General features: G+C 43.8%; 1 protein-coding gene across 1 annotated transcript; it reads right to left on the minus strand.

Annotated features, from left to right (window-relative positions):
• Nucleotides 1-15,754: 15,754 nt before the first annotated feature.
• ELOVL6 (ELOVL fatty acid elongase 6) lies at nt 15,755-91,405 on the minus strand. The gene is made up of 4 exons (XM_084262667.1): nt 91,165-91,405; nt 40,653-40,784; nt 20,136-20,287; nt 15,755-18,207 (listed from the first exon to the last, which is right to left on the minus strand). The coding sequence occupies exons 1-4, from the start codon at nt 91,251-91,253 to the stop codon at nt 17,783-17,785; spliced, it is 798 nt and encodes a 265-aa protein (XP_084118793.1). The 5' UTR covers nt 91,254-91,405; the 3' UTR covers nt 15,755-17,782.
• Nucleotides 91,406-141,803: the final 50,398 nt, after the last annotated feature.

Raw genomic sequence — 141,803 nt, forward strand, 5'->3', positions numbered from 1 at the left:
AGCATAGTAATTTATTTTCATGGTGACTTTATCTCCTGAATCAAAAGACGAGACTGCTAGTCTTGTGATCAGAATTTGTCCTCCTACACTGTAGCTCAGATTAAAATGAAAAAAACTAATATCCACAGACGGTGTAGGTATTACAGCAACCTGCTTCCTTTCTCTGTCAGGCAGAATGACAAAACTTAACAAAGCCATTAGCCTGGAATAGACAAGTTCTGAACAAAAAGGATTGGCAAATAGCACAATTTCACAGCAATTGAGTCAAGTTCCCATAACACCCCTGCAGACTAATTCCTCCAAAGAGTTTCTTATTCTCAAACACATTTACAATCGGTTTTGGGTTTGGTTGTTTGGGTTTTTTTTTGGTCTGCTACATGTAAAAAAAAAACCCCTAACCCCCACTTTCCTCCTCTCCTGGGAAGCACTGCTAACTATTGCCCACTGCTTCAGAAGGAAAAAGGAAGAACTCAGATGTGATATGGAAAGGGATGTGAAGCACTGGATATCGACTTGTGGTAGTTGGACCCATGCTGCAAGATGAAGTTATGCTCCCTTGAAGGTCAAATTCTAGTTTGAGCCTCTGTTTACTCTTAATGCTGCCCTTTGCCCTGCTGACGTTTATGACAGTCTTGGCACATCTGCCTTGACTCTGGGTGAGCAGGGTTACGCTGTCAGGGGCTTAGCCCCACTGCTGTCTTTACCATTTCCTAATGGCTGGTCTGTGCCTTTGGGCCACTGCCTTTCCTGGTAGCTCCTTCAAGGACAAAATTTCACAAGGCATTATTAAGAGCTGTACATAATATTAATCTATGAAATGTCTAAAGTTTTGCTTGAAAAAAAACTTTTAAGATAAATGTCTCGTGTGTGGGAAGAAACTGGTATAGGAACTTATTTTGCCTTGATATAATTTTCTGGATCTTCTCAAGGGGATGCTGTTATCTTTGCAAGTTTAAATTGGATGAGTAGTTCCCCACTGGCTTGCTGACTGACCTGTATTATTTATGCAGCACGAGAAAAAAAAGTTGTCAGCCTTGGCTTCTCTCAATTGGCGTAGCAGCTGGCCCTAGCTGTAGAGATAGAGTCCATTGCTCTGATGCTACCAGCCAGTTGCACTAGTTTGCTAAACTATAAGCTTAAGTGAGCAACTCCTACTCTGTTACACACACCTCCCCCCCCCCCCATCCCCCGCCCCAACATTGCATAACCACCACATGCAATGCAGAGAAACCCCTGGGGCTAGCTCATGTTCGTTTGTACTTTGTAGGTGTTGAAGACTAACCCAAAAGCACAAATGATGTCTGGGACCTGAAGTGTTGTTTCAAGGACCAGAGAGGAAAGCCACGGGGTTGACCCATCTACCATGTATATACAATCTCCTCCTTATCTGCTTGCCCACGGCAACGGACAGAAGAAGCGAGATGGGAGCTCAGATGAAAGGGATGACAGGTAGGACAGAGGATGTACACCTGAAATGCACAGCCTTATGAGGAGGGGCTGGACCCTCACACCTGCACATCAGCTGAGAACGTTTCCATCATGCTGCCAGCTCTAAGATGAAGCAAGTTTCCCTGGCTTGCAGTTTTTCTTCTGGTGCTCTGAACATTGCCAAAGAAATTGCAGAGCCATGATCATCTCCAGAGAATGGTTTGGTCCATTCCCTTCGTGCAAGCAGCCACCTCTTGTGTGCCTTGCTGCCCTCTTCCTTAACGGGGAATGGGCACTAGAAATGCTCCCTACTGCCAGAGCCAGCCTCTCACAGGCACAAGTCCTAGAGAAATTCCCACTACTCCTGCCTGCCTGCTGTACCTGCCAAAGGCAACGCGGGGTTGCTAGGTGTGAACAAGCACGGTGAGCAGAGGTGTGGGAACTGCTGCTGCCAGATCCCACTCTGCTGATTCATATCAGACTTGGTAAAAAAAAGGCATTACTCATCAATCAGACAAATCCCCAGGCTACTAATTGAGGAGAGAGTGAGCAGAGCAGGTTTTCTTCACAGCTGCTGCATGCACAGGCCTCCCCTTCAATATACAAAAAATATTTATAGGAGGAACACTGTGAACAGTGGTCATTTACACAGGAAAAACAGATCCCGCAGGCCATGGAGTGAGCTGCTCCATTGCAAACTCTCTCTGATCTTCCAAGCAACAAATTTTAACTATCCAGCTGGAAGCAGCTACCTAATGTGTGTAGAAAAGGAAAGGGAGCTGCAAGTGCCTAGGGAAGCTGTGAGGCAAGTGGCACTGAGGCAGCACTTACTTGGTTCCCTTTCTCTGGGTTTGTCACGTTTAGTGCCTGCTACCTTGTCCTGCTGTGTGAGGCTTTAGAGAGGAAAACCTGTTTAGTTAACGTTTTTTCCCAGCAGAATTTCTGAGAACTCCATTGAGGAAAGGTCTGCAGGCAGGAGAAACATGACTTCTTTTTTTTTAATTTGAAGGCTGTAAAGTTTTAGTCAAGGGACTGATGTTCTACTAGCTGGTGAAGGGGCTGATTAGCAAATTCAGAAGTCTTGTTTTCACTCATGCGAAAGAAAATCAGAGCAGCTGTCATTTGCTTTTAGCAGGGTCTCTGCCCTCAGGTTGGCATCCCACAGAGCATTCAAATTACTGTTGAGATATCTTTGGCATTTTGCAGTATTGTACGGCAGGGATGATAGGAGAGTGAGCAAGCTTCTGAGCTGTTACACACGCACGCACGCAGGTGTGTACTTTAAGCACTACGTGCTCCCAGCGCTTTGCAGCCCACAGCTGCCTGCTGTGTGCTGCCCGGCAGGGAGTGTAAGGGAGGAGTGCAGAATTGCAGCACATGGCATCCTTTGGTTTTCATTTTTAATCTCCAGAGCAAGACAAAGTAAGGATTTCCCCTTCCTCAAAATGTCTGATGTCTTCCTCTTATGGGATACATAGCCTAGAGGATTAAAGAAAGCCACGGAGATGTTCACTTTCTTCTGATGACACAAGTGTTGACACGTGTATTTGTTATTCTCTCATTTGCAGTCACTTCCTAGCTCCCACCAGATTCCAGCTGTCTTCTATAGGGATCAGGAATTTTTGGGAATGGGAGCTTTTTCCCCTTATTACAGTGCTTGAGAGGGTTGTCAACCATGGGTTTTATTTTTTTCCTCTGGAAGCTAAACAGCTTTTGGTGTCAGGTACTGTCCCTATTATTTTCTCTCCCAACTTTTGCACATTACCTAACCGTAGGCTTTGCCCATGGATCAGAGAGTACCACGCTGAGTGTTGGAAGCATGTTCAGAATTTCATCTCATCCATACCCTCCACTGTACAAGGTTTTAATTTATAACAGTGCTCCTGGTGGGAACTTGCTTCTTTTTTTCCTTCAAATTCTGTCCAGAAAACCTCAAATAGACTTATGTGTGAAGGAAGAAAAGGAATATGTAAGAGAAAACACTCCTTCCTCTCTGTCAGGTCCCTGATGAGTGTCTGTGTGTGCCTTCCATCAATGCTAACAACCCCTACATGAATAGCCCTTCACATACTTGACAGCTTGTACAAATGCAAACACATGACAATTCCTTTCCAGAGCCTGAGGAAGTATTGCTTCCTCTGTGCTGCGACTGAGTGTCATGAGACAGAGAATGAAATTACATCAGGCAGGCAAATTAAAGCCTTTTTTGATGGCTCTTTCAGAGGCTTGTGCACTGGTCTGCTAGGTCTCCTCTTGCAGGTTGCTCAAGCTATTAATTTCCCCAGGCAGTAGCAACACCAGGCCTCCTGTCTTCTCCAAAATAACTGCCCCGGTCATTTGGCTGGAGCGCTTGCATCCTTTCCTCCTAAAAGGCCATAGCAGAACCCTAGGCACAGTCTGATTTTAGGATGGGTTTGTGTTGACCCGTGCTGCTTGCAGGAGAGGGGAGGCTGGCATCAACCGAGGCTTCACTTTCACACTGTGTGGTAATAAGGTGACTGGCGCTGGGAAGGACATGGTATTTCTCAGTTGGAAAGTGTCTCTTCCACACACTTTGTGTCTGCAACAAACCCCTTTGTGATTATGTCTGTCACTACAGTCACTAGCTTGGCCATGCTGTCTTTTGGCAAGGAAATCCTAGCAGCTACCTGATGACTTTGTCCATGGGAATAAAGCTTTTCTCAAGCAAGAACAAGGATTTTTTTTTTCCCTTCAGTCCCTTTAGCTACTTTTTCAAAGTTTCCTTTACATCCTGGTGCCAGAGAAATGGGATGAGGAGTTAGCACAAGAACAAAACTAAGCTTCCGTTAAAGTACATGCCCAGAAAGTTGAAAACCTAGTATCTTAGGATCTAAACTTGCAAAAAAAGCAAATATTTTCTTCTTGGTCTTTCTGTATAGATGCTTTGGAAGTTTTCCCAGTTTATAATAATTATAGCAGCACCCAGCTCAAGCTGTAACTGAGGAAGATGCTTAAAGAGAGGGCTGATGAGCCACTCTTTAATGAATGCTACTTTCTAATGTTAAAGTTTTATAGTTTAACTTGACTTTGTTGATCTAACTATTCCTCCCTCTGCGGAGTTATAATCCCTGTAAGGCATATTTAACTTACCAGGATACGCAGTCTCTGTGAATTCAGAGAAGACTGTTTGCACTACTCTTGCACAATTTATGACTACTGCCATGGGCATGAATAGGTACAGGCAAGTATGACTTGGAATAGCAACCAAACAGCAAGCAGGATTGGAAGTTTCATGCTTGCAGCTCTTGTGAAGAATTACGAAAGTCAGTGGATATTATTATCTTACATTTTTTTAAGCAATAAAATACATCTAAATGGAGCATGCCAGCAAAAGAAGTAGCTTGTAGATACCCAAGCTGAGCTTTGATGGGAAAATTAAATAGTTTAATCTGTGAGGACCCATAAAATTACAGCTATTCCCTTACGCAGATAGTGTCTGTCTTACCTAGGCAATTTCATTAAAATCTAGAAAGCCTTCAAAGTTTAACCTGTCTAACTCTCACTGATTATGAGGGTGAAGATAACTGGGTTCCACACACTGATACAAATGTGGCCATCAGTGTTAAGAGCTCATCAGCAACTGCACTTGAATCCAGTAATGTCGGGAGGAAAAAGAAAGAAAAATGCGATCTATTAACAAACATACTGTGGCTAACAGCAGGCTCACAACTGACCAGCTGCAAATGCTTCTAAGCATCTCTCCAAGCAAAGTCATTAAACCATGGGTATAAATAATCTCAGGCCCAAAGTTTGTGAAGTGAACTAGTTCAGTACACTGTGATGTAGCATACAGTACATTGCCGGCTACTGTGTGTGCAAAGCCTTTGCTTGTTGTTCTTAGTACTTTCATTTCTGTGATTTGTTTGGAGACATGCCTCAGACTCACTTTTTACAGCTCCTCAGAGCAGAGACGGTTCAAGTGCCCTGTTAGCCCAGGCGCCTGCTGTGAAGACATGGATATGCTCTCTTTCCGAACCCTCCGAGGTGATGAAGTGAGCAGCCTCTGCACCTGCATGTATTGGACATGGAAGGCAACTTCAGGTGACCCTTTCACTGTTTTGTCCAGCAGCAAGTTCGGAAAAACAGCTCATTTCCTCTGCCCTCTTTTCCCCCTTTTTCAGACTTTGCCAGTATGTTATGGAGGAACTAGACTGGGAGACGCATTTGCTCAAAGTAATAGGTACAAAGCCAGATGTAACTCATGTGGCTTAGGAACAGGAGGCCATGTGTAGACTCCAAGTTGTTCACAGCTGATGACCACACTTCACTCTGCAGGCAGGGGACCAGCCCTGTGGGTTTTGAGACCTTTCTCACTGGGAGAGTGCAGTCATAGAGGAATGGGAAGTACATGCCGCACGCAGAGTTACACAGGCCTTTTTTGAATGCAGCACCAAGAACAGAAGTGTGCTCTTTAACCTTGCTTTGTTGCCATTTCACAGCTCTGCTGGCAATGCTTTAAATTCCGTTTTTGCATAGGATACCTTTGAGCAGTGACTTGTCATTCCAAATGAGTTTTATGTTCCTTTACAAATCTCATGATTTTAAGAGCAAACTCAGTTGTTGCTTTTGAAGAAAATACCTCTAAAACCTTCCATATGTCAAATATGTGCAGTTTAGTCTAGGTGACCCTGCTCTGGCAGGGGGTTTGGGCTAGATGATCTTTTGAGGTCCCTTCCAATTCCTAATGTGTGATTCATATATGAGACTTTGTAGCTAATATATTGGCATTTCCATATATAAATGTACACATACTTTTGATGAGTTTTCTGGATTTCTGCAGAATCTGAGCAGTAAAGTTAGCTCCTGGCGCTTCTTACACAGAGGAGGATGAGAAAGTAACAAAAAAAAAAAATTAGAAAAAACATCCAGCTATGTGCAGTTAAGAGTGTCTGCTAGACACTCCTTGTACAGTTTGGGCTTACTGACACTGTGCCCATTTGAAGTCCAGCACTTTAAAAGACAGGGGACCTCTCCCCATCGAGGAGTGATGTGTGTCAGCAGCCGGAGAGGCTGGCACTGGCGCTGCTCAGCCTCTCCTGAGTGGGTGGCTCTGGCTGTGCCAATGTACAGTACCAGAGATGCCTCAGCACAGTCTGGTGTTCCAAGCTGTGACTGAGACTTTCAGTGGTCGGATGTGCTGCATCTGCAGTTATAAAAAGGCAGGCTTAGGAAAGACTGTCTGGGTAATGACAATAAATATTTGTCCTCTTCCAAACACCAGCAAGATGGGGTTTTTCTTTTTTTTTTTACACCTGAAGTTGTTTAATTCTTTCAGTAATTTGGTGGTTTTATTTCCTAGAGTGCGAGCCCCCTCAAGCTCATTAGCATTGCTCTGCTGAGAGGGGTGGAAGGGAAAGGAGCCTTTTTCTTACACAGTTTTTGATGGTTCCTTCACTAGATGCTCCCCCTTGGCATACGACACTGGAGACAGAGGTGTCTGTTTCGGAGGCTCCTGTGCAGTGTTTCCTTTCTGTGCTTTCTCTCTCTGATCCATGCCATTTCGTGTATGTGACAGCCTCTGGCTGTCAAACAGGACCTGCCACTGGCAGTCTTGCTACTCTCTGGGACAGTACAGAGCTTTAACACAGCATTATCACAGCAGCCACCTCCTTCACTGTTACAAATGGGTAATTTCTTCTGCTCAGAGCAAAGCCCTTCTCTTCACACACCTGTGCACCCAGAGACATCACATCTTGCAGTGGCACAGCATGAAACCAGTAATATTTTCTCAAGGCAGCACAAGAGGCGAGGAGTCCCTGGGTGCTAGAGTGGTACCTGCCTACTGCACGTCGCCCACCACCTCCTACAAGAGCAGCTGTAAGCAATTCAGCAACGGAAGGCTGCAGCTGCTCACAGCTTCAGGGAAGAAAGCAACCCAGTGCCAAGGCTGTGTGAGTTCTTGGTCGTTGTCCATCAGGAATTTCTCCCACGGAGTGAGCCAGGTGTTCCCAGCCTCTGTAGGCACATCCGTACGAGCCACCAACGTTACACACCGCACGCGATGATCCTGGCCAACTGCCACGTCTTGTTTCAAGCATCCTTCTTTGGCTTGAAGGAACTGGTTTTCCCTGATTTAATTAAAGACGTCTAGGATCAAGCAGAGAAAAAAATCACCTCAAAGGTGTCACCTTCAAGAGACATGTTGCACAGGAGCAGATAGTCCGGAAGTTTGTTCCATGGATTTAGTCATAGTTAAAAATCTTTAACCCACACATTGCCTCTTACAGCTTCACTCTCTCTGCATGTGTGGGCTGAAGTCCTACCAAGAGCAGCCCACAAACCAGCCCTCGTGGTCAGCCCAGTGGTTGGGTCTTCTTCAGGCCCCCTGGGACCACCAGAGTTCCCCCTCTGCGGGGCAGTTGCTGCCCACAGATGGGGTTAGGGACAACCTAGGACAGGTATTTCTCACACAATACATCTCCTGCAGCCATGATCTCTCTCAGTTTATCTTACTGTGGCTCCAGGCCCCATACTTGCATCACGCTGGTTGCCAGATACGGGGTGAGAGAAGTGAAGCTTACCTGGGCCTTGTAAAAACTCTACCTGAAGCAACAGTTATATGAGCTATGCTTGAAGTCATATAATGTCCTTCCAACCTAAACCTCTACAGGCATCAGTAGTCATGAATTAAACTCCAAAACAGCACAGAGTTGCATTTGTGAAATGTATAACGCTCTTCAGTGGTAACAACCCTGAACTGCTTTTATCTCCCTAGACTTGTCCTCTCTTACACAACAGGAAAGATGTTCCCAAGAAAACAGCACCCCCGCCAAAAGCTGTGACCTTACCTATCGTATGGATAGATACCTTGAATGGTCACGAGCCTACATTTGCTCAGTTTATCTTGTGCAGATAAAGCCATGTCGAATGAAAAGCTTTAGTGAGAACGTGGAAGATGTGAACAGTAGTCTTTGTTAACTGCGTTTAGCCATGTGTCTAATGAATGCTTTGGAAAAAGGCTGAAGTGCCCTCAGCAGTTCCAACACCGCCATTTGGGTGTAAGTGCCAACATTATACTGACCAAACCTGGGATCCCCCATATTTTTAGTAAAATTTAAAAAGTACTGACCAAAACAAATCCTTTATGTGTGACCTTTAAGGTTCTTATAGCAAGAACTAAATTATCCTATATAGCACAATCCAGAATTGATATTGTCTACTATTGTTTCCTTTATTAGAACTTCGCTACTCCTGTTTCTATACACAATAAGCCACATGGCTAATTTTTTACAGGTATGTCTAAATTTCTGTATCATTTGACATTGCAGCTGGTGCAGTTGGTGTTGGTACTTCATTAAGGTACTTGCGTGGAAACGCGGTGTTTCTGTTAACGGTGGATGGCGTGAACATCCCTGAAGTGGCATGATCTGAACAGCTGACACCATGCTGCAATTTCATTTCTATCGGAGGGGCAAAGCTGGTTGCAGAGAGACTTTGTGTGAATTTCTTCATAATCTGACCCGTGGGTTGGTGGAGGTGCTGGCGGTGGCTGGGTGGCAGCTGCTGAGGCGCATTGCTGGGGTGTGAAGAGTTGCAGTGAACAGAGTGACAAAAACGATTTAAGTGATGAATTGCAAATAGGATTCAAGCAACTGTAGCTGGTGATAGTAGGATGGGGGCTGCAGCTGGTACTCCCACAGGTAGATGGAAAAGTCCTCATCCATGGCTAGCCCGGGGCATCTCAGCAACAAGAACAAATCTGTTGAACAAGGCAGTGGAACTTTGCCTGGGCTGAAGAGGCAAACCGTCAAAACCCATGAAGAAGCAGAGCCCAGAGCTGCCTTCATCAACAGAGAAAAGCCGAAGAGTGGTGCAGGTAAGAGAGGCAAGACAGAGCACCATGCCCTAGCAGACCTCATCTGGCTTAACCCATCGTCGCCAGATCAGTGATTTAGGCAATGCAGACTACTCCTTTGCTGTGAAAGGCGTTACAAGTAACTCCTTTTAAGCCTCTTCTGGTGAGCTTGTGACAGAGCAGCGGCAAGGATTTGCTCCCTGCCAAGCCCTCTGGCCTTTGAAGGGCGGGAAGATGGCAGGGTAGGCAGGGCTGAAGGCATTCATGTGGGTTTTTCCAGGTAGGATTTTGTGGGCACACCACTCTGAGGGAGCACAGAGAGCACGAAGTTCTTGCAGGAGGACAGGTGAAGAATGTTTATTCAGACTTTTCACATCAATGGTGTGGCAAAGCCTCAAGAAACTCCTTGGCCAAGCCCAGCATCACTGTGAAATCTATTTGCTTGCATGGACTTACTGGAAGCTTTGTGGAACAGTTCAGCTTTGTCTTGGAGGCAATTGCCACGCACAAGGGATGAAGCATAGTTGAAAGTGAGAGGCTGTGCTGTGCTCCCAGACAAGGAGGCAGGAGAGCAGCAACTATGGACCCACAGCTCTCCTCTGCTGTGGCTGGGTTCCTGTATGGGGTCAGCTTCAATCGTTTGTGCCTGGCATCTGCTCTGTCTGGGCCAAAAAACATTTCTTCTTGCCAGGATGGCAACAGAGTGCTGCTAGAACCACACAGTGATGGACACCTGCCTGGCCACACCATGCTGAAAGGAAATTTCTCTTCTCCTTATACCTTCTTTCTGGGTAAGTGTGTTGGGTTTGTGTGGCCAGGTTTTGGTAGCGTGGAAGCTACGAGGGTGGCTTTTGCGAGAAGCTGCTAGAAGCTTCCCGCATGTCCAGTAGAGACAATGCCAGCCAGCTCCAAGACAGACATGCTGCTGGTCAAGGATGAGCCCATCAGTGATGGTGGTAGTGCCTCTGGGGTAAGAGTTTATAAGGGGGGAAACAGCAGCTGCAGCTGGAGACAAGTGAGACCAACAACGCTGCAGACACCAAGGTCAGTGAAGAAGGGCAGGGAGGAGGCGCTCCAGGTGTCAGAGCAGAGATGCCCCTGCAGCCTGTGCAGAAGACCATGGTGGAGCAGGCTGTCCCTCTGCAGCCCATGGAGGATGAAGGTGGAGAAGAGTTCTCACCTGCAGGCCATGGAGGACCCCACACCGGAGTAGGTTGAGACACATGAAGGAGGCTGTGACCCGGTGGCCAGACAATGGTGGAGCAAGCTCCTGGCAGGACCCACAGCCCATGGAGAGATCCCACATTGGAGCAGGGGAAGAGTGTGAGAAGTGCTCTCCCTAAGGAGGGAGGAGCAGCTGAGATAGTGCATAATGAACTGATCACAGCCCCCATTCCCTGTGCACCTGTGCCAGTGGCGGGGGCTGGGGGGGAGATAGAGAAATTAGGAGTTGAAGTTAAGTCTCAGAAGAAGGGGGGGTGAGAGGAGGTGGGTTGGTTTTATTTCTCATTAATCCACTCTGATTTGATTGGTAAAAAAATAAACTAATTTCCCCAAGTCTCGTTTACCTTTGATGGTAATTGGTGAGGGACCCTTCCCTGTCCTTACCTCCACCCATGCATGAGCTTTGTGTTACATCTTCTCTCCTCTACCCAGCTGAGGAGAGCAGCGACAGAGCGGCTTTGGTGGGCACTTGGCCTCCAGCCAGGTAAGTGGCACAGTGAGTAACAACCTACATTTGGTGGGACGTCAAGACGACCACTTCTGTTTGGGACTTTCAGCACAAGGTCATTGCAAGTCACGGCAGTTTGACGGAGGAAGCTAGAAAGGTGAGCTCATTGCAGCTTGGGGTATAAAGGGTGATGGTCCCTACCCAGAGCCTTGCCGAAGGTACTGGCAGACTGTAGTATGTCCACCAGACCTGTGCCTCTGCTTTCCACAGAATCTTAATAAAAGCAAGATTTGCATGCTCAACTCTGCTCCTACCTCCAAGCTAGCTGTTAGTCTTCAGCCTTGGTCATAGGGAGCTGTCGGGAACATAGAGAGGTGGGTAGTGGAAACAAGGAAATGCAGCTTCTGCCATCAGCCTGAATCAGTCTTTCACAGCTCACATCCTGCCTTTTTCTCCCCAGTTACCCCTAGAGTTCTTCCCAACAGCAGAGTTGCACCTACCTTGGAAACCCCTCTGCTTTGCCACATTTATGCTTCCACTCTCCCTGGGATCATATGGAGGATGGTGGGTAGCACTTCCCAGTCTGTATATCCAATCCCTGCTGCTCCACATCCAGTTTGCTCCTCGGGTTACTGGGGTCTCTCAGCCCCATGCATGGCCATTGTGGGCTTCCCATCATGGCCATCTACTTTGGGAGCAGTTGCACAGTGCTGGCTGTGCTCAATGGAGAGTGCCATTGTGTTTGCACGGTCCCCCTGCTCAGAAGGTATCATGATGGACAGGGAATTTGTTTCTTACCAAGTATGTAGACATTAGGATGTCCAAAGTGTGAGCATGTAGAACCAGGACATTCAAGCACTGATTCTCTCTATGACAGGCACTCACATCATACAGATGCACGTGTGCACATACACACACAGGAAAATGCCCAGCAATGCTTCCATGTGGTACACAGAAAATACGAACTTGTTAAGAGATTTGCTGGGAAGTAAAACAGTAGCCACGTTGTAGTCTCATAGCTGGAGAACAGCTTCTCTTTCAATAGCTGGAACTGGTGGCAGTATAGAGAATTAAATGGATGTTACAGATTAATAAAACACAGAGACAGATTTTATTTTGAACCAAAAGTTAAAATTTTATTTGGAATATCAATATACCCCAAAAAATAAAAATAAAAACTTCATTTTATGTAGTGAAATAGCCATTTGAAAATGGTAAAATAAAGATATTTCTCATACTATTCTCTCCTAGTTATTGTACACATATTTAAGGTTGTTTTCTTCTGAATATAAAGCTAGCTTGAGCTTTGAGGCTCCAAGAAGCCTAAAGCATGTAGTGGCTCTTTTGAGAAAGCAGCTAAGTCAATCAGAGCTGTGTTTTTTCAGCAGACAAGCCAGTTTGAAGCTGTCCAGTACTGGACAGAAGTGAGACTTCCCAGGAAGGTCACCGTTTCAGGGGAGTATTCTTTCATACCCATAGGGAAAATACACTCTAACCCCACTTCATGCAGCATTTTGTTGAGCTTTATGATGTACTGGGGGAGGACCCTGGTTCCCCTTGGCTGTCGCGTTCTTGCACAGATCCAATCCTACTCGTGTTGGTGTAGTTGGTTTAATTTAAGAAATCAAATCCTACCCTGCAGTGTTTGCTCTGTTAGAAATTAGGTCTGTAACAAGGCACTGATCCTGCCTTTACTCCTGTAAGCAGGAGGTTTCTGTGCCCATGGAAAGCTCTACTGACCGCAATGGGGCATTTATGGCCGCAGGATCAGGGACTTGTCAATTAGCTTGCTTGTAATAAAATAAACAGAATGGGAAATGTATTGAAATAAACCAGTAGAAACCCACTGATAATCCGAGCGGCAGTTCTTCCCTTTTAGAGACTCACTGCCGCTAGGCTGGAAAATATGGCTAAGGACAGGGCCTGAGTGATGCTCCAAGCAGTTCACGTCACCAGTAAGTAAACAGAAGGGGATTTAAGTCTTGCATCATCCACTGCAACCGGGCAGCAGCAGACTGAAGCAAAGCTCATTGAAGGGACTGGTCATCTCACTGAGAATCTCACTCTCAGTAGGCATTGGACCGAGTCCTGAACTGCTTCAGCAGTATGGTCTGCAATTTGCTTTGAACACTTCCTTGACCAAAGGCATTTTTGTTACTTAAATTATGTCTGTATTTATGATTTGCATATAACCATATTACATTTCTCTTACTGGTTCTGAAGTACAGGATAGACTACAGCTACTAGAGATACTACTGCACTAATAGGTTGTATCTGGCACTGCTCACAGAGGCTGCTGTTTCATGTCACAGTAATTGCTGTGTTACGTTCTTTGTTGACTGAAAACCACCTGAATATTGATCCCTGAGGTACCACTGCTCTCAACACTGTCAAGGTTTTTACTTTCAGGAGAGAAAACTGAAACACACCCAGGCCTTGAAGTTCACAAGCTGTTGGACCATGGATGTTCCTCCAAACAAATCTACAGACCCACACTGGCATTTGGAGACCCACCTCACACAAGCTTTATTCCACCAGCCACCCTGCCCTAGATGCCTGGCACTATGCAGTCCACCCTTCTCCCGCTTTGCCTTCATCTTGGGAAGGAGTGAGCGTTCAGCCTGGAAATCCCTTCTCCTGGGATATGGAATAGGTCTTCTCCCTCCTTGTCTCTCCTGCAACTTTATTGATGCAGCTTGGCTCTTTCAATTAATTACTTTGGCCCTTATCTTGTAAGGAAAAGGTTGTATCTGTTTACTGTGAGATTCTGGTGAGAGGTCTATTTTGGAGCTGGCCATTCATAGTTGGGCATTATCAGCGAACTCAGATGTAAATCATTTGTGACTCCATGTTACAGGAGGTCTCTAAGCACAAGGGGTTTCCTTCTCATCACAGGCACAATTTAAAGAGGCTGCAGAATTGTCCGAGTTTTTGTTCTTCCACTAACTAATTAGAACTATTTTCCTTGAAGCACTCCCTACACAGAAGTAGTGTTTAGGAAGACCTGAATTCTGCTTGCAGCTGCCTAGGCTGGTTTGCCTTTCCGGTTTTATTTCAGTGGATTAATGTATCAAAACACCGTACTTGGACCCTGGCACACTGTCCTTATCACCAGCATAACTTTCCTGACTTAGTGAATCCCCTAACAGCATTCCCAGCATCTGAGGTGGCTGCCACAGGTCCAATAACACTTAGGAACTTACATAAAGTTTGAGTTCCCCATGGTGTGTGTGAATGCAGCAGAATTACAGCTTTATTTAAAATAATAAGGGAAAAAAAGGGTTCTGGTAAAGAAATTTGAAAGTGTGACCCCCAAGGCTCAAACCAAGGGGAATAAACAGGATCCAATTAGCCGTGTTTGTATCTTGTGGTTCGTAGGCTGGAACAGCTGGAGTATTTTTGAGGTGTCCTTGCATTAGGGTTGACTGGCTCAGTGTTTAAGTACACCCAAGTGGGTTAAATGTGATGGCTAAATATTATGTGTGCCTTTTTGGAGGGGAAAAATAAACCAAGTAAGAAAACCAGCCTATGTTTGGTTTGGTCTTATCCTCAATTTCTTTAATGCCAGTTACCACACTTGACTCCAGTAGAAAACCTCAGAGGGAGAGCCCAATGATACAATGTGAGAGGGCTACAAGACCTGTGCAAATGCAGGCATGATGTGTCATCTCCTGAGGCCAACGGCAGCATGATGGTAAATGAACCCTAATTTACCACTGTCCCTCGTGTGCCTGTCCTTGCTTCCCCCTCCCTACTCATACACTTGCCTGCAGCCTCTTCACCTGCCAGGACACCCACTGAATTCAGCGCCGAGCTCCCGCTGCACGCCTGGCGTACACCAGCACTGCCTTTTGAGCTTGCTTGAGCCGCTTTCCACACTGGAGCCACTTCCCAGGCAGTAAGGAAGGTGACCCTCACCTGTCCGGCCCCACACAGCGGGGCAGTGGGCATGTCGGAAGCAAGCACTGGGAACAGTGTGAATGTACCTCTGATGGGTTTGGGAGGAGGGGGTAAGAGTGGGTGAAGTTCTTGCTCCGCTGAAGTCAATGTTGGCATTGCCACGCAACGTGCTGAAGTGCTGGGCTTTTTCCCTTACACAATTAAGGAAAATAGTGTAAGGGACACGATGGGTTGTTTGCAACCCACCATTTTCTGCCTGTGTTAAATCTAGGTTGCGAGCCCTTGCCTGGCTGTGGTGTCACTTCTTATTTATAAAATTTATTGGGTTTTCAAGTCATTAATCGTTAAAGACTCAAATTGGCAGATGTGTGGTATAAAAGGCATTCAGACACACCAGCTCTGTTCAAAGCACAGCAAAGCCTCCACTGACTTCATAGGGTCCAAAATTTCTGTTACAACTTCAGCTCCAGATGCTGGACAACCTCCACCCCCTCTTGCTTTATTTGAGAGATCTAAGACACACAGGACTGAGGGTCTAAATGGCACAATGGTGGGCTTCTACCAATGCTTCTCATCTAATTGCAGTCAACTTTAATTTTGCCTTTTCCACTTTTGACCAGTCTTCTTAACCTGCTTCTTAGCCAGGGCAAAATTAAGCATGAGGAAAAAGGCTTATTCAGCATTATAATTATCTACTCCCAAGCTGTATAACAAAATGATTTACACATTTAATTGGTTTTGTCTAATATTTCCACGTATACAGTAGTCCTATTAATGAATATCATAGCTTCATTACTGCGTATCACATTTTGCTATTTGTTGTGTACCATAAAGTAACGTCAGCACATCAATAACTTAAATAACACAAATGTAAACTCATTTTCTGCTTGTTATGATTTTAGCCTGCAAAGGCTTTTGGATTTGTAAGACCATTCACATAACATGGAATGTAACTTTATTTGTTTTTCTTTTGTATATAATGAGACACCGAAAGCCCTTGTCATCTCTTAACAGGACACTAAAGCAGCTCTGTTTCATGAACGACAGCACAATTAAAGCCAAAAATCATAAATTAAAAAAAAAAACAACCAAAAACCAAACCCCAAAAAAATCCCTTTGTACTGTACAATCTCAAATTAAAGCAAGAAAGATAATGACAATCTTTTGCATTAGCCAGGAAACGTGATTCTCTGCCACTGGGCTTTTTTTGTTCTCGTTGACAATTCACAGAATGTGTATATGGGTGTAGTTATAGGTGTGTGTGTGCATCCTATGCAGAACAGCAGTCCCTATTTTGTTGATCTAGTTCTTCTAATTGTTTAGTTAAACTACCTAGCTGATACAATTTAGAATACTACATTAACACATTTAACATCAAGTTTACATACTTGCGCCTTTGAAATACTAGGAGCTTTTACACATTTTATTTGGCTTTGTAAGGACTGGAATATCACAGATAATGCAATCTACTTGTCTTTGAAAGAATATGGCTGTTCTCAACTAACTCTCTAAGGTTCAGAGTGAAATATGTTTCTCCATCTATCTGCAGCTGACTTCAGAGAAGAAAGTCTCTTCTGCAGTGGTCAGTCTGATGTTACAGTACAGATTCTGCAGAGAGAGAGATGTATATTTAATGAAGAAGAATTCTCTCTGGACTTTAGAGTTAAGCTGTTGCAGCAAAATTACTCTGTTTCGACTATTTTATTTTTTTTTTTCCTATACAGATCTCAAGAAAAACCTATTCCGAGTGTGTTTTGTAGTAGTATCTCCACATGACCAGAGGAGGGCACTTTGAACATCTTTGCACTGCCCAGGAGGCAGATGCAGAAGCACAGTGTTACCCAATGTCGTGCAGTCCTGCCACCTCTTCCCACCCAGGCAGGTAGCCTTGTGTCCACAAAAATAACAAGAATCTGTATTGTACCACAGGGCTTTGTTCTGAAAACTGTGGGCAGATACATCACTGTCTTCCCGCTAACCAGGATTTCTTCTGATTTCCCCATTTAATTCAGTGTCGCTGCCGGTAAAATTGAGATTAATGGATATTCCCAAAAAAATCATGTGAGAGGGGTTGTCTCCCTCTCCTTCCTGCTATTAGCCCCTGGTAATTTAGCAAATATTGATTGATTTAACCCTCTATGACTTATCCTGCTGCAGAAATTCCTTGCCTTTAACTGAAAAATGCACTTGGAAAATGCACTCTCTGAGATATGTGTTGCAACAGTGCATCTTTTCACATTGAACTCTTGTAAAAGTACTGCTCCTTTCCAGCTTCTGAGGGAGGTGACTCTGCATCCCAAATCTGCTCCTCCAGCAGAGTACGTAGCAGAGAAATCAATCTCTTCTCTTTTCCATTCATGACCACAGTGTGGAGTTCAGACAGTTTCCATGCAGAAAACATCCTCTTGGGTTTCATTTTGGCTAAAGGTATCCACCTTCTATGGAAAATAATTTAATTTTGCAATCTTACTGTTATCATAGACAAGACAGGGTTGGGTTTTTTTGTCACTTCTCTGCTTTGTTTTGTTCAAGTTTAATGCTGATAAATTATTTAGAAAGGATTTAGAAACTTTTTTTTTAAATGAAAGTCTCTCCTCCACCTGAGGAAACACACTGCTTATTCAATGTACCTTTTTTCCCCCTCAACACTATTCCTTTTTCTTTTCTTTTTTCTTCCTTTTTTCTTTTCTTTTCTCTCTTCTTTCTCTTCTCCTTTCATTCTAGAGCAGACAGGTACAAGAAGGAAGTTGTCTTTCACCAGCAGTCCTTTGAGATACAGTAGAATTCAGTGAGTCCTCACCATGATAGGATCATAAACTTACTGGGTTAAACCAAGCTAACTTTCCCTAAGCTGCCATGTTTTAGCTGCACCATACATATCTGTGTTTCCTTGTGCCATTTTCTTTTCTTTTAATTTTGTTTTTCCTTGATGACCCTGAGCTATGGCTTCTGTCTCGTTTCTACCACTAGTCAACCTTCCTTTCTTTTCTGGTCTTGCCGATATAGGCCTCAAAGAAGAAATGGCAGAAGAGCACAAAGTAGCTGAGGTACATGAGAGAGGACCAGATGATGTTCTGCACGTGGGAATGGCACTGGCCCTGCTGCATCCAGGAGAAGACCAGGTAATTGATCACGCAACCGATCAACATCTGAGTGATCTGCGACAAGGTGATGAACATGGCAAACTTGCGTGAGACTCTGAAGCCAGCAGCCCGCAAGGCATAGTAAGAGTACATAACGGCGTGTACTCCATAGTTCATGGTCATGAACCAGCCACCGCCAGCCACCATGTCCTTGTAGGAATACCAAGAGTAAAGTAACACAGTAATGTGATGGTACCAGTGTAAGAAGATGAGCTTCTGCTTCCTAAGAATAATGAATATTGTATCACCTGTAACAACAACAAAACAAAAAAAAAAAGGAGGGGAGGAAATGAGAAACATGTTGAACAATTCCATAATGCTGCAGTGCTCTATCTTCCCTCTGCTGTTGCTGAGTGTGAAAAGCCACCTCAGCTCTCGATCTGAGAGCCAGTCTAATCTGAGAGCCAGTTTGGCTCCTAATTTCTACACAACCTCTGGAAAACCAATGTATCCACATTTGCTCATGAGGATAATCCCTGTCTGAAAACCCCACAGGTTTACATGGTAGCCCTTTGCTGCAAACATAATCCATGAAAGCCTGAGGTGAGATAGGTGGATGTAAGTGTATCTCTCTGATCATAAGACTGTCTGCTCTACACTGGGAGTAAAAGAGAAATGCAGCTCGACAGAGAGCAGAAAACCTGAAGAGGAAGCAGCACAGCATCCTCTGACTCAAATGCCTAGCTGAAAACTGAACCTAGGAAAACTCAGGAAAGCCTTTTTGAGCTACTGTGTTAAACACTATTGCATATGCAACCTGCAGGCCTAACAGGTATGTAATTACCAGGAAAAAATGCTTCTAGAAAGAAATTTGGGCTAGGCTCATATGCACATCTTTTTCTGCACATTCATATTACTATTGTAGAAAGGTAAATTTTTACTCCCTTTTCCTGCTTTTTTTCTTCTTCCCGCTTCTCATGATTGCACCAAGCATCTCAAGTAGATGCATTTACATCCACTACTTGTCTTCTATTGTTACAGACACGGTGTTTCCAAAAAGATCCCTGAGATTTTACTTTGGAGACTTACTTCTAGATATATCTCCCAGGAAATCCAAATCATGTATATTAGTGATGGGTGGAACCAGAACAGCACTGTCTGCACAAGGACTGTAATAAGCAGTGATGCTACTTCATTAGCTGCAAGATGTTGACTCACATTTTAATAAGTAATCGCATGTTCAATTTATTGTTGCTGCACAGTTCTAGCTGATGTTTTCCAGTTTTAACAACTAAATTTCCATGGTTTTGCAGTTATTTAAGCAGCAGGAAACCAAGGGATTCTGACACAGCAAGGCAAGTGGTGTCTGTCTCTCTCCAATTTTCATGCTGATGAATTGCTGTCCTGTAATTTGCTGAATCAAATTCTCTGCTGAAAGGTAAAGGCTTGTTTTTGCTGCAGCCCTTTGAGGTTTAGTAAGGGCATCCTTTGAAACGAAAGCCGGAGGGCTGCTAAATTACTGCCTCCTCCTCCTCCTCCTCCTCTCCCCCATTAAAACAAACCTTTCTTACGCTAATAAGCCACGGGATGAGAACACATGCAGACTGGCTATTAAGTTGCCTTTGGCACATATCTCATAATTATCATTACCAAAAAATTGCTGGAGAGACAGGAGTTTGTAAGAATCCGGACTGGAAATCTAGGGATACTATGGGAAGTTGGCTTCTATATGGGGGAAGCAGACAGCCACAGCTTTCAATGTTTAGGAAGGAAGCACATTACCGTTCATAATTGTACGCCTACGTGTGTATTTAAGGATGAATGCTGCAGAATGGAGGCAGAACCTGCCTCAAAGCTTCTTGCTGACACAGCTGCTGCAGTCCATCCTTCGCTTCTGTACCCATGGGGTGAGCGACTGCTGATTATGCTACTCATATTTGCCTGTAAGTAGCTAAGGAAGGGGTATGGACTAGACTGGTCTTACCTCTTGGCTGCCCTGCTGTATATGATCACTGCAGTGTACTCCTGTGCTGGGAAAGGTCTTACCCAACAGCACACTGCTCTAACTTCAGCCACGCTGGACTTAAATCTCTGGAATTTGGGGTTGATTTTGTTAACTCAGTTTTTCTAAGATTAAAGTGAGGTTTCAACAGCACTGAGACACTTCTTGTGCTTACCGCACAGCCATTTCTGCTCTGAATATGCACAGTGAGAGGAAGGGAGAGAGGGTACTCACCTAGTTCGGGTGCTTTGCTTAGCACAAATGCATATGCCCAGAATTTGCTGACAGGTCCAATGTAAAAACTCTGGTCGCACACTGACTGTTTCAGGCCTTTGGTCATCAAAATGTACAGCATATAAGCACCAGTTCGAACAGCACCAAATATACTTTAAAACAAAAAGAGAAAACAAAGAAAGTTGAGTGGATGCTTGAAATCTACATGCCATCACTTCAAAACATTATGTAGAAAATGCCATGAATGTGCTGAAAGAAGTTTGAGACAGCTGGAAGCTGAAACCACTCTGCTGGCTTCTAGGAAGTCATTCCAAACTTGTATTTTTATACTGGATGGCAGCCACATCCCTTTGGTAGAAACCCAGCATGGTAATGTCAAAGGTTTTTACTTCATTACTACAGGAATTTGTCCTTCAGTTTTCAGGAGCAGTGGGAGACATCTACTCAGGCTAAAAACAACCAGCAGAGTTTTGATGCTGACAGCTGGAAAACTACAAGAAATGAGCTGATAAAGAGTTGCCATCAGCATAATCAGGACCAGTTCTGATTTACTCCATTTTTTCTTGTCTGTGCCTGTGCTTGTTACACCCACAGAGCTCTGAGCAGAGACACCCAGACAGGGCACACACTCGGACAGGACTGGTGTTCTGGTGCACATGCTGACTTCACTTCTTACCAGTTCACTGCTAACAGAGGAATCGAGTAGTTGGAGAGAGTTGTAAACAGCAGATTCACCCGTACCTCATCAAAGCGAGATGCGAGGTAGCATCTTCAAATGATGAGAAACATCAAGAGATTTCCCATGGTATTAATACATTTACAGAGGGGACAGGTTCAGATAACAAAAGGCACCCAGCTGATGCAAGGAACAAAGGCTTCTGTCTCAGCAGTGAGGTGCTCTGCAGAAGGAATTGCCTTGCTGGTTTATGGCAAGAACATGCTTGCCCACTGTCTACCACTGTAGTTTGCTGGCCTTTCAAAAGCTGTGGTGAATACTGGGTGAGACAAGCAGCTTTCAGAAAAATGGACCAAAAAACGAACCAGTCTCCTTTGGGGATGAGTATATCTTCCTTTATGCCTCTACCCAGATCAATCTTATCTCCCCTCTTTGTGACCCTGTTCTATTCATGAATCCTCTGGTCCCTACTCTGCCTTGATAACTTTCCCATGGCAGCAAGCAAACCAAGCCTCCGGAAACTGCTGTGTAGACAGATGTGGGTGATGCAGGCTGCCATTTATGCAAAGTGTGTGAAATAAGGAACGTTCACCCGAAGTTACAAATTCTCTGTTACTTGTCCCTGACTTGTCTTTCAAAAATGCATTTTAAAAATCATCACAGCAGCCTCAAAAGTTGAGGTCAATGGCAGTTCTTATGGCACTCGTCCAGACTCAATGGTTCGGGTAAGCCCGCTGAGCATAAAAACTGTTGACCTAAGTTTTTCTATTTTTTGGACATACTTAGATTTCCAAATCAAACCTGCCTGCTGCTAAGGAGCAATGCACCTTGCTCTTCCCCTACCCGCTGCAGGTGCTCTGCACCAGGCTGCTTGGTGCTCTTCTGCCAGTGGCATCATAGAAGGGACTCTACAACTGGCCACGCTGAGGGAAAAGCATCACATCCTGGATCTCACGCCATTGCACTTCAATGCCTGAGGTTTCACTGTGCCATCAGGAAGTCCAGGCAACAGTGAGCACCTAAGAAGCGTTATCTACCATCGTTATCTGCTGTTTGTATGGTGCTGTTTGCTCATCAGCTCTACTGCCAAGTAGGTCCTCTTGTGCTATATGCAAATAAAAACCCACCCTGCTGCGGTACAGGTTGACTGAAGACGTTTAGCTGAGTCCGGGTTTCCCATCAGCACTGTCCAAAGCAACGCATGTATTCCCAGGCTGTGGCAAGGCAGCAGCTGCATTCTCTCACATTCACCCACCCCTGCACACAGAAGAGAAAGCGCAATATTCCTAGCATCTACACAGCCCATAATGCGTCCTCTCCACGTAGGGATGTTCCCTCCCAGAAACGCTCTCTCAGCGTGCTTTTCTCACATCTTTTGGGGATTGGTCCTTTTAACTCGGCAGAGAGTGCCCAAGCCTGCAGGAGTAGTCCTGAAATGAGGTGCAACTTGTTCCGTGTCTCCTCTCTGGCATTTAACATGCATCTTTTTATTATTTTTTTTCTTTATTCTCAGGAGTCACATTTCTCATTCCCAAGAAAACAGGAGATCCTGACAGAGATGTGATCTGATTACTTCCTGAGGCAGTGAACTCCTCAAGCCAGCCAGGGCAGGCTGCTGCTTGCCCCTGTGTTTTGGGTGGTGGCAAAACCGGGTGGAGGAGGATCAGGCAGAATAGCTAATGATACGCTGGTTCTCCCATTAGCAAATACCTCAGTGCTGACATTAAAATGGAAGGGGGGGGAAAATTTTAAATTATGAAATCAAATAGCTGCAAGCAATACGCCTTTCCTTGTACAGAAGATGTATTGCTTTTCTAAAATATCATGTATTATTAAAGTTTTAAAACCAAAGAGAATTCTGTGCCATGAACATAAACTCAGAAGAGAAGAGCAACGCTGACTTAACTGTAAGTGATGAGCATGGACATCCAGCCGTTTAATCAAGACTGATAACAGAGCCAAAGAGTATTTGCCCTGTGGGGATTACACAGTTTCACTTTGCTGTCCTGGAGACTATAACGTTGTAATTCTTCCTGTCTTCCTATTTAGCAACGACTGCAGGGCTCTCCTGGAGCACACACACACACTCCTACTCTTCCACCATTCTACAGCACGCTGGCTTCCTCCAGTTCCATGACTCCAAGAGAGGTGATTCCAGCTACCGCTCTACATGGTGCGAGTCAGACCAACCTGAATTTTTTGTCGGTATAAAACCAAGTCACATCTTCATGTGACTCATAAGGGAAGGCTTTATAACTAAGGAGGACGGCAAACTGGAAGCAACTGATTCAATTACCTAAACAGACGCCATGAGCAGGTAGCTGTTTATGAGATGTGTGGCATGCCAAAACGCTGCCTTGCCAACCAGCACACACCACTGGAGACAGGAGAAGATCTAATGCATACTTGCAAATGCGCCCCGGACCCTGAGAGCCGGGACTGCTTTTTGTGCCTCTGCCACTTAATCTTGTTTGTTCTGTAAAGTAAGATCAACCAGCAAATTTCTATCGTGCAAAGGCCTGATGTGCAGCAGAGTGATGACACTGCTCGCTCAGTAAATCACTTCTGCTTCATTTTGTCCTCGTCCTGCTCCCTGCTGTAGCTTTTGTGAGGTATTGAAACAAACTGCTTACCAAAGCAGTCTGTTTGGTGGGAATCATCTGCAGGGATTTTAGAAATAAGGTACCAGTGAATTACTGTACAATTACAGCCTTTTGCAACAGAGAGACTGATCAGAAACAAACTGCACCAGCTAATACCGCTTTCCTGCCTATTCAGACACAAAATGTCCTACATTCTCCTCCCTTCAGGCAGTGACTTCTCTGGTAGATTAACAAATTCCCAACTGATATTTTACTGTCCATAACACAATCAAAATGTATCCATGAGTCAAATCAAAACTAATAGGTTTCCCTCACAAACTTGTTTTCAGATGAGGGCCTCAAAATACATCTCATGCGCGGGTTAGGGGCAGAACTTAAGGAGAAGGGAAACTGAGGGCTGGGGAGCCCACTGAGGTTCCAGAGGAAAACAAGGCAGGCATTAGCAGCCTGTTCTTCCATTCCTTCTGTTCCCTGCACCCAACTTGCCAGGAGGGCGTGAAGCACTTGTTTCTCAAAAGCCTGAGAGGGTAGCAGATTGCTCAAGACTTCACTCAGTTCAAGGCCAGCTGCTGTTGTTGCAGGCTCAGCTCCTCCTTGCAGTGAGGAGGGCACTGCCCAGTTTTGCCAGGGCTGCTTTCTAAGCAGACCCATCCCTGTGCTTGGCTACAGACACCTCTGGATAACGCAGTCTAGGATCAGCACTGCAAAATTGAGCAGGGAATGTGACTCTTGTATTAAGCTAACCAAACACACCATGTAAACTGCACCCGCTGGTAGGTGTCGGGCTACCTTCTGCCGAAGTTGTTCTGGGCTCGTCCTGCAGCGACCTGGCCAGGCATCCAGCTGAAGAGCTGATTTAAAACCCAGGATCCTCAGAAAAGAGGACCAAGTTCTGGCACTAATGATGTGGTGCAGAGCATGGGATGCACAGAGGGCTTTCAGTCTGACAGGTCACACCTAGAGAAAGCGGTTAATCTAAAAGGGAAACAGATGATTTGTGTACTTAGCCATGCAATGGAAAACGTAAGATATGAACAGATACCAGGAAAATGCACAGAGAAAGCATCCATAAGAGAAACAAATCTCTGAACCAAGTTTCTTGAAAAGAAATGCAGCTGAAGCCTAGCCCTGAACTCCTCAACTGGTTAGACAGTCCCAAATCAGTAAAGAAACTCAGAAAGCCCTGGTATTAGGAAGCAACGTGTGCCAAGGTAGGTGGCGCCTCTTTGTGAAGGAACACCTCATATCTTTCAGCCATTTGCTCACTGTGCTCTTTGATGAATTCCTAAAAAGCCAATGCTGCCAATGTTTTCTTCTCCACCTGGTAAGGACAAGCTGCTTTCAAATCACTCTTATCTTCTGCAGTCTCGTGAAACCTGGTCCCAGGGTACCGGTCTATCAATGATATGCACCAAGCAGATGACAGAGGGTAGGGCTAGATGACAACTTTCTTAAGCAGCTGATGGGATTTTGTTGCTGGAGATGAAACTGTTTGTAGGAGATTTCAACGCATCTCCCACAAAACCCTGCTTTGCTGTGCAAGAAGGAACAGTAGTTTTGGCTGTCTCACAAGACACACAGGCACCTCAGCAGGATGCACAGGTTGAAGGGGCCATTTCCCTTGAAAACTGAGAAAGGGATGGTTTATTTCCAAGCTTGCCACTGAATTATCTTTTTTCCTAGGTGACTTCAGATAAAGGTGGCAGATAAAGGTGGCAGACCACCACAGGGAAATGGTCCTTTCCAGGCAGGAAGCACACAAGGTCCTAACTAGCAAACAGGGTGGGAGTTCTGGTAAGATACATTCATATGGCAACCACACTCTATATATACAGTTGTATTATAAGAAGATATACCTACACTATTGTCTACGTAGACAGGTGAGGTAGGCAGATCACAGTATGCTCACTGCTTTGCTATTGCTGCAGTGATTATACTACCAAAGCAGCAGGAAATATTGGCCTGCTCCCAACCCAAATCTGTGCTTCCAGTTCACGGTGCCTTCAGGTCCCACAGGAACAGAGTACTCTGGGAGACTGTAAACCTTTGTGTGAAAGGGACCAGCAAACAAAATTTTAGGAGCTAAATCAGGAGGCTTATGGGAGTCTGCTCTCATAATCTATCTAACAAAAAAAACCCCAACAAACAACCTCCTACCTTTTTTTTCAGTTCTCCCAAGATTTGGCTGCAGTGAGAATTGTTTCTTTTTAAACTTGAGCCATAATGAGCGGTAATGTCCAGGTTAAAGTGCTTGTCCGGGTGCTGTCAAATTAGGAAAGGATATAAGGGTCTGGTTTGTGCTGACCAGAATTACGGACCAACAGCCTACTGACTTTTACTGGTGCCTTGGTGCTTATTTAAAGCCTATTGTTCCAAAATTGTTTTGTGGGTAGACATGCCAGACTGTTTCAAGGGTAGGAGAAGAATTAAAACCATGAGAGGAGCCTGCCTAACAGAGACGGCATTCATTCCACCGCAGGGAGGGGACTGGGGAGACCTGCTGTCACACACCAACCTTTCAGCACACAGAAGCAAAGGGCGAGTGAGAAGTAAGTTTCCTGGCTAATTAAGTTTCCTTAAACTTTAGAGTCCACACACACATGTTCATGGGGTATCAGAGAGCATGAACGTGGGTCCTGCGGGGCCCCCTTTCTGGGGGTGGGCGCATGCAGGAACACAGAAAGGAGTAGCACAGCCCACCAGAAATGGAAATTGCTTTGCTCTGCTTTCTGACACCCAAGCTGCTCTCTGGTGTTTGTGCGCTGTCCAGATTTCAATGCTTCTGTTCCTCCCCTTCCTTCTTCTAAAACAATAAATCACAGCCTTTTGTGTTCTTTTTTTTTTTCAGTGTTGTTCATGTTCATCCACATCTGGCCAGCTTTGGAGGGGAAGGGAGGAGCAGTACTACCTTCCCTGGGCAATGTGCAATACATGATGGTGCAATATTGTAAAAAAGTTGCATTTTTCAGATGGAATAAATTCTCCAAAATACAGGAATGAATCAAGCCTCTGACAATTTTAATACATAGTTTCACTAAAAGGTTGTCAGATTACCTAAATGTTCTCTCAGATGTGACTCCTGGCTTAGTTTGCCTTGACTGTATTCGAATGCAGCTCCATAAAAACCTGAACCTTCTATCTCAATTGGTGCAGAAACGATGCGGTTGCTTTAGGCTTACCTTTGATTGGACAGTCATGGTATTTTTACTGTACAGTGAAAAACCATACAATAAGAAACTGATCATTAAGTACAAATGAAATGTGGGCAATGACTTAAAGACACCATTTGGCTGCTGTTCAGTGACCTACATGGAATTAATGGCTCTTACTTTGATCTCAAGGAGTTAATGAGAGCGTGGCTAAGTCAGTACAATATATGTCCTCTTATCTCATGGAAAAGCTGCCTAGAAAAGAACCTGGCACCCAACATCCTAAATGGTCAATGTGACACAAGGAGAGCCTATGCGAAATGTTCGTATATATTAAGAACTGACTAGAAGAACCAGCTTTGTAAGTCTGCACCTGGTTATTAGAAGCATTTTGCTAGGTTTGTGGGACGGAGGGCTACGCTTTCCAAATTAAATTAATCAGTCTCTTGGCCAGTGAAGGATACATAGAGATATGGTATTCATCTAAGTGATAAAAAAGTTTGAACAAGTACTGACTACAGATTTGGTCTCTCTTAACTCTAAATGTAACATTTATGAAGCATTTTACAAGCACTTAAAAGAAAGGACTACTTAATAGTGAATTACGTTGAAATCCTAGAGAGACACTTGTTCAAAGTACAGCTGATGAACTTAGCCCAACTACTATTTTTATATGAAATGGCAAAGCAAATTAAAGCAATTAGGCTGTTGTTTCATCCTTTGACACTTCATGAAGTGCTTTCAAGCAACACCAAGGCTAGTGATGGAGAGAGAGACACTCGATCCTGCAGAAAGATTGTTCTTACAAAACACAAATCACTTCCCTTTTTAACCTTCCAGAACTGATCCAGGAGCCTCCCCAGATACACTGTCTCCTCATCGAACCCACTTGTGATGGAAAGGACATCTCCATGCCCTTCACAGTGCAGACCTTCCTGTTGCCCTATCAAAATTGTAGTCTTGTCTGCTCTCCAACAGCCAACTGACCTACCACCTCCAGCCTGGGCTGTCTCAGAATTACCAACGCCTCAACAGTATTCAGGCCAGCAACTGATTTAGGTCAGATATCTCTGTGTGAAGAGCTGCCAAGTACAAAGCTGTTTGTAAGTTGAGGTCTCTTCGGGTTCAGACCTAACTTCCTTCAGACTTCTTTTGTCTATGTTGGCATCTCCTGGCCAGGCCCTCAGCATTGTCTTTGTGAATATTTGACAGTCCTTAGTGGTCTTTACATGTGACAGCATCATAAGATATCTAAGCGTAAGATACGTTCAAAGAGAGAGGTGAGGCAAACTGAAATTTAAGTGTCCTGTCAGAAGGATGTGTCTGAGCCAGGATAAGAGAAGATGTGCAACACTGCAAGCTGTGGTTCAGTGCCCTACCCAAGAGGTCCGTTTGCTGTAAGCAGAAAGAGGTCTGACCTCACTCCCTATCAGTGAAAACAGTATTATTGAATTAACAGTAAACACACTCCAGTAGGAAGATTTTTTTTTGTCCTTTGACTTACTATAGATTTTCTTTCCACTTTTTAAAGTTACTTCAAGTCCCAAACCCTCCATCTTAATAACCCACAGTACACCTGTATAGTTTATAGACATAAAAGCAGCTATTACTCCTCTGAACATCACATTTTCATTGTCTGCACATCTGGTATTTTGGCAGCATGCTTTCAGGACCTAAAAATACAGAGTTATGTGCAGAGAGATACAGTGCAAGTTCACAAAGCTGTGCTGTCCTACAAACAGAAACAGCTGAAAACTTCCTGACCTATCCAGGAGGGCCTTCCATAGACCCAGACAGACTTTTCCTTTCCTCCTGTTTTCCCTTGATGTATTAGGCAAATATGACTGTGGATTTGGCCTGACACAGAAGGACACAAGCCACAGAGAATGCAATCTTACAAAGAGTGTTTTAAGAGCATCCCTGCTTCTATCTCCCCTCCACTGTCCCACCACCTGAATTTGTGTAGGACCCGACCCCAGAAGCTGACCCTGCCATAGGAAAAAATATTTGGATTTTTCTCCCTTGTGGAATTTTTCCAGCTGCTGTAACTACTGTGGCTGGTTTGTATTAATCCCTTTACTCGCACCAGTGAACTCCAGAAGAAAATCAGGCGTGGGTCAGTGTCCATGGGGTGGGAATGGGGCCTTTAAATGCCTAACTCCTCACAAGATGGGGAAGTACGAAAAAAACACACTGGTGAAGTGAAAAATTCGGTGGCAATATTCCTAAATAAAATTCCTGGTTTTCTTTACTAATGCCCTCAGTTGACAAAACTACAAAAATGCTGGTATTTAATCCCACTCAACAGCAACTGATTCTGTAGGAAGTTGATTTTAAAAGGCTTCCTTTATCTATTCAAGTTTACGAAGAAAAAGGCTGAAGATGTAACCAGTGAGTCAACCACAGACAAAACCAGAAACCTGAACTCTCTTTACAAAAGAAAAAAAATCTCATTATTTCAAAGTCAGTCCGGCAGAGCACTACAGTGCTTGGGGTTTTTATGTTTGGGATGGAGGACTAACGTGTTGTTACTGTGCACCAAAGTTGAACTCTTGTCTGCTCTGTATTGTTTATGTCTCACTGTGGGGGGAAAAAATCAATCACATGCTGGCTATCATTTTCCCTTATTTTCTTTTGGGCACAGATATGAAAACATGTTACGGAGTCTTCCCTGGTGGTGATGAACTACAGTAACTCTTTGTGTGATTATTCTGTCTGTGGCAGTTTTAGTGTAAAGCTGTATTTTAGTGCAAAACTGTAATAATCAGAAAAGGATATTTTAGCCCTTTGTAACTGTTTAGACAACCATGGACGTGCTCAGTTACAGAAATTCAGTGGCCAGCAGATAACTGAAAGCACAGTAACTCCCTTGCGTACCTGTGTCCTCCAAGGCCTAACCTATTGATAAAATTATTGGGACCATTTTTTATTTTGCAATGGGTTAAGAAGAAAAAAAAATTTGAAAAAAAAAGCCCCTTGCTCCCATGACATACCCTTTTCCTATGGTAAATGAACACCTCTAAAAGCACGTTTTCAAAAATTAACGAAGAGCACTTACGTTAATCTCATTCTTTAAAAAGAATACAGAACTCCTCTTCTTCAGCCCATGTGTCTGAAAGGCCGTAAGGTATCTACATTCTTCATAGTGACTAAATGACTGTAATTAAGAGCACAATTTTCACAAATGTTTTAGACTAAGAAATGTTTTTAGCTCCCCAAACTCCCTGAAAGCTTGAAATGACTAACACTTTTGTTCCCACTTGTGATTTTACCTCTCTGGCTGAGGACATGGGTTATCTGAAGAAGGGGCATATGCCCTAACTAGCGATGGGGACTCTCAGTGGCTCCTCTGCTTTGAGCTCCTGTATCTGCATGTCCCTCGGAGAGCTCTGCAGGCAGGCTGCTGCCTCCGCTCCCCCGCCACCTGCCGAGTTGTGCCCATTTGATGGGTTGCACGGCCGTGCTGACTGACTGGTGAATGATGCAGCTAAAAGTCTCTCCTCCACTTTTTTTTTTTCTTTTTTTAAATGATGTGATTTCATTGTGCTCAGTCGCAGCGGGGAAAATGAATACCAGGGCAGGCAGGAGTCTTTCCAGCCAGCCTGTGGAACTCAAAATGTGGCAGCATGCTCTGAGCAGCAGCTACTCTGCTCTGGGAGGCCACTGAAAAGGCATTTAAACACTAGTTTGCATCTTTCTGCTGGGTCCTCTTTACAATACGGTTCCCTTAGAAGGTGACAGAAAATCCTAGGACTGCCTCAAAGCTTAGAAATACACTTAGGATACAGTTGAGAACAGAGCAGGAACCGTACCTATGCCATATTAAGTGCTATTCCCATTATATATGCCTGTTACATATCCTCTCTATATGATCCACTGCTCTGAGTAACAGAATTGGCGGCCTCCAAAACATGCTCGCTCAAATAGTTACCATGTCTGCAAGGGCACGAGAACACCAGGAATTTAATAAGCCCCAATAGGAAAATGTTCCTGCTAAAACCTTGCTGTCCAGCTGCTCCTCAAATTCTCCCCATGGCCATCTCCTGACCAGGAAGGAGCACAGATAGGTCTTGCAGCTCAATGGCAGACTCCTGCCTTTCCCTCCTTGAAAATGATGGAGCTTCATTCAGGGTGGAGTCCAAGCCACAGTATAGTTAAGGTAAGAAAACTGGGAGATGAGGAATAACACAATGTTTTTCTCAGTGTTGCACTTACCCTAAAACCTGGTGGTCAGAAGTACTGCAAGAGTTTTATGATGGAGTGCTCTAGGTCTCACTACCACATGCGTGAGCAAAACTTGTGCTGATCTTTGCAGTTTTTATCACTCCCTTTGGCAGAAGACTTTTTTCTGCCTAAGTTCATGCATACTTTGTGGTTTGGGTTCAGTCCTATCAAAATCCCAAAGAAAAATCTGAGAGAATTCCCCTTCTATCTCTAAGAAAACCTCCCATCACTGAACCAAACACACATGCCCCACTTTTCAGACCTTTCTACTGTATCTAATCCAGATGTCTTTCTAGCAAGCTTTTCAATGCAAATCATTGGAGTTTTCAGTCGGGACCAAAACCTGAAGCCAGGCCAGCTCAGAATGATTTGAAAATTGTGCAAATATTTTACATGGCTCTAAGAAATAATATATCATTTGTGCAGGTTTATATACCCATAAACATATGCGTACATGCCTGGGTGGTTACTGCTTTCCCATGTGGTAAATTTTGGGGAGGGAAATGAGGTATATTAAAGTGACAGCTTGCTCTGTGGTTTTTAAGCGAGGGCAGGTACTGTGCCCCTTGCATCTCTCCTTTTTTTTTCTCGGTAATAAATCCCTCGACGTGGGGCCACTCCTTTCAGCCCTTCCCTCTCACTGGCAGATTTCCTAGTCACAACTCACCTGGCTCCCAAAACCGTTTCTTTGTCCTTCTTATTGGCAAAACTGGAAAGAAAACCAGGCTTAACTTATTTCCTCCCCTCTCCAGGGACCTCATTAAGCACACCCAAACACTGACATCTCCGCAGGGCTCCAGATCAATGGACACTGTCATCTGGAGATTTTAATCACATTAACACCGCAGCAGAGCAAAATCCATCTGATTCTCCCTTGCTAAAGCGGCAAGCTCAACACTTCTGCCAACTGCTGCAACTACTACGTGGATGGCTTATTTATATGTGTGGATAAAAATCAATCTGCCACAACTACCATCTCACAGTCCCTCCTCACGGAGCCTGAACTCCCTCTCCAGGAAATGCAATTTTATCTCCCGGACCTGCCGCCTTTATGATTGGGATTAGCTATATTCAGGCAATCCTGAGGAGCAGAGTACAAAAATAATCAATAAAGCTAAACTCCGTGAGCCAGTGGAAGAACCTGCACCACTTCCAAAGCGTTGCAGAAGAATAAATGCCAGGGCTAGGTTCCTGCAAATAGTCTTTGCAACCGGTGGAGGTAAATAATGTCGTACTCGCATGGAGAGTCTTACACAGAGCACGTAGCAGCTATACAAGGCCTATGGAGTTCCAGTAGAGTTAAGTAAGGAGCAATGGTCAGGCTGAGGGGCAGATGCATTCAGTCATTTCCCTAAGAGCATGAGAGAATAGCCTATGTTGCTTAAAGGGACATACGTGTAATGATACACTGCTGAAAAACATGTCAACTGTTTCCTATCAAGTCATGTAAAATATTTTTTCAGCTCTATCCATGCATCCCTGCATCTCCTCTAACTTCTAAAGAGTCAGTTACGAGGTAATCGATAGTAATTAGCTATTATCCGTTCTCGCCTTCCTCAATGTGCTGTTACCTGACGCTGCTCCCTGATTAACAGGCACGTGGATGGCAAGAACTTGCAGGAAAATGTTTCTTGATTAAAACTGTTATTTCTTGAGCAGTAACTCATTCTTCCATCACTAAACAATTATTGGACTTTTGTTACAGATGAAGATCCCTGGCACCCTGCAAAGGCTGCATACTGGGTGAGATATTTCTCTGTAAAGAAACATTATCTAGTTCTTAGATATTTATGTCAGCAAGTTTGGACTGTGGTAAGTTACTAAAAAGAAAAAAAAAAACCCACAGTAATTTACAAGTGAAGCCCTGTGTTTGGTGTAAAAATCCCCTAAGAATTAAGGAATCCACATAAGGATTTCTAAAGTAGCCCATGAGGATTCATAAGCACAGTTTAACGCTTAAGCAATCCTTAATGAATGCTTCAGGAGAACTTGTGTTTGTGCCGGTGTCATTACTGAAATTATTATCAGCATCCAGTGTTACCTCATGAAAGTTTTAGAGTAACTGTAATACTGCAGTGATTGAAATGATAATCCCCCAAAAAGTGGCATATCTGTTTCCGCAGGATAAATTAAAGATACTTGCAGGATCAAATGTATCAAGTTCATAGAGTAACTCCTCATGTATAGCATTGAAATCTATGTATTAGGAGTTTGAAATTAACCTAGGCAAATAAAGCCAAAAAGTAATAAAGTAAAAGATTTAGCGGAGAATGAAGCCAGCCAATGGGGCTAGTCCTCACTAAAGCTGTAAAACAGTCAGATAACAAAGTAAGCAAAATCTAACTCAAAGGAAAAGACCAGCATTTCACTGAATAAAGAAGGCTTAAAGAAGCTAAAAGTTATAATACAGCTGTAATGAGCTGCTCAGATCTGTGAATTTAATGGCAATTACCCGCCTGAAGCCATTGATTATCCTTTTTCACTCTGCCCTCCCCAGGGCAGTACTCCTGCAAGCATCTAGAGGAGCTCAGATCTCAGGGATTCGCCCACAGCTGGTGAGTAATAAACCAATTTTATTTCTTTAGAAACTGGGTAGGATGCGGAGTGGCAGAGGCACGAAGATGCGTGTTTGTTTAGAGGAAGTTAAACTCTCACACGCCCATGGCTTTGCTAAACCACCGCCTGACACCCGTACATGAGCCTGCGCGTGAACGCTGCTGGGTTTGGCTGCGTTCTCCACAGATGCAGGGTTGGATTTGACAGGTCATGCATGTTAACAGCTCTCAGTGTTTTAGCCCCACTGTCTCCAACAAGGGCAAGCTGTTGAGGACTTAATCAGAAGAAAACAACATGGAGATTTCTCTTCCCCTGGCATTTCCGCACGTGGGAGGACCTTTTACCAGGCACATGAATCAAGCTCAGTGAAATGCTGAAATGCTACCACAGGAGGACAGATGGGAGGTTTGATTTCTTTTGAAAGAATTATCTACTCTCTCTCTAGTACAGTTCCCTTCTTAAGACACCAGACAGATGTTCTTTATTCCTCAAATACAGTTTTCAGTCTGCTCCCTACTTAAACTGGAGAGGGAAAGTCTCACTCCCAGGGGGCTATGCTTAAAGTACAACATTGATGCTAGTGCCGGCCTGTGAGGGATCCTGTGGGCTGGGACAGGGTGATCTCAGGACAAAAGTGTAATTCAAGGTGAGAAACTGAGTGTCAACACTGTCATGGTTGTGAGACTGGGGAGGGAATAGGGGCAAAACAAGCACACAGCTGCTTTCCAAATAATGTATTGCATTCATTTTGATAAAAATTGTTTGGTTTTCCAGCAATAAAGACAAGCACGCGAGCAAGCAGAGAAAAAAAAGGAGATGTTTTTAAAGAAAGGAGTCCCAGCTGAGCACTCAAAAAAAGATTTTTGTAGGAATTTTTTGTGAGTCCTATCCATATCTCCTGAAAAGTAGCATTATCCAGGTGTTACACTGAATTCTCGCTTTACTTTTAATTTGGCCTTATTAGGTAAAAACAGTAAAACCAGTTTACATTCAAAATTACTTTGATGGACACAAAAGAGCCCAGGGCAGTAAGAATTTGTCTGTGGAGACAGGACAAGAGGCAATGGCTTCAACTTGGAGCACAGGAAGCTCCACACCAAAGTGTGTAAGAACTTTTTCACAGTGAGGGTGACAGTGCACTGGCACAGGCTGCCCAGGGAGGTGGTGGAGTCTCCTTCTCTGGAGATATTAAAGACCCATATGGACTCCTACCTGTGTGATCTGTCCTAAGGAACCTGCTTTGGCAGGGGATCTCTCAAGGTCCCTTCCAACCCCTACAATTCTGTGATTCTGTGAACAGCAGAGTGACTTAAGAGGGGAGATTTCAGAAGAGGTCGGGCACAGCATTTTGTCACACGGCATCAATTACAATTCTGGGAATGAAGAAAGGTATTTGTCATGGGGTGTTCTTACTTAAAATGGATAAGGTACGTATTTGAGACACATCTTCTTGACAGTGCTTTATTGCTAGTCCACATATATTTATCATCTTAACACTGGTTTTTGAATGCCAACTCACATTTCATTTGTTTTGCAAGGTATATATTCACCCTATGTAGCACTGGTTGCATTTCCCTATTGGATTACAGTTCTGTAAGCTCAGACAAGGAATTTTTCTTCTTAAACTGCTAAGTCTCATCCAAGGGTTGGTTTTTTTTTTCTTCCCTCCAATCATTTTGAATTCCTGTTGTTCACCCAACTTCCAACTTTTGCACCAAAATGATAATTTAAAAGATGTTTCCAGTAGCTGCTATATAAGAAAATCAGGTAAGTACATACAGATGAACAGGGTCCTATAGAAATAAATTGTTAGGTAGGTCTATGTTAAGCATTTTACTAATTTGGAGTTCTGAAAAATGTCCTACTGAGAATATGCATTAATGCTTTACAAATAAAAGGAATGTTCCACGCGGAATTCAATTGCTTTTTAAGTTTATAAGAGAGAAGATTATTAATTCACCTTAAATGCTATTATTAATTCACTTCAAATGCTGCTTGTTAATTTTAATGTTATTTGTCAAATATTGCTCTTTTCAGTAACTCATTTTCTCTTTTAATGTACTGTCAGAACCTTTATCAAATTTCAGAGTATTTTAAGATTTCAATGGGTTGCTCAGCAACATATGAATTAAGTTGGGTTTTAATCTCCACGGCAAGTATCTGTGAAAGGTAGGACTTAAGATGGGACAGAAATGTAAATGGTTTTTCATCAATTTTCCTATGTAAAAGCATGATAACTAGAATGTATTTCAGAGTCACAAGTCCAAGCAATTAACATATTTTCTTTAAACTCGTATTTAGTCTTTTCCGTTCAACTCAGGACTGAGTTCCTCACATAAAGACCTGTTTTGGACTGCCTTGGCAGGTGCTCTCTGCACAACAAGTGCAAACCCTCCTATAAAAGGCTGCTGTGCTTACAGTAACAAATCAGTTACACCAGTCTCAGAAAAGCAACGTGAGTCACCTTCTGCCAGTGAGCCTTTTTGGGTTTGTCTATGAAATATAAGACCTTTTGCAGCTGGGATACTTTCCCTTTGAGGTTCCAGTTAGCCTTCTGAAGAAGCTAGTGATCTTGCAGTTATGTTTGATACCATTTCTTCCACTTTGAAAGTGTTTCCCAGGAAGAAAGACATTTGGAAACCCTGTATTGACATCAACTGATTTCGACCACTGCCACAAACCCAAAGAACTTGGATTGGAATCAAAGTGATCTCAGGTGATGATCACAGCATCACAGAATCATAGAATCTTTATGGTTGGAAAAGAGCTCTAAAATCAAGTCCAATCAACAGTCCAATACCACCATATCAACTAAGCCACATCTACATGTTTTTTGAACACCTCCAGGGATGGTGACTCCACCATCTCTCTGGGCAGCCTATTCCAATACCTGACCACTCTCTCAGTGAAGAAATAGTTCCTAATATCCAATTAAGCCTCCCCTAATACAACTTGAGGACATTTCCTCTCATCTTACCACCTGTTATTTGGGAGAAGAGATCAACATCCACCTCACTACAATCTCCTTCCAGACAGTTGTAGAAGGCATAAGGTCTCCCCTCAGCCTCCTCTTCTCCAGGCTAAACAACCCCAGCTCCCTCAGCCTCTCCTCATCAGACTTGTGCTCCAGACTCTTCCTCAGTTTCACTGCCCTTCTCTGGACCTGCTCCAGCACATTGATGTCTGTCTTGTAGTGAGGGGCCCAAAACTGAACCCAATACTCAAGGTGTGACCTCACCTGTGCCTAGTACACCTCCCAAGTCCTGCTGGCCACACAATTCCTGATATAGGCCAGGGTGCTGTTGGCCTTATTGGCCACCTGGGCACTCTGCTGACTCATGTTCAGCTGGCTGTCAAACCAACACCCCCAAGTCCTTTTCAGTCAGGCAGCTTTCCAGCTACACTACCCCAAGCCTGTAGCGTTACCTGGGGGCTTTGTGACCAACATGCAGGACCCAGCAGCTGGCTTTGTTAAACCACACACACTCAGCATTATTGTTGTGAGGTCTGGTGAGACAATGAGAAATCCCTCCTCTCACTGCACTGGTCTTGGTCAGGCTTAGTTCATGCCTACAAATGACTGCACCATGTTGGATGGTTTTACTTCTTCATATCCCATATTGATGTGACAGTATTCCCTAGGGAAGACAACCTTTCATTAGTTAGAGCCTTGACCCTGAGACTTCTGTTGGCAGTCCCTTAAGGATGGAGAGCACGTGGGAACGGTGCCATGCTGCTGTCTTGTGTGAAGATAAGGTGATCAAATGTGTGTTTAAGCTCCTTGATAGCAATGCTACCTGTACATAGACTCTAGTGCATATGAAAGGAAATACAAAAATCCAGCTGAGATGTAACGAAAACATGAATTAATGATGCTGTACCCTTCTGTGAGAGTCCTGCTCTCAGCATTGCTGATTCCTAGAGATGCCAGCATGACACTTTTCATATACTCCAAGTAAAAAATTCAATGAATGACCCTAACGTTTTGTTCAAAGTAGAATGAATACAAAACTGGCAACTCAGATTTAATGTGCTTTTTGCAGATTTTTCACTCTGGGAAATATTCAGAAATACAGGGCTGAGTGTGACTTTGATGTGTAGGTGAATCAGCAGCGGCTTCCTTGGGGTCTTGAGACTGAAAAATGAACTTTTGTGTCAGCTTCCTAACAGCAGGTTCCCATTGACACGGAGGCAGCACAGAGTTGCTCCCCCAGGACCTCAGTACACAACCAGGCTGGGCGAAAACTAAGTGTAGAAAACAAAACAAAAACCTGAAAACATGTCAGAAAACAATACATCTTCAATGCTTGAAACAACTCAGCAAACCTGCTAGGGATGAAAAATAAACAACCCCACAACCCAAACAATCCGAGAAAAATATCCTAAACCAATTTCTCAGCAAAAGATTTCAGAAGATCATGTTTTCACAGTGGTTTCCAAGTGAAAAGCAAGATCTACTGCCATCGCTACTACAGAAGCTTTCACTGAGAAGTGGCAACCTTATTCTAGAGACAAGATGTACAAAACTAGTCAATGCTTCCAAAGGGAAATATAGCTGTTTTTTTGCCTCAGAAATCCTGCTGGCTGCCAGTGTTGACACAAAACTCACTCTTGACCGAGCTCCTGAATGCTCAGCAAGCTCAGTGGGGTGGTGTAGTTGTTTTATTTATTTATAACCATGGCAAGTTTCCTACTGTAGCTGCTACTGCATTTAAATGGTCTTGGCAAGAGTGAGACACACGGGATACATTCTGAAGAAGGACCATGTCATTGCCTGGCAGGCAATTTTTTAATTTTCTTTTTTAAGGCCAAAAACCTAAAGCAAATCTTTCCAGCCTCTGCTGGAGCCACTATTTCTGAGGATATCTGAAGCAGGTAAAATGCTAGGACTGCTAGAAAGGAGTTAAACAAGGACTCCACAAATAAGCCTCACACTGACCTTGAGGCAGAATACAGAAGACTCTCCAGGCAGGTTTTTCTTCTTCAGCAAAACCACTCACAGCAGACAAATACATTGCTTAGAATTTCAACAAGGTATTGTAAAAGTCATAGGATTTTAGCATCCCAGAAAGCCAAAGAGGGAGTCTTTGTAACGTTAAGAAGGATTTCCCCAGATCCACAGCCAGTCTACAGGCAGACCATAGGCACCTGAATCTATCTGAATTGACCTTCAGAGGAATCAGAAATGTCTTTCAAGCCAAGCACATGTGAGTGAAATACCTAGTTATGTGAGGAGACAGGAAAAAAGATCCAAGTTACTGGGGAAGTTTACAGCAGTCAAAGCTCTCTCGAACTGCACCCTTCTCCACAGCTTCCCATCTGCACAAGTGCAGCTTCACTGCCTGCACTGTGAGGCACAGCAAAGCTGCAGCTTCCTCCACAGCTTGCAGCTTCAAAAACACCAACTCCACATATTAGACCTTACCCAGCATCACTCAGCAGCTCTTGCTGGCCATGCGCTAGCTATTTCATATGATTATGTTGGGAAATTGCAATTACCAAGTAACGAGCATGCTGATTTTCAAGCCCATCTGGACAGCACTCTCACAGTGCAGTGTAAATTCTGCCTATTTTGGGGGAAATTAATTAGCGAAATTGCTCAAAATCCCCACACCGTGAATGTCAGCTGCAGACCCGTCTCAAAACAACCTGATTTTAAAATTCATCCTAGACACCTTCTGTAAGGACAGTCCTGAAATCATGAGGCCCCCTCAGATTGGGAATTAAACTACAAACATTTTGCATAAATCAGCTAGTTTCTAGCAGCTACGTTCAATAAGAAACTATAATCGGAATGTGCATTTTGTGATCCTGCTGGTTACAAATCATTTTACAACTGATGTGCCATCCAGGAATCAATTCAACAGCTGCTGAAATTCAGCCATTTCAGGAACAAATCATTGCCTACACGACCCTAACAGCAAAACTATGCTAGACACACAGCCAAGTACAGTGCCAAATGCAACCTGGTGAAAATTACAAATTTTCACAGTGTTAGAACTTGCTCTCAAAGTTACCAAGACTGCTCAAAGTTCTGTCTGCACTAATGTATTTTTCAAAAGATATCGATGATCTACTAAAACCAAGCCAACATAAAGTTCTTCTCTTCGCATGTCCTAGCTACATGAGACAACTTAGAAATACAATTTGTTTTCCCCTGACAGAGTTTTAGAAAGTGTCAGTGTGAAAGAACAAGCTTGGAGGAAAAAAGGAATAGGCATTAAAGAAAGAAAACTTCTCTGTTTCTACTTTATTTTACTCTGCAGAAACTCAAACTATTCCTATCCTGTGAAAAATCATGCTCCATTCACAGCTGCTTAGTAAGCAAACCTGTTTTATGTACTTGTGAACTAATATAATTAGGGATTATTATATTGATATTAGAAAAAAGGTACAGGTATCAGTGTTTGATAAGGGTTTGCAAATGGTTTCTATGTTGTTGAGTGAGCTAGTTTACACTCCCAACAGGCACTGAAATGAAGGATACTCCTCAGGTCTTCTGTGTACTAGTTACTAGTAAATTGTACTGAAAGTTTGTAAGTGTTTTTCTGAGGGCTATTTTAATAAGCATTCATTTGTTCATTCATGCCTTCATTCATTCATCTTCAACTTCATTGAAGACTAGAGTATAACTGTGGAATTCATGCTGGTCCATTTTACTCCTGAATTCAGGAACTATCAAGAATCTAAACCTGACTTTCCCTGCACTCAGTGATACAGAATCAACACACAGCTAGAGATGTCCATCAGTTAGGAATAGCCTTTCCCTGTCAAGCCACCTCTTTGCTACAGTCACAAGCTCTTTGTGATGGTATAACCAGAAGCCAGACTCTGATTTCAATTACAGTGGCCTTATTTTACCTGTCATCAAAGCAGTGACTTCAGGTTTACCTCACTGTAATGGAGATAAGAGTCTTGACTAAATATTCTATGTATGCACGCACATAAATGTAACACTAGTAAGTGAGAACAAGCCTAACATCTTAATGTGTTTGTTTCCATTTGTAGCTTACATGGTAAATTTATTGCAATGATAAGCACTTTTTCTCATGTCCTCACTTTGTTTTCACCTTTGTTCTCCAAGAGGGTTATTGATTTCTCTCCTCTTCAAACGCCGCAGTGATGTGGGGCAAAGGGGATCATTTCAGTGGTGAGGAGTGGATCAGGACATAACCCAGAATGGCAGCACTAGAGAAATGCCATGTCTGGGTGAGCTTGCTGCCACGTTAGCAGTGCTGTTGTATGTGAAGCACCCCAAACCCTCTTCGTGGACTACTGTCCAAGGCAGTCGGTGTAACAAAATGCCTACCTGAAGACGGCAAGGCTCAGGGACCAGAGCACTAGTGGTTTCCTCAGTTCAAATTTTGCTCGTTTGTTCATTAGGTGCCGACCACCAAATATAAAGGCAGCATACAGAGCTGAAAACAGGAATGATTTCTTCCTGCAAAACAAAACACAAAAAAAAAAAACCCTGTCAAGTATTTCATTAGCATTAGATACACAGCAGAGTCACATCTGGGCACAATAGCCAAGGGCTTGTGCGTTTCCTTGAGTGGAAACTCTTTTGAAGACACTCAGACAACCCAGTTGAGATTATCAATAGTGTATGAACTGCACACAGGGCCAGGTGCGGGGAAGTGACCCTGCAGAATTTCTGAAGGACAGCCAAATTTGGGTCCTATTGTTCCCCTGTTTCTGAAGGCTGAACTTCTATGAGGAACAGAACAGGTATTGCAGAGCTACAACACACTTCTGCAAGCACAACACGTTGGTATTGAACCAGCTGATCACGTTTTATGTCTCATTTATCTTTCTCATAGCAATTTTTGTTTCCTGCAGGCTCCTTACTACCTGGCAATTTAGTTTCCCATTGTTTCCTCCAAGAAGATGCTTAAAGATCTTGAGCACTGCAACATAACACAAAGAGCCTCACAAAAAGCAGAGAACCAGCAAGGAGAGGTCAATAGCCCCATTCATTAAGCAGTGACCATGCTGGGGGGCATTGCCCTCCTGCACAAGCCCTGCCTGCAAGCACCAGTTTGGGAAATCCAGTGAATTTGCTGAAATGTCTCCGGTAAGGAACTTCAATGACACAACTGGAAGTCTTATTTTGCAAACTGCCTGAGAAATAGTCCAGCTCAGCAATAATGAGCAAACGTTTGAGCTCTGCTACTATAACTCATTGTAAATCAACCGACAGGGGTCAAAAATAGATTCAGCCCAGGATTCCTTCCCACACAGCACAGTATTACACTGATGAAGACTTAATGATGTACAGCATTAATGATGACCTAACTGGATGGGAGTATATTTAAAACCAGATTTTTCTCTACAAAATCTCTAATTATATTCACAAATATCAGTGGACTGTGGCTTTGCCCCAGGAGATGCTGCTTCTTTTTGGGCCTCAAAAAAGCCACACAGATACTCTCAAGAAAGGTAACTACATCATTAATAACCCTGGAAAGCTGACAGCTAACTACCAAATCTTACGTTCCTTCAGACACGGGAATCCCAGGATGAAGCAGCATCAGGCAGACCTGCCATCAGGGCACAGCACACCACCCAGACGTCCCGTTAGGAGCAAGGTTCACCAGCACAGTGGTCTTTATAGAGGTTTATACAGGATTTTCCATCAGATGTTTATATGAAAGTATGTTGCTTCACCTCAAGCTAAAAGACATGGGCATGCTCATGGTGTTATTATTAATGCCAAGTAGGTGCCAGGCTCTTCTATTACAATTAGGCAGCTGAGGGTACCCCATGGCAAGGAATATGGGCAGCAGAGCACCACAGCACAGTACTGAAGGCGGAGCAAAACATGCAGCACAGTATGGCACAGCATAGCACATGTCTACACCTGCTCAAGGCAACACATATGGGCATCTCTAGATCCTTGACAGACAAGGATCTTCCTGTGATGTCAACTGCAATTCAGAAAAGCTGTAGCAGGAAATATGAAGAAAGCACCTCAGTCTTCACTGGAGATAAATGAGTTTTACGTGAGTTTGAAAGCTAAGTAAAAGCAAAGTCCAAAGAGACAGAGGCATGTGAGTATGCGTGCAGCAGCACACCATTTTCTGCCCACTTAGAAACTCCCCTGTTTCTATCAACACCTTTATAGCTCTGTGTTGCAAAATATGTGTAACTGCAGGAAATCCAACTGGTCTCTGCACAGAGAAAGGAGTACCTGATACCAGTGGTTCCCTGAGTAAGTTCTAGCATCCACACTTGGCAGCAAGCCCAGGAAGACCAGGATAACCACAGAGCCAGCACCCTGTCACCTGGCACGCTGAGATGGTCTAATTGCCATGGCAATGTTTATCACAACTGGGTTTTGAAAACCACAAAGCTCATAATAAAGCAAGACCCATTCATTTTCACTTCCACAGTTTTGAATTTTCTAGTCAGAGGAAGGGTAGAATTACCACGTTTGATAGCATGATCGCAGTTCAGCTTGGCTGGAGGCCAGTAAATATTTGTTAACCAGTCTGGGTGGTGATGAACCACCTCAAACTTGCTCATACCAAACTGTCTAACTGTTAAGGTTTATGGGTTATGGGACAGGAACAGACTGTCAGTGTGAGGTTGGATTACGTTCCCATCTCCTACCCTTTGCATCTTCTTCAGCAGCGGTGTGCAGAGCAAGCCCATCACCGACCTGGGCATGGGTGAGGGGAGACAGAGGAAGGACCTCGATGGGCTGCCTCACAGTCTGCTGTGCTCTCCTGCTTGCCCCAGGGCATCAGCAGAGATGTCTGCTCTGCATGCTTCCTCCCCTTCAATCCCACAAAAGTCTGGTTTTACAGCGCTTGGCACAGACAGCAACACACACACTGAGGAATGGAGATGCCCACACACACTCCTACAGTCACTTGAGGCAGGTCACATGCAGGGGTCCCACAGGAAGGACCCTGCAGCCCCAGACCTGAGGGGCAAATCCCCCACCTCCTGCAAACTGGCACTGCAGCAGGAGTCCCTCACAGTGCAAGCAGGCGAGGTCTGTCTTGCACTGCTCTGTGCACAGAGCTCTAAAGCAACTGAGAGCAGTGCAGGATGACATCTCAAGCAAGCAGTGCAGGGTAACGTCTGGGTGCAGGGGAAAGCCTGCAACACAGTGCTTGTCATGCAGCTGCCAACCGGATGCACGCTACATGGGCTGACATGGGAGGAGGACAGGACTTACAAGCAGTAGTAAATACATTGTTGGAAGGCAGACAGGAAGCCATTCGGTTCTGGATCAAATACAAGCCAAGACTTCAAAGTAATGGTTTGACCTTAGGTCCCGTTCAAGGCATGAAGACCTGTCTGAATGAGTTTGCAGCTCAGGTCTCTGTGCTGTTCAACTCCCTTCCTCCTGGGCAAGACACTCCATGTATTTACACCAAGTAACATTTCATTTTGCTTATTACTGAGGCTAATTTTTGTTAGTTAAGCCAGTCTAATGAGGTCAATAGTTACATTATACTAATTAGAACAGATAAATTTTAGGTCACTTTTAACGGCCCTGTAATGAGGTCAGCATTCTTTGCAATGATGACAACTGGTATTCCCACAGTATGTGGCTTTGTCCTGGCAGTGGCAGACATGAGAAGATCTGACTGCACACATGATATGAACTGCAGAGCAGCTACAAGCAGTTTCAGACAAGGAAGGACGCAGTAGTATCATCTCCCATCAGAGGTAAGCACAACCCTGAATAACAATTAGTCTAATATCAAAATCACCCCTCTGTTTTGACACCTTCTCACAATTTTTGTTAACTTTTACTTTTTGCATCCAAAAGCCTTGGAATTTTCCCTTCTTGCAGCATAACAATGGTTGAAAGGACTGGGTAGTCCAAGTGATACAGCTATAAAGGGGTTGCAGAGATATGTACTCTTAAGATAATCTGTTTAACTGCATTACACTGGTATTAACCAGCTTCCTACCAGTGTTTTTATGATAGATTTTCCTGAAAGGTTCACGACTTCAGTCTGGTTCCTGGGCTGGTGACACAAAGCAACAGCAATCTGACAGCATTCAATCATATCTGATAATGGTTTTAGCCAAAGGAAGCTAGTATCAAGTGAGTATTTTAAAAGACAGAGTTTTGGAGACATTCTGGAATGCTCTACCTTTCCATTACTATTACCTGAAGAGAAACTAAACAGAACAGGATGACAACAAAAAAAATTAGCCTTGAAACTAAAAATAAAATAAATTTCTAAAAAATTTAAACCCCCCAAAATAATTCAGTAGCAGACTCGCATCCAGTAACTTGAACGTTAGCACATTCATATGTTTGTCTTCAATTCTGTTCTGCAGGATAACACAGTAGACATAAAGACAGGGCTGCCAAATCCTCCACATTTTTCTGGCATTTCTGTTTCTCACAGTTGTCTCCCACCTTCCTACATTTTCAGACTTCAGGGACTAAGTACTGTCTCTGCTGAATACAACTCCATGTTTCCCCATTGAAAGTTGCCAGCTCTCTCCCCTGAAAGGGAAGCAGGGGAATTTTCTGGAGAACCTATAAATGATCTGCTCAAGGTGGGGGTTACTAAGAGAACCAGAGGCAAGAGTTTCGGGCAACAGGCTGAAGATGTGAGGCAGATCTTCCAGGCTGGTAGGGCAGAGGTGGCTGTATCACAAGGCAAGGGGCCAAGCAGAGCAGCTGATATGATGGGAGAAACAGAGAAACAGAAGAGAAAGGTTTAATGGTAAACATGGCAGCAAGCGAGGGGAGCTGGCAGCCAAGAGATGGATGTGAAGCTGGGACAGCACTGAATAGAAAGAGGCTTGAAGTCATTTCTCTGCCTAAGCCCCTGAAAGGATGCTGCTTGAACCTTTGGGCCCACCAAGGGGCTCAAGCTTTGGTCACTCTCCTGCAAAAATCCCACAGCAGGGACAGGCCGTATTGTCATCTCCAGGACCACAACCCATGGGTTCTGTTAGTCCCTTCGTGTTGTGTAACCCCATGAGATATGATGCGTTTTACCAAGGATGGATGAAGGCTTTTGCACTGGTGTGCTTTTTAGAAGCTGAAATCTTTTATTAGGTTTGCCCTAGGGCACTGGAATGGAGATGGGAAAGAAGGAAAGGAAAAGAAGTGTAACTGAGAAGAGGGAGGCAGAAACTGGGGCTCAGAAAGAAAGACCGAGGAAATCCACTGCACCAGGAACACAGCTTCTCCTCGCTCACAGCCAAGGAGTCTCACTCACCCAAGACAGCCCACTGAGGGATGGCAGGAAGAGATTAGTCATCCAGCCCCAGCCAGGAAAACACGACATGGGAAGGGGCAGCAAATAAACCAAGGAAAGCAGTGGTAAACAGATGGCCAAGGAGTAAGAAATCCTGACTCCCCCAGAAGTACATGAGTTATAAAATACTGAAAGCACAGAATTTACCACAGCAATCTAAAATAAGGGGCCAAGGCCTGAGGGTGAGCCTCACGCACAGCAGCACGAGACATCCCAGCATCTGTGATGCAAAGTGAAATAGCCCTTAATGTTGCAGTGCTGCTGAAGGAGGTGGTGTCAGCCCAGATGCGCTGTTGTCATTTTTTCCCCTGAAAATAGCAGCCTGAGTCATTATCGTAGACTTCTCTGATCTTAATGAGTAAACTGAAACAGATACAGTAAAACTTAAACAGGCTGTAAAATTTAATATTTCCATAGGATTTTTCTGTAGAATCCTTATAGAAGGGCACAAGGGATAACCTTATCATAGATGCTTTAACTGTCCTCTATCATAGACTAGAGGATTATCCCCATACATGTATTCAGTTGGGGAACATAAAGTGAAGCAGGGTTATCCCACTCTATGGACATTATACAGAGTTCAAAAAACTTTTTTTTATCAAGATGTATTTATTTTTCACAGACAGAGCTCATTCTTAAATTCTTTACTACTGAGGCACATCCTGTAAAGGAATCACAACAGGTTAAAAAAAAAATAAACAAAACCCTGCAGTTGCCAAAGCACTCTGCTCTGGCAACTGCATCAGGCAATTTCAGGCTCCCAATGTTTTTCTTCTGGCTGTCTTCATCACCATTTTGTTGACTTTAAAAAGTAGATTTTACTGAGGGGAATAAAAAAAAAAGGGAAGGAAACCAGAATGCTTGGTAAGATGAAAGAGAAGGCGTTTTTTTACTGGTTTCTCCCAACATTCAACAGAAAAACAACAATCACTTGTGTTTATAATTGAAACTCCTAATTTTGATGGTCCAATTAAAGTGCATTAACCTGTACCAGTGTAAATCACACAGCATACCCATGTCCATAGCTCACAAGCAGTGGCTGGTAGCATTAGCAAAGTTACTTTCTCACTGGTGCTTATTTAAAAATCACACATTCTGTATGCATAAAAAAGGGTGTGAAAACGCTTCTCAGTCTCTCAGTGTTTCTACCTCAGAAATACTGTCAAAACAAACCTTTCTCTCTCTCTTCCCAGATACAATTTTGACAGTACAAGCAAAAAGAGATCCAACGTGTGGATATGCCAGATCTGCATATGAAAATATAACCTGTACTCCCGGCTTTCATCTGGGTTTCTGCAGCTGTTTCCCTGTTGACCTGACCAGCCTTAATAACAGAGACAGAAGGATGCGCGGAAGAGGAAGATCTGCCTGATACACACATGCCAACACAGTCAGATTTATTCCTATAGCTCAATATCCTTTCATATTTATATTTAGAGCAGCAATGATGACAGTCACACACACGGGTAGGTGACTCACTGATGATGGTCATTGACGTAACAGGCCATCAGAAAGTAAACAAGGATGTATCTCATACCTATCATCTGATCCCTTGATTTCTAAAGCCTGCATCTCAAAAGACCGTTTCATATTCTTTGTGACAGGTATTGTCAGACACGCAAGTTTCTGCTCCCCACACCCCCTTGCCTGGACCCAGAGCAGCTCCCCAGCCACCCCTCTCCGTGCTGGGAGCAAAGGAAGAGCTGTCAGCACCCTGGGAACAAATCCCAGCCAGGGACTGTTATCCCCCTCTGCCTTTTCTCTGAGGTCCTGCTCCTGTCACCCAATTCACGTCATCACTGAGAGACAGTACCTGTGTCATCAGCCCAACTCCTTAACCCACAGAAAGGAAGGAAACACAGCACTGGGAGGCTGCAGGAACTGTCCCAAGCTTGACTCATCTGAAGAGGACAGAGGAGGACTCGCATGCACACTCTTTACTCCAGGAGCACTAACAGCTGGGCCGAGGCATAGCCTAAAGCCCAGGTCTTCCATTGCCTAGGCTGGAGTAGGAAGGGTGAGAGGTGCAGAGCCAATTCACATGGTCACAGCCTGCCGTGGTCCAGCCAGGGGCCTGGCTAGAGGTAGCCCCAGTTCCCCACCAGCCAACCTGCATGGCCATCTCCCTGGAACAAGCAGCTGTGCCCACCCAGATTCCCCCCCCATGGCATTCAGTCAGACCCAGGAGCAGGAAAGCACTCCCAGGTCATGCCGTTGGCAGGGCAGGATGCGGCCCTAAAATTACAGAGGAGAAACAAGGGCACAGCAGTGTGGAGGCACGGGCAAAGGTGGCTCATGTCCTGCACCTCCCTGATGGTTGCATTTGTTTTGTTGAAATGTGTTTTCCGGTAGTTTGTCACACTCATGCTTGCAGAACATACACCTTACAGACTATTGGCCATAAACTAAAAGGTGGGCAGCTAGGGATGAAGAGAAGCAGCAGATTTTTCTTGCTTTCCCTTTGCAGTGGGAAGATGGAAGAGAAGCATAAGGGTGAAAAAATGAAGCTAAAGTCAGAAATATATTTTTTTACAGACAGATGAGGCAAACTCAGCTCTGAAACAGATGAAGTCCCTTGTTCTTTATAAGCATCATACAAGCTTAATGTAACAAACCATAAACCCTTAAAACCCCATAAGCTACAATCTCAAATACACGCACTGTCACAAGAGAAAATGACCCCTTGACTGGAAAGCACTTCAGAAAAAAACAGAACTCCAAAATTTTGAGTTTTGAAACCAGCTTGCTGAAATTTCATAATCACTGAAGGCAAATCAGCCTCCTTTCTATCTCTGCTCCAGATTTCCTCCACTTTTAAATGGTGTGATGGTGTGCTCACAGTGGCAACAGTCATCCTTGATTTTCTACACTGCATGAATAGCAATGGAAGTTGCAGCTGGCTTGCAGGGGTGAGCCCCATTGTACCCTCCTACTCAGCATGTGCCGAAGCCTGCTTCACCCCCACCTGTCATGCCTCTACTCCTCCCCACGGATGGGCCAGCACCTGACCTCACTGATACTGACACTGATCATAAGTAACAACAATTTTTGCGCACACACACACACACACACACACACACACAGGATTTATATCACCAGAGCTAAGAATTCAATCTAGCCCCAGAATAGTCACAGGAGCCTACCAGCAAAATGATGACTGTCCCTGTCCCTGTTAATAGTCTCCATAGCTGGTTGGTGTAGTCAGAGAAACTCTTCTGTCAGGAACCTCTGCTAAATCCATGTCACTCTGACACACCTAGTTCTTCGTATAAAGAACGGGTGACAAAACATGGTGTCCCAGTGGTCCCCTGGACCCATCACGGGTTTTTCGTGGCTTTTCTGAGGCTTTCAGGCAGCCAATGGAGAGAAGGAAGAGAGCAGAGAAGCTAATGTAGGTCACAGGCGCTGCAGTTCTGATGAAAAGCTACAGTACTTTCACCTTTAATTTCATCAATGTAAGTTTAAACCTCATCAATGTAAGTTTAAACCTCTGGTCTCCACAGGAAAAACCTGGAGGTAGTAAACACAACTGCAGCTGAACTTGGGCACTACTAACCTACATCCCTCCCAGCAGAAGTCATGCTGTTTGTACCCACATCTCACCTGAAAGTGGTTAATGAAGGTGCTGGTGGAGCTATGTCATACAGACATAGCATGAAAATAAATAGATCTCCACACTGCCTTACTCATTTGATCTGCTTTATGTGATCACATCAATCAATGGTTATGGCATTTAATGTGTTTACACTTAAAGGAGTACATCAGCGTAACGCCTTTGGATCCAGGAAGATGCCTGAAGCAACTCACATGCTATTTATAGAGACATGCGCTGCTTTTTCCCCTGCTTTGGGGACAGATATTTATTCATTTAACAGGACACAACACAACACTACAAGCAACACATCAAGAAGAATGCTTTACTACTAAAGCTACCTTTGTCCCTGTGCCTGCAGGAAAGCTTACACACCGCAGAGGCATGGCATGGTCAGATCTCTCTACCACTGCTAAGGCAACTTGTAAACAGTCTTGGAAATGATGGGTGTTGGATCTCAACAAGCATTTAAGTAGGAAAAAAAACAGTCATTCAAAACAAAATGCAGGGATTGCAAGGAAGCCATGTGGTGTTTTCCTGTCTTTGTGCTCTACAAGACATTCCAGCCTTCTGCAACACAACCTCAGAAAATGATGTTGCTGCAACTGCCAGTGGATTGCAAAACACAAACAAAACCCGTTCTGATTTTCCCGAGAGCGTTCCAGCCAAAAAAAGACACACAAGATTCTCCTGTGGAGCAGAAAGCAACCTTAGAAAGAGGGCAGCCAAAAGTCATGTACAAATACGCCCTTACAGCTAGGGTTTGGTGACCACCTTTTGGAAAGGATTGCTTCAACATGCCAGAAAAAATTCAAATATCACCAAAACCAAGTGGATGCCTGAAAAACGTAAGTGAGAATATACACTTACCACCCTTCTCCTTCCCATCTAAAGACCTAAAATAATACAGATGGATCTGAGCAAGAGAGCGGTGCCATTCTGTGGGCTAGGTCTGAATAAAAGGGGGCACCGGTACCAGGGATTTTGCAGTAATGGAACTGCAGAATAAAATGTCTTTCTTTCAAATGCTGTAGATGCTTACATGCCCTGTGGAAGAGAGAGGAGAGAATGGAGCTCATAAAAAAAGGACATTTTGTTAGAGAAGCAAACTGAAGAATATTTTCCAGCATCCCTTAGTGAAGAAAAATCAGGTCATCTGGAGAACAACTGTCTGCTCTCACTGGTCCTGCTGTACTTTTTGATACATGATGTCAAGAACTGCTTGATGTATCTAATAAAATCTTCAAGGACATCTGACCTTTGTCTAGTGCTGAGAGATCAAGTAACAAAGGATGCTAATGGAAATGCTGCAGTGAACCTGGACCTAACTCTTGACTGATAGGAAACTTGCAAAATCCAGGGGAAAAAAAGGGGCAATCTTGCCATAATCTTTTCAACCGCCTCTCTAAAACAAAGCACCCTGCCAAACAGTCATTGTCCTTCTTCATCAACTGGGAAACAGGTCAGGGCAAATACAAAGGTGTTTCAGCATTGCTTGAAACTTGCACCAGGGAGCAGTTCAGAGTAGCTAGGAGGCATGTTTACATGTTGCTTGCTGCTTCCTTACAACACGATGCTCTGCAGCTTGCCCAACACGTCCACCACCAGAGAAGATAACCCTGTGGATTAGCTGGCTACATTATCATTATCAAATGGCATTTCCATCAACTCAACCTTGCCACTACTTAAGTAAGAATTTTATGCTTTTCATTCCCAGCAGAGGTTTCAGTCCCCAGACTAATCTGATAATACATTTCCCAGGACTTTCAATCCCTCACAATTCCCATGTCACTGACCATGACCTATAGCTTCTTCATTAAATCCAGAATCGCTCTACTTGAAATCAGTCAAGGCAGTACCTTTAAAGCAGATCCTTACAAAAAGAAAGGAAGTGGCAAACTGACCTGAATCCAACTAAAATTATTTGAGGAGAGAAAATAAAACACCCTGGGAAATACTGCAAGCAATGAACTAGTAGAAGTGATTTTCTAATTACGGTCAGAGTTTAAAGGATCCAACGCGGGCAAAATTTAAGAGGATGACTGATAGGACAGAGGAATGTAGCCAACACTGCACAATTGCCAGCACCCATTCCTCAACTCAGTATTGCAGCCCGGGTGTTTTTCAGCTGTTTCCTGCAGATATCCCACTTGCAGACCTGAACCAGCCCGAAACAAGAGGAATAAACCAGGAGGAGCAGCACGCAGCAGTACAAAGTACATGGCATTAATGTAGCTTATCTCTATCCTGTCAGCAATATGTTTGTGACAGCTCGTTCAGGCTTTCTACCTCTGCCTACAGCTTCACGCTTGGCATGGGCACTCTCATCTCTCTCTCGAGACAGCAGGACCCACCAGCTCTCCCGAACTAAAGACTATGGGTCTTTATTTTTGCTTCCAGCCACGAGGGCTCGACGGACTGCACTCTGCCCTTAGCCACCCCCTCACCTAATTAGATGGGATACTAAACTGCTTAGCAGTATTTCACTTTCCATCACAGTATAAAGAGCCCAGGTTACTAAAGGATTAGCAAGTATAACATGAAAGTGTTATATATACACAGAGAGTTGCCTGTCCTAGTCTCTGCTAAATCTTGGCCACAGGGGACCTGTTAAAAGATATGAGATGCCGAAAGGAAAGAAACCACTGACAAGCAAGGCCATGAATCTGGACTGCAGTGAAAGCAGCTGCATACACGACACTGTGAGAAGGAAAAGGAGCATTACCAGGAATAAGCAGTAACTGACATTTAGCCCTTCTGGAAAGGCAGAAAAATGGAGCAAAGGAAGGAAATAAATACGTTTTTAAGCAATTCAAATACAACAACAGTCAGATTTTAATGACCACAGCTGTTAAGGGACAAAAGGGAGAACCAGCTTACTACAAATTAATAGGAAAGCCTGTTAGCATGTCAGTGATATAATTTCGGATTTTTCTTAAAGAGAAAGTAGCTTCCAACAAAGGTAGAGAAATTAAGTAAATTATCTGACTTTTATGTTTTGCAAAAGGTCACAAAACCAAACATATTTTTTGCATTTCCAAATATATTCCTTTTGCTATTCTTTTCCTTAATTGGATTGTCCATCACTGATAAACACTGTAACTTGTGGATTCTGCCCCAACTTCTCTCTATGGTAGGTTTGCTAACTTATGGATGGCCTATGAAGAGGTTAAAATAAAGTCTGTTCTAGTAAAAAACTAGGCTACTCCTGAATTAATTTCTGTATTACACAGTTAGTACAGTAGAATTCCCTCTATATTCATCTCCTCACCACTTCCTTTCATGTGGCTGTTGCGAAAGCAGCAATAAATCTGCCTCTTGCACCTGCCTGCTGTCTCTGTCACGTTATGAGCAGATGTTGTAACTACCTACAAGCCCATTCACATCAGTACATCGATCAAGGATGCTCTGGAGTCTGTTTCTTCTTTCATTTGCAGAAGGAACGCCAGAATTCCTTGGTGCCTCTGTGCAAGATCTGGTGGACCACCGAGAGGGGGAAGAAAGGGACCTTTCCAAAGACACCGTTTTCCCAGAGGATGCCCTACAGTGCATCCCACCACAGTGCTTCCCACTTTGCAGTGCTCCCACCACAACCTGTGCTGAACCAAAATTAAAAAAAGGCCTGAGTGCTGGCATTCCTCACTGCCCCTGCACTGAGCAGCCCCATCACACAACTCACACATGCTGAGATTGGGCATCTTGACAGCCTCTTGCTAAAACCAGCATGATTCAAGCACCGACTGCAGTCTCCACGGGCTGGGCACTCTGGTTTCTATACATTAAGTATACATTAAGAACAGCTTGCCTTTACAAGCCTCTCTCCTTGGGAAAGGTAAATGCTATCTCTTTGAGACTGGTAATGATCAACACAACCGCATATTTGCCACCCAGCTAACCTAGGTGCCCTGAGAAAAGGTTGTAACACTGCGTATTCAACAAGTTTTTCCACTTTCACGATACCCCAGAGCAAACAGCAGTTTGCTAATGTTTATTGCTCTTGGTTTTGGGTTGTTATTTTTTTCCCTTTTAGCTGTAGCCTGCTTTGAGATTCCTGAGTGTAAGCACACTATAAATGCAGATCAGAGTGTTTCACAATTACTCCGCGTCTGGACTAAGATTTCACTCCAGCATGTTTTCCAAAAGGCAGCCAGTCTTGAATTCAAAACGCCAAGAGGAAAAAGTTTACTCATGTTTTAGGGACCTATGCCACTGATGCCGTTCCAAAGCGTTTTCTACTTTATTTTAATTTCTCTGGCTCACAGGGACTCCAGCCTGTTGAAAATAAAAATATTTTGGAGACCCTGACCTGTGAGAGTAAGGACTTAGACACGTGTCCCTGTGCTCACCTGCATCATGGCCACAGCATTGCTGCGTTGTGTTGGGTCAACTTGTACCTGTGCTGAGAGCTAGTTGGGCACACCTTTTGCTGCTTCAGGGCTCTGAGCTGCCAGCTCCACGTGGTCAGCACAGTGCAGAAGGGCACTGGCTCACGTGGAAATCTCCAACATGGCCCTCATTTTGTTCCTTCTCCTAGCCTGACTGCACATGCGGAGGGAGGAGTGGCAGAGAAAGGTCTCTGATGCAAACTGTTCAAGTCCTCTGTCTTACTGAGAAGGCACAAAGTCCATGTTCAAAGTGTCTTTCAGCTCAGCAGTTTCAGCACAATGTCCAGCCAGCACTGAGCACTGAGCAAGTGGGCACCGGCCAGCATGCTGCTCCAGTGCCCTGACCAGTAGTCCCAGCAGAGATCCTGCATCCCTCACCCGAGCACAGGCCAGCAAGAAAAAGTGCATTCAGTCTTCTGATACATTGCAAATTACTTGTTTTCAGCCTATGGTTTATATTCTAGTCCCTCTCACTACTGAGCATATTAGCAAAAAGAATCAGCATCTCCCTGCCTTAGATATTTACCAATCTCACACCACAATGGTGTCTTGTTCAAAGATGTATCAGACCTACAGTTACAGAATTCTGTTCTTTTGTAGGTTGGATTCTTACAAACACAGCTTTGAGCTTCTCAAATACATTTCTGAAAAACACTAGATCCGGGCTAAGGCCTCCACTCCACCCACCCTGCCCCACCTCCAGCAGCTTTTCCCCTAAATAAAACAAGGGTGTTACACAGCTACACAACAGATGATGGACCTAACTAGACTTCAGTCACAACAGTACCAGATCTTAATACTTAAATCATCTTGTTTCTTTCTCCTGTGTATTTAAATATTGTGCTGATAGACTGCAAACTCCCTATAGCACCGTAACACAATTTATTCCTGGCTCAGAAGTGCTCTCGTTCGGGAGGAAGAATAAATCTCACTTGTACTACCCACTTGCTCCTGCTAAACAATGCCAACAGTACTGATAAAAACCAAGTAACACTGGTAATACTGCTTCCAGTAACACACTGAATGACCCTGTTAAATAATAATTAAAGAAAATGGGTTCAGCCACCAAGCAGAAGTATGCGGGAACGCAGCCTCACGTAATTGAACCTTAACCAAACAGCACAGCCACGTTTTGCATTCAATAGGCAGACCTTAAACTTTGAGTAGAACTGCATTCAAATGATTTGGCTAAATTTGGTGCTCAGCCTGTGGTAGGCTGACACCTTTCCCAGAAGGCTCAAGAACATGAATTGGTTCTGTTAGACCTCCTAAAACCTACGGATGGCTTGAGGCATCAATGAGTGGGAGTTTGGGAGCGCACTGGGACCAAGAAATTTCTACTTTAATGATAAAAGTAATTAAAAATCTGCCTATGGTGGGCCTGCCTGAATTTAGTGGCTGCACTTATCCAACAGAGCAACAGAGGAACATTCTGAGGCAGCTGTTTCTCCCACTGTAGTATAATGAAGCACTTTAAATCATGGGGTTGTTTAAACCAAAGGGGTGGTCTAGCAAGCAGGCTCCTGGCATACATCCTGCAGCCAAAATGAAAATGTGAAAAGCCTTGGAAAACGTAAGGAAACTTAATCATCCTGAAGCTAATATAACAGAAAAGTGATTCTTGTAATTCTTTTGTATTCTTCATAATTCTTCTATTCTTGCAGTCCTTTGGCCAGCATGAACAGTCCTGCAAAACCCTCTGCACCCAGCGTTCCCCGAACCCAAAAGGACCTGGGCTCTTTCACGCGAGGAGGGCTCCTCTGCAGACTTGTTGGTTCCCCAGAAAACCTCATGCCGAGCAGCCTTTCTCAGGGCACAATTTTCAACCAAGAGCTGTCTCACACAAGTCAAAGCTCTGGATGAGCCAGTTTCAGTGACTTCAGGAGGCCAGCCTCCCGCAAGGGCAACTCATCCAGCCACTGCTCCAATGCTCCAACCCCCATTGCCTCTTAGTGTGGCTGAGGGGGGGGAAATTTCCACTTCTACCAGATATTACAAAGAGGTAAACTAGCTTGGGGAAATGTTTGGCTCTGGGGGATCTGAGGAAGAAGGCGTTAGACAGGCAGTGAGGTGTCTGCCACAGATGTCTGCCAGCAAAGGGCACCCACCACTGCTCCTGGGGTTCCCTGGACTGCAAGTGTGTGTCACGTGAAGTAAGTCCATTCCTGATGTTTAATTTTCTAAATGTTCATTTTCATGGTCACATTCATTTCCAGGGGCAAAATACAAGCCTCTGCCATACTTCTTGAGGCTGTCAGGACTGGACTAAAAAAATGGTGGAAAAACATGGAAACAAAAATCTGAAGGAAACTAAATTCAGATAATGGCTGTGAGTTGGGTCAACCAGCTACAGAGTGAAGGAAGGTCCTTTTCTCTTTTTTTCTTTCTCTTCTTCAATGCCAGACTTGTTTAACGAGACTCTCCTTGGTGAATTTTCTTTTATAAGTAACAAATGAAAAGGAAACAAGCCTCTCTGCATTTTAAAAATACGCTGCAGCTGCTTTATGAAAGTCATTTCCATTTTCAAGACTGGGAAAAGGCTTTGCTGCCTCTACTCAAATACAGGCTTACTTTTCAGCCTTGTTTATTTGGGAGGGAGAGGGGGAATAAGCCAGTGCTTTAAATTTTTGAGGATTTCTGCATTGATATTAAATGATAAACACTAACAAAATAACAGTGAGAAACAGTCTCTAACACGCAGGCCGGCGCAAATCTATCACAACAAACACAGCGGGTGGTTGATCTCACAAGGTCTGAACGACTGTCTTGATCCTCAGCATGTGCTAACTACATACGCTTTATATTTAAAAATAAAATAAAATCTCTTCATGTCTTATATAGCCTCACACAACTCTTCCCTGCTAAACGTCTATTAAAAAAAAACCTGGCAGGTTGAGTTTGCTCTCACGCAAGGGAGGGGGGTGAGGAAGGTACATAATCTCTCCACTTTTCTTGGCACCAGAACAAACCCGCAGACGCCAGCCAGGACTACGCGTAGGCAGGAAGACGGCTCCCAACCATTAGGCCATCCGAACTCTGGAAGACTCTGCTTTCCAAGTGCAAGACAGTTAGCTTGCTTCAAGGGTGAAGCTTGGCAAGTTTTGAGGAAAGAAAAAATAATACATGAAGACCAGGCAAGGGGCTGCATGACCCTGCAGGCCCCTTACAAAATAAACCTGGGCTCGGACACTTCTGGCTGCACACTGTCATCTCCAGGGTGACTGTACTGAAAGCGGTCACTGGGAACACTGACCCAGGATGAGAAAGGGTTGATGGTGCTTGGTATGGCTGGGTGTGATGCATGGAGGGGACAGAGAAGTCTCACCTCTGCTCTACCACAGAAGAGAGCCAGCATGCGAACCTGGCACCTTTAATTAGCAAAAGCTTGGCCCTTGCTTTCTGGTACTTGTGGTGCCAAGGCAAAATCCCCCTCAAGGCTGCAAGGCAGGGACTTGTTGAGCAAGGTGAAACTCCAAACCAGACTCCCGCACCACGGCACGGAAGCACAGAAACAACAATATACACCCGCCCTCTGTGCAGGCACCTTCCTACAAACTGTTTCCTGAGGAAAGCTGCAGGCAAGGGAAAGGGAAAGGCAGTATGAAAGGCAGAGGAAAAGCTGCAGGGAAGGGGAAAGGGAGAAGGAGAGGGAAAGGGAGTTTGCTAGCATTAAGGGACAGAGAGATTACATCTGCCCTTGCACAGCCATGCAGTGACTGTCAGACCAGCACAGATGCCATATACTCTACTGCATCCCTTCTGCATCCCTGTAGCCCCAGCATCAAAAGCTGGTCTGTCCCCAGGGTCTCTGAAGACCAGGGCTGTCCAAACCACTGTGGCACAGTGCCCAGGAGGTGGGAGGATGCCTGGGACATGTATCGTGACTCTGGGTCCTGAGATGGGCTGGAACGGCTGCAGCTGCTCTGGCAGCAGGGGCAGCAGGGATCCCAAAGCTGTCCCTGGCAAGGTACGGAGCCCTGTCTCTGGCACAGTGTTCCCTAGACCCAGGGGTTTTGGCTGCACCAAACACTGCCAGCTCAACCCAAAACAAATAAATTAAAACTAGCATTCCTCTGGGGCTGACTCATAGCAGAAGTGTAGTCTTCCTGTTGGCCTGTGCTTCCCTCCCCCATGTGCTCATCTCCCTCACAGGCAGAAGGATGAAGCACGGCAGCTTACCCAAGACCAGGCTCCTGCACTGCCCCAAGCCAAGCCCAGCTTTGCTCAACACTCTGCATCCCTGTAGCTACACAAATGGTTTAAAAGGCTCCCCTTTGGAAGGCAACTCAGAGTGCTATGTGGAAACACCTCACTTGGAAAATCTCACTGAGCTGTGACCATGCACAGATTCCCCTTCCTTCTTTTCATTTATTTCTCTGAAATGCTTTGCTGCATCAGTGCATTGATTTGGCTGACAACAGCGTATTTCTGGGAATTAAACAATAAACTATTTGCTAACCCATTTCTAGTAAATATGTCACCTGCAATAAGAACACATTTTTGCTTAGCTTTGTTTGGATCAGTGGCATTTGTTATGTATCACCACAGAAGAAGGTAGAGATTTCAGCGTTTGCTCCTACACTGTGCATGAGAAAGGAGAGAGGAAGGGAGCCTGACTCCTAGAGATAACAGTATTTGTCTGAGCTGGAAGTCTTAATAACTGAAAATTTTTACCTGCTGCCAAGTCTTTGGTAGTCTCAACCCCCTTCCCAAAATACCTCCTAAAGGACAGCCCCGCACTCATGGCACTTGGCAGCCTCAGCCATCGCTGCAGTGGCCATCAAAAGGGCTGAAGGGGAATTAACTGAGTCACTCTCTCACTCCAGGTCAGGTCAGCCCAGGTCATGGCTGAGGTGGTGCAGAAAGACCTGCACTGATCAACCCAGGCGGTCAAGGGAAGTCAGCAGGGCTGCCAAGCTGGTGTTTGCTCCCAGTTGTAAATTCACACACAGAAGTAGTATGCTCTGTGCTTTTACACATAATTGTCTATCTATGCCCATACACATATCAATTAAAAATAGCAATAGCATAGGTTACTGCAACTTACTGGGCGGGGAGGGGAGGGAACAAGCCTTGCTTAGGGCAATAAACTGGGCAGAAAGCATGTATTTCTACAGCTGGGAAATACAGATCAGCAACGTCAAGCCAAACATAAATGCTGCAGGCAAAGCAGCTCTACTGCCTGTCAAATAAGAAACATATTTCTATCCTGTCCTCTTTATCTGCACAGGCCCAGTGGGAAATAAGAGTCAGTCGGCCAAACACTGCCAAAATACGTGGTGAAATTGCACAGAAGGTAGGAGAGATGGCAACTCTTTCTTACTGCCAGAGAAGTGCTTTGGTCTGGCTCAGAGCTCTGGGGTATTAATGGAAAATCACCTGCCATTTCAGAGCACTTTGGAAAGCTGCATGTTAGTTGGTGGATATTGTTTTTGTTATTTGCCTTCCCCAACTCAGCAAAACTGGACAGCTTTAACAATCCTATTTTATTTTCTTACTCCTCTGTGTCCCTCTCCCAGTATTTTTTTCTTGATTAAGCAACCTTTCTTATGGGACAGATCAGCTCTCAATGATTTCTTCTTCTGTGTGACCTTTTCATGGGCAGTGTTGCATTCCCCTGGGGCTCCTTCTGGTGTCTCTGAAGTGCTCAATACTGTTCTTTGCTGGCTTGGTTGGCAAGGCTGCCACTCCCTAAGTGGGTGTGTTGACTACATCTGTATTGCTTACTTAGCAAAAAAGAAACATTTGAAAAAATTATTCCTCGTTAAAAAAATTCACATGACTCTGCTTCCAAGAGTGAGTTAAACAAATGTATTTGTAGAGGGGAACTACCATCTGACTGTGTTCCTGCTTCGGTCAACCACATAAGTCAATTCAAGCCATTTACAACCTCTGCATTCTTAGGAAAGCAGTCAGTAGCCACAAGTGAGAAGGGGGCAGATACCACTGCCAGCTTGTCTTCCTGCTTCCTGAAGATCATGTTTGCGTGACTCCTGCTCCCAGCACATGGATGGTGTCACCCCTGGTCCTGCTACATCTTGGCTTTCTCTCAAAGCAAGCTGAGAAGACCCTGGGCTGTTGAAGGACCTTCCAAACAAAAACAAGGCACTCTCTACTAAAGGAAAAAAAAAAACAGTCTCTTTCCATTAATTTTTGGCCTGTCCAACATCTCTGAGCCCACTACAGGTCATTTCATTGGCATTTGTGGCAGTACTACAAGACCGCATTTGCACTGATGCCAGGTTGCCTGCACTGTGAATACGCACCGAGTAACTCCATTATAGCTACTCTAGGGCAGGTTTTCCTCGCAGCAAGACCCCAGAGTATGTCTGAAGAACAGAAATAAACCCAGAACTTACTAGGAGCAAAAATATCTAACTTCAGCTTTGATTTACAGCTACAGCTTACTGGATACAGCATGTATGTTACATACACAGTGTCACTTCATGAACTTCACTGTCAGTCACTTGAGATATCTCCGTTTAGTTGTCCAGATTAAAAACAAATATATAATGATATGTTCCACGCCTGCCTCGTCTGCTTAAACTCTGGAGACACCGTATCTTGTGATGTGTCTGTAACACAACTGTGTTTGCTTAGAGCCTGTTAATCACATACACACAAAGAAATAGGTGGCAAAGCCAAGAGGGAAAACGTGTCTTTTTCCCTAACTTCCCATACCTGTGCTGAGTGCCACCTTTATGAGGCACGTTAGTTAATATTGATAGATTCACAGTCATAACTAGCAGCTACTTTTACTATATGCTCATGTACAGTACTTTTCCCAACAGCAGGCTGTTTGCAAACACAGCTGACATCAGCTTGTAATTCCTATTCAAAGTGGTCCATCTACCTGAAATACCTGTATAACCTTGTTGCTGCTCACACTCTGTAATGTTTTTACCCCTCTCTAGAAAAAGGACAGTGCCATTTTATACACAGGAGACCATGGTACAAAAACAGTTGGGCTGCATTCCCACCTTAGCTTTTGAGTCCCTGCTGCGGGGGAATGCTGTCCAATGGCAAGAATCTGTTCCCCTTTCCCTCTCCTCCTCCACTCATTCACCCCAGGACAAAGAGAAACACATCTTAGAATGTAGAGCAATTTCTCGTTGGGTCTAGGACTACAAATAGAGTGCAGTAAACGATCCTTAGCCAAGGGCTCTCTCTTTGGGGTCAATCCAGACAACTCTAGGCCTGTGGCTGTAGGGGAACAGATTAATGGTTTGGAAATCTGTAAGAACTTGCCCACAAACCACTTTTAGCCTATCCCTATTCCTGGGTCTCACATGGAGCTACTCCTCCATCTATCTGCACACATGCAGAGAACAGCCTGTTCCACTAGCCCTACTAAAGACCTCTTGGACCACACATGACCACACTGTTTTTCATTCTTAAAGGCAGCAGGTACCTCCAAGAGTGTGCCTCCATGGTGTCCTGTGGACCACATGCACATTCGGAAAGACATAGGAAAGAAGGAATGGCATAAACAGCAAGTAACAGTCCTCGTTGCAGCAGTGGGACCAGACCTGACCTGACATGCTTATACTGGGCATGGGAATGATCTGGTGAACAAATTCACACACTCTCAGCAAGCTGTACTCACTGCACTGTTGGGCTGCCAGGTTAGTGGTCAGGAGACCAGAGCTACTCCATCACAATTTTTGTTGTGATTCCAGGCAAAGAAAATTTAGCCATGTTCTTATAGTCATAATCATGGAAATTACTTGTTGGCTCTGGTCAGCTCTCCTACCTGTGTCTCATTTTTACATGTCCAAACTACTCTTGATATTCAGATGAGTTTGACTTCATCCAAGTCAAAGACTCAAAGTTGCACCCCAACCTTTCTTATCCTTGCAGATTTTTCAGTGTCTGAGGGAGGAAATAAAGCACAAAGTATTGCCCAAGACCCTTCCTCTACTCAAATGCATTATTCATTTCGTTAATTGATTGCATTAGGGAACTGCAACATCAAGCACATCACATTTAGGACACATCTGCACTCTCCTTTTTAATACCTCTTCATGATTTGCCATGTGTTTCTCTCATTTAGAGGCAGAATAACATTTCCTAACACAGACTGAATTTATTCAGAAGCACAGAAGTCAGTTGCCTTTACTACTGACAGATGCACTTCAATGTAATTAGTTTCATGACTATTAATGAAATAACTCATTTGAACTTTTGCCACTAAAATGTTAATGAGTAGGACCGGATAGTGGTTTAGTAATGGGATACAGATCCTTTTACAGTTTGTTAGATCAGATCTGGCCCACGTCCACCACGACCAAAGGTCACTACTTCCTGAAGACTATTTGATAACCTGCATGAGACGAGCTGGTAGCGTTAAGGCCATGCTTAGCAAGCAACAGCCTTACAATATCCTCTCAGCAGAAAAGCAATGCAGAGGAAGGTCGCTGCGGTGTGCTACTTCTACATAGCTGTGGTCAGAAGATTTCAGTCGTTAGGACTGTTCACACAGGACTTTTCACCAGTAATGAACTCAACAAAGGTAGAAGAGAAATTATTTGAGTTGAAAAAGCTTGTGGATTTTTTCGTGCAAGATCCAATTAGCCTCTCTGACTCACTGCCGTCCATTGTTTGCTCTCAGCACACTTCTAAAGAGAAGTGGAAAAATAAATAAATACTAAGCCCCATAAAAGACCAAACATGGTGTTTCTAAGTTTTAACCAGTCACTCATCAGGTTCAGAAAAGCATTTCAGAGGTGAACCATGTTATTCATGGTATATTCTTCACCATCACTGCTCCAGCAAACCAAAAGGTAACACATGACCTTCAATAGCAGCCAACACATACTGCATCCCCTCTTCGAAAAAATGATGCTCTCCCATTTGGGCAGTGATGTAATTCAGCCCATACACAAGCACATCGCAAAAGAAGTAAATTCACCCTGACAGCACCCCAGTGCAAGTCTTAAAAATTACTGCTACCTCTTCACAGACAGTAAAATGAGACATGCAACAGAATTATTTGCTCAAGGACTCAGAGGAACTGCAACTGATTAAGTTTTCATGCGGAACTTTAGGGAGCATTGGCACAACAAAATTACTCAAACAGAAATTCAAACACTGCACTCACGCTGGCAGCCCTACTCTTATGACTGCAACAGGTCTCACTAACAGAACGACACTTTCAGCACCACAGTCCTTTGCACAGCCACCCAACTCCTGCCTGTAATACGTAACCAATCCTTAACAAGCCCCTTCCTGAAGCACTGGTTTTGAAATAAGTAGGCAATATGTGCAATAAATGCAATACATATAGGCAATACGTGCAATGAATGAAAATCCCCAGCTTACCTTAGCTTTCACCTTCTTTAGTCTCCTAATAACGCAGTTTTCTCTAGACTAGGTTTTCTTCTGCAAGAAAGGATCAGTGAGAGATGTCACAAACTCTCACCATTCTTCTTGGCCATGGAAAATGAAATTAAAAATGCTGAGCGGCACCCAGGCCTGTGTGGATTTGACACTTTAATGGGAGAGCTCTTTCAAATGTTAATTATGGGCTATGGTCTTCAAATGTCCACATGTGCAGATGTAGGATAAATTAAATACTTGTAGGGAGATGGTATTCTCTGATTTTTTAAAAATCATGATTGAGACACAGGTTTCAGTCTTGTGCTGATTATTTTTGAAAATCGAATCATACATGATAGTAATTTTAGCTTGATTTTTTTTTTTTAAAAGAAACACAGCCTGTATAAAAACCAGTCACTCATCTAACTGGGCAGTTGTCACATATTTACATATAGATACATCCACATATGACTGGGCTTGCATCAGGAATTGACAATACCTGAAACAGCCAAGAAGAATTTACTGAGCAGTGTTGTCTCAGATTTCTCAGGGGACAGTGACTGTACATACCAGCATTTTTCAGATGCCGAGATCTTTGCAGTCAGCCTGGTTTTTAGAGTGGGGCTGCTCAGTATCTTTTGCAAACCAGACTCTCACAAGGTGTTTCTGACTAGAAGCCTACTGAGGGGGTACTATAACCATCAGTCACTTTGGAAGCCTTGAGACAGCACAGTTAAGCATCTCACTTCATGTATATTTCAAAGGGAAGCTTTCCCATTACATTCTGTGGCCTTGACACCAGTTATTTGCCCACTCTCATGCAGTCTTCTTCCTCCAGCTTTCACACAATCACACACAGCAGAGTAATAATGTGTTGCACATAATATTGAAAGAAACAATTCATGAATTAGTTAAGAACCCTCCAAACCCCACACCAACGTAAACAAATGTGTTTCCCTCATGCTATGCATGCACTCTCTAGTAACAACACAGCTTTTCCATGCTTTCACTTGACCATCTCCAGTTGGGATATGAAGTCACCCCTGTGGTCCTTGAGTAAACCCCCAATTGCACCTGGTCTGGGATAGCCTCTCCCAGTAAAACCCTGGATGCTAAAAGACCTCAAGCCAAAAAACCTTTGACTAGCTACTGCATCCTGATGAGTGGCTAGTACTTCTGCTTAGAAAGCCACACTGCCAGTCAATGCTGTCATCTGAAGTACAGCTGTATTCAATTTATCAACTTTAATACTTAATCCAAACAGGCTGGATGGCAGCTTCCGAAACATATTGATATTACAAGGCAAAGGTGACAGAAGGATTATCTCAATGTAGCAAAACAAAATCTGTCCACATTCAGAGATTCTTCCTGAAAAAAGCATACCTTTAACAGCACTGCTTGAAGACTCCATTTTGGTTCTTCAGAAGTGGGGCATTTTACTCTGCACATATATTTCTCCTCAAACAGCAAGCTATGGCACTGCTTTCCTATTGGCATATCTTTTTACTGTTTGCAGTGGTAATTTTTTTTTTTTTTAATTTTAGTATTTGGGATTCTTCTAAAGTGGGATCTTCTACATTTCACAGTGATGTTCCTGAAATAACTTTGAAGAACAAATAATGAGCCTCCCCTTGCTTTACAGGTTCTCTAATACAACGTAAGCAGCTTTACAAGGCTTAGCTAGTCTCTGCTGACCTAACTGCATATTTTACCCCTACAATAAACTAAAATAAGCAGCCTGCTTCCACAACAATTGACTAATTAACATAGTGATTTTGTTAGTTTCTTTTTTTTAAAAAACCCTCATCTTTCAAAAACCAGACCTATCAAATGACAGTGGATGAGGTTACTAAAAAGACAGACACAGACATCATCTCAATATGCAAACCAGTGCTGCGTGAAGGTTGTTGTGTGGTTTGGTTGGTTGCTTTTTGCTGGCTTGTTTTTTTTAATTTCCAGCAATTTAGTGGGGTGGGTTTTTTTCTTTGCCTCTGATTCATTTTCTCAAGAGCAGACACTGTTCAAATCCCTGCTGGCTGCTGCATTTGACCGCTCGCCAATCAGCACTACAGTGTTTATATGGGATCTGTCTGCTACTGAGTCACTGCGTCCCTGCAGAGAGCATGAGGTCACTTGCTGCTAGATCAGAGCACCAGTGGGGACGGTCCAGAGCTGAGCCAGACCATGGCAACATCTTTTACATAAGAGGCAAGTCTCCTCTCCTCTGCCTGCCATAAACTTTCCTGCCTTTGCTCCAGGAAGAGGCCAAGAAGGGTTTTTTTATTAACAGACATATTTAGGGAAGACAAGCTTGTGGAATTTACTACCTGGACCATCTATGTCTCTTGCAATCCAATATTGGGAAGCACTGCGAGAAGGAATTTAATTGGAAAAAACACCAAAACCATTTTCTTAAACTCAGAGCATCACTCTTGCGATGGCAGACAGCATTCAGATGTGATGCCCTTAGACTACTTCTTTTGTGTTTGCCCACAAAGGAATCGGCAAAGATGCTTTTAAATTGCTATCATTAAACTTCAGGACTGATGCCTTATGGAAAAGAAACTAGGCAGCACTCAATTCAGTTCAAGCTATCAGGCAGAAAATTGCATGTTGATGCAGACTTACTTCACAAGGGTTTAATAGTTTTCTTTTCAAGGATTTAGTTCTATCCTATCTGAAAATTTGCTTTCTGAAGCCCCAGTAGCAGCTCTGAGGGATCAAAACATGTCATCCTTTGGCTTTATCCACTACCAATGCTTTCTGTTTTATGAACGGAAATGGTTTGCTGTTCATAACCAAAGCTCCATGGCCACAGTATTTTTCAATTCCTCCTTTTCAGACCTCCACCTTCCGGCTGATTAATCTGGGCAATGTTGTTAAGTAAATGAACATGATGATCCAGTGGGAAATACAAGGCAATGGTATCCATAATTATTGTTACATCCATAGCATGTAATTACATATAGGTAACAGATTAAACATACCCTTAAACTGATCCTGGAGAATGACAGTAATCAAGAGTAAAGAAAGAGCTTGTCTCCAGCAGCTGTTTATGTGTCAACGAGCTTTATCCCCCAGAGATGCCACCATCAACACTGATAATGTATGGAATGCTATGAATGAAAAACTGTACATGGCACTTAGATTAATACAATAATTTTTTTACCTTGTTTCACTCAAGAAATTCCAGAAACTCAACTTTAAAGGCTTCTAGGTAGGGACTTAGAACAATACATACCTTTTCTAAAGATCTGACCACCTCATGAAGAACTGACAGCAACACTTCCAAAAAGGGCAAAATCTTCCAAGGTGCCAAAACACTTTACAGTGCTCTCATTATGTTGCTTTCCACGCATTTACTAAACTGATTGGTGCATGTTGATATTACAGTGATCAAGACAACACTTTCGGTTCAAAATCAGTCATTTCTTTGCAGCTTAAAGACCAGAAGGGACCATCTTCTAATCCGACCTGAGTATCTCAAGTCCTCACATTTGATCTAAGAACTCCTACACTGAGCTCAAGGAGATGTTTTTGGCTAAGGCCCATCTTCCAGAGAGACATCTGCTCTTGGGAGGAGGGAAACCAGTGATAGGAATGCACCGATCCCCTCACTAATTTGTTCCGGTGCATAATCAGTCTTATTACTATTCACAATTGCTGTGCATAGGGCTTCACTTCTCAGACACAGACTCACATTCAGCCTCCCTTTTCAAGACAGAAGAGCTCTTTAGCATTCAGTATTTCCTTGTGGGTGCTAACATGCTGATTTTTGGCTAAAATCACCAGATAAGCCTTCATTTTTTTCCTCAGAGGCCATCTTCAGTGGCCCTTTAATCATCTGCAAACTATTTCACAACTTTTCCAATCTTCCCAATAGCACTGTAAATTCTGGAAATATACATAATATTATTTTCAATATCCAAAACAATCTTTCCCCTTTCTTCTTCATTTGCCCCTTTGGACATTGAATCGAGCATGTCCTACAGAAGGAAAAACCTGACCTGCCTGAAATAGTAACAGCTGATGCACAGGCACGACCTCCAAAAAAGCTGCTTGAAATCGGGTAACCTCCAAGCACGCCTGTATGTGCCATTAAAGCCCCGAAACACCTTCTGTGTGTGCTAGTTTTCTCTACAAGGTGTTTTATCAAAGATTGAAAGCATAAAGAAAAGCTGGGATTTCTTCCTTCTTGTCTATGAAAAAAAGCAACTACCAAAGCACTCGCTGTCTGTGTGGCACAAGGCAAACTGGAAAACAGTTAAGCTCCCTGCAAATGTCTGACTGGAGCTCATCCTCAGTCCTTGGGAAGAAATACCAAAGAAATAAAAAAAACTTAGGACAGCTACAACTAAAAGCACAGCCTAAGAGACCTCAGCCACAGCCTCATCAGAACCAAGCAGCAAGGCCCCGCAGGGCTCCGAACGGCAGCTCAGCACCTGCTGAACACATCCCTTCGGTATCCTTCTTGAGGTGAGACAGCTGAAGAATCAAAGGAAATGCTGCGCAAACAGCTCCCTGCGCAATGTCGAGGTGAAATTTTAATTGCACAAATATAAAGGCCTTTGGCTTTATCATTACAAAACCAATTTTATCTTTGCCCTCTTGCATGTTTGAATTGTTCGATTGTGCAAGTGACCACATCACCTGGTTGTACAAGTTCCAGCAAGGCGACATTTATTCAGCAAATACATGTAAGAAACTGAACTTCTAGAATGTTAGATGCATAACTGTGTTTACCTGAATTATTCTAGGCTGTAATTTAGATACTGTCCTTCCAATAAAACTATGTAAAAAGATTAATTCTGTACCCAATAGATTCAAAAGTCCTACCTTTCTGTAGCTCTGGACATATTATTGATCCAATCTCACATTTCATGTTGGATTATCATAAAATACTTTCTAATGAAAATTTATGGGGCAATAGCAAAGTGGCATGTCACACAAACTTCTAAGCCCAACCACAGTATCTTCACACACATATCTCAGTAACACTGAGAAGAATCACCTGTCCAAAGATTGCACAAACCACCAGCCAAAGAAGAAAAAAAATATTATGAGTTGGAACATGGTATTTTTTTCCCTTTTTGTGGTTTGCAAAGCATTTTTGGCAGTAGTCTCCCTACTGTGTTATTTCATCATTTCACCATAAAAATTTCCTTACAGATGCTTACATGTATGCATCCATTTATCCAGACATCACAGCTACATATGATGAATAATCCAGATTAATAAACCAGTATTACAAAAACCTATGGTTTTAATTGCAGGTTTACAGGGGACTTAAGAGAACCACTGCCTGTGTCTTGCTCTGAATTAGCACTACACAGTTCTGGAAAAAAATTAGTCCTCTTGGGCAGTTCCAGAAGCTTTCTGGCTCGTATATATGCAGTCCAGTTCCCCTCTGAAATGCCTCAGAGCTAATGCATCTGTGAGGCCAAATGAAAGCACAATATAATTCTGAGATCTCTGCCATTGATAAAATTCACCAGTGGCATCTTGAGGAGAGTTTGTCACCATTTAAACCTGCCTCTGGTCTCGCTGCTTCTTGGTCAAGAAAATGGAAAGATCAAGCAGTTGCCAAAAGAAAGCCGAGACCGATGTTTACCTGCTGCTCTGCTATAATTACGCACAAATTCCTTGAACTTTCAAGGGTTTATGGATATCTTGATGGCCTAGTTTCATTTTGCTGGCACATACTAAACTTTCTAAGGATTTGCCTGCCTCAGGTGGTCTTTTCTGATTTGGAGCTACATCACTACCACTAAGACACGGCAACAAACAGGGAGCCCTGAGGCAAGCAGAGTAGCTCATCCCGCAGAGCTCACAGGCTTACACATGATAATGTTTATTTGTGCAACACACACAACATCCTGTGTGACCAAAGGGCTGGGGCGGGCAGCTCTGGTTCCCCAACCACGCAGTGTGACTACCTGCAGCCAGCACAAGCTGTAATCACACCAACCCTTCTCCGGGAATGCCAGCAAGGAGGATGGTGCCAAGCCTGTACCTCCCTCCCATGTCTAGCGAGACGGGCACTATCCCTTTGCAACTCCCCTTGCATAACCAAGGGCTGAATCCAGCCCTCGGCATTTTTAGACAGCAAACTGAGCTGAAATACCCTTCATTACACGAGGCAGGATGCCTGAATCAGTTCCAAGGGGGTAGAGGGGCATCACCTTAAGGCAATCAACACAACTCACACAACCAAGGGTACAATTAAGGGGAAAATTCCCAAATGGGTTAGCCCACAATTTTGCACAGGAAATGCAATGGAAACAGAGCACCACATTTCTACTCTAATTATTTCCTGTTTACATGAAACCCAGCACTGAAGGGACCCTATAAAGGCAAACACTGTAATTGCAAAGCGCTGCCCAGGTTAATCAAGTCTGCAAAAAGCTGCCCAGACGATGCCTGAAAGACTGTCCTCTTCTTCTCTTTCAAATTCTCTCTGTCCTGGACACAGAGGAAGAGGTTTCAATACACAAGGCCCTTTTCTATGATTATTAAACACATTTAAGTTTATCCATCAGGGAGCCTTCATGAAGTGATCCAAAGAGATTAGACAAGTACAGCAAACTCCTCCTGTCCTTGAAGGAAATGGCAGCTTGACGTCCCTTGCAAAGAAATTAATTTTCTAAGCCTTTGAGATGTTGACCAGGAGGTTTTGGTGATATTTGTTTCCTGGCCTCATTTCTCCGATCTTCCTGCTTGCGACCCATCTATTTTAACTGCTTAAACTATAGTGAACTGAACTGTATCTAATACAGAAATATGTACTCATCCTAAGAATTAAAAAGTACAGAGCCAGCTCATACATTCATTATAATCTTCTAAAATGACTTCCAAATTTGCCTTTTATGAAAACTGTGACTGACCCCAAAAACATGTCAAACCTGCGAGTTTTCTCTCCCCACACAGCCACTGAAGTGCAGAGCGGAACAGATGGATCTCTGTGCAGTTCTGCAGGCATGGGACTGGGGAAAGAGCACCCAGAATCTACATCAATATGCAGTGGGGGTTGTCCATCGTTCTTCTATAGACAGGGAGTAAAGAAAAGCATTATTGGCATTTTATATTGGGCACTCCAGTCTGGTCACACTAACCTGTGCAGGTTACAGCATCACCTGATGTTACTGAGGAATAACTTATATAAGAGCTAAGATACACATTCATCACCTTCTAAAAGGTTACCATTTAAATACAGACTTAAGGCTGTCTTTACACTCCTACAAAGTCACATGTAGTGCACCCAGTGTCTCGTATGTCATGTGCTGAAGTTCCAATGCTCTCACAGACTTGGCTACCTCATTTCACCTTATTAGATCTGTAGGAAAACCTTTGCTTTGAGGAAAGATGACTGCTATATTTGGTCTGCTCTGTGTATTGCATGGTTATGACAGCTGGTATGGTCCCACCCATGGAGAGCAAAAAGAAGTACTAAACAAGAGAAGAAAGCCTTGGGGTGTCTCAAGTAAAGTGATTATTTTATAACTGAACAGTAATTATATTAGGGATTAGCTGTTAGTAAAGAAAGTCTGACTGTAGCCAGAGAATAACCTAAAGCCAGTGGTGATCTTTCTTGGGACAGCTTTTTCTGCAATGTGAGAACATTTCACATCTCACTAAAACCTGAAATACCCTTGTGGTTTTTTGCTTCTCTAAGTCTGTACTTTACACTTGGCTTCCTACTAGTCTGACGTAAAACATGGTCCTGACTTATTAACCTACCTGCAGAAAAGCACCCACATGAAATGCTGAAAACTTCATTACTATATTCCAGCCCACACTGCTACAATGGCACAAGTTTAAGAATTGTTTTAACTGACCTCTGACCAGCCTTGGGATGGTTACCCAAGTGACACCAAAACATACTCTATTGCTGGAGAACTTACAGAATAAAATTATATTGAAAATAATAGTAATAGAGGTTGTTCTATATTTCACTTGGAAAAGGTATCATTGAAAGGTTTGCAGCCTCTGAATCCAATAAAATGAACTCATCTGAATTTAAAAATATACAGCATGTTGGGATTTTTGATCTAGGTCACCCTCACTGCAAGAGATAAGTAAGAATCAAAATCAAAATTTTCAATACTCAAATACTTGTTAACATAATTGAAACCTGGGCCTGAACCTTTCACTCTGTGGATGCAGATTTGCTGGATCTTCATCCTGAGGTGAACTGGAAGCAGGTCCCAGAAGTCAGTGAAAAGGTACCACCTCACACAGGACCACAGTCCAGGCTGGTATGGAATAAAACACGCTGCTGTAAAACACAGAGCACACACAACGCATAGCAAAGTGGAAAGGGGGGTGAGAGGCAGGTTATCCCCACGTGACAGTGACTGTGGGCATTTGCTTTTGAGCACTGCCTTACAGTTGAGACGCTGCATGGTACCACTCAAGGATGGTACTGTTCTCTACTCAAGAGTGATATAACAGTGTTTCTTGTTAAGTGTGACTACAGCCTACCAGATAATGCAGCAACCTGTCCAAGTACAAACTTGGTTATTTACCTAACGTGGGTTAGAAATAGGATTACCATTTGAGTGCATTTCAACCTCTACTGGGATAAGCTGCTGTTTCCCAAAACAGTTACCTAATGGTGCGACTGGACTCCTCTTCCCACAAAGCCCTGGACACTTACAGAAGTGTTTACTGCTTTTGCTTACAAGCCAAAGATCAAAAGTTGTTTTAATTTAAACAAATCATAAGCTGAAAAAGGCATGGAGCAAGCCAAGAAGTTCTTACAGACTGAACACCCACACCAGGAACAAAAGACTCCAGCTCTGATTAGACGGGTTTCATCACACACGCCTTAACCACTGAATTTAGCCAGTGAAAACGCTGTAGCTCTTCATGAACTAATAAACTGCCAGGAAGAATTCAGAGACATGCTAATTCTGGTATACCTGTAAAAAAACAATATTCTGTTAATATTTGCAGAAGAACAGGCTTAGTACAACTTCTGCAAAAACTGCACAGATCCAGTGGAAAATACCTGAAACTGGCGCTTCCACTTGGTGCAAAAAGTATTTTGTCATAGCTGGGGCAGAGTTAACCAACAAAATCTGTCATGTTCAAGTACCTGCGATATGGCTGCAACACATCTGCGGGGTATCCACATCACCATCTCTTTACACTCAAGCAGATTTACAGAGAGACTGAGAGGTATTTACTAATAAATCAAATATATAAATCCCAGGATTTGCACACATTACCTCAACTTATTAGACGATGAAAGCTGATCCAAGGAAGGTCAGCAGGCATTTAGTGCCAGTGTACATTTAAGAAAACAAGAGACAGAAAAGGCTGACAAAATATTTAGGAAAATCACATCAGGATTATCTCTGTAAGAGAATCAAGTCTTTATATGGCTTTGAATCTCTCCTCCTTTTAAGTTAGAATTCTTTCACAGGTGCTCAGGGTAAAGAAAACTTGTCCTACGGCATTAGTGGAAGCTTTGCCTCAGCAAAGCATGTCAGAGCCGGGTGTGCTCCTGAAACACAATAGCAAAAACCCAGCAGCCACAGGTAGAGACTTCAAAGCTCCTTTAGTGTGTATTTCTGATACCGACCACAAAAGGCATCCCTCCAGAAAGATGAAGAGCCAATCGGAAGATGCTCTCTGATTGTTTAGGTGCAGTGATACACCTGCAATTCAGAATAAACCAGGAAATCGTGAAAATTCTCTAAAGATGAAATGCTGATTCTGTTTTTTAAATAAAGCAGATGTACTTATAATGTGCTTTTACTTTAAAACCTGACTTACACGATCGAAATGCCTGAATCCTGGAGTACCACCAAATACTACCTAGATTAATTTTTAATCACTGTGCAACAGGATAGAAATTGCCAGCTAGTAGAGAGCAGATTAAACGTTAATGTAGTCCAGAAAACTTTGAAATTGAAAGACTGAATTCCTGGAGAAGTACTCTTATGCCAAAAGAAAAAGTGTTCAAACTACACCAAAAAAAGTGGTGACTGATAGTCAATTCTGTTGTGCTGCAACCCACAAATGTTTCTCCCCAGGAACCTGAAGAAAGCTGGAAGCATCCTGAGCTAGGCTCCATTTCAGTGAACAAGATCGCAGTCTGTTGGGTGCCTTCTCAGACCTCTTTGGCTGGTAGAACATTCTATGGCTCATCTGAACCAAAACAGATCTGTTTCTCTCCATCAGCCTTCCACCCAATGCCTCCTCACAGACACACATTGGCACCTTTTTCACAGCTGGCCAGTGATGCTGCTTACAACTGCAGCATCAGGCTCCCTTCCACAGATGGTTTAAAATTTTAGGACAAATGCCGAGCTGAAGTCCACATTGCTTAACAACAGCAGAAAGAAATTAATCCAAGTATCTGGGTAATACAAGTGCTCTTTCAGAGAGCTGCCAAGTCTGATGCTTTGAAAGTATCACCATACCATGTAGGCCAATAAGTAGTACTGGATTAAACATGAATGCTAAAGGTCTATTGAAGTCATTAAAATTAACTTAACTACTTACACTTAATAACCTCTAACCACATTAAGATGTCTCAACATGCTTGTAAAATAAACAGCTGGAAAATCTGGCTTCACTATCCATACAACCAATATAGGGATACTTCCTTGACTCTGCCCACAGTCCAAAACATCTTTCACAGCTACAAATCTCTTATCTTGAACAAAAAGCCGAGCGTCCAGCTTCGGGACAGGGAGGGGATATAGCACAACATTGTGGGGCCAGCAGTTTGGGGACTAACCAGGGTGGAAGCAGGGTTAGGGTTTCCAGCCTGCAAGGGCACTCTGGTAAGGCAATGAAACGTCCTCCTCAACTCTCTAAAAGCAGGGATTCGGAAGCCAGTCCTGGTTTCCATTTTAAACTCTTCACTGAAGTGGCTATTCATACCAGAAATTCATCATGCAGCTGTACAAGGGGACATGAAAATGTTACCAGGAGCAGGTGCTGCAGTCTGCAGGTGGAGGAGAACTCATCTGCTCTAACACCACAGCTCAGCTCATCTTGTGACAGAGTGCCATGCTGAAAAGAAAGCTTACTGCTCACCTTGGGCAACAGAAATGAAGAAACATTTTAGTAGAGTACATCTCACCAGAATACGTACTACCACTTAGTGATAAAGACAATACATCTTTTTTAAAGCTCTCATATCATTGTTTGTTCTGGGACTGGTTTCTGTGTACTTGGCTAAAACAAATCTAAATTTATGATTTACAAATAGGTGATGCCAGATGATCTTCACCAGTAAATATAACACAAATTCAGAGGAAACTGGGAGAGAGAAGATGAACTAATTTAATGTAAACCAAAAGCTCTGCTCATCATTTAGTCCTCACTTGCATGGGTCCATGGTGCGACGCACTGCTGCTGAGAATTAGTAAAAATAAGGAAGGAGAGTACAAGCGCACACCCTCCCAATACTGTTTGCATATATATTTGGTCCAATACATATTAAGAATCAATGATGAAAATTCAAATCCAAAAGTGAGTAAAGCTGGTTCGCACTGCCACTGAAATGCCTGGAGAGCTTTCAGAGCTTGGTTCAAGCAGCTGACGGTCATTTCTGCTGTAAGGAACAGCTAACAGGACAAGACACCAGAGAAGCTGCATGTTTAAATGCCTTCCAGTACTTAGAGAAGTCACAATCAAAAATGCCAAGATTTTTAAGCCTAGAACTTCTGTTTGCAAATGCTAAATATCACTGATGTCACTGAACCTGGAATACTGAAACCTGGAATAAGAAATGCCATAAACACTGTTTAGTTTGAAAAAAGTGATCGTGTCTGTGAAGAACCAAAAAGGCAGCCCCTTCCAGGTTGAAGTTCCTTAAAGCAAAGGTACTGTGCCTGGGCACTCAGGAAGGTGCATCACTGTGCACACAGGGGCTGTAGTTTCAATGCAGGGAGGGTTCTAAAGGCACTGTTGGTGCTGGATTCTGCTTGGAGTTGTTGGGGAGTGCCGTCTGTCTGCTCCCAGTCTGACACAAAATTGATGAGGAGGAAAAGGCATGGAGGGAAAAAGCATGCTTCATTCACAGCAATGCTGCTGGTACGATCTCCTGGGAATGCATACGTAACGCCCTCTGAACCATGAGGCAAGAAGTTGTCTGTCAATTAGTTCCCTGGTAATTGGCCATGCAATGTCATTCCTTGCATTAGGATTGCTGGGAAGACATTGGACATCATCTGATTAAAAAAAAGAAAAAGAGTGTTATGTGATGGCAACTTAATGAGATGGGCTTCAAACTAGCCCTAAGCAAGCTGGGTAAGAAAAATAAATCGTGACCTGTTCAGAAGAGATTGCAAAGACAAGATAGATGCAGCCATCTGGGATACCTATAGACAAAATGTGGGTGCCTGGGTTGTAAAGACAAAAAACCTGAAGACATAATTGTCCTTATATACTAACATGGATCCTCAAAGGTTTTAGAAGCATCACTTAAGACCTGAGTCCCACCACTGGTATTTGGGAAGCCATGCAGGAAATGAGCCACGCATCCAGTACACTGCACATCAAGAACACACACCCTTTGAAGTGGCAACAGACCCGGACACTTAATAGCTCCCTGGGTGAAAGATCAAAGTGAGAAAGCAAGCAGAGCTGCAAGGGTGCAGGACTGCTGCAGCACACCCGGAGAGGAGGAGCTGGATGGAGCCCTTCCAGGAGCTCCCTATGAGCAGGGCAGGTGGCAAGCAGGGCCTTTGATCACCCGCATGCCACCTGGACAAAAGCAGGGCGGTGGGTCCATGGCAGTGCTGCAGTGATTCTCAGCCAGGCCCCTGCACGGCTCCTATCCCCAGAGCGCTTTCAGACACAGGCTGCTTGTGTTGGTGTCTTCTGATGATGAAAGCAGAAGGCCAAATCAGTCAAAATAGCACTGAGGAGCAGGACCTGAAGGGACAGTAAGACCAAATGCAGCTGGTTTAGCAAAGTCCCAGGCAGCAGGCTCTGCCCAGGCAGCAGGGTTTCACAGCCCTCCTTCCCACGCTGTGGGGGTCAAGCCTCTGCATTTTGTTACTATTATTCATTTGCGGGCAAATTATATTAACGTTTGTATCCAAATGTAGATACCTCCCACCCCCACAGGAGCCAAACACAAACACGCTGATTATACAGTGTCTGGGGCACAGCCCTAGTAACAGAGATAAAAATCAACACATCCAGGGAACAGGAAAGAAAAAGGCAGTGCAAGAATGAGTCAGCAGATGTAAGCAATATGTTAGTCAGGCAAGCTTTTCTGAACGCGCCGCAAGGTTTTTCACACTGCAGACCAAGGCACATCCCCAACAACCTGGGCGACACTCTACCCTGGGGCGACAGCCCCTCCCTTCTGCAAGGTGGCCTCTGCAGCTTTACTGCAGATTTCTTCCATCACACCCCACTCCATCCCCTGCCATAAGCCTGGGAAAAGAAAAAAAATAATCTGTGCCATGTTTAGAAAGGCAGAGGCATGAGCATGGAAATCTGGTAAAGCAGAGGAGGCCAGTGGTGCTGCCATGTCGAGTGTCATGATAAGGGCTGCAGGTTTCCAGGATTAGCTCCGGCACTTTTCAGACCATCAAACACTCCACCGAGCCTGTTTACAAATTAGCCTGTGGTCTGGCTTGTCCTCCTGCCAGCCTGCATTTCTCTGCAAAACAAGTGACTGGGTGCCTCAGAGTACCACTCTCAGCGGGCAGACCTGCCTCTCTGCAAACCGCCATCGGCCAGCAGCTCTCAACCACTCCTCTCTCAGGTCACACAAATCACAAAGGACTGCACCGAGTTCAATGGCCACGGCTGCAAAAAGCAGTGAGTGGGAGGAAAAAGCAAGATATGAGGACAGAAGTTTTACAGAAGTCACCAGATTTCAAGTCATCAACAAACTTATCTGCAGTTTTTCTGATCTAAATCCTGTTTTTCTGCCACTTTGGAAATGCCGACTCTAATTAACTCATATTCTTACACACTGGTACCCTGAAGAGGATACTTGCTTTTGTAAATGATATTTATAAAGCAAGAGCTATTTAATACCTGCTTAACATATATCCATAACCTTCCAAATGTCTCATATGAGTCAACACAGCCCGACTCGAACTGGAATTTCTTTCCTCTTTCTGTTCTGTAAAGCCTTATCCAGCATACGGCCACTACCCCAGAGCATGGCAGAAGGCAGCCTAACCCCAGCCTGCATTAACACATTCAATGCTGGAAACAGGTAGTTTTACTCTGGAAGAGAAGCACTGGCACAGAGAAGACTGCATGTAAGCCCATCTCTGGGAAATGAACCCTTTTCAGTGTAATGTTCACACCTTCTAGTGATCCCCCACATACTGCCATCTACTCCACAGCCACATCTGCATTTACATCCTTTTCATCAGTATTCCCGGAGGAAGCCCGTGGGTTAGCAGCTTATTCCACCTTCAGCGACACTCATCTTTGTCTGAATCAAAGCTACAGCTAACACCAGAGCCACCTCATGTACTCATGCACAAAAATTTACATTCTCTTCCCATTCAAGTCACAGGCACATCTCCTACTGACTTGGCCAAATCCCAGGCACCGATTTTAATAGTGAAGGTCCTTCAAAGTCTGCAGTTCTCCAGACGGGTGCCTTCCCCACTCTTTGAATGAAGCAGGTTGAGCAGGATAATCTATGGCACAGATCGCAGGGCCTTATCACAGCAGACTCTGAGATCCAGTAAAAGAGGGGTGTTTGTGTCACAACTTCAAGCATTTGTTCCCACTCATGCAGCTGGAAAGAAACTGCTTAGACCGCATGGGTGCAACATTTTGGGCACACAAGCCATGAGCATCTCAGCATTCCTGCCATCACTGGGTACAAAATAACCAAAGGACACATCATCTTCCCGACATGCTGTCTCCAGGACTGCTTTCAGGCAGGCCACGCAGGCAGCCTCCGGCAAGGCAGCTGGAGCAGTCAGACAAGTTACTGCCTCCATCTCCACCAGCCCCTTCCGCTGCACCACAAGAGGTTACAGCCACGTGAAAAGTTGTGACAGACAGCCTTGGCACAGGCAGCCGGTTCACCTTGCTGTAGCGGCGGTTACATCGATGTGGGATGGGGTAAAAGTTCAGCCCTGGGGAAACTACTCCAGCGCCAGCAAAGTCAAGGCAACCCACCTTCACAACACCCCCTTATGCAACCTGGCTGGCCTTTTGCCTTACAGGCTGGTTGACATTCAAGGGGCAGAATTTTCATCTAGCAGCCAGGGAAAACATGTGATGGTACCGAGTTTATGTCTTGGTGCTTGCTCTGGCTTACCATAGGAGCAGTGGGAGGCTCTCACAAGTGTTGGGAGGCAAAGTTTTGCCTTCTTTTAATGTCATATAGCACTTGGGAACTAAGAAGAGACACCTTAGGTGAAAGCCAGTGGAATTGGTCATTCCAATCTGGCAAGACTTCCAGTAGTCATGGCTTTGGGCAGCTCTTAGAGCAGCTTTGGTAGCACTGCAGACCCACCACTTTCAAGGCATCCCTCCTGATATTAGAAGTATTACAGAATAGATCCTCTGTCATTAAAGCATCTAACTTACCAAGATGTGACCATGGTATTCAGCATAGACCTTAGCAAAAGGCAAAAAGATACTAAAATATCATTCATTTCCAAGGTAATACAGTCAAGAAGTGTCCCTCTTAAGATATGCAGCCTTTTTAACAACGCATCAGCCACTTGAAATTCCACTGTGTGAAGATTCATTCTTGAAAATTTAAACAAGGCAAATGGGTTAAAGATGTCTGAAGCCAGTCTCATGTCCCCTGTAAACAGACACAACACAATCTGGTTTAATGGAAAGAGGCCTACTCTCTGCCAGCAATAAACATGGATTGTGACTAAGGTCATCAGGACACAGCCTATGACCACAAAATGCTGAAACACAATCATAAAAGGAGAGTGTAGGCAAGATACTTATGGTCTGTCAAAAGCCTTCCTCAACTGTGCATGCCATTTTAATTGATGCAGTTCAAAACTGCTCACCATACTTGTGAGTGTTCATAGAGATAAACCAAAGTACCACTCTCCATATCTTACACAGTTTACATGCCTACCCTGAAGCCACCAGCATTTCATCAGGGAAGATGTTCTGTGACATCACAACAGCTAGTCACAGGGACTGCTGGGACAATAAGAGCATATTTGGAAAGCCTGAGGTCAAAATTTGCATTCCCAGTTTGAACACCGATGCACGATAGATGCTAAGAGGTCCTGTTTTGTTATCCTAGTCCATTTTCCTTCCCAATCAAGGGCATGTTACTACAGAAAGCCTAGGGAGGAGTGCTGCTCGTTCACCACACAGTAAAAAACTGTGATAGCTCTCATAACTACTATTTGTCTCTAATCTCTGGATTGCATATATTGTCTTCCTGGAGAGTATTTTTTCCTAAATGTAGGCACAATATCTTTTCTCTTCACATTCTTCTAGCATCTTTTCCAATTATTCCATTTACAGTAATGACCATTTCAAAATATGTGCGTTGTCACAATCATTTTACATACCAGATGCTACATTACATTTAGCCAACACATTCAAGTTTAGGAACTAAATCTCTTACATTGAAGCCAACAGAAGTTTTACTGTAGACTTTATTTAGGATTTTTCCAGCTAATGGGTGGAAAGTGACATTTTATAGAGAAGCCCCTTTTATACCGGGATATGATGGGGATGAGGAAAGCTACAAGCAAGCACTCCTCTCTGTGTAACTGCCCTGTTCCAGAAATCAAGGATCAAGTGCTTCCATTGGAAGGTGGTAGCAGGACAATCCCAATACAGTCATGTTTTGTATTCATCTGCAGACAGCTCAAGTCCAGGCCTGCGCTGCCCAGCTCCATCAGCCCAGCACCAAACCACACGCCAGCTCTTTCTTACTGCAGAGTCTGTTTTACACATGCACACAGGGCTTCCCCAGCCACCCAGCTGGGGTGCCAGCATGACTGTTTCTAAAAGAGAAAAAAATACACAATGGAAGAGAGAAGGGGGGAAGGGTGATAAAAAGGAAAAAAATCAGATTGATAATCAGAAAATGCATGGTAGAGGGATGGAAAGGAAGAAGTATGGGTAGAAATAACTACGGTTCAATTAGCTCCCTGGAGTCTCCCTACACTCAGTGCAGAGAAGGGAGTGGTTTTAGGATGCAACTTCTCTCTCTCAGCTCCCTATTTCAGGATGAGATGACTCAGACACCTTACGCAGCCATCATCTATGTGTGGTCAGACAAACACCATCACCAGTGCCTGCAGGCCGCTCAGAGTGAAACAGTGAACAGTAATATAAACTGCCTGTAATCACCAAGTACCAGGATCCCAGACATGCAAACCTCCCAAGCAGGATCAAAAGACATACGTGGAGCAATCTGAGAAAGGCATGTGCTGTAACTACCATGTTTTTACAGGGGTACCATTTCACAGGGACCGCCTCTCATAAGCATCTAGGAACAGGGACTCACAAGGTTTATTTTAGTAAAATGTTTTCTTTCCTTTCCAAACAAATGTGAGCATCCTGGTTACAACAGCCTTGTGACAGTCCAGCTCTAAGTGTTGCAGTATTAACACTTGGTATTGATCCTGTCTTTCAAATTACATTTTGAAATTTGTCCATGATGAAAGCACTGATGTAGGAGGAGAGCTCTTAAAAAGCTTATGGAAGTTGTTAAAAATGAAAATACAATTCATATGTGATATTAGAACTCATTGAGCAAGCACACGTTAACTTTCAGTGCTCTGAGATTATTTTTACCCATGGTGTTTGGCTGTCTGATGCCATCCTGCCTTTGCTGGGACAGATGCAAAGCTCCCCATCAGGTCACAGAGATGGTGGCAACATAGCTGCACAGATGTAGTTCTCATCATCAACACAGTAACTTCTCTAAACCTTTTCAAAAGTAAGAACGAGTTTTATCTGTCTGGGTTCCTCCTGGTCTTGAACTAAACCCACCAGCTGTTAGGGGCAAGACACGAGTTTTTCACAGCATCCACGGGCAGAGCCTTGCATGGGGAGGGAATCTCGCCTAGCATCACACCCCCCAAATACGCCACAGTATGTAGGATTGCCAGGCATTTTCAATATGAACTGCCAATCCAAGTAAGATTTAAAAATAATGGATTTAACTCCAGAGTATTTACAGAGTTCTCAGACAACAAATAATGATTTAACAAAATAAACTGACAGTCTGTGTACACAGAGCCACTGCAAGAGGGAACATCACTCCCAGACAGTTCTGGCATGCCTGGTACCAAAAATAGTATTTTCTCTATCAGGCATGTGATCAAAAAATGGTATTTAAGCACATCGGAGCAACTGGGTCAGATCAAAGTTTAAGCTAGGCCAGTATCTTGTTTCAGACAGTAGCCAGAAGCAGTATCATGAAAAACACGCAACAGGGAAATGCCCTCAGAAGATAATGTAAAGAAAACATCATGTATCTAGAAATACTTCTACCTGTTAAGCAACCTGTTTCATCAGGGGTCTGCAATCAATGCTGTGAACCCTCATCAGCAGTTCCACTTAGCACATCCTCACAGCTTTGGCTTTTACCTAGGGAACCAACGAGTTTTGCTGGGTTTGGGTCCATCCCTCAAAAGCATGAAGATGCCTGCATACAAGCCAGGTCCCTGTCCACTCCTGGGACATGGGACCCAGCAAGGCTCCCTGATGATGAGATCTTGATCAGGTGGAGGCAACTGTCAGCCCCAAAGATACTGTGTCATCAGAGCAAAAGTCTTTGGGAAAGTGAAGGTAGTTAATGGAAACAAGAAGATCCAGACATCATCATGGTGTACAAAATAGGTCTGGAGCTTTCTGCTTGGCTGTCAATTGTAACAGAAGGTGTCTGTGGAGTTTCCTACTAACAGCCAATGCCTCTCCTGGTTGTGATCTGCAGAGACACAGGAAAGGAGTCAGAAAACCAGTCCTTTCGGTGGGAACAAAAAGGAAGAAAACCCAGGACTTTCAGCTGCCTGGAGATTTTGTATGTTGGAAACCACAAAGTTCACACTGAAGTTTACAGAGGACCTGAATCCAGCAGTTGCACAAGTTAGAGGGAAAATTCCCAATTAAAGCTAAAAGGAAAATGACATAAGGAAAAAGCCAGGCTTTGTAAAGGTTTGTTAATAAACCCACTATCTGAATGGGGCAGTGCAGTAACTTTGGCATCCTGCTTTTGTTTATACTCAAGGGATTTTACTGTCATCTTAAGTATCTCTTAATGGTTCTAAATAAAAAAACACAAAAAGGAAAAAAAAAAAAGTCAGCCAGACAATTTTATTAGCCAGAAAAATCAGACTCCTTGGTAATATCATTCCGGTGTTTCTACTGAGATGAACTTGGCCCACTGTTTCTTCCCCTTAAAACATTAATTGGCACCCCTTGGGATTGCTCTTTCCAGGTATATTTACACTACTGACAGCTCAAGACATACAGGGCAGCTATTTGTCCTTAAATTTTATGTCCAGGGACAACTGAGGGCCACCAGATATCAAAACCAACGCATTCAATTTGAGGAGCTCATAATCCTGGATGATGTCCAATTAATTTTTCGCAGTTTGCAGACTTCATATGCTGAAACTAATTACCAACAAATTTTGAAATTCTATTTAAAAGTTATCAACAGAAGATGTTGAATAGTGTGAAGTTTTACCAGACTGAAGAACAGTTACTTTCATAAATTTCCAATTAAGAATGGTCTGGACTTCTGCAGTTTAATCCCACAATAAACTGCCTTGCCACCGGTATCAGAGCAGCTCCTCTTACTTTCCCATTACCACAATTAAGGAGGCAAACTCTACCCCACATCCTTGTCAAGAATAAAATGTTCTCCAGTGCTAGCACAAGCGCAGAGCTGCATAGTAATATTATAAGATTGCTATGTTTTCTGTACCGTTTTAATGCGGTTACTCATACCAGTCTTGCACCTCAGGATCACCTTTATGGCATCGTAACAACCAACTCTGAATACCCCCAAAAGGAATTATACCCCAATTTACAGCTGAAGAACTGAGGCACAAAGAGCAGTTTTCAGAGATGACACAAGTCCCCAGTTTCCACCGAAATCAGAGGACTCAGGGAACTTTCCAAAGAGCTACTCCTGACAGTGATGCCTGACTTGTCCAAGATGCTATGGCTGCACTTGGTTTGAAGTCAGGCTCCTCATGTCCTCAGAAACGTATTGATCATCGTTCCCCAGCATGCCATGTAGTACAGAAAGCACCACAGGTACTCTGTAAAGTCCGAAGTCCCCCAGCATGAGGTAAACCATGGACTTGCATCACCCCTTCTTGCCCACTCCAAAAATGAGCTCTTCCCACAAGAGGTCAAGGGCTGCTCAGCAGATGCAAGATCTGCCCATCATTTCATCATTTCATGGCACGTCTGCTCTGCAGGATCTGGGTCCGTTCTTCAGCCGAACCAAGGTCATGTTGTTTTTGGAGTCCTTCCACCTTGTTTCTGGTCCATAAGTAAGACTCGTGGCAATCAAAGGATAAGATTGATCACAAAAGTCAACAAGACTTGCACTGAAGGTTTGCAATGGAGCACAAAGTATACAGCCCACAGTGAAAGGCAATATTGGGTACTGTTGCTACTTTGGATCTGAAACCAGCAGTAACCACATTGGCAAACCCCGCACGCTAATTCTCTCCTCCAGTTTACCTGGGTGCAAGCACAGGCAAATCCAGCGCCAGGAAATGTGACACTGTGACACGAACGAGAACAACCTGGCTTGTAGTAGCAGCAGTTCTGGGACACTTTGGTCAGGGACAGGGTAGCGCTGTGCTAGGTGCCGTGTAGACACAGAGTAAATGCAAAACGTCTGCTCGGGACAAGGCTAAAGCGGGCTGACAAAACAGCTGGCAAGAAAAAACCCAAAGTATTGGGTACCAGTGCACAGGGAACGTGGTGGGTCACAGAAACAGTTCACATGTTGATACAGCCTGAGAAAAAAATGTTACACTTTATTCGATGCTAATTTGCATTTTAATAATAATAATTGTTCTAACCTCTGCCCGTTTCCATTAGAAGAACGCGCATCGAAACTTGCTTGATTTAGCTTTCCAAAGCGTTTGACATCACCTTGCCTTGCACAGTCCCAGTGGCCCCTGTACTACAAAACCATTCTGAAAGCTGCAGAAAGCTCCACTAACACTTTTATTCCTTTTATTCCCAGTACCAGTATAGATGGCTGTGGAGAAGAGACTGATGGCAAACAGTGCATAAATCTGAGAGTTAAATACTCAGCCAGACCTTTCTCTCCTGAGACCAATGGGAACATGATCACATTTGACTTTTTAAGGAGCAGCAGATGTACTGGACATGAGTGCTCACCACGTTTTCAGCAGGGGGGTCAGGGAAAAGGCCAGTTATCTTAGAAAATGGAGTAATCAAGACCCCTAATCACACAATGAGTTACACACAGCCATCTCCTGCTTACCTGGAGCCCCATTACAAGGCAACATCTACCAGCACAGAGTTCAATAAAAGATCAGGATGTAATAAATGATTGTAGCCTGCCCGCAGTGCCTCTCTAACCAGAATATGGACAGCCAGACAGCGCCCATTTGAGGGGAGAGGAGAATACGGAAGCTGTCCCCACATACATTTTATTCACTGCTTTTAAAGAAGACTTTTTTTAAAGATTTCTAGGTTGCAAGGGACATGCACACATAGTATCCGCCTCAGAAAAAACAGCAGGAGGGAAAAACACACCAACCTAAATAACAGTGGCTCATCATCGACCTATGATTAAAAACTGGCAATCAGAGAACGCCACTGCGGTGCTTAGGAAGAGCCCAGAAGCATGTGCAACCTGACAGCAAAACAGGTGGGGCAGTGACCTTGGCCAAAGAGGTGCTCAGGTTGCCTTCACCAGGGGTGAGGAAGAGCCGCTGTACGTCGGTTTCAGGTTGCGCTTTGGCCAGGCTTGATCAAGCAGAGACACTACCACCTAACGCAAAGGCCATCCGCCTCCCGCTGCCCCAGTAGCCCTCACACCACAATCCTTGGGAAGCTATAGCATAGCCAACTGGAAAGCCAGACCAGCGTGCAGGCTGCCCTCTCCCACTGACTCCATGTGGATTTAACCAGAGAAAGACAAAGGTCTGTCTGTCTCTGCATGGATGTCTATATCCGCAAACAGAAACAGCCACAAAGTGAAAACACCATATTCCAAAGGAAAAACTCCCTACAGTTCAGCAGGGCCAGGGAGTTTAGGGGAGGAAGGAGATACAGCTGGGCACTGTACACCCCAATCCCAGGGGAAATCAGCTGCTTCCCTTCACTCCAGCGAGCACCCACAAAAAGCACCCTGAATCCAGGGGTTCGCGCCACCACTTGCTATAAAGAGCCTGCGCCCCCACAAACATCCCTCTACTTTCAAAATGTATGTCTAGTTGAGGATGTTACTTTTTCAAAAGTGTTAAAATAATTCAGGATCCTACATCATATCCCAAAACAAAACACTCCTGAATGCCCATATTCACTTTTGAAAATTATGTCAAACTCCTAAAATTACTTCTTGCTCCATTCTTACAAGTTTTTTATTCCCACAAGCTCATGGTGTTTCATGAAGCACAAGAGATGCCTTCACTCTCACAGGCTTAAAAATTAATGAAGCAACATGATGAGCAATGCGTTCATACTCTAGGGACAGGGTGAGGAAAAGGCCAATGCCTGCATTTCAGTGGTAGGCTGAATCCAGAAGACACAGATGCATTTATCTTCACAACGACACTTTTGTGCCACCACCTTTTTCTTCCCCCACCTAGCACAGACACAGGAAGAAAATACCTGAGCTCTGACAGGACATGTTCTGTTATTCCCCACAGACTCCATCCTTGTATTTTCAAGGAGCCAAAGCTCCAGGATACTCCAATCCATCGGCCTTTTGCTCAGAAAAGCAAAGGAGCAGGTATCCTCTCATCTCTGCAGTACCAAAGCTGCTGCAAACCACTGGCCCTGTTAGTTTTATCACCAGTTTGCACAAGAGAGCAGCAAAAAGCCCCTCTGGGGGATGAAATGCAGAGGTAGGCTAAATTCTTGGGCCGACTGAATTCTGCCCAAGTAAAACAGTCTCTCTGTGATAAAAAGCAGCTTGTACATCTTCCCTTTGAGTCCTTGTTGCAGCACAGAGAGGACAGGGTGACTGCAGCATCCCCTCCACATCCTTCACTGACATTCAGCAAGAGCTCAGAGGGAGGGTCAAAAAAAAAAAGAAAAAAAAGTAATTTACATCAGTTTTTAGCTGCCACGCACGTATGCCTGGAGAGAGACATGCACAGCCTCTCACTCTTGATTTCTGCATGAGGTAAGAGTAGCTTAAGTGGATGAAGGGAGCTTGTTCTGCATTTAGGAAACAAGCCTGTCTAGTGCGACGATGCTTGTGTGAATTATTAAAAGGCAAGCACATTCTCAAATCCAAATTAGTTGACCTGCTGCTTTTCCACATCTATCTACAGTTTTGGCAAGAAAGAGAATTACAGCAAAGAATAAATTTCTCTCAGCACTGGCTACACTTTCTGTCTCTCACCACATAGAAAGTTTCAGGTAACAAAAGGTTAAAAATAACTTCCTGCAGCAGGATTTTTTTTTTCAAATACATAAAAACTTATACTTATCTGAGGTTTAAACTGCTAATTTCAGTCCAGTTTGAGTTGCCAGTGCCCTTTAAAGCCAAAGAAATGCCCAGGTACCCTTAACGCAGTGCTGCTCTCTCTACTGAAAGCTCATTAACAAAAAGAGCCAGCATCCTTGGGGAATAACCAGCTCTGCCTGCATCCTGCTCGTCCTCCTCTGCTCCCACTCGACTCCCGCTACTACCTGCAAGCACGCTGCCAGCTGCCATGGGTTAAACCTTGCCTTTTCGGGCAGAAAACCAGGAGAGGAAAAAGCCGGGAGAGGCAAGAGAGGGGAGCCTGCCGGAGGACGGCAGCCAGCAGGAGGGCAGCGGCCGAGGGGCAGGGGCGGCCGGAGCTCTGCAGCAGCCGGCGGAGCAGCAGAGGAAAAGTTTCTGTGATTTTAGGCAAACCCTCGCGTGACGTCATCTCGCCCAGATAATCTCGGCGCAGTCAGCACAGGCCTCCTGCCTCCCCATTGGCGAGCCCCTCGTCAGCAGACATCTGAAGATAATTATTATTGGCCAGACAATTATAACAGGAACAACTGTCACTTCGTGCTGATGCCCGAACCTGGTGCTCTGCAGCACGGTGGAGAAGGACCCCAGCGGTCACCGCTCCCTCCATGCATTTCTGTCACTTGCGCTTTCATAAGCACTGGCTGGTTTTTGCTACCTCACTGGCTGCAGCTGGGAATCAGGATCTCAGAGCTGCAACTCTTTTTGCTGTATGTCTGACCAACCCACAGATCTCCTGCAAAAATACTGATGCATTTATTCGCAAGGAATACAGGACTAGAGCTGCATTAAGTCTTATGCAGCAGTTTAAGGAAAGCAGACAAACCCTCTGCAGATTAATTACTTAATCCCTCTTCCCTCTGAAGAAGTTGGGAGGAGGTTCTGGGAGAGTTTGATTTGAGAAATCATTTTAAGCAATCATTTAGAAAAAAAAAAAACCCAAACCCACATTTGACTTAATCCTTGTTTTACTGGAATCACACCTCCCATGGTCTGAGTGTGGTAGGATCAGAGCAATACTGTATCTTACATCAAAAGCTACTACCTGATGGTGCTACACATAAATGTACTTAAACATCAGCTTTCCTGCAACATGAAGTGTAAGGAGTTTCTCGAGACTAAATGGACCCGTTAGTTCTTTCACCTCCTCAAAACCTGTCACTGCTCGTTTAGGACAGACAACTCGGCCTCGGAGACCAGCAAGCCGCAGGTCTGCCTTTGCGGCCCGCAACCTGGCTCTGCCATGTGTGCCTGCCTGCAGAGCCAGGCAGTCAGGGGCTATGCAGCAAGGGCAGGCGTAACACCAAGCATTCAGGGAGGCATGAAACCCACCAGCTTGTATCAAGGAACAAACTAATCATTTTCCCTCTATGCTTCTTTACAGCACTGCTGATCTAGGCCTTTGCTCCAAAGAGGTCCCAGCATGATGCACACTGCAAGATGGGGCGTCCCTAAAGCGAAGCAGGAACATCTGGCATAAAGCAAGGAGGATCTTGTTCACTGCTGCTAGACCTCTTCACTGTCAACACAGGCTCCATTCATGCCAGACACAAGGGACATTTGGGACTGAGGAAACAAACCCCAGGATGGGGATGTGCTGATGAAAAGCCAAGGTGCAAGCAATCAGTGAGTGCAGAGGACACATACCTGCCCCAGGGAGCAACAGAGCTTGGAGCAGGCTGGGAGGATGGAGGCAAAGGAGGGGCGAGTCTTGGCCGGACAGAACCAGCTGCTTTATTCCTTGCGCCATGATCCATCCAGATCAACCATGCCAGTACCTAGGGGTATGCTGCTACCCCTGGGCTTTGGGTTCAAGCTTTTCCAGCTTTAGGCTTAACACAGTTATAATTAAAAGGGCTTGTCAGTGCTTTAACCAGCTCAGAACCCAGAGGGTATGCAAAGGGATTCATGTCCCGCCTCAAACTGGGCTATGTCTTCATATGCAACCTAGTCAGACTTGAAAGATGCTTTTCAAAATCCAAAAGACAGAGTCAACACCTTAGAGCCACGTCGTCCCCTCTAAAATCCTACAGCCTTTTTTCCTTTTTTTTTTTTTTGCCTTATGAGGTATCAAGAAGTATTTAGGAGATGTAAGTTAAATAGTAAACGCCACACTTATATGTGTTTACCTCCACACTAGGCATTGTAATAGTACTGCATCCAAATTAAATGGCAATTGCAGTACAAAACCCTGCCACAGTCTCTCCTGAAACAAGTACCCTTGGTCTACCTTCCTGCTGAAAGAATGAACAACTATGTTTATCCCTACAAACTACTACTTAAGAACATCATCTTAGGTTGCTCTTACATTAATGATGTGTACATTAAGGCTACACCTACAAAGCCAAGAAGCCATGTACTGCCACTGATGTCTGTGTAAGTAAACCTATCGTGTCAACATGTTATGAAGTAGAACTGCTGCATTTTACCAGTTACGCTCCCCCACAAAATTCAAGTGCTGGATCAGGATCCATTTCATTAATCAAGTGAACTTCCTGAAGATAAAACCACACAATTTAACGTGAAACTCGGAATAGCCTTCAGCAGCATCTTCAGGAAAAGCCTGCCACGATACAGCCCTTAGTGGGCACGGCTCTGTTTTGTTTCCAGAAACATTCTCGGGCTGCAAGCAGCTCACTCCCCTTTACTTTCATGTGAATCGAAGGTATTAATTCATCAGTTCCCTTAGAGAAGGCAAAAGCAGACTGAAAAGCATGCGCACACAGATCATCGTGTCTCTTTAGCTGTACAGCAGCAGCGTAAAACTGACAGTCTCCGTCTTTGAGCCTGGGAAGCAGGAGCCTGGCATTACAGGAGTCCCAGCTGGCGACCTCTGCAGCACATGAGACTGCCAGGGAGATTTTAGTGACACTGCTTAACATTTATATAGTTCCTGACATCTTTGAGGCACTCACCAAACATTACCTGAGTCATCAAAGCATCTCATGAGGGCATTTCAGCATTACTAACCCCCACCTCCGGTCCTTCCCTGCTGGGGAAACTGAGGCCTAGGAGAAGTTATATAATGCTCCCAAGGTCATGTTATGAAGCGTGGGAAAGACAAGCAGAAGATGCAGAAGTCATAGAAGTGAACTGATTCCTAATCGTGTTCTTTAATCTAAACTGCATCTCTCCTGCATTACCTGGCTATTATATACACTCAGGTATCACCCCCTCCATCCTCTTGTACCAGTTTGTCCTATTCTGATGCTAGTTTTCTTCAGCAACAAAATGGAAAGCATCCAATCCTCCCAGCCCAAGAATATCTGTGTGGTCTCCTTTCCCCTGAAACATGAGTGATACTAGGCACCCCTCAAGATCTAACGAGCTCACCTGCAGGAGGACAGAGGAGGATATACATGCACTTATATGGTCATTTAATTATACTGCCCTTAAAAGTCCCCAGGCAAGTCACTGGAGGATTCTAACAAGTCCTTGGCTGAGATCCACGTATGATCTGAGACCATTCTGCCTTGCAAATGTAAGGACCAAAGCTTGGACTCAGAGACAGTCCCACCCTGTCATCCTCATGTGAGAGTGGTATGGGTAAGCTCCTCACTTGTGAGGTATGGGGATGAGAGAGCAGGTGGCACCACTGAGAGAGGGCATGCAAGCAATGGGAAAGTCAGGGGCAAGCAGGGGAGAATGGCCATGGGAGCAGCAGAAAGAGCAAGACAGGCACCGAGCAAGGGTGGCCAGGGATGGTGCGGCAGACAGGTACAGGTGAGTGTGGGCAAGGCACAAACACTGGGCCCATGCAGGAAGATGAAGCCAGGGCAAGGACTGAGCTGAAGGCGTGATGGAGAGGGGTATCCCGGCCCCGAGGACAACTCGGGGTACCCCGTGGGACAGTTGGGGTACTCCTTCCACCCCTGCCTCCACACTACCAGCCGAGGTCCAGGGAGCGGCGTGGACCGCGCCCGGGACAGGGGATGCCCTTCGGCCACCGCGAGGCAGCGAGCAGGCTCCCGGCACAGCGCTTACCCTTCGGCGGGCAAGGCAGCGCGCGTGTGTGTCCGTGAGGCTCCGGCTTGTCGCGGACCGGGGTGCCCGGGGGGGCCTCTGCGCAGCCCCACGGTGCGGCGGGTCCCGTCGAGGCTCGGCTCGCCCCGGCACCCCGGCCGCACGCACACGCCGGGAAAGTTAATAGCCGCATGGCTGCAAATGAAGTTTTATTAGGAGCTGGGGGAGGGGAGAGGAAAAGGGGCTCCGCGGGACGCGCAGGCACACGCTCAACTTGTTTTGCCGGGCGTGCTGCGCGGAGAGCGGGCGGGTCGTGCAGGGATGGAGACAGGGAGGCCGAGGGCAGAGCCGGGGCACGCGTGCGGCTCTGCGCCGCCGGGCCAGCCGGAGGGCAGGGGCACGGCGGGAGGGGGGCGGCGGCGGGGCTCGGGGCCCGCACCGCGCTGAGCCGACGGCGGGATGCCTCGGCTTTGCCTACCCCGGTGAGGCGTCCCCCGCCCGGGCGCGCAGGTAGCGCCGGCGGCAGCGCCCGTGTGCCCGCGCACGGCGGCGCAGAGCCGTACCGCGCAGAGCCGTGCCGTGCCGTACCGCACCGCGCCGCGCCGGCCGGGCGCACACAGCGCGCACCCGGATGGGCTCAGCGCCTCCCCGCCGATCCGGGCGGGCGGGCGGCGGGGCCCGGGGGCGGCACTCACCAGTTCTCCTGCATCCACTGGATGGCCGCATGCTCGTTGAACTGCTTCTCGAATTCGTATTCCTGCAAAGTCAACACTGACATGTTCATTGGCCCGGTGGCTGCGGAGCCGCTCCCCGCGCCGAAATGCTGCCTGCCGCCGCCTCGGGAGCCGGGCCCCTGCGCGCCCGCCGCCAGAGAGCCCCCGCCTCTGGCCTGGCCCGCCCCGCCTCAGCGGTACCCCAGGTTTAGCATAGCTCCGCTCCCCTCCGCGCCTCTCCTCCCGGGCCCGCCGGTCTCCTCCTCTTCTGCAGCCGCCGCGCAGCGCCCGGGGGCGGCGCGGTCTTAGTGCCCGCCCGCCGCCGCCGCCGCCCGGGACACCCGCCCCCCGCCGCCCCCCCCACATCCTCTCCCGCCGCCGCACCCCACACACCCCGAGCCGCTTCCTGGAGGACGGCTGCGCTCCGGCCTGACAGGGAGAAAACCCTCCCCAGGCCGTCGAAAATAACTACAAAAATAGGAAGCCCCCACCCCTGTGTTGAATTGCTACAGCAGCGCCCTGCCGCCCTCCCCGGCCACTCGGGAAATAAGCACAAGCTGAGGTTTCGCCAGCAAAGAAAACGCATACACAACCCCAAGCCCCCCAACTCTTACACATACACCCCTCGCCCCCGCACTTCCTTTTTGCGTTTGAATACAACATGCACCTGCTGTGAGTGCCGACCCCCAGCGAGCGTGGCCGCTGTCCCCCCACTGCCCGGGCAGGCCCGGGGGCTGCAGCTGGGCATCCCCATGCCGAGGGCACTGTCCTGCAGACAGGCAGCCCCACGGTCCCTGCTGTGGACAAACACACTTCGTGTTATCCTATGGACGGGGCTGGTGCAGCGTGGGGCAGAGACCCCGGGTGTAGCTAGTCACCTGCTCAGCTCCTCCAGGGCACGTGGTGCTTAATTTTGCCTTCCCGTCTCATCTGCCACATGCTGATGTCTCCTGCTGAGTTCCTCCAACTCCGGCAGTGCCCTGGATGTGCTTTACAGTACGAGCTGGGCTAAAATAGCAGTCCCAGCTTGTAGTCTGAAGGCAGGCGGAGAACAGTTTTTATGTCAAGGAAGGCAGCCATAAATGGCACAGATCAGCAGGCTCTTAGCTCTCATGGACTTCAGTTCTCATTGACAGGGATGGGGGGTCAGGAAGAGAGAGCCCTGAAGTTGTGGGACATCAACACTTAACCAGCCTGATGTTCCTGTTTGCATTTTGGCTATCGTGCTCATCAGAATCCTATCTTCCAGCTTTTCTCTTCTTTTTTTCTTAACCATTAATGCTTTTCCTTTTTCCGAATGAAAGCTGAGTTTCTCACAGTGTCATCTGACTGGCAGTTTGAAGCAAAACACCAAATACCATGCTGCTCACACTGCAAGGCAGTGCTAAAGTGTTATTTATTACAATTGTACCCAGAGGCCCTCAAGAGATCAAGGTCCCATAGTCCTTTTCTTAAAGAGACGACTGTCTCTACAGACAAGACGAAGGGGAAGAGATACAGCCCAAGCCTTGCTTTCCAGATGGAGGAGCTTAGAGAGCTTGCAGGGGTTTTCCAAGCTGCTTCACATCAGCTTTCCATGGCCAATGAACCAGCCAATGAACTGGTGGTTGGGCAAAGCACTCCTGCTCCAAAAGATCTGCTCCTAAAGCAGTGTGTTAGTCTTCCAGATCTCCACCATCAAGCACCTTCAGTGGACAAGGTCCCAAAGGCAGATGGGGGAAAACTGGCAGAGAGGTCTCCAGCGCAGCCACGGGTGACGCATGGGTGAAAGGCTCCTTGCAGCGGCAGTGCTTGGGCTCCAGGCCACAGGACTGCTCCTTGCCATCGTGCCGGAGGATAAATGCTGCCCCATGGCAAATACCTGCCTGTGTACCCTGCTCCTCTGCCAGACACGCTTCTTGTAGGGATTATAGATGGATGTGGCACCTCCAGCTGAAGTATCTCCTCACCGCATCATGCATCTACACTTCTTCCTTTAAAGGCTTCAGGTGATACTGCTCATCCATGTGAACAATATCTTTAGTACAGAGATGTGGAGAAATTAAAGTGTGATACAAGTGCTGGTGTATGTCAACACTCTTGGGTTGAAACTCACTAGGAAATAAACAAGGAAATCTGGACCCCAGTTTTGTGTGTCCCATACCTTTACTCCCACCAGTGGCAAAATATATTTTCTGTCTTAAAAGTGGGGTTGTTACAGAGACAGTTACCAACATTTTTATATGGGGGGTGTGTGTGTGTGTGTAGGGGTGTGTGTGAAATACCAATAACCCTTTTTCTGCAACTCCAAACATTTTTTTATTACAAACTTGGGTGCCTTAATGTCTTATTCCACCCAATTATTTCCTGACTATGTGGTGGGTTGCAGTTTGTGGTCTGGGAGTTTCTTTCCCCCAGAAAACAGTTCTTCAGAACAGAATTGCCCCAAATGCAGTTTCCAGAGTGCGTGGCTGAATTTTAGAAATCTTGCAGTGGCAGATTAGCCGGAATGTCTGAGTTCTGCTGCCTTACACTGGTGGCTTCCTCAAGTTGGTGCCAGAGCTGGTGAGGTGCGCAGGAAGAAGTTGAAGGTTATAAAAGGCTATGGTGAGGTTACCTCTAGGGTTAGGATGGCCACAGGGCTTCAGACAAGGTTGTCTGTTGCTCGCAGGGTTTCTGTCTAGCAATTTCTACCCTTTCTAGCAAATTCTGTCTACCAAATTCCATCCATCAGTGTGGTGTTCAGCACTCATTGAGAGTGCTGGCAACACAAGGCTTCACATAGAAGTTGGGTCCCAGCAGCACTTGAAAATCAGCTGTAACAGTTTCAGGAACTACAATAACAGCCTTGAAACATTAAACCCTACTAGGATTCATATGAGTCTTAAAAGCTCACCAGGGATTTCCTCAGGTTTTCTACAGCTCACAGGACATCTACATAAGTTAAACAATCTGCAATGAATCCTTCTTCCCTTCCTGTCCTAGTCTCACGGGGGCTACCTAAAAATTCCTCCTAGCACATGACTCTGTAAGTTAAAAATACAGGCTCCCTTACAAAATCTGCATGGACAATGGAAGAATGTATAAAATCTTCTTGGCCTTGAGGAGTTTGTAAGCCCTGCTTCTGGTTGCTTATATCAATTGCATTCATGAACACTAAACAAAAATATATAGTTTATTTTAAGGGGAAATAACTTTTATGTAACCATTTTTGAAGTAATTCAATTAATTCCTATATAAAAGCAGGAACTTGAAGTGAAAGTTGTAAATACCTTTCAGGAGGAAGGATCTTGGGAGAATGATAAAGTTCCAAGAGACAGGGAATATGGCTTTAGTCCCTCTGCACCCACCTTGTTCTGTAAGTGGATAGTTACTGAGTGTTACTTTTCATTCCCCTTATTTAGCGTGGCTCCTAAGGCTATACAGAAGGTGCAGCAGCTAAGTGCTGCATTTTTTATCAGATAGACATTAATGCCATCTCCATTTTACCCAAGACTCTTTAGTTGAATAACGCGAGCAGGTTCATGCAGGATTTACAAAGAACTGTCTCATAAGTTTGAGCACCTTACTGCTATCATTAGACATTAGGAAAAAATTCTTCACCAAAAGGGTTCTCAGGCATTGGAACAGGCTGCCCAGGGAGGTGGTTGAGTCACCGCCCCTGGATGTGTTTAAAAGACGGGTAGCTGAGGTGCTTAGGGGTATGGTTTAGCATAGGACAGGTATGGTTGGTCCTGATGATCTCAAAGGTCTTTTCCAACCTAGTCATTCTGTGATTCTGTTATCATTCCTGTCACTAAGCAAACACTTTTTCCTTCCTGTCACAGGGTTAATTCATTGCAAAACCCATTAGGCTCTATTGCTGTAAGGACTAATCTTGAATAATTTGTTGTACTGATGTATAACTAAGTCTCAGCTAAACTCCTAGCAGCTGCTGGGAAATGAGATGCTATACTGCTGACAACTCAACATAAGGTATAGTAAGTGGCAATGAGAGTTGACAGTGTGATTTAAACATAACATCAATTACTAAAACAAACAAAAATTTGAAGGAGGCCTGTGTGCTTGAAAGCTGCTTATTTTTTTTCCCCAGCTGTATCAATTAATGCATTAAAGGATTTAATCTCTCTGTCTGCAATTTTGCCATACTTGAAAGAAAAGCAACATACAAATAATGGAAGCCATGGAGAACTGGGTTCTCCAATGCACCCCATAATCAAGAAATAATTAAGTCAAGCCCTTGGATAAGATAATGGGAAGTGGTATCAAGAAAGAATAAGGGACCTCCCCAGGGCTTCTAGCCCATCCTGACCAGTCCTAACAAAAAGAAAAGTTTCATTGAATGCCAGGGAATAAAGAAAAAATGGCCAAGGGATGTTTATGGGCAGCCCAAGCCCACCTGGTAAGTCAGGCCTGGAAATCAGGGTAGTCTGTGCCACTGCTTTATGCCTAGGCTCAACCACAGACAGCTGGGAAGCTGCTTGGATAGATGCCGTGGTAAGACTAAGTAAACCCTATGAATAAATTGTTGTACTCAGGAAATGACAGTTCATAATAAATCAATAGTAAGCTCTAATCAGAATTAAAATGTTATATGGGAATGTAAAGCAGAATTAATGTGTCACCTTTCAGATCTGTAAAATAAACCATGCCTCAACATACTCCTGTTCCATTGTGCTGCAGTACCCAGAGACTTCAGCTTCATCACACACATAAAAATCACCTGTGTGCTCTGAAACAACCTAGGTCTAAGCTCTCCTGCAATATTTTAAATGCAACTCATGCTGTTTTCAACAGAAATAACGGTGGCAGTAGCAGGCTGCAGAGTGCACCACAGGGCCCAGGCAGCAGCTCCAGGGCTCAGCCCTTGTGGGTGGCTCGAACAGAAATTAGTCCCTCCTTGCTGTTGGGACTATAGCTTACACTGGCTTGATAAAAGCTGTGGTTTTAAGTGGGGTAATAGTATCTTTGTGTTCACATGGTTCACCTCCTCAGTCCCTCTCAGTATTTCCTTCACAGAAGTGTTCTGCAATTCGTGATGAAGCTCTGAGCCATGGTTTGTGGCAAGAACTGGAAAATCTCTGTGGTTTCGAAGCACAGCAATTCTTGTGCACAAAATGCAATCCAACAGCAAGACCTCCCTCATTATAGCCATTTCCATATACATCACAGAATTTCCCATCTTTCAGTACACTAGTAGCAGTTTGAAGCAGATCCCAGATGGCATTCATTCATAGGCAAAAGACATGATTTTTTTCATACATTATCTGCCAGTACCTCTGCAGACCTGTGGAGTGCTTCATGACTCAAAGCCGGACAGAGCATGACACCAACTGTGTACTTTCTTCCCTACAACCTTGGCTTGGATGATATCAGTAAATCTGAGAGAAAATAAGCTGACTTTCATTGCTGAGAGGTCAATAAAGCTTTTTTTAAGGAAGCAAGACAGCAAAGTAAAAGGCAAAATGTTCAAACATGGGCATGTAAGTTTGGAGCTGGATGCCTATGCTGAACCACATGAATTTGCATGCTGAGGTCATGTTAAAAGTCTATGGTAGACATTGGAATAGGAACTGAGTTTTATGGTATTTGATGTCAATCCATGTATTTCCTTCACATTCCTACATATTATTTTTTAATTGAATTAGGTTAAAATGGGAAAGGTGGTTGAAATAATGGGGTCTGTGCAATCATGTTCTAAAGACTAACTCGGTTTTATGCAAAAGAGCCATCCCTTCAAGTGCTGTTACTATGGGTTTCTATTTATGTGTGGTTATGTGTGCATTTTGGGTGCTGAGTGGAGAGATACAAAGATAACAAGTGTGTGTACTTCAGCCTTTGCTTCCCATACTTTTTTACACTTTGAATTTCTTGAAAGCCTGTTTCTATGTATTTCACGGCCTCAAAAAAGTGAGCAAAAAGCTGACAGGCACTTCTATTAAGTGGCAGCAGAGCAAAATACTGGGCACCCTGAAAATCTCATGGTTGGGTTTTCATCTTTGTGGTTTCAGCCTCTAGCATGAAACTTGCCTGCCAACTGCAATTAGGAAAGTGCCATCAAGCAGGCTTGGACTCTTCCCCTGCTTCTTCTCTGTGCAGGTTTAGCTGCTTCCAGAGCCAGCACAACTGATACTGGTATCTTTCCCAAAGAAATCAGTTCACTCCCTCCTTAAAAAAAAAAGAGCTATACAACAGTGGCATTGCCAAATGGCTCATAGGCTCTATCCCAACTGTCACAGCTCGCAGCACATACAGACCGCGATTCTGCTACAGGGTTTTGTGCTGTATCTTGCAGTGGCCCTGGAAATTCCTACAGACCTCAGCAGGGATGAGATGTGGTGGCACACTTGCAGTCTGAGGCAATGGAGTCAGAGACGGCATTTGGAAATAGTGGCCAGCCCACTTGCTGCCCATTCGAAGATGAAAGCCATCACTTGGGCTCCTTCAGTAGGAAGGCAATAACAAGATCATTTCCTGTTAATTATTACTTAACTCTTATGGTAAGATTACTATTACGTACCACTGTTGTTAAATCAAGTGTGAATGTGCTACACAAATCCCATGCATAGATTATTTAAATGAAGGACAGGACTCAGTCATCAGTTATGCTGCGTAATCTCCTGGCTGCTGATGAGATCATACAGGTATGCACAAAGGCTCACTGATTGGAAAGGGGAAAAAGAAGGTCTTGTTCTTCCATGTAACAATGTAACATTTAACTATAAAAATATTGATTGTGTTCTATTTTAAGGATTAAAAAAAAAAAAAGAGAGAGATGCCTAGGATGCTTCTGCAAAACTGAAAATGGGAAATGATTGCGGAGCTGTTCTCTTGTTCTTTCACTTCATCAGTTGGACTAATCCTGCAGTTAGTGATAAAGGGGGTACAAAAGCTGAATAGATCTTCGTAAGTCACCTGCTTTAAAATCTTTAGCTTTACATAGCCAAGTCACTTGTTCTATGCCATCTGGAATCTGTGCAAAAATAGTCTATAAAAGAACTTTACTTTGCAATTTAGAGTTGCATGCACTTCAGAGTACAAGAGAAGTCATACAGAGAAGTAGCTGCACGTTGCACAAAGTCTGTTTTAAGTCTGTTTGATTTTTATACACATCTTTGAACATTTTCTGGACCATGCAGGTATTTTTTGGCCTTGTTTTTGTTGGCATTTAAAAGCAGCTCTATGTTAGCATTAGATTGAATACATGAAGAAATAAGAACAAAGAGTAAGATGATGATAAAACTGTCAGGATTTTTGCAGGAAGTCAGTAGGGTCAAGGGGAAGCTTTTGTACCCAGCTGTATATTCAATCTGCTGTTATTGTTTCAGAGGTATGGGGAAGTCTAGGGGTAGGTTCTGACACTGATACTCAGTTCTAGTAGTATGCCCACCTCCCAGGCAGTTTTATCAGTGAAGCTGGAGCTGAGGACTCTGAAATTAGATACTTTGGTCTCAACTCATTTTCAGAGAGATAGGTGTGATAGTGCCATTTGAGATGTCCTCCAGCATCCTTCCTGGCCTCCAGCAGCCAGCTGCCTAAATCCTGCATCCTGTCTGCCAGCCCCAGGGATATGCCTAGCCCACCTACCCATGGAAGCAGACGCCTGCAGGTGGGCACATGACCAAGCCTGTGTGCCACAAGCTGTTTGCATTCCAACAGAGGAGCCACGTGCATGACTCTTCTGGAGGCTGCCGGTCACTTGGAGGATGAATGCTATCTGGGGAGTATTCCAAAATAACAGGTCATCCTGCTCTCCACGCAGTAGCAGGCAGAGACTGCCTGGGTGGAAGGGCTGAGCCAACCTGGTTGCCACAGAAGGGGAGTTTCTGCTCCCTGCAATCCTGTTGGTCATGCACTCCCCCTGCTTCCCCACCCCTGGCACTCCCCTGACCCCTCCATCAGCTGACTCAGCTCACTAGAGTGGGTGGGTAAGACACCTAAACAACAAAAAAAAGAGTAAATAGCTTGCATAGTGAATTGCATTGGCTCCCTGAAGAGTCAGGTCTGGCTCATGGAGGAGGTGAGTGGTGTGGCTGGTGGTGGAGCTGGAGTTGTGATGCCCCATCGCACTCTCAAAGGGGCCCAGTCAGCAGGTTGTAGCAGCCAACTCTTGCAACAGTGCGCTTGGGGCAAGAACTGCAGGATGGGCAAGGGAAGAAAGACCACCTGCTACATATGGCAAGGGTGCCAAAATGTGAAGTGTTAATTCTCTTTGGGCTTTACATATTCCCAAGCAGACAGGTTGTTTCTCACTTTCAGCTATCTGCTTGTTTTGATCTTGTTCTACTGCTTCAGTGTCATTTATCTACCAATCTGTGTGCTGGGAAATGCCTGTTGCTGCAGCCAGGTGTTCTCCAAGGATAAGCCAGCAGGAGTGCAAGCTTAGGACAGAAACAACTTCTCACTAATTGGAGCAGAGTGCTTGAAACAGATTAACCTCCAAAGGTCAAAATGCCTAATCTTAACAGGAACCAACAGAATATTTGTTGGACTTCAGTCAGGCCTCAGAAGCAGACACACACAAACACAATTTATGGTTAATACCACAATACCATGAACTTAAAAATTCATTGAGCCTAAATGGGTCAATGGAAGAATTTCTGAGATGCTTCTGACAAGTCACTTCTTTGCTTCAGTTTTTCTCAGAAGAACAAAACTAACAACTCTCCCATCACAGCAGATATAGTGAGACTAGATTCATTATTGAGGGTTAAAAGTATGGAGAACCTTAGAATTAAAGTGTTATTTTATGTATCAAGCATGATTATTATGTTGCCTAGCTGCTACATACATTGCCCATAAAATTAAAGTGTGTCATATTCATCCTGGTAATAGAATAAACACTTGTCTGTGATTTGTGGCCATCGATGAAGAAAGAACTAGATGACAGAGTGCTGTAGCTAGGTGTTTATTACTGTCATATTGTATAATATGAGGACTGCAGTTGCCATAAGGATCTGCTGAGATAAATAGAGAAATCTCAAGTGTGTTTTTAATTGTGCCACAGAGGGAGAGCCCTGCCTGGGGAAAAGGCAGAGCTAAAATGAGCAATGGGAGGTTTCATAGGAGAAAGGGCTCCCTGAGCGCTCTCTCATACAAGGAGAGCACCTCTACTGATTTGTACCTCCCTGAAGAGTGTAAGTCATTTCTCATGCACACCCTGGCTCAAAGGGAGGGATGCCCTTTCTCTTCGACCCCTTTGAAATGCTGCACAGACGAATGGAAGGAAGGGGGCAGAGCAGTCCCAAATTAGAGATGAAAGATGTCCATGCCCTCCCTCTCAGTCTCACGGCTCACAGGAAGGCTGGGCACAACAATAAAAAAAAATCACCTTGCAAGTTAGAGCTGCCTGGTAACCAAGCAGCCCCAAAATTAGCGGAGATGTTTTATAGATAGAGGACGACATTAAGTGAGAAGAAACGGTAACCCTCACTTGTTACCTCAAGGAAACCTGCCTGACACATATACCCAATGTAAGATCCAATGTTTTGCTGCCAAAAAGCATTGCTCTGGCTATGCTGGCTGCCTTTTCACTGCCCAGACCAGGAGATCGCATGCTTAAGTGCCAAAACCAGATCACGCTCCTCATTTGAAAGTGGCAGGAACCAGTGTGTTTCTAAAAGAAAACCCCAGCTCCCTTTAGGGTGCAGCTGGGACCTGCAGGAGCCAGCCCTGCTAGCTGCCGGGGGTCCTCCGCTCCCAGGAGCACCCGCCTGCCGCCGCTGCCCCACCTCCCCGCTTCTGCTGGGTGGCTGTGCCCTCTGGTGGAACCTGCCTTTTGGGCACGTCAGGGTAAGGACCGGACCCAAAACCGGCCTTGGGCAAAGGTGCCACTCGGTGGTGAAGTCCAGGACGGCCATCCCCTCCCACCAGGGCAGCTAGGCTGTGCTTCCCCGGCCAGCTGCTTCGGGGAGGGGGTCGGTAGCGCCTCTGCCACGCGGGTTTTAAAGTCCCCGTGGGTTGCAGTGGTGTCTCCGTTGGATGTGGGACAGTAACCGGATAAACCAAACCCCCGTCAGCCCTAGGGGCCCTTCTCCCAGATGAATTTTAAGCACGGAGTGCAGTAACACTCTCCGTTGGTCCTTCACTGGGCGGGGGTTAATTCCTGCCGTTCGAACAGCAGCTTCCAGCCTGCTAGTGCCCAGGCTAGCGCCCACTCCACCTCTCTCCTGTGCTGAATAGAGGGACCGGGTGGGACTGGGAAACCCCACTCAGTGGGTCCTGTTGCCGAGCTAGCTCGTAGTGTTACTGCCTCCTTGATTTAGCAGTGACAATCAAGGTTGAGAGGTAATTCGGAGTTTGGCTCTGGAGGATGCAGACCGTGGGAGGCTTTTGTCAGGGCTTCACTGAGTGTTGGAGCTGTGCATCCGTTACTCTACCATCTTTTGTACTGTCCTGAGTATTGTCAGGTACTTGCAAGCTGTTTCCTTCTGTGTGGAGAAACACAGCTCATGAAGAGTTAAAAGCAGATAGAGCAAACATGGTGCTCTGCCCATGCTGCTTATTACTTAAAACCCTTTGGGGAGTGAACCTAGTGAAATGTATCCTACTGAACATTGTCCTAGTCTAAAAGATAGTTATGATGTCAGAAGAGGGCTACAAGATGGATAAAGATAGTTCATGAAACTCATTGGTTAATAAGAAACTTATTTGGGCAAGGGCCAGAATATCTGGGGTAATTTTTACTCAGAGGTAACCACTTTTGCTGTGTGGAAGTCAGTGGAGTTAGGGTGGTTTATACAAGCTGGTCCAGGTCTGCTATGAACATCATCATAGTCTTTTCCTCTTCCAGCAAGGTAGGGAAGGACTCTATTTCACCTTCACATCCAATGCAAACATCCCAAATCATGTTTCATTAAATGTCATTAAAGGGACCAGAATTAATAATAAAACATGGAACTGGTTTCTTCTCTTAGAGGTGCCTTTACTGACGCATGTGATGTCTGTTTTGGGGATAGTTTCTGCTCTCACTTGCAAGAAGGGGTGTGGGATCACCTTGAATTTACCTCAGAATAGTTTAGTATTTTCAGTTTCCTTCAATAGTTAATACTCATGCAGGCACACAATTACTGTGGTCTACACAATTCTATCCAGTTGCAGACTGATACTGGAAAATCCTTCCATATTAATAGCATTCTGTCATTTATAAATTAAAGCCTTCAGACTGACTTGCCTTGGACAGTCTAAAGTGTCCCCTCAGGACCCCTGAAGGAAGTGTTGTATGTGCCCATGCAGTGGCTGGTGCCTAGATAGACCTTGTAGCATGTCAGGCCCACAACTGATGTAGGTCACAGGCACTGCTTCACTCAAATAAACAGGGAATATAGACAATGTTTTTCCATATTTGTTCTTCAGTCCTCTGATAATAGCAGTGTTTTAGGATTTTTTTTTTCCTGGTGGTTTTCTTCTACAGACTTTCCAGTTTCATTTCATTTCCTGATTTAGTGACCTGAAACCTGTCACCTCTCAATTCGCCCAAAACCAGGGAGCCTTGATCTTGGGATAGTTGAGGGAATAAAGATGACAAACAGCGCTACACACTGTATATAATAAATTATTACTTCCAAAATGTAATTAAAAAAACCCCACAACAACAAATACCAAACAGAGCAGAAAGCAATCACATCTTTCTACCCATCTGCACACACATGCCCCAGAACCTTTCAACCGCGCTTGGCATTTCGGGCTTCTACACCACAAATTTTTGAAGCACATTGGCCTAAATACATCCCTGTTATAACTCCAGTGACATTAATGACCAGCTTTCGTAAAGGCTACATTTAACCTCCAAGGCCTGATGCACTTGTTTGGATCGATCTCAAAGGAAATCCTTATTATTTTCAGTTTCAAAGTGGTCAGACTGGCTCTGAGACTGTACTTTTGATTCCTGGCTGGACCCCTAGAAATTTCCTGTGAAATGCTGCACCCAATTATATTCAGAATAAAGCCCCATTTCCATAAAAGCTCCTAAATGTCGTCTTTCAGCCCTTACTTTTGTGTTGTGATGACCAGGGAGATGATCTGGAGTAAAATCTTGCATTCTCTGAAATCAACAGCTAAACTCCTCATCCGTGTTTTCTCCTTGGGGATGCCTATGCTCTGTACTAGAAGACAAAGACCAGAGACAAAAATTACTGAGCTGAGCAACCATGATGAGAGGAGAGGAAATAAACTGAAGGAAAAAGGTTTGTTTTTTTTTAGGGGGGAAAGTGTTAAACTATATTAATTCAACTTTGTCACCACTGATTTTGTGCATAGAAATACTTCATGAGAAAGTAAAGTGATTTTCTATTCCTGTTTTAAGCAACTATGCCTGTTGCTTTACTATGCACCTTATTAAAGGTAAACAGCATTTACCTTCAATATAAAATATCTTCTAGGTGTTTCTTGAAACACAATGTAGCCCCTGTCCTCCTGACGGCATCATAATCACCACTTTGCTCTGGCATCTCTCTCTTCACATTTTTGGAACCTGGCTGACAAATGATGACCTCAGTCACATGTTAAAGAACTGAAGGCATCACCTGTTGGTTGATACTTCATTCATTCAAATAATTCATAAATAGAAGTGGCATAAGGACCTTAACTACAGAAGACACTTCAAGGGCAAACCCTGCTCTATAGATTATAAGCATCTCTCACGTCCTAGGTAGACATATTTCATGAATCTTCTGCTAAGATTTGTCTGATTTGACCTAAGTAAGTGCACTTGTTAAATCCATCTGTCTTTACCAAAACCACATCTTCAAAGACACAGTATGTAAATTTTGTAACAGCTTTTCTTCAACATCTAAAACTATTTCAAATCAGAAATCATTTTCATTTAAATAGAAAAATATAAAAACCAGAAAGGAGTGCATATTTATGAGAAGTAACATTAGAGGCAGGCATAGGCATGTGGGTCTATCTAGACTACAGCATGACTGCAGTTGTGAAATTTTGTTAGCAAATGCATGTAAGTGTAATAGAGAATTCAATCTCAGGTGATCACACATGAATTCAGCTGAATTACGTTAGATCCTGTGCTCCCCTCTGCCTCCAGTAACGTGTTTAGGATAATCCATAATTTTGTCTCAACACCTTTGAAACCTAAAGGTTCAAATTTTCATTCTGAAAATATTTTTCATTTTTTCAGCTCAAGAGTAAAATTAAAGGCCTCTGTTATCAGAAGACCAGGGAAATACTAATCTGTGGTTCCATTCTTTTAGGGGGGGGAGGAGGAGAAGAGAAAAAAAGGAAAGAGAAGACCACTGTAGACCAGTTTCAACTCACTGCTTCTGCTCCCAACCTCTCTCTGGCGCTGCTTGCCTGCCCTGGGCTGCCCGTGGTGCCACTGGCACCGCTCTCCTGCCTTTGCCTGTGCCTGTCTCAGGTCACTGGTATCTGGACCCTGGATCTTTCAGTCTGCACTGTAGGTTTTATAATGGAAATCACTGACCAGCTTTAACCATAGGTTTCCATTCTTATTCTTCTGATCTCTTTTATAAAGAGGAGTCCTACTCTTTCCTTCCATGTCAGAGTGCTGGGAATAGGTACTGGCAGAGCCAGCACTGAGCTGTTTCAGCTCCCCTGTACGCAAACGTACCTAATTAAACCTGTGTGCAGGTACAGCTATAATTTGTGAGGTGTGCACTGAAGCGTGCAGGCAATGATCCCAGTGTTGTATTTGACAAGCAGAACAATAAGGTGCAGCTCAGCTGCTGCCAACTTTCCCAGCTCTGCCAGAAAAACAGCAACCCAGATTTTACAAAGCAGGGTTTTGCTGACGAAGGTGCCAGGCTTTTGAGAGCTATGTGGAAGCACCTGGGAACAGGCAGAACTGAGGTACTGTTATATTCCTACTACATTATTATTACTCGGACTGTAAGGGTTATAGCTATAAGGAGCCATAGAATTAAAAGGTCATGAGGGAAAACACCTGAATGTAGGAGCTGAAGCAAGTAATATAGAATCATAGAATCACAGTCTATGTTCGGTTGGAAGGGACCTTTAAAGGTCATCTAGTCCACCCCCCTGCAGTAAGCAGGCACATCTTCACTAAATCAGGTTGCTCAAGGCCCCATCAAACCTGACCTTGAATATCTCCAGGGATGGGGCCTCCACTGCCTATCTGGGCAATCTGTTCCAGTGATCTTTAATGGGCAACTGAATTCCTCTCAAGAGCTGTGGGAAGCATACACATTTTCCATTTAATTTAGTAACAATTGGACCCTGTTGGAATTGGTCAGTATTCTCTGAATTTCAATGTTTAGGACAAAATGCTGTGGCATTTGAATTTTGGCACAGAAGGTGTGTTTTTACTCATTCTTCAAAGGTCTGTGGGTATTACTTTTTACAGGCAGATTTCTTGCATGCTTGCAAATGGAATGGACTCCTTCCTCTCACTCCCACTGCACTGGCAATTCCTCTTCAGTGAGGCAGTAACATGTCCTTGAGAGCCTTGGACTTCAGGACTGAAAGCCAATTATCTGTCTCCAGAAAAGAAATAGCAAAAGCAGTTTGCGTGTTCATACTGGCCTCCAGAAGTGGAAAGGCAAATCTGTTTCCAGCTACCACCCTTCCTTGTAAGCACAAGTAAAGCCAGTTACAGTGATCTCCATGATCTGTATGTTCATCTCATGAGAGCCAGGCTGCCAGCATTGGCTGTGTGTGCCAGCAGGCAGTTGTCAGCAGTGATGTGTTCTGATCAGTAGCAACTAGGATTACATTTAAACCAATGACCTATAATGGAAAGATTTTCTTTTCTGCTGTCCCCTGAAAGGGCCTGAGAAACCTGAAGTTTAAGGAGAAACCTCACTGATGTTATCAAGGCTCATCAATTTCACGTTGAGGCAAACACCTTCAGTCATTAGTTAGTTATCCCTCAGTGGAAGCTTGTCAGTGTCATAAGCCCTCCCTCCTGTACTTTGCACTGTGCACTGTCTGTTGTACCTGACTTTGTAGGGGATGACCAGCATGTGGCTGAAGTGCTTGTTTTGTTTATAATAGAGGGAACACTTCCAATCCACTTTCTGTATCTGTTATCTCTGCATTCACAGGTAATATAGTTAGTCACAGCAATGTCACTAAAAAGAAAAAGATCAGCCATTTGATCTCAAGTTTCTTTTATCAGACTCAGAAATACATATTCTGTCTAACCTTTCTCTAAGCACAAAGCAGTAGTAATTAAAAGCCTTGGTAGAAATCACAGTCTGAAATACCCTCTTTCCCACCTTCTGCTTCATGGGGAGAGGGGAGGCTTACCCACCACAGCTGCAATTTCAGTACAAACCACACCATTATTTACTGCTTTTAGCAACAGTGAGAAAACAAATAGCATAGTATTCCGCTTCTACAAATACAGTATCCACATAACTTTGGCAATAAAATGATCAAGCCTAGCGTGTAAGCTTTATGCTAACCATGGCTGATCCCTGATAAATACTCTATGTTGAAGTCTGACGCCTCATAGGTATAGGATACTATTCTTCTGAGCAACATACCTAAGTCTCAACTGCTTTGAGGAACTGCTGCATCTACCTGAAAGTGCAGGCAAGAAATTGGGTCTGCGCTCTGCTCTTAGGCAAAACCAGGATTATGCTTCTTCCTGCATTCAGTCAGCCCTGGGTCTAGTTAATAGCTGGATGGAAATGATTGCCAAAGGAGGATTTTCGCCAAGAAATGTGGAGGATGGCAGCACTATTAAACTGTCCACGTTCTAGGTTCAGCATCTCTGAATTTTGCACAGTCCTGCCTTAAACCTTTAATTATTACACTTTAAAAGCAATCCAGCCAGACACACAGTGCCTCTCCGGGAGCAACGGTGGCTGTAATCGCACAGACACAATTTCTGCACCCATGCATTTGCAATCAACCTTTCAATGCTTCTGACAGGAGATGAGCGCTTGGATTTCGTACGGAGGCAGAAGCTGACAAATATTTTTTTCCCTTTGGTACCTATCTTGTCTGCTTTAATTGGCTGCTCGGGAATGCGCATGGAAACCCGGCAGCAGAGCACTGACACGCTGTCTCCTTCACTGTGGTGCTCAGGGGCACAGATGGATGCCATCAAAAACATTTGTTTTTTAAACTCAAGTGGCAGTGGGTGGAAAGTTGGGAGATAAGAACAGATCAGGCCTATACACACGGTGGTATGCAAGAACTTCAATTTCCCTTCCTCTCCTTTCTCTGCTTGAGATATACCTTCTTTGAGGTAGGAGGTATTTTTTCTTAGGTGCTCTTATATTATCCAGCATAGCGGGACTGCCATACAAAATTAAGAGAAATAATAATAACGAAAGTTATAATAATAATGACACAATGCTGTCCTGGAAAAAAAACACCAATTTCCCGTGAACCTGAATTCTCCAGCAATAAATACAGTTACTTCCTCCAGAGCTGCATTTGGCCTATTTATAAAGATATTGAAACAGAAAAATAACCTAATTTCTTGGGGTATGAGCATTCCAGTGGGAAAGTCTGCAGTTATTACCTTTTAAAAATTAGGCTATGAATCTTTCTCTTTGACATTTTCTAATGAAAGTTCATAATCAGTAATTTTAGCCATCTTCCGGTGATCTTGGAAGCACCAGGGGGAGAGTAGAACAGAGAAAACTCTCTTTTCCCTACAAGTTGCTGAATTAACTGAACCTGAAACGCTTTGCAAATGTGTGCCCATGCCAGCAAAATTAAGAAAGAAAGCAAGCAAGATCTCTTCATCGGGTTTCTTGCCTGTCCCACTTCCCAGTCACTTGGCAGCTCTCTTCCCTGGGGAAAAGAAGCCAGGGAAGCTAGTCTGCCTGGCATACGGATCCCTGGCAGGCAAAAAAGAAACCTGGGGACTTCCAGGACTGAAGGCTGTAGCAGAGTCTGCTATGCAGATGACGTGAGTGGAGGGTAAGGATGCCTTGGGTGCTGACACAGGGGAGTCAAAATGTTTTGGTTTTCACCTGAATTAGGGCAAATCCAAACTATGAAATGTCAAAATCCTCAAAAGGCACAGAATTACATTTCTCTGCATAGATTTCTAGGTTTGGACAAGTCACTGATTACATTAATAAGGAGTTTCTGAATGCTGGTCAGAAAGGCAATTAGAAATACTCTGCAATGGTAAAAGCTTGGCTTCCATGAGGAAAGGCTCCCCTGCTTGTCAGCAAACCCCTACCTGCAGCCTATTGTATTTAAAAACACAGAGTGCTTGTTTAGACCTGATTTTTTCCCCCCATTTAAAGGTTAATCAACCATAACAAAACAGAATTTCACCTCCATAACAATGGCAAGAAGATGATGAAATCATTTTATTTCCCTTGTTATTTTCTCTCACTGGCAGAGCTGTTAGCACTGCCCGGACAAGAAATACCAGGATTTAGTAAACTAATACTAACAAAACCTAATAGCAATGGGAAAATGGCTGAATTAGTAGTAAGACTATACAAATGTTAATGGAATATTCTAGTTGCTACAGAATTTGAGGAAAAAAGAGGTACAATTGGTTTGCACAGCCTCTGGGCAAGTGCTAACTGGACACCATAGTTGTAAGCATTTTTCCTTTGCTAGTTTAGAGGGCAGGTATGTAGTGAGAGTGAACTGCAATGTCGACTCAGTGCAACAAGTACGCCACATCCTTTCATTTCAAGGACACTTGTGTCTTGCAGGTGTCCAGTCGATGGCCACGTTAACTGTTCAGCACCAGTGCAGATGCATCTGTCTCCCTCAGCAGCTGGACACAATCTAGGCGCAGCCCAGAGGCCCGTGTAGCTGCAAGTGTTAGTGTGTGATGGCTGAATCTGTGAATAATACACACGGTAACTGTTTGTGGCAGATCTGAAAACTGATGAAATTGTGACTGATGATGCGATAGAAGTTACTGCTATGGAGGGAGCAGCAATTCAGCATTGTGGTCCCACGACAAGTTTGTGGCCTCGTCAGTATGTAGGGCAAAGTGGTTTCTGTAATCGCAAATGACGGCTTGGGGTTCCTTTGCTCCTGGAGGTCTCCGAGAAGACTTGCAATTCACAGGCTGGCCTAGTTTTCCCTGCTACCAGAAAGGAGAGCTCATACACCAATGCTTGCCTCAGTAATTGTGGAGAATATCAACCCTGAAGCCTCCTAAGTGATAAGGAAACTCCCCCCAGTCACTACTCACCCCAACTAGGATGTATCAGCGACGTATCAGGGTGATACAGGTAAGGAAGAGCACTGTGCTGCTAGGGGTCACATTCGTACCAAACCAGCACAGGAAGGCTGCTTGCGCCCTCTTATGAGAGAAAACAGTGCTTCTCCATGCAGCTGCCATCAACCTCATATCATTAAACATTGTGGATAGTTTGAAAATATCTACTTCATTCGTTTCTCAAAGCACCTGCTCCACTTTCTCACGTATGTTAGACAGGCGATAGGTGGCAGCATGGACTGGACACTTCAGCATGGGGCAATGGGGATGATATTCATATTCCTGATTCCAGTTGTAATATGGATTCTCTAAACTTACTTTTCCACCTGAAAAATGGAAGTGTAAGTAGCAATCCACTGACGTCCTGTGAGGATTAATTAGCTAACGTCTTGACAGAGCTCTGTGCATGAAAAATGCACTTTGAGTAGAGAAATAGTCAAGTAGAGAATTTTTCTTTGACATCAGTTTAATGTCACACATTTTGTCCTTGGTTCCTGCAGTGACACATTTGATCCATAATTCAGCCCATACATTCTCAACTATTCTATTTTTAGGTTTCAGAGAGACTCAGATAAGAATTTATAGCTAAATCTAACTTCCCAAACCATAGTCTGACAGGACTGATCAGAGCTAAGTACACAGTAGTTAGTGAAGACCTGACAAAGTGCTTTCATAAATTCATTGCAAGCTAAAGATGGAGAAAGTCTTGTGGATCATCTAATCCATCTCCCTTTCTCTGAAAGGTTTTTCTTTATTCCACAATATTACTAGTGCTGTGTCGAAGCTGGTGAAAATGTCATAAGAATTTTTCTAGGGAAATTCCCTGTCTGACAACCAGGGAAGGCTCAGATTTTCAAATCAATTTTCAGCTTGTAACTTCCAGGAATGTTACTGTCAATCCAAGCTGCACCACTTTTCAATGTGCAAAGGGGAGTTTGGCTAAAGCCAGTCAAATATCAAGATACCCTAGCTAATTTCTGAACCAAATGTACTTCAACCCACATCTGGTCTTGCTCAAACTCATTTTGAGCCTGTGTGCTCCCATCTTTGCACATTTCTTATCGTTCAACATAGCTGCTCTGTACGATTTTTTTCTTCCTTTGGATTATTTCCATCTTTTCCTCTGCCTCAGTGAGTTAATTTACATATTTTTACCCTGAATCTCACACTGTTATTTTATGCCCATGTTGTTATTCTCTACAGATTTTTTTTGTCTCTTTTCTATTTCCTCCAGGGCAGTTACTTGTACTTTCTCACCATCTGCAGTTTCCCTTACTCTCCCGCTAATGAGGACACCTGCATAAAACGCGAGCCCAACACAAATCCCTACCTCATCCACTTTCAGTTTAGGATTCATTTCACCTTCTTGTTTGTGCAAAACCCTGCTCTCCTTAGACCTTGTTATTCTCTTTGCTCTGTGCCCTACCCATGTTATTTGCCCAACCAACTCTTTTTACTTCCAACATTGGATTCCTTTTTGGTTTTAGCCTCAAACACTGGAACCTTCTTGTATCTGTCATGACAGCCGGTGTGCTGCAAGATGCCTGTTTTCTATGTACATGTGAGCAGTCTAGAACAATTTTCTCAACTATCAAAGAGGTGTAGATTGATTTTAGGTAAGACCCTGACCCCATGCTTGTATTTATGAATGTGTGAACGATCATGCTGTTAACTCACATATTGTTTGAGACACTCTCAATAGTTTTCTCAGATTCATAGTTCCCCAAGTCAACAGGGATGACTCTGGAGCAGCACCTTCCCCATGTTAACTCTCATTTAAGTGTAGCTGCAAGAAAAAAGATAAACTACAAAAAAAAGTTTTAGAAAATAAATTCTAATGAGACCATCACTCTCAAATCCTGTGTCATAGTTCTAGTCCTGTTATTCTGGCTTCAAGAATACAGAAAGCCACCATCGAAACTTTCCTGCCTTGTAAGCTCTTATGGACTGCAAATAAAACAGTTTTTAACTTTTTTTTAAATAAATTATGCTAGGTGTTAGATCCAGGATTTTCTGGCCATAATAAATATCTTCCATGTTCTTAATTGTTCTTATAACTTCTCTGAACCCATCTCAGTTTGCCAATATCCTTCTTGAATTGTGGACAGCAGAATTGGACACAGTATTCCATTAGTGTTCTCTCCAGTGCCAAACACAAATATCATCACTCCATTGCTATTTGAGCTGCCTTTGTATAAACATCCAAGGACTGGATTAGATGCTCCCCTGTCAAGGAGAACTTTTATTACTCAAGCTGCTCAAATTACCCTTCCAATCCTTTACAGAGATGCTGCTTTCTGGGATGCAGGAACATTTCCACCCCTCATTTTTATTCTAGATTGCACTTAGATAATCATAGAATATGTTAGGTAGGAAGGCACCTTTAAAGGTCATCTAGTCCAACCACCCTGCAGTAAGCAGGGACATCTTCACTAGATCAGGTTGCTCTGAGTCCTATCAAGCCTGACCTTGAATCTCCAGGGATGGGGCCTCCACTACCTCTCAAAAACCTGTTCCAGTGATCTACCAGCCTCATACTGAAGAATTTTTTCCTAGTATCCAACCTAAATCTACACTTTTCTACTTTAAAACCATTACCCCTCATCCTATTGCTACATGCCCCTGTGAACAGTTCTTCCCCAGCTTTCTTATAGGCACCTTTCAGGTACTGGAAGGCTGCTATAAGGTCCCCCATGGAGTATTCTCTTCTCCAAGCTGAACAAGTCCAACTCTGTCAGCCTGTCTTCATAGGAGAGGTGCTCCAGACCTTTGATCATGTTTCTGGTCCTCCTCTGGACATGCTGCAACAGGTCCATGTCCTCTTTGTGTTGAGGGCTCAAATACTGTGTATTTGGGTAATAAACTTCAGGTTAAGATGTATGTTGTCTAGCTTATTCTTAATTTATCCAGAGAACCACACTGATCTGTATGGCTTTTAAGCTCAACACTGCTGCCGCTGTAACATTGTTGGTTATTGGCAGTTAGTCAATGGCCAAGAAGCAGTTACCAGCTGACCACTCTAGAAGAACATATCCTTGCTGATGGTTACCTGCTTCTAGTTATGACTGAAGATCTGTCATCTATCTTACATGCTGTGGCAGTTTTGTGCCATCCTTATTTATTATTCAAAATATTAAGTAAGATCTAGTCAAATTCTTACCAGATGTTTAAATACATTATATCCCCAATGCTATCCAAATTTATCCTATCTTTGTCTAAAAATCTATTTCAAATATGAAAGTATCAATTTAAGCTCTTTAATAAATAGTAATAAGTAAAAATTATAAACCCATTAATTCTCCCCTCTATTTTACTAGTGTATCCCATTTAAAATATTTCACCCAGAATGAATGTCAGAATGATAAATAGCCATTGAAAGCATCTGGGTCAGACCATCTTCTGATAGTAAACATTGGCATACTGCTAGAAATTCCTCTTTGTCTAAAGAGTTTAAAATTCATCCTAGAAATACTGATGTCCTCACCTTTGTCAGTTAAAATTCCTGATTGTTGAGAAAGCAAAGTAGTTTCTTTTTCTCATTTTAATGGAGATTTTTAACAAAATTTTTGCCTAAGATGTCTCAGACTTGCTTGGAAACATGGTGAGACTGTCTAACAGAAGTATCAGTGATGCCTCCTGATGTTTCAGGTTGGTTCCCTCAAGATTTGTCTCAGCAGCCACCTACCCCTGGAAGCAGTCATGTCTCCAGTGTATTTGTAATTCTCTTTCTGGGTGGGACTAATCCCCTTTGAACAATCAAACTGGTACCTTTGTGCATGTATTGTGCTTGCAAAACTAGCTCTCACAGGTGTCCTCTGAGCGAATACAGCAGGCATCTCCCAATAGCCCCTTTAGTCTGGGCCTTGCACAAACTTCAGTGGGGGGTCTGAGCCCTTTCCGGGGAGGTACCATTCCTTTCCAAAGGCACCCATTCCTTGGGGCTTTTCAACATGATTTAGTGAGATGGGAATTAGCTGTGGTCCTTAATTCCAGGGGATGCTCCTGCTTTGAGTGCCCCAAAGGGATTGTCCTGCCAGCCTGGTTTTAAAATGAGGTGAAGGCTTCAAGCCTCACTCCCTAAAGCATCTGTCCCCAGAGCTGTGGCCAAGGCCTAGAAAGGATCCCCATCCTCCTGCTTAGGGCCCAGGTCACCATGCAGCCAAAGACGCATGTGGCCCCACTGTCAGCATGCTCCAGGCACAGCCCATTAAATCCCTGCTGGGAGTCGAGGGGAGGCATGTTTCTTCACCTGAACTGCCCCATTTAATGTATGTTTCCTGGTAGGAAGCACAAGCAAAGGATGAGAGACATAGATTTTTCAGTTTACAGCTCCAGATTAAAAAAATCCAACCAAATAAACAAACAAAAAACCCCAACAAAACAATCAAAGGTTCAGATTCTGTTTCATACATGACCTGGCCTCTGACTTTATTCACCAGCTTCTGTGTTAAGAAAATGTTCAGCAGACAGGGGAAGGGGACAAGAGGGTGAGGAGCTTAAAGCTGTTTTGCTGTTACAGAAAGGGTGGGTGAAAATAAATTATATAAAAATAATCCACCTAAAAAAAAAAGTAGAAAAATAATGCTAATCCTATTTAGATGTGGTAATTCTCACTATATGTTTTATTTATGGAACTGTAATCCTAGAGCAGTAAACAGTGCTATTCTTTACCCTCCCATGAAGGTAATGTGGTCAGAAAAAAAGGTATGTAGTGTGCAAAAAGGCACACTAAAGGAAGATACTGATCTTGCAATTAAAAGATTTTTTTCCATGGAGCTTAAGAGTATTTTAAAACAGCCTTACATAATGGAGTTTTATAAGAGATTGCTTTCACAAAACATATAGTATACTAAAAACGAGGAAAAAAATTACCCAAACATGTTACGATTCAACTATTTGACATTGCACAAACAGCCTTTGTCAACTGTAAAACCAGTCAGTTTCAGCTGAGACTTGTTAGCAGGAATCACTGCAGCTACTGCAACTGAGGCCAGGCTTGTGTGTGCCTGTGCAAACATGACCCAAACTCCTCATTTGCTCCTCAATTCTCTTTTCTGCACTAGATCCTGAGGACTGTTCAGCAGCCCTGGTCACCCAGCAATCCCCTGTGGTTTCCACACTCAACTAAATGCTGGGGGTGGGGTGGGGACTGAGTCTCTGCCCTGGATGTGCTATCTGAAACTTGGCTTGGGGAAGGAAAAGAAAGAAGAGCTGTGGCTGAAACCAAAGGTGGAATGCTGGCCAAATATCTGAATGAGGTATGTCCTGATTTTGTGCCAAAACAAGGTGCCGAGTTGACCTGGACAAAAACCCAGAAATACCTACCATGGTTTTGATCTGTTACCTAGCAAAAAAGCACATGATTGTTTTATACAAGACCTTACGAGGCAGCAATTAGTGATGGCATAGAATTAAGCAGATTTGACTTGTGAATCCAGCCAATACAATGGCTCCTGCTCAGGACTCCCACTTTATTTCATAGTTATGGTTTGTGTTTGACATCTTAATCTGTGTGGTAAGGAGATTTTTGTCATGAGATACAGCATGACCCTCTCCTTTGTTGTGATAGTGGTATTCTGGGAGTGGGATGTGCAGATTTCTTACTCTCTTCCCAGTTCTGCAGGAGACTGCTGGTGGTTTCTCCATAGCCCTGTCCCACTTGTTTGGGAGGTTACATTAAATCAGAGCACCACCCATGACTGCCTTGCTGGAGCCTGATCTGTAGCTTTCTGCATACACGTAAATGTCACTAGTCACTGGGTCTACAACCTATTCCTGCACCTGTGAAACTGAAACTCCTCCTTCCTATGGAACAGCAAACTGACCCCAGCCAGGATGCTTTGAGAAACATCTCTGCTTCAGCTTGGTCCCTATGGCTTGATACTTTTATTTTTCTGAATCTTGAGTAGTTTGCACAGCTATCACAAACGCCAACTAATTCTGAACGAAGCATTTAATGCTTTTGTTATTAATTTTCCAAAGTGCATTAAGGAATTGAGTAAAGCAGAGTTTAACTTAGAAAACAGCATTATTATATTCAGTAGAGATTGAAAATGGAGGACTGAAAAGACTCAGGAGTGTATAACAATACAGTAATCAACACACATTGGTATGAATATGTGCATATGTATATGTTCAGACACAGTGCTACTCATTCACACTTTGTGTAAAGTGGCATATTTATGACAATGGCAAGAACTGGGTGGTGATTTACTTCAGTGAAAGACGTTACAGGACATTTTACAAGTCTCCATTGATAATGAAAGGAAAAATCTGTTAGTATTTTGGTCTGACTTCTCCTTGAACCTGGAAGAGGAGCTAAAGACTGTTCCTGCCATCTAATTTGAAGCTAACAATTTGTTAGTGTTTTCAAGTCCGCCCTTTGCTGTGAATCTTTGAAGGCTTTAAGGTAACTGCTAAACCATCAGCATTGTAAAAAGGATAGACAAGGATAATTCTGGGTAACCCAAACATCCTTCTCTTTTCACCACACCTGCTGAATGAGCACAACCAGAAATGCCATGTCTCTCTCCCAGCATCAAACCGTGCAACACAAACATGGAGTCACAAGCATCCTTTGCCTCACCTGGAGTGAGCAAGAAAGAAATAGCACTTGAGCAAACTGAATAATGAAATAGCACACTTGTTTGGGTTGGAACTGTGTAATCTTTAAATGTCCCTTCCAATCCAAACCATTCTGTGATTCATGTAGGGTACCTGGTGCTGCTGTGCGAGGCAGTGCTGCAAACTCACATACACACGTGCACACACAGATTGATGGCCCTGAGCTGCAGCAGAGGCTAAAGTGAGATGGGAGCAGAGAAGGATTTGGGATTCTCTAGACAGCAAGGGACTGGCGGGAGGAGGAGTGAAAGCCTTGTGTCAGGCTGGCACAGGAAGGACAACTTCTAATGGGGGCTGGAACGATGTGGAAATGCTTTTTAGCGGACAGTTCCCTGAAACCAGACACAATTCCTTCCAGTGCAGTCCTGTACATGCTCTTATTTTCCACATACAACAGAGGTAAAGGTTGAGGTGTAGCATCATTATCATTACCAATGCTGAAAGTTGCACAACTCAGTGATTATCTTCCTGACAGTGGCTTAGACAACCTGGGTTCCATTCCTGCCCCTGCAGTGTTGCCACTGCAGCATGAAACTCGGTGTTGAAGTAACCACCCCGCTACTCATTCAGTTTCTCCAACCTGTTCGCAGCACAATCTGCGCTCCGTGGTGCTGTGGGCACAACACACAGATGTTACGCGCTCTGCTGCAGACTAACCCCTCCGCAGCCAGCTGGAGACACTACCACCCGCCCGTGCCTGTCGAAGGGAACGGAGAGCCGCACTCGCTAACAAGTCAAGTCTCCGTACAAGGATACTGAGGGCTTTGAGGGCAATAACGTAATCAGTTTTCTACTCGTCAGTCCCATTATGCCTCACAAACCCACCCGCTGCCCAGGGACCTGATTACGCGGGACCGGGAACGGGCCTGGCCGCGCGCAGGGAGCACAGGCCCTGCCCGCGCGCGCGCGGGGCCACCTGCCGGCCGGCCTGGCCTGGCCTGGCAGCCGCTGTGCGAGCGGCGCCGCCACAGCAGCGCTGCCCCAGCCCGGCCGCGCAGCCTCCAGAGGGGCCGAGCAGAAGTCACTCTGCCGACAGCAACCAAGTGGGTGCTGGCAGCGCTTCCGAACCAGCCCCCTGGTATCTGCTCAGTGCCCTTGCGTACATACACGCGAACTTCTGCCAGCCGTTTTCCAAAGCTGTCCACTCTATTCCTTTAAAATTTGGCAGAGGCCAAAATACTGGCTGCGGTCATCAGAGGGACCGGGAGCAGAAGGGGAAGGGACGGAGGGCCCCTAGGGTGGCCCTGGCATACATGGTGCTTGGTGAAGAGAGGGGGCTGTCCAAATTAAAAGGAGAAGACCTCCTTTTTAAAAAGCTGGAACTCTGTGCTGCAGAACAGACATTAAAAATCATTTTCCTAGAAACTGGGTGGCTGGGGGAAATGTCAATGAGTGGCTGCCTTTGCTTTTTGAGAACTAGAAAGACTCCAGCTGGTCCCTTCATCTTCTGGTTAAAGGCAACTGAAAGCAGCTACCATCTGCTTGCATAATGTTTCTTTCTGAAGACTTGGTATCACCAGTCAGTCATAAAAGCCTGTGTCCACATAGACTACATATTTCACTTTCAGCAGGCAATTCAAGTAGTCTAAGGGGCACAAAGATCCTGGAGTTACAGTTTCAGCCTATGGACAAGTAGCGATTTTGCCTTGACAGTATCTGTATGGGAAAATCATGGTGCTAATTATACAACAAAATGCTGACAGCACTCTCATCGCCTGTGGAAGTAGGTAGGGAAAGACAATTTGTCCCATCTTTTCAGTGGAGCAAGGAAGCTGAATGCTGGAGCCCTATCTGTGCCTTGGCAAGAGCAGCATGCCGAGGAACACCCCAGCTCCTCCTTACCTGCTCTTTGAGAGAGTATCTTGCAAGCACACTTCATTAGCTATTTAAAAATTTATGTGTCCAGCACTTTGCACCTCCATTTACAGCAATTTCTTAAACAAAAGGCTGATTTTTGCTACTGTTGGCTCAGCTCCATGCAGATTTCCAGGAAAAAACATAAAGTGAGTATCACCGTGTAGATATTCTGCTCCAACTTGTACTTGGAAATAAAGTTTTTTTCACAGTTAAAGGATACAGGTGAATTTAACAGTCAGAACTAGGAATGGAACTGAACGAGCTGCTCTTGCAGGACAGAGCCCATAGCACTTATACTGATTATCCCCGGGTGATCCCAAATAAATGGTGGTTGGGACTCAACATTGCTGTTAATTACAGATAGGCATTTTGGAGCTGATCCAAACACTTGCTTGTGTTAGAATACTAACAGAAGAAAAAAATATCATGAAGGATCAAATATTGAAAAGGAAATTACATTGCTGGAATTGTTGCCCACTTTTATCCTCCTAAATTCCACATCAGAAAAAAAAATCCAATATACAGCTGGATACTGTATATAGCTGAAGGATATTATATTAAATCACTGCATACTACATACAGCTAAGAGCTGTTTCATTCCAATGTCTCCTACTGTGTTTTAGGTGGAATGTAATTAACTATTAACTACTGGTTAGTTAAATATTTTCAGTTGAAATTAAATCAATGACACTTTCCTTCTTTTCCCAGAGTGAACATGCTCTGAAGTATGAGTGAATACCTTCTTTGCTTTAGGTCAGTTGGATATTTACATCTTGATTCAGGTATGCAAAGAGCCCTTTTGCTGCCATAACTCCTACTCCACTGTCCTGACAGAATCACGTCCTGACTCTTATTATATAGTCCCAGTGGAGAAGGTGGATTTCGCACATGTGCATGGTATCGTCAATTAAAGAACAAAGTAGTGATACTTTGGAAATGATAGTATCTCCTACTTCCATTACAGAACTTGGCATCCAAACTGGTCTGACTCAGCAAGCTGTTTCCATTTAAAAGCTGACTATCAATCTTATTCTTCTTTTAAAACATCTCCAGAGATGCTTATCATAACATTTTATCCATAATCAGTAAGAAGGTGCATTTGCTTTTTCCAGGACATAAATATATTTGTGATAAAGCAACTTCCAGGTTTCATTAACAAAAATAAAACCTGCAAAGTATGATGGAAATTTATACCAGGGATAATTCCTTGCGCACTTCTGTCGATGTGAATGACAGGGAGCCTGGGAGGTCAATGGCCTCAAACAAATTCAAGCCCCTCAAGTCTTCCCCCAGTATGATTCGTTTCAAAAGCTTATCTAAGAAACAAACACTTCTGCAGCGGCAGAAATGAATGGGATTAAAAATAAAATCAAATTAATTTTGTGTTCAAAGCTCCTTGACCGTGAGTCTGAGAGACGCTGGAAACCCACAAACTTCCTCCCACACTTTCCCATAAATATGCCTCAACACTTGACAGATCGCGTAAGTAAATGGGGGATTTGTGACCTTGAATATCTCAGCTTTAAATCAGTGCCTAGCAGTACTACCACGCTTGTTTTATATAATCAGATAACAATAGGTGGCAAATTCTATTTACTATCAAGCAACTAAGTGCAAAAGGTATGAAGAGTTACATCTGGTCTACTCTGTTTCCTTGAGCAGGTTTATAGGACTGGCTAAATGCATGGGTGATCCCAGCACCCGTACTATATCAAATCTATGGAGACCTATTAAAAAAGCAATGGGAAATAGTGTGGTAAAATATTTGGCTTTGTCTCCTTCTGCCTTGCTCGCCTCTCTGCTAACACAAAACTGCAGCCCTCCCTTGCGACCAAAATTGTGCCGCTGTCTGGATGGAAGCACAATCTAAATTGAAAAATTGCTTCCTGATCAAAACTGCAGGGCTGTGTTTTGAATATTTAAATCGTGGGGATTACATTTCTTCACAGCAGCATCTCATGACTACTAAATAACTTACTGCTCTTTCAGATTGCTGAAGCTTCTCATGAGATTGTCTCCCACTTGAAAACCCAACTCAAAACAGAAGCTCAACTGCTAAAAATGGATGTAGACAGGTAGCAAAGACCTTCTGGTACAATCACTGAACACAATATGCAGGAGCAGACTAAAATGTACAAATTTATTTGAGCGAAGCAGGATGGTAGCGCTAAGGGACCTGGGGAAGCATTGCCATTCCACGTTCTGCAATCTCACTGAACATTTCAAAACCATCTTAGCAATTTTTTTCTATTGTACTCGCCTGACAGACGTGCTACCTCTCTGCTAATTCAGTGGAAGGAAGAGGATGGCATTTACAACTACCACTGTCTGCCTGCAACTCTGGCATCCAGGAGACAAAGAATGACTTAAAATAAACCATTTTCTCCAGTAAAGCAACTTAATCAAAAAGAAGCTAGTAATATGCTGCCTCAAGCCTTTTTTGACTGTATTTCTTTAGATTTTATCCAACAGCCTGCCTATAAACCTTCCCAGAATATCTGGACTCCCTTTTTATTTGGCAGCAGATAAGGCAGAGAAGCCCTTAGATTTAATATAGCTTAGAGATAAGAGGTGATAATGCACCTAAATGAAAGTGCTGTAGCTGAAGTTTGCTTACCTGTCCTGACTCCCTCCAAAGCTCCAGATGTAGCCCAAGTTACCTCTCTAAGCAGTCCCGTTGTGGGGGACATCGGAAGCGCATGGTAAGGGACAGCTGCTGCCCCAAAGCAGGCAGGACAGGGTGGGTGGGAGGAGGAGCTGGCTGACCTGCTCATGGAAGGCCCCAGGGAGCGGGGCAGCAGGACCTGCTGTGGTCATCCCCCCCCCCCCCCACCTACCAGTGTCTGCCACTGCTAAGCCTGCCTTTGCGGAGCCGACGAAAGACCCCAGTATGCGTTTTGATTATCTGCTTTCTGGCACTCGCCATGAATCTTTGATGCTAACACTTGAAAAGTAGCTGCAAGTCTGCTAAAAAAAGTAGTGTTTTGACAGTCCTGAAAATCAAACCATATGCTGAACATTAACTTTTACTACTAGTTCGTAAATAAGGCTATCAAAGATGTTGATAAGAAGAAAGCTCTCACGATGACAAAGTTGATCACATACTGCAGCACCAGCTCTTCTCTCAGCTGCTTTTTGAAAACTCTGAGAGTTTTGGTATCCAAAAATAACGTCTCAGGAGCTGACATTATAGCTGTTTCCTGCAATGACCTATTTTCACTGTAAGCTTAAAAAAAACCCCAAACCAAACATCTGCATGAGCCTGGTGAAACTTAAGAGAAAGTAACTCTGCACGTAGTGAAAGGGAAGCCCCTTGGTCCGGTGCGTGCAGGGTCACGCAGTCGCCTTTGCACAGCTCCTTTTGCCAGCCTCAAGGGGCAGGCTCACCAACCACAGCAGTACCTCTCTGCCACCCAGGCATCTACCACTGCCAGCTGGGCTGTCCCCAGCAGCAGGTATGAATCAGTACAGCAAGGGATGATGCAAGACAGCTTTTCTACTTCCTCCCTTGTGTCTTTAAAGGCCACTGATGATGCCAATAGCAGGCTGTCTTTCACAGCTTGAACAGATTTTTTTTCAATCTGCTGCACTGTCAGCTGAATTGGTGGAGGCCTCTTTCCCTCCTTTTGCTTGCTGCCTAACTTACTTTTCTCTCTCACATTTACTCTTTGTTTTCCCTTCAGCTGTCTGCTCCTGTCACTCCTCTTTACCTTGCTGAGACCTCTTAATAATGAAATGACAATTTAGATAGCTGTAAATTGCAAAGAGTGAGCTGGGACTGTTCAGTCTTGAGAAGAGAAGACTAAGGGGGGACCTAATTAAAGTTTATAATTATCTTAAGCAGGGGATGCAGGGGGAAATGGCCAGCCCCTTTTCAGTGGTCTGTGGGGACAGGACAAGGGGCAATGGCTGCAAGTTGGAGCGCAGGAAGTTCCGCACCAACATGCGGAAGAACTTTTTCACAGTGAGGGTGACAGGAGGACAGGCTGCCCAGGGAGGTGGTGGAGTCTCCTTCTCTGGAGATATTCAAGACCTGTCTGGATGCCTGTCTGTGCAGTATGAGCTAGGGAGCTGCTTTGGCAGGGGGGTTGGACCTGATGATCTCTCGAGGTCCCTTCCAGCCCCTACGATTCTATGATTCTATGATAAGGTACCAACCTCAGACTCCAGGACGCTCTGCAGGATCTGTCTACCCCATGGCACTGTCTCAACTGACAGGTCCCAAGGGAAGCAATGCTGACAGGATCTGGAGGATGGGCTGCTGTAGCCCTGAACACTGTCATCCTAGTTTTCTGACTGGTATTTCATTTAGAGATGTTTTGAGGGATTCCTGAGGTCTTAGCTGTTTTTAGCCATGGGGACACCTGAGAGATGAAGGTCACTGCTCTTGTGCATAAAGACATGGCAGCTATAGCCTTCTGATAATTTGGTGGAAACATCTGCCTCTGACCTGTAGCATGTAGGAAAACTTCATTTAAAGCACCTTTACTTCCTCAACAGAACTAGGGGGATCAGTCAATGAAATTTTTTGATTCTGGGGTCTTGTTTGGGCCTCCTAATACATTCCAGTAGGTGCCCCAAAGGAAATAATCACACAGAATCACAGAATGATAGGGGTTGGAAGGGATCTCTGGAGATCATCTAGTCCAAACACCCCTTGCTAAGGCAGATTCACCTAGAGTAAGTTGCACAGGATTGTGTCCAGGTGGGTTTTGAATATCTCCAGAGAAGAAGACTCCACAGCCTCTCTGAGCAGCATGTTCCAGGGCTCTGTCACCCTCAACATGAAGAATTTTTTCCTCGTATTGACATAGAACTTCCTATGTTCCAGTTTGTGCCTGTTGCCCTCTGCCATGGTCCTTGTCATGCTGAAAATTCTAGCCCCATGCTCTTGACATCCACCCTGTAGATATTTATAAGCTTTAATCAGATCCCCTCTCAGTCTTCTCTTCTCCAGCTAAACAGACTCTCTTGGCCTTTCCTCATACAAGAGATGCTGCAGTCCTCTCATTATCCTTGTAGCCCTACCTACAATAAGTAGGCAAACAGAGCCAAAATTCCCTGCAAAGGCAGTGTCTACAGAGGGAAGACAACAGAGGATCAGCACTCCCTGTAGCTCCTTGAAGTTCTAGATGTACTTGAAGTTTGTTGCCTTTGGGACAGTGCAAGTTGGCTCTATTAAGAGGCATTGACAGAGCTTGCACTGCACCAAGCACTTAGCCGATATTTGCCAATAGGGAGTTGGATGTGAAAGAGCAGAAAGCTTGGGACTCTGCAGTAAAACCTCCTGTTTCAGGCAGATACAAAAAAATTAATAATTTTGCTGCATTTGTTTTTAAAGGAAAATGGTTTGAAACAGCATCCCATGTGGCATGGTTTGCTCTCAGCTTACTTTTCCCTGGAATCCCTTTTTTTTTCGCCTGCTCCAGAGAGATGACTAGAGCCAGAGGAGTGATCACACTATGGAGATACTACAGAAAACACAGAATAAGTAATACTTAACACCTACACACAGGTTTTATCTGCAATGTACATTGCAAAGTCTAGCTTTTTGCTTTGCAGTGAGCTGCCCATAAGCCGACCCCCACAAAACTGAAGAGAGGTTCATGCATAAAAGCAGCTACTAACAAAGTACAGCCAACCATTGTGCATTAACCCACAACTATTCACAAAGGTGACACAAGGGGCTAAATAAAGTTGTTTGAAACCCTGCCCCAATACTACACACACAACGTGACTATGAAGTTGTAAGAATGGTGACAGCAGCACCCTTTATCTGGTTGGGGGTTACCATTGTAGCAAACAAGTACTATTGCTGACAGAAAGAGATCTGCGCCCCAAGATACTACATTGGAAGTGGCAACGAAGAGTAGATAGCACATTGCCCTCCATGATAAACACAATTATATAACGTCATTATGCAGTGATATTTTTCACAGCCTCCTTTTGCATATGTGCCATTTTAGAAACATAATAAATAACTGGAGGTGTTCTTCCCGATAGATTGGACTGCCTGAGGTTATTCACATACTAGAGAGTCAATGCTCAGAAAGCTTTAAATAAACTGAGCCCAAAGAAAGGAAAAGAAATCAAATGCACCATTAGAGGGCTAGAAGAGTATTTATTTTCACAAAAAGATACACTATAGGAGTTGTGCATCATTTGCAGATATAAGTACAAAATTAAAATGGTGGCTACCAAGTGGTGGGGTGTTGCTACATGGCAACTGTTAACAGTGGACTAGGTACTTCTCACCTTCTCTTTCCTTCACAGAGTGGAAAGGAACATCTTTCCTTCTCAGCTGCTCCCAGTCTCACAATTCTTTTTATTTTTCATGCTAACGAGGATAATGGAAAGACATAATAATCACCTATGCTAAATTTCTTTCCCTCAGCTCTGTTGTGCTATCTTACAGCAGGAAAACAAAGAGTGCAGGGTAGACTGATTAGTTTTGATGTGGGGATCAGAAGAAAAATGCTGGTGACTGTTAACAAATGTTTGCCACTTGATTTGTAAACTAGGGAAAGGATGAAAAGTCATGAAAAGTGTGCAAGAGAACTCAGAGTGTGTTGATCTAGTCAACCTCACTGAATCACAACAAACATAGATCATCACAGAGAAAGGGAAAACATATGTGTAGTGCCTTCAAAATAGACATTTGCAATCAGAATATTTCAGACAGATCCCAAGGATTTATATTTTAGCCTCCTTCAATAAATTCACCGTTAGCATGAGATTCTTCATCTGCATGAGTCTATTCTAAGACTTCAAGTTTAGATCGCGAACACTTCACCCGTTTTTGGAAAACTAAGAGTCATTTTATATACAAACTCTAAAGCAGTATTTCTGAAACCTCTTGCAGATGCATCTCCTTTTGCAGTGTCTCCCTTTCTAAGTGTTTATACAAGCCACTAGAAAAGCTACTTTTAACTGCTGACAGGACATCAGTCACACCAAGGTGGATATTAGACCCGAGTGTAAAGATCCCAGACTCCTCCTCTTTGATTCCCAGTGACCAAAGCACACTTTCTGAGACACATTAACTTGGAGTCTAAAAAATAAGAGTTAGTAGGGCAGCTGCTATTTTTTTCTGCTATTCATAGAGCCATATTGTTCACATGAAGTCCATCCTTTCAAGATAGATATAAAGAAGATATAAATCATAACTATAACCCTCTGGAAAGTCAAATATGAAGAAACCTGAACTCCCAGACAGTTCTGCTCTTTGAAGAATTCTACAGGAATTTGTGGCCTCATTAGCAGCCAACAGCTATCTCCCAGACATGGTCCTGTTTAATAGGCAAGCAGGAGAGAGATTCTGTGATGTAGTGAAAAGTATTAGAGACAACAGTCCCAGTCCTTGCAGAAGCTTGCACAAGAGAACCAATGCAGAGCAGTAGTGCTTAGAGGGAAGTGCTGCAGTGTTTAAAGGGTGTTATTGTACAGTTCACCCTAGACTGATTAGATCTACAAAGGGATACATTATAAATGGGAATTTTTAAAGCAAGAAGCAAATGTTTACAAATGGAAAAAGTGTCACTGCACTACTCTTCAATATGGAGGTTGTTTAATGAACTGGGTGAAGGGATTTTCAGCTTTATACAAGACATTTTTATAGTTAGGCTATGTTTGTTAAACTTGCTTTAAATTCATCACTGGTATAATCCCAATGACATTAGGCATGGGAATGCAGCCACTGGTTGGGACTATCCAGTTACTACGACTTCAGTTAGCCTAATTTCATCACCTTGAGCCTAATCAAGGAAGCACACAGACCCAGGTCTCAAAGAAGGAAAAAAATCAGATAAAGTTGAGTGAAGACTGAAGTGTCATTTAGAGCCTACACCCAAAATTAAAGCCCTAAATTTGCAGTTAGGTACTAATGCTGGAGGCACATTTGGTCTGCAGGTATTTCACTGTTCCCCTAGTCTTGACACAGCTGAACAACACAGCTCTAGACAGTGCTCAATAAGCAGTTTTCTAGTTGAAATTCTCTGCAGATCACAGTGCAGTGTGTATTTCTAGATTGCTATAGAAAGCCTGAAATTGGCCTCCACAACAGAAGAATAGACATATATGTAAATGTGTATATATATGTTCTTCTGACTGAAGAATATATATATATTCTATAGCATTTAAACAGATTCTGTTGTGGAAGCTGATTTCAGAATGTCTTGCAAAAGTAAATGTGGGTTAATGACATGGATGAATGATAGGGTTAGAACACCTATGGACAATACTCAGATTATTTATAGAGGAGACAAAATACTGCTGTGTAGAGCCATTTTTGAGAGTCACACTAACATGTAAGTGTGTGCAGTTTCTAGAATCCAAATAATGGATACCATATAAATAATTTATACATTTATACAAGAATGAAATCTAAGGATAAATTACTTCCCACCATTCACATCTGTGTATTTACCTTGGTTTCACTTGTTTTCAGTCTCCTAATTGCACCTACCTTTTATTGCGAGGGTTATTACATTAAATATATCATGCCATTCTTTTATACTGGCATGAAACAAGCTTTTCAAATAAAAATAGATGCCTTATGACAAAAATGCTGACCATATGAAGGTCACCTGAGGTTAATGGGTACTCAGCTGGGAGAAAAGAGGGGCCTAGAGTTTTTTCCAGCTTAGGTAGCTGCACAAAATCCAGTCCCAGCCAAATCTTAAAATTTATATTTGCATGTATGAACAAAAAACATTTTTGTAATCTAGGTGCAATGATGTTAGGAGAACTGTTCTTTTTTCTTTTCCATGTTATAGAAGCAAACCCATAGCCCAACAGTTAGGATTCTAAGTTTAATGTAAAATCCCCATTCGGGCATAAGATTGTGATTTCATCACTTTAATATAACTTGAGTAACTTAAATGACTTCAGCAGAACCTTAAATGGCCTTCCCAAGTCTCTCAGTTTCTTTAATCACGTTTCAGTCATTTATATTGTGAGAACTGATGAAGTATGTTCCATGTAAATTCAGACTTGGCCTTTTGTACAGATTTATAATTGGAGATGAACATCGAGGAGTGATATAAATAGCCATCACAACCTAATTGAGGACAGCCTTAGTGTAAAGAACTGAGAGATAAGAATGAGACTACACAGAGATCCTTAAACTTCTGATTTAAAAAATAATTAATACCATTTATTTTGAAAGAAAGGAAAGAATGATAAGAAAGAAAAAGCTCTTCTCAAACAATTTCAGGGAATGCAGCTGAGAGAACTCTGTCACCCAGACAAAACAAATGGGTTTTTACAGTCAGGAGGGGAATTCTGTAAACATGAGGAAGGTGTCACTTAGCCAATTAGATCAGCCCAAACTGTAAAATCTCAAAGGTCATGCCAATTATAATGACAGTGCTAGGAGAAATAATTAAAAACTTGATAATTGATTTCCTCAAAGAAGCAAAAGGTAAAGAAAAGAAAGACAAGAAAAATTGCCATCAGCAGAAAAAGATGTACAAAATTTTAGGGAAGAAAGAGAAAGACTATATATAATGTGAAATGCACGTGTTAATTGACAGAAATTAAGGAAAACCCAAAAAGCTCTGGAAATACACACTGACATTGCAAGAGAGATTCATGACTTACTGTTTTGACATCAAAGTCTTATCTGCCCTGAAGATGATACACTTGAGAAGTTAATCTTAGGCTAAAAGAAAACTTAGTTTTTTAAAAGAAAACTTAGTTATTTTAAAAGACAGAACACTTAGTGGATGAGAATTTCATTCCAGCTCTTTGCAAGTAAAGTTTGGATTCATAAAGGGAGAAATTCCTCATAACCATTAACACACTTGGTGATTGCTATTGATGTGGAAAGGGATAAAATACTAAGGTGAAATGCTGCAGTGCAGAAGCATGATGGATTTGCTCCAACAGACTAGCAAAGGGGTTTGTTTTAAGAGAACATTAATTTTTAAATGAAAAAGTAGGTTGGTTAATCCTCTGTATCTTTAATAACTTTAGAAATACAGTTTACAATTCTAAGCTATATGTACTTGTGAGGAAGAAGAAAAGATGCAGTGTGGTATTTTTTTAAGTGCTGGCACTATAAAGGTTTGCTAGTTCTATCTGCAGACAGCATCTAGGAGCAGCTAATCATGTTATTTGGGTGTTGAACACTGGCAGCAACCAGTGTATGAACTCGAGATCTACGTCACTGCTTGCCTTTTAAGAGTCTGGCAAGTAGGCTTTTAGATATTTGAATGAGTTTTTTATGACAATTAAAGTAACTTCAGAAAGAAGTCACATGCTTCGGAGAGCACTCTGAGGTTACAGGCCAAACACATCCCTGGGAAGCCTAGCAGAAGCCAGCACTTTTATTGCCAGCAGGGAACTTTGGCTAAGCCTTACGAGGTGACACTGAGAAAGTTAATCACAACAAGGAGGAGACATTAAACTAGAGTAGTCCAAAGATAACTGTACCACAACCTTCGTGTTTCAATGAAAAAAAAACTCTCACTGGTTTCAGTGGGTTGCGATCAAAATTTATTGGAAGAAATGCTCCAGGACAAGGTTTGCAAGGAGTAAGAGGAGCCCCTGACTGGGTATAGAAGAAGATTCTATTCTTTACTATACCTGGTCTTAGATTTCATAGAATCTCCTAGAATATCCTGTGCAAAACAAATCATATGTAGCACTGTTTGAAGCAATTGCTCTGAGCAGTATCACAACTCAGAAGTAATTTCGGATTCTTAATTACATCACCTCAGTTGAATCAATACAATTGTAATGGTGCTAGAAGAGAAATAACAACCTAGTAAATGAGATAATATTTTTCTCAATTTCATTATTTTCAACATTTCTATCACAACAAACAAAAGGCAAAGCGTCCCTAGCTAGGCAGAAATGCAGCAGAATTTCTCGTATTTGTCTATTACTGACCTACATGCTGCATTACATCTTTGTAAAGTCAAGTGGAAACATAGATACTTCAGACCTTTCAGGGAGAACATTCCCAACAATCAGCAAATGCACCGTACTGGTATCACTGGGAGGTGCAGTTTTCTATAATGGTGTCCCATTAAAACTAACCAGAAAGGTATAAGCCTGAGGTACACTGGATGTTTATATGTCAATGAAGATAAAAAAAAATACCTATTTCTGGTAGAAAACCAGCAAGATTATTTGTTCCAGGAAAATGATAATAATAAACCCTTAATAAACAGCATAAGAAATGGTTAGGAACACTGGTGTAGGAGAGACTACTGCAGTAGTCTAAAAAAAAAAAAAAAAAAAAAAAAAAGGTCACTGAAGAATGGGCATGATAGTAGCCTCTAAGTATGTAAATGCACTTCATCTGCCCCCAATTCCACAGCAGCGGCACAAAACGCACTGAGCTTACACTGATTTAGGAGGATGGAATAGATAACCTCTCAACCCCCAGCCCTATTATTTTCTATGAATCAGCAGAAAGAGAAACTCCCTTCTTGTACAAATCTCAGTTCTTGAGGCTCCAAACTCCCATTTTTCTTTTCAGGTGTCTAAATTATATAAGCACAGGAATCTTATCATTAGACATAAACCAGACCCAACATAATTACAACACAGATCAGTTATCAGTAGATTCTTGGTCCTGCCCCATTGACTTTCTTAGAAGAGAAGTGCAAACTTACAAAAGACGCATGATGCAAGCCGTGTCACACACACAAATTAATTGGGAATGATCATCATGCTGATTCTGCTTGTTAGATTTGATCATGTGCAGTTTTGCCAATTTTGTCATCAAGGAAAGTCCATTTTGTTCATACATTATCAATGTGAGCCAGGACACTTTCAAGATATTTAACAGCTACTGCAATCCCAAAGCATCTGAAAGACCATTTATTTAATTTCCAATTTCATCTTTATTCATCACACAGTAGCCTATAATTGCACATACTCAGAGACTTTAATAAACAGATTTTTACTGCCACTGCCATCTTCACCATATAAAAGATGTCTAGTTGAGCTGGCAAGCTTCCTTTTCCTTAGAACTGTTTTTACTGCATATTGAAAGTGAGGTTGTAGGACAGCACCACCAGCTGAAATGGGCTCTTCCTGAACATAAAGGTTTGCTCCATCTTTCCTGACATTGCCAGCTTCCCTCAGGCTGCATCATGTGATCATTTACAAAAGTCACTTTGTGATCATTTCTGGTAGTCCCAAATTAGCCTCCACTGTTTTGTGCTGGAAGACAACCTGCCAGTTTCTTGGAGAAGCAAACCAGCAGCACCATAAACATTAAGCTCTTCAAAGTCAGACATATACATGTTTCTTCTTTCAGCCTTGTCAGACAAGCTACAGAGATCTTTAGCTTCAATTATTTGTAACTGCCTGGAAATCAGCATAAACTGTCCATATGGGAAACTTGACAAAGCTGTCAATAATGCCTGTTTCACTGTAGATCTATGCCAAAGAACCTTCTGCTCATACAAATTTAGACAATGATTTTAATTTTTCATTTCAGTTCCCCTCTAAGTATTTTAGGAAGAAATGAGCCTACAGTTAGGTAAAAATAAAAGTCAAGGATGTATGCATGAGGTAAGTATACACAGCAAAAAACTAGCAAGCATAATGTTGTAGCCAGTACTGAGCCCCCTGGGTGCATATTTGACTGAAGCTACTTTTGGCAGCTTCCACATTTTGCACACAGTTTATAATTGAATTGTGCGTCCCTAGTTTTGGAGTTTAGGCACATTAAGTTTGGCATCTGATTTTCAAAAATATATAGGAAATACTGGAATAATTTACACTCCCATAGCACTACTATAAACCCAGACTAATGCAATTTAAACGAGTAAAATGTATGAGCTTGCATCTGGGATGTTAAATTCATTTATTGCATAGCTCTGCAGTTTATTTCTAAAGTAAAACCCAGGCTCTGTTGAAGTCAATAGGCATTTTACCACCTGCTTCAGCATGGCCCAGATTTTAGCCTTATGATATGTGCTTGCACAGCAGAGGGAAAGAGAAAAAAATACATCCATAGGGTTTTTTGGTTTCGTGTGCTTGGCTGAAATGGTCTGAGCTTGGAGACAGAGACTCTTTTTAGACACTGATAATTTTAAAATTTGGTCAGGAGGTCTAATGTGGTATCCTGCGGCTGAGGATGGAGATTCTCTGCAGCCCAGGGAGGCCCCAGTGGCGAGGAAAAGCATCGCCCTCCTAGGAGCATCTGCTGCAAGGGCTGCTTCGGGCAGCTCAGCGCTCACTACCAAAAGGGAGAGAAAGGAGGCATTGCCAGCCTGGACCATTCCGCCCAGGCATCTGCAGGCCAGGAGGTGGCAGGCTGTGGTGCTTTCCAAGCGAACAGAGGCCCGTTTCTCACAGCCCAGATTTGGCACCGAGTGTCGCTCCTTTGGCAGTGTGTGTACTGATTAAGATCACTGAAGCAAACAGGGAGAAGAAACTGTCCTCTCCTCCCTGAAAGCAGTCTCTGCCATGCTAGGGTTAAGCAATGCAGAAAAGCTGGATCCCATGTACTTTCTTCTGGGAATTACCAACACAGCTGCCTGAGTCCCATGACTATTTGTGACTTCTCACCAACACACAGCTAGTGTAAAGGACGTGGAAATACTCCTCCCTATGCAATTACAGTTCTTTTAATCACTTCTGTGCAAAAAACAGTGGAAAAACTGGGATTACCTAGAACGTTCCCTGTGAAAAGTCAGCCATGAAAGCTAAACCATTTACAAGCTTTGTCCAGATCTGGATGTGTTTTTCTCCTCTGACATCTTGCATCTGCTTAGGACTGGAGAACACATGTAGTTGTCCTAACCAGACTATTCTACATCAAGGGTCTTGTGATCCATGCTCCAATTGCCCTGAGGAGGTGCAGGCCCATGCTGTGCCATACTGTGCTGTGCATATTGCTCATACTTCAGGGCCGTGCTGTCCTGTGCGTATCCCTTAACCTAAACGGTAATGGAAAAGCCTGGAAGTCACTCTCACCTGGCACCACTGATGATGCCACCAGCACGTTTTTATCTTGAAATAAATCAGTATATTTTACTTCTGAGAAAGTCCTATAAAATATTTGAAGACCACAATGCCAGTGAACCTTGTCATTGAGGGGAAGCCTGCAGAGTGTATTGTGCCCCATCCACAGGTCAGTCTGATGCTGCATCAATCTCAGGATTCTCAGTGTCAGAAGGGACATGAGATTTTATAACTTGCTGTCACCTTCAGTGCTGAACCAGCACTCCTGGTGCAAAACAAGGTGGAGGAAAGATTTCGACATCTTCATTTTCTCCTTCCACACAAATACTCCTGGGGGCATATCAGGGAAGCTAATTACGGCTATTATTAGAGGCAATAAAGACTGTAAAATAACTGAGTTTCCAAACACAGATTTACATCACATTTCCATCTCTTTCTGTGAAAACTCATATGTTTACATCTGTCCAGTCAACAATCCAACCTTGCACTCGGACAGGTGAAGCTACTGGGTTAGGCAGTCAGGTGTTTCAGAGTTCACTGAGATCAGGTTTGATACCAAAGCTTTTCATGGAGTCAGATTGCAGGCTGCAGCTGAATAGCTATCCTCTACTGAAACATATCCTACTGAACTTAGCAATGATACAAAAATACAAATATACCTTTGCTTCCTGAGGACCACAGTGGTTGTAACTTGCAATGTTGTCACTTGCAATGGGGGGGCGGGGGGGAGGGGGAAGGAGCAGAAATTGCTGTGGGCTTGTAAGAAGAAAGGAAAGGTCAGAGAAAAACAACATCTGCACATGCAAAATTGACAGCAAACTCCTGTCTTGACTGAACTGCCTGGAAATCTGATGTCACCCTTAGTTGCAGATTATTTTAGTCTGCTGCATTTAAAACACTTCCCTTGCATTTGGAAAGGTTCTTAGAAAAGACCCTGAAATAACTTGAGATAAGAAATCCTTGATTCCTCAGCTGGGCAGCTGAAACATGGAAATTCAGGCACTTGTAAATGAGTTTGTGTTGTGCCAACCCCCCAGCCTCTGCAGGCTGTGATCTGGGGAGCTGGCAGGATACTTGCAGCTGGCAGAGCTCCTGCTCCCTGAGCATGAGAGCGAGCGAGGCACACTGTCAGCTTCAGCACCTGCTAACTGGGAGCAGAGCTCACCACGATGATGCAATATCCATCTCATCACTTGCAAAAATGCTCTCATCTATATCTGTGATACAGCTGGGTTAAAGCCTTGGGTTTCTTTTAATCGGTGTTCTGGTGATGGCTAATGTTGATCATCCCCTTGCACCTCATGCAGTAAAAGTTCTCTGAGGAGCAGTGGATGTGAACTGCAAATTCACTGTTGCAGATGCACTGTGAATAGCTTGCTAAAGCCTTAAAGAATATTACCTATGGGAAGAAAGGTACCAATTTGGAAAAATTTGTTTTGTCATAACAGGCTCTCAGAGGTGCTTTAAAGGAGAATCTAAGAATATTATTTTAAAACATATAGAGTTGATTTGTAACTGATTAGTTATTGTTTTGTATATGTTTTTTGCATGGAAGTGCTATGGCACAAACTGTAAGGAAACCTATTTTCATCAAAGAGGCTGAGCAACAGTTAACAGCTCTCAGCAAACAGGCCCATACACCACTGCTGGCTATAAAAACACTATGAACAGCAAGCAGCTGGCTTTAGTTTATTGTTCTTTAGTAGAGCATATCTTGGAACAAACGGCTTTTCAAAAAGCAGGAGTTTCAGGAAGCTCAAAAGTCTCCAGAGCAGGCTTTTCCATTTTCCATGTTAAACACAGCACTGCATTCCTGCCCAAAAAACTTGTTAGCACAGCTGAGAAAAAATGCTTGATAGAAAGGCATAAGTCATCAACCCTAAAGATGGGATCAGCTCTAAGCATATGGAACAGAATTAAGAAAAAAAGCTTCCAAAAATATTTGTGGAAGACACTGGCTTTCTATTCTTACTCTTCTTTAAAGAATCTTTATTGCCAGAATTACTGGCTTTCAGTAATTACATCTTTCCATCATTTAATTGTCAGTTAAATTCCATGTTATTTGACATCTTTCCTCTTTCTATTCACATAGTTTTTCTTCTTCAATTTCCATTTTTTCCTCACATTTTTAAATGTCCTTGAAGCTTTATTCTTGTAACCTGCTCAACACTGAAGTGCTAGACCTGGAAGTTCAGTGTGCCTGTGATCATCCTTCTCATGGGAGAGGAGGTGGGTTTTCTTTACCTGTCCTCCCAATTTCCCCACAGATGCAGACTGCAGCAGCTCTTATTCCCCTTCAGAGGAGGAGCAAGACAGGGTTGTTGGGATTTTTTGAGAATGAAAACTGCTTGTGATTCTCCAGATACCACTGCCTTTCCTCCAGCAATGAACATCCCAGCAGGTCCCAAGTCCTTCAGGAATTTCTCTTGTGGTCTTCACCACCTGGTAAATCTTCCCTTAGTGCTGAGAGAAGAGACACTTCTGTTCACAGACAGCCAGAGGAAAAAAAAACCCCAACCCACAAACCATAGAGGGATCAGAACTACTTTCTTTCTTAAACTAATTAAAGTTTGATCAGTTGCTGCTGCAAGAAATCAGCCACATGACCCCTTGCCTGCTGCTTTCCAAAAGGGTTTCCACTTGGGTGGTGAGCAGAACAGCACCATCTTCAAGCAGGAGTCTGAATTGTCAGGTTTTAGTGGAATAAAAGTACTTTATAAATCTACTTTCTGCCTCCTAAATTGTCAGGTAACAGTGTTTTGCAGAAGGGCAGAAACAAGGAGACACTGAGTATCTTTGCATCACGCTGTTGTGGAACAGCAACAGACAGCTCTTTTAGACTTTGTAACACATCAATCACACCACGAGACACACATGAGAAATACATGTAGGCTAACATCACTCCTAGTAACACAAGGCAAATGCATTTATGCATGGACTGCTGAACAGTGTGTTGGGCAACGTGACACCAGACACATGCCTGAGAGAAGAGTTCAGAGTAAGAAGCATTTTGCAATTGAGACTCATTTCAGTGGAAGAGGCAGAGCACTGACAGCAGCAAAGCAGTGCTGTTGGATCTAGCTGCACAGAGATTGTTGGTGACCCCTGTGACTGGCCATTTGGGCAAATTCCTACAGCACTTCTCACTAACGGACATGCACCACATCTCATGCAATGTATATCAAGAAGCATTTTGTTACAACTCTGGTTGTGACATTCTCCACATCTGCTTTGTTCACAGACATCATTGGCTGCTTTACATAGATACACGCATCCTCTCCCACCTTGCCTTTTAATTTTCCCATTAATATCACCCTGGAGATTTCCTATTCATAGGGACATATATTCTGGGTCCAGAAGTCTTAAAGCTAAAAAATTGTTATGTCCAAGATTAGGACACTGAAGAAATGAGGCTGGCATAAAATAACCAGTCCAAAAGTCCTCCACAGCATCATGAACCAAACTTTCAGGTTAGTAGGAAACTGTGCAAAGCACCAGGATTCAACAACATTACTGTGGTGGGAAATAGACAGGAAAAGTTAAAAGTGGCAGAAAAGCTCAGGTCACAGGAGAGCAAACAAACTCTTCACAGCACTCCCATCTTAAGCATACTAAGATATATATTACTTAATACAGTGTCATGAAGGTGGATGCACAACTAACTCCTTCCAGGCTGTGCTGGTATCCTTTTGCTAGCAATACAATCATGATCTCTTAAATGAGGTAGGGTTCTGGGCTGTTCTGCTGGCTTTGCAGTTGTCACAGTGTTATCCCTGACACTTCACTGTGCCCTTCATAGGGTCTTCCCTATCCCCATGACTGTGTCTAATTGCAGTCAGAGAGCACTGGGGAAGAGGATGATCCAGGACTTAGTCTTGCATTGGCCGCTTTCTATCCAGCACAACGTAGGGTGCCTCTTACTTGAAAACTCCTGGTTTCCCTGGAGAAAATTAAAATGGAAATATATGTAATTCTAAAAATCTCCAGACTCCCTGTCTGTCCTTGCTGGGTTCAGAGCACTGGGGTTTAAGCAGACCTAGCACAGGAATGAAACCATCAGCATACTGACTGAAGAATATATTTTACATCATCTCTGAAATAGAGGATCATAAAACTGACAGAAGATGGAGACCCATGGTGTTAAAAATAGTATATTCATGGGTGCTTTGAAGAGTGCAGATATACATTTGAAAGACCTAAAAAACTCCTAAGCTCATGATTTCCTTCTTAACTTGTAATTCCTATTAGGTTTGGAGTATTTCATTTTTCTTAATTATTTTTTTAAATCTTGCTACCTTATGAACATAGCTGCACCTAAAGCTAACCTTTAGAAACTTTACTAGCATCTAAATAACTTCACATTTCAGAGATTTCTACACGAAGCTCTTCATCTTTCTCACTATGTTTTTGTTTTCTGGAAAGTTGGGCTGATTTATATTTTTTCCCCTGTGTGACAGATAACAACAATTATCTCTGAGAAAAAGATTGTTTTGTGGTTAAAAGTGTGGCCCAGGACTCTGGAAATCTGCATTTCTATTCTGCTCTACTACAGGTAATCTTTAGGATGCTGGGCAATTCACTTGATCTTACCTTGGCCCATTTTCCCTTCTCTAAACTAAAGAAAATAATATTTCCATACTTCATAGAAGAGTTATGAGCGTAAATTAATTCATATTTATGAGGTACTAAAGCTATTCTGATGAGTACCATAAAAAGCCTGACTTTCAAATAAAACCCTCTCTGTGTTCTGGTTTTCCACTGATATAGCTGTTTTTCTCTACTTCTTAAAGCAAGGACTTTTTTTTTCTGAGTAATATTTTTCACTTGTGACACTTCTTGATTTTACCTCAGAACAATAAGTACTTGTACACTGCAGTTGCAGCGATTATTTTTATGCATGATACGCTATATATGAAACTTTCAGTGTCCTTTATAGCCCAACAGAATGGAATAGTTTCTTTTAAGATTTATTTTTAAAGCCTTGAAAAAGCAGCAGACTTGCAGCTGACAAGGCTGAAGAGTAGCACCTCTACACACAAAGCAGAGGGAGGCAGAGAGAAGAGGATCACTTGTGACCTCCATTCAGTCCTAGGGAGGGTGGACTTGGGGGTGAGACAGCAGAACAACACTCAGAAGGTGTAAACTCTGCCCTGTCACTCCATGTGCAAAACAGGTGTATAGGGTGTCACTCAAACTACTTCCAGTCTGTGCATGACAACCAACAAATAAATGAACTACACTGAAGTCTCTCAGTAGAAAGCAGAGAAGGCTGTTTTTCTGTTCCTGACCTACCACTGGTAAACCTGAGCCACATAGTTGCTATAAAAGCCAATAAATCTTTAGCAGAATCTATCACACAAATATTTATCCCCACTGGCAATTTGGGCAGTTGTCTATGTCTGCCCTACCTGAGGGTGGGACTGCCCCTCTGGGGAATAACCAAGCTTGGTATCACTGCCATCTCCAACTGACAAAACCCGTGCAGCACTCCTATTGATCCAATTTTCTCCTGCATCATCTCCTGTCAGTCTTGCCTGGGAGCTACTTCAGCAATTCCTTGTGGAAGACTAGCCACAGATCATGGTCAATACGATTTAAAGATTAGGGAGCGATCTCCTCTGTTTATACTCAGAGCATGGCCATGAGATCTGACTACACCCTAACACGGTCCTGTTGAGTTGGCAGAAAGGCTTGGGAAGCATTGCAGCAGTGCAAAAAGCTCTTCCTGCTACTAAAAAATGCAAAGAGAATTTTAACACCAGCTTGGCACAGGAAATCACGTGCACAAGTTTCTTTGACTGATTGTACTTATTTTCCTATGTATACTTATGATGACACTCAAGCATTATGTAGAAATTAGCTATGCAGCACTATTTCAGAGTTCACACTGGAAATGAAAGCTTTCCAAATATGCAGGGGAAAAATTTTTGACTGCTATAAAAATCAGCAACTTGAGAAAAGAAAGCAATTCAAAATCTTTCCCTATTCTTGAGCAGCATTAGGAATAATAGGGAGCTGTGCGACATCATTCAGACAAGAAGATTGTTTAAGTGAGCCCCTAGTCAGGGGAATTCAGTCAGCCCTCCAATTATCCTTCCCTCTGAATGTCATCAAGCTGGATGAAAGAGCAGTGGAAGGAGGAAGCATTTTAAGCCATATACTGCCACTTGCAGGTCAGACTCAGTCCATGTAGGCTACCTGAGGCAAGGACAGAAACACACAAACCCGTAGACATGTGACACAGGGCTTCAGTGAGATATTTGGTAGATACACTTTGGAAGAATTTATTTGACATCTGAGAGGGAGAGCTCATTTGAACAAAGCTAGCTTTGTTGCCAAGGAGGAAATGCTTAGCAGCAAACACATCTCATGGGGTTGCATGTTCAGGTGACTGGCAGCACAGCAGGATCCCCTGGTTTTCACAATAGGCATGAGCACACAGAAACATCAGGATGTTGAGAAAATGCTCTTGGATGACAGGATCAACTGATGACAGAGCATGTGGTCAACTTGGGACTGCACCAGGATGGATCCTGGGTTTGGGGAAAAGCACATGCGCTTTTAAGGCATCTCAGTCTCTCCTCAGGGCCTCTCTGGCTCTTGGTGCCAGTTCATACTGCCTTGGGAGAGGGCTGCACTGCACTGAGAAAAACATTACCTGCAGGAAGCTGCCCCTATGAAGGGGTGTGTTTGCTGAGGGTACTCTGCTTGTGCCTCATTCCTCCGCTCTGTAAGGAAGAAGCCCTCAGATTTGGCCAGTGTTGGTTTGTACTACCTTTCTGTAAGACAAGTGGCTGCAAAGCTCTCCATGCTGAGGGCTTGACCCTGTGCAGAGGCTGTGGAAATCTCCAGGCACTGTGTACAGAGGAAGAAATGGAAAACCAGCAGTCAGGAGGGGAAGGAGAGCTGGAGACCTGCCATTCCCAGCCCACCACAATGCCTGCAGCCTCATAAGCTAACAAAGGCACGGAGGTGGCAGAGCCAGGGCAACACTAGTTCAGCATGTCCCACTTGGCACACTCCCCAGGCTGAGGTCCAGTAGAGTTTCACCTCAGGCAGCACTTTGAAGCTGCTGGCTGCCTTTGAGCCACCACGCAGGGCTCCCGTGCTCTCCTGGGCTTCAGAAAACAAAATACAGCCAGGTTGGCCTCTGGGTCTCCATTGCAATGCATATTTGAAGGGAATACACAGACTTTCTGCTGTATTGGGAAGAGGCAGGAGGATAAGAAAACCAAGTTTAACGTATGTAAGAGGTAGCCTTCATCTTCCAGCAAGGGGTACCTTCCTGCTGACATTTTAAATTAGGAACTCATCAATGGATCCTGAATTACACTGTAAATGTATGATTTCATCACAATAAATTCACAGCCATAGTTTGGGATCATGTAAAAAATGAGTAGTAATAACTGAGATGATTAAAATATTGTTTCCCAGTCTGCAGGGTGACCATTCTCTGTACCCATTCAGCGAGGAAGACAGCCCAGGACACGTGCTCTGGCTTATACACCGTCATACTCAGATCCACTCGGACAAGTGGAAAAGATAGTTTATCCTGCTGAAAGGGTGACTGAAACTTCTTGCCTTCGTTTTTTTGGGTGCAAGTCCAGCTTATTGCACTACAGGGAAGAAATTGCTGTGTCTTCTGTTTACATGAAGTATTTTGAGTTGCTGAGAAGCTAGGAAGCTTAAAAAGTGGTATTCACTGAATTAAATAGAAGTGGGAAAAATGCTGTGGAATTAATTGGTAATGGTAACTGAACATGGTTCTTGAAGTAAAACATAATTGCTCTGTTTTAGTTGTAGATTATACACATTTCACTCATTAAAAAAGATAATTACTGAACTTAAGTTCAAAGTCATTACTCACTCTTTCAGATCCTTTCATTCTTGCAATTTTTGCAATCAGGGATTTTGTCTTAAGCATCATAGAACAGCTATAAATTGTTTACATCTGTATAGGATTCTCCCCAGCAAATTTTTGTGGAAATTTGCTAATCCATGGTAGAAATTAGAATGCTGCTATAAAGGACTGAACCTAAAGGATTTTAAAAAGCAAGCACTACACGTACATGCACACAACATTAACTTGGGAATTCAAAACATTGTGTATCTCAAATATATTTTGATTGTTTATTATGATATTTTTCTAAGTATTTTGGCAAGTCTGTATTAGCACAAGTACAACAGCATCTTAAGCAAATAACAGTGTATTCATGTTCTAAATTTGGGCTTTTCATCTTTTATTACTATTAACCTTTCTAGAAAAAACAAAATTTGATCTCTACATGGAATTAATATATAAAATTGTTTTCCAAAATGTCTTTCAAGGGCAGATTAAAAGAATTTTTGAACTTTAAGGTTTGCATGTGTGAATTACTGCTGTGTCAGTCAACTCTTCAAAGGTATACAAACCTGTCACCGCAGCAACTAAAAAGACAAGAGCATCCTCACCACCTTTCCTGAAAAGTGTTGCACATAGCCTCACCATTTGTGACTCTCTGGTTAAGAGAAGGTTAAGAGGAGCACAAGCAATATCAACACATTTGTTCTGCACACCACAGGCTCCATTAGTGAGCTTTGGTTGCTCTCAGATACCTCAGACCACGGCTGGTTTGATGCTGCAGGCATCAGAGAACTGCAGCTGATTTCCCTGACCAAAGGGTGTGGGAAAATTACAACATGGTCAATTAAACCAAACCTTGCTCTGTAACCTGAGCATAAATTTGCTTCCTGGAGCATGGCTGAACAATTTAATTCTCTAGAACCTGGATTTGCTGAAATTGCTTTCCACTTTCCTCATCTTATAATTTAGCTTCTTCCTATATCTTCTGTTTTGGAGTCTACATACCAGATGACATTAATATTGACCCTACAAATGAAACAGAAGAAAAAAACTTTCCAAATTAAACGAACAAAAAAAAAAAACCAACTATTTTGATTCCTGGAATGAAGTGCTATTAAGAAAGTTTCAGGATAATAAGAAAAGCTCTGAGCACCTGAAAATCTTCTGTCAGGTCCTTAGGTTACTAATATAAATCAAGCACAACGGAATCAGAGGAGGCTTACTTCTAGGGTTTCAGACAGCAGTTGCCACAGGTTTCTGAAAAATGTACTGTGTGCATCAAAGTCTGGGACCTTTCCGATTTCATATATGCTCAGGTCACACTCTCAGCTCCCCACCCCAACAGAGAGTCAATTGTTAGCCTTTACAGACATGTCAGACTTCCCTGTGCAGAACTCATCATCACACTTTCTTCTCCTTTCATGCCATTCATTCTTCATCTCTAGCTTCACATGCTGCATGGAAAGTTATATACATATATATTCTGCCTCAGCAGCCCAATACCTCATGAGCCAGCAAAGTTAGAGTTTCTTTTTGTGAGGTTAAATTTCACAGAACTTTTGTTCTTGAGGAGGAGCTTGCTACTGTCTAGAGTATCTGAAGTAAATGCAGTCAGCACAAATTTATTTATTGGGCAGATTTTGGCATAAACCTTCCTAAAATTGTAAGGCACACTACTGCAAAAACAGGCTGTTCAGCCCCAACCAGTGGCTGAGCACCACACACCACCCACTTGCTCCCGGAGAAAAAACAGCCAGAGCCTCCATAGGTTAAGACAAGGACAGATTACTGACAAAACTCACCATGAACATAGAACAATAACAGCCAATTACACTCACATCCAGTGATAACACAGAGTACCTTACTCACCCAATGATTATAAAGTGCTGCATGACCTGAGGACCAGTCCAATGCCTCCAGCCACACTCATACTGCTCTGGGAGCACCCAGGAGTACATCTCCCAACCAGCCCCTTTTATGAGAGAGTGATGCCAGGTGGTGTGGAAACAACCTGGGCTCACTCAGCTCACCTGGGCCAGCTGCTTGGGGAGGGTAACTCTGGCCTGGCCAGAACCAGAACACCAGAAATACATTTTGATATTTCTCCACCCATGTCCAAGTCTCAGCTGTCACATAGCCTCCTTTGGAGGGTTATGGAAATACTGATCTAAAGCTCCAGCTGATCAAGGTACTTGTCTGGGATGTGAAAGAGAGGAGAGTGTAGACCCAGGATTCTTC

The sequence above is a fragment of the Gallinula chloropus genome, assembly GCF_964237585.1.
Source record: "Gallinula chloropus genome assembly, chromosome: 4".
NCBI lineage: Eukaryota > Metazoa > Chordata > Aves > Gruiformes > Rallidae > Gallinula > Gallinula chloropus.

Bases quoted from the DNA above. Each gene is read 5' to 3' on its own strand.
- ELOVL6 (XM_084262667.1), bottom strand. From the start codon at position 91,253: ATGAACATGTCAGTGTTGACTTTGCAGGAATACGAATTCGAGAAGCAG. The intron at 20,288-40,652 runs GTAGGCATTTTG...TTTGTTTTAAAG, and splicing joins CTGAGCCTTGCCGTCTTCAG to TATATTTGGTGCTGTTCGAA. The intron at 18,208-20,135 runs GTGAGTACCCTC...TTGTTGTTACAG, and splicing joins AAGCAAAGCACCCGAACTAG to GTGATACAATATTCATTATT.